This window comes from Cyanistes caeruleus, chromosome 4 (assembly GCF_971803275.1).
Source record: "Cyanistes caeruleus chromosome 4, bCyaCae1.hap1.1, whole genome shotgun sequence".
NCBI lineage: Eukaryota > Metazoa > Chordata > Aves > Passeriformes > Paridae > Cyanistes > Cyanistes caeruleus.
The window spans coordinates 18,176,552-18,292,672 of record NC_141704.1 but is presented as its reverse complement, the minus strand read 5'-3'; the positions used below and the strand labels follow the sequence as shown (position 1 = coordinate 18,292,672).

At 36.9% G+C, this 116,121-nt stretch overlaps 2 protein-coding genes and 1 long non-coding RNA gene across 17 annotated transcripts; 2 read left to right on the top strand and 1 right to left on the bottom strand.

Moving 5' to 3' along the window:
* Positions 1-5,393: 5,393 nt before the first annotated feature.
* Positions 5,394-31,981, bottom strand: ZBED4 (zinc finger BED-type containing 4). Of its 3 annotated transcripts, none has more exons than XM_086886894.1 (3): positions 31,208-31,981; positions 24,537-24,613; positions 5,394-10,688 (listed from the first exon to the last, which is right to left on the bottom strand). In XM_086886894.1, exon 3 carries the CDS (start codon positions 10,283-10,285, stop codon positions 6,767-6,769), a length of 3,519 nt encoding a protein of 1,172 aa, XP_086743020.1. In that variant the 5' UTR covers positions 10,286-10,688; positions 24,537-24,613; positions 31,208-31,981; the 3' UTR covers positions 5,394-6,766. The 3 variants fall into 3 exon arrangements, 2 of the variants coding, with proteins under 2 accessions (XP_086743020.1, XP_023774438.1); XM_023918670.2 differs by lacking the exon at positions 31,208-31,981 and adding an exon at positions 30,506-30,736; XR_015286178.1 differs by lacking the exon at positions 5,394-10,688 and adding an exon at positions 15,086-19,476 and having other exon boundaries at positions 31,208-31,404.
* Positions 13,824-21,740, top strand: LOC147653454 (uncharacterized). Its single transcript, XR_015286179.1, has 3 exons — positions 13,824-14,020; positions 20,258-20,374; positions 21,398-21,740. It is a non-coding gene; the product is annotated as an uncharacterized LOC147653454 (long non-coding RNA).
* BRD1 (bromodomain containing 1) lies at positions 31,338-97,607 on the top strand. Of its 13 annotated transcripts, none has more exons than XM_086886887.1 (15): positions 42,302-42,663; positions 43,623-43,721; positions 44,511-44,629; positions 46,753-48,133; positions 59,511-59,667; positions 65,041-65,172; positions 66,402-66,530; positions 67,439-67,751; positions 68,542-68,802; positions 71,943-72,431; positions 87,276-87,411; positions 88,565-88,692; positions 90,510-90,616; positions 92,823-92,977; positions 95,707-97,607. In XM_086886887.1, exons 4-15 carry the CDS (start codon positions 46,767-46,769, stop codon positions 95,888-95,890), a joined length of 3,558 nt encoding a protein of 1,185 aa, XP_086743013.1. In that variant the 5' UTR covers positions 42,302-42,663; positions 43,623-43,721; positions 44,511-44,629; positions 46,753-46,766; the 3' UTR covers positions 95,891-97,607. The 13 variants fall into 13 exon arrangements, with proteins under 13 accessions (XP_086743012.1, XP_086743016.1, XP_086743015.1 ...); XM_086886885.1 differs by having other exon boundaries at positions 90,507-90,616; XM_086886886.1 differs by lacking the exons at positions 42,302-42,663; positions 43,623-43,721; positions 44,511-44,629 and adding exons at positions 31,338-33,848; positions 35,889-36,052 and having other exon boundaries at positions 90,507-90,616.
* The last annotated feature ends 18,514 nt before the right edge of the window (positions 97,608-116,121 follow it).

The window sequence follows — 116,121 nt, the reverse complement described above, 5'->3', positions numbered from 1 at the left end:
TGCTTCTACCACCTACAGAGAAAAACCTAGGGCTACTGTGCTTGAAGAATAGGCATCTCAAGCTACTGTCTGAAGTAGCACTGAATATATACACAAGGCATTTGAAGAGTTTCATCTTGCTGAATCTCATACATCATAGGGTCCTTCCCCACAGATTTGTTCTGGTGTGTAGGTGCTACCTGTGGGACTTAAACCGGTGATAGTGTTCAGCTGTGGTGCTCGTGTGTGCTACTGTTCACAGCCTCATCTCCCATGGAAATAGAAGCCATCAGTTCAAACTAGCCTTTTACTCTATTTGTTTGGGGTAGAGAAAGATAAAATACATACAAGGAGACAGGAAAGAGATACTGGATTGAAGTTTTGAAGAGTGGCTGAAGTCTGTTTGGGTCCTGTTACATCTTATTCTCCGTACATAGTTATTGAAGTGCTTAGTTTGAAAATCTGCAACTTTAGTTTTGTAGCTAAAAGGGCTAGATTGTGATCCAGGCAGTGCATGGAGCACCACAGTACCTGTGGTTATATGACTTCTGTAACAGCATGTTGTCAGGGCAGGTTTAAGCTGGATATTAGGAAAAGATTCTTCACCCAAAGGGTGTTTGGGCACTTGAACAGGCTCCCCAGGGAAGTGGTCACAACACCAAGCCTGGCAGAGTTCAAGTGTTTGAACAACACTCTCAGGGAGATGGTGTAACTCTTGGAGATGTCCTGTTCAGGACCAGGATTTGAACTTTAATGATCCTTGTGTGTCCTTTCCAACTCATGTATTCCTTTCTAACTCTGATTCTATGGCTAACCATCTCAGACACAGGCCAGGAATATTATGGTGGCCCACTGAACTTGGAATAAGCAGGGCAGCTGCTGAACTGGGATGAAGATTACTGCAGTTTTCCCTAAAGGCTGCTTGAATGAAACAAGCAACCCTTGGAACAGATGCTAAAGCCATCTCTCCTTTCTCTTAAATGAATCTTCTAATCTCCAAGTCTTGTGTTGCCTTTCTTTAGCTCCACAAGAACAACAGAGCTTATTTTCTCCTTTAATATAAATTAATATTCAGCGTACTTGCATGGAAGAAAAAGGTGTGAGTTTAAGTTCCCTTAAATATAAGAAGGCATAAGGGAAGTCTCTTGCTCCTTCTACAGACTTGAAGTGGGGTATTACAAGTTCTACATTTGGGGGACATCTGAGAAAATGTCAAGTTACAGACTGAATGGGGCATGTAGGAGAACAGACTGAACACTTGGAATTTTTGAAGGGACTTAAAAATAACAAATTTCTCCTGCCTATTTAAGTTCTTAAAAGAAAAATACCTTTTGATTTGACTGATTACAATCCTACCATGAAGTTGAGCTTTTAGCAAAAGCAGAATAAGGTGAGCATACTGAATTAACTGAAGGTTGAATTAACTTGAATAAAGCAAAAGGATAATACAGGTCATCTCTAATGCTGCTATAGAGTGAAATTTATTTTAGGGTGTCTTGTTTAAACTCTCCAAGGGTCAAATGTTGTGTAGCATTATACACTGATCTTTCCAGTTTGACTTAATTTCTTGGAAGCAATGCTTGTTCCTGTAAAAAGCCCAACGGATTATTTGGACAAAAGTATGTAACCATGCCATTTCACATGGAGAAGGTGAATAATCAGTCTTATAACCTGAGATGTAGGACATTCTTGTTATTAAACTAAATAAAGTAATTGCATGAAAAAAAAGTTGTGGAACTTGCCAATAGAGGACATTTCTAGAAGATGAAAGTAAAAACTGCTTCAAAATAAAGGTAAACCGATGACTCTTCCATCAAGAACCAAAAGAACTAAAGATCAAGGAACAACTTCCAGTTCACAATGTCTCTAATACCAAGAGCTAGAAAAAAACAGACTATATTCACCTTATACCTCCCCTAAGTACTTGCTAGCGTCTTCTCTCTCAAGCTAAATTGGGGTGAGGAGATATGGAGAATGCTTTAATTGGATCTGACATAAAATACATTTATCTGCTACAACTGAAGAAAAACCAGAGCATGTCTCATGTTCTTCCCTTGAAGAACCTTGTTTGTCCATCAGAACTCAACTTCAATGCAATCTATTTGTGCAAAGTATTCTGAAATACTGAGCACACTCCTTTTTCTCGCTCCCTGGCCATTTCACATATCGCCTTGGTGAGGCAGCTTACACATTCAGAACAAGCTTAAGCTTGTGCTGCTGCTCCTGCAGTTAGTTGTTTCAGGACCATTCTTATTTTCCTGAATACTTCTAGTTCTTCCCATCATGTTAAGGAGCTTGAAAACTGATGCGAGTTCTTAGCATTGGTTTGCTGTATCAATTTTAATGCAAGAGTGTTTCCCTTGCATCTGGCAGCATTTTTTCATAACTTACACAGAAATTCCAAGAATGATAGCCTACTGTTGCTTCCCTTTACTACATGTGCTCACTCTTACATATTCCCCTTCTACCACCACCCTCAAAGAGCTTTCCTTCTTAGTATTCAGAGGCTCTTTCTTATGCAAGTGACTTCACTTTCTGCTTGCAAGAAAAGAAGCAAACTTTTCATCAGGCTGAGTTTATCACTGATGTAAGCGAGTGTTTAGCCACAGCTATCTCAGTGAGCTGGTTACATAATTAGTCTCAACTATGCCAAGACTAATGTTAAGAGGCTGTTAAACAGTGATACATGAAATGTATCACTATCTGCGTGACACCAAAGATTAAAAGGGTATTTGCAAAAATTCTTTAAGCTAAATAATAAATACCTCTACAAAGGTTTTCTTTATTTCCTATTTATATAGGTATGATTTCAAATTGTAACTGGTCCATTTTGTATGTGGCTACTTATTTTAGAGCAGCTCTTTAGATAAACATGAGTAACTCTACTTTTTGGTTGCTCATTCCAGACCTTTTGACAACCTTTATGATCTTAAGGGCAGCCAGTGTTTCCTCTGAAATTCTACATCTTACTGTCAATGGCACTCTTTCACCAATTCTGCTTTCTTTCAGCTACAGCTGCCCTTGGTTCTGTACTAAGGCTTCTTCATCTGTCAGTTTGTGCCAGGTAAAAGGTAAAAATGCTGCCTGAAATGGAGTCCACCTTGTTCTTTAGAACTGCCAGCTTAAGAAGCTGGAAGAAGGCACTGGTTCATAGAGAAAATAAAGAGTCAGGGACAGCTTAAGCAAAGATCCTGTCCTTAGAACCAAAGTTGATGCCTGAGTTGGGACATTGCTGTGGTTACTATTTCTGGCTGGCATACTCATTTTATGAAATCACTTTAGGGTCAGCTTTGCAATGATTTTCAATTTTTAATAATTCAGAAGCTATTTTTGGGGAGCAAAGGGAAGGTATGAGTATTTGTAGTAAATGCTCACTGACTAAATTCTGCAAACACGTTTCCTTCGTTTGGACTTGGTGGGCAGGAAAAGAGGCCACATACAAAAAGAGGTAAATGTGGGGGAAGCGATATCTCAGGTTTCTGAAGCATAATATGCATCTCAATAGATACTTTCCATTATATAACCTTCACAAGACCTGAGTTCTTTGAAAAGGCAGTTGCAGATCTCAGCTTCTTCCCCTTCCTACCTTTATTACTACAAACTATTTCTTGCTGCAGTGTATAGTTACACCTGCCTACTTTTAAATGATGCAGAAGCTTCAAAAATCATAAATGATTTTTATTATGACCAAGTATCATCTACACTTCACTTTCTATTCTAACACTGAAAAAGCACTGCTTACTAAATTTATTTCTGAAGTTGTTAATGTTTAAGTATCACTGTTGCAGGGTCACCATGTCACACATTAAGGAACTGTCTGCTGCCACAGTGATTGGTGCAGCAGAAACTCGGGTTGATGAGAACTCCCACTGTTTACAGATTTATTAGTCTGAGGGAAAGCACTGTAAAAATAGGGGGCATCTTACCTATTACAAATATGAGAAAGGCTGTGAAAACAGAATTTTAGCAATCACTGAGAAATTACATTAAAAATAATAAGGCAAACCCAACACAAAACACAGTCACTCAATAACTTACCTCGAGATTCAGTGAAAGTTTTCAGCCCTTTTGGAGTCATTCTTTTCTCACAGGCAGCAGTGCCTAATCTGAAGGGGATACTCCTGTAACTCTTACAAAAGGATCAAGGCTTACAACTGAAAATAGCAACTTTATGTTCTCAGTTTCCCTTATTTTTATATAAGGACTAAGTTTTTCAATTTTAAGGTCTTTTTGGCCTGCATATTATCTTTTAAAAAAATTCTAGCTTAAGCTTTTAATTAATTTAACCAAGCTGACACTGAAACAGTGTGGTCTTAAACACTGAGCCCTTCAAAAATGCAAACCAAACCAAAATGAAAAAGGGAAATCACAGTATAAATAGACTAACTTCAACTGATGAAATTTTACTTTTAAAAATAGTGACTAGTTCTTGTGTTCTCAGTAAGTTTTGACAAAAAAGCATGACTATAAAATTAATTATCTGTATGACTAAGAAGCAGATTTGGGGCTACAAAATACCATCACTACATCTTTCCACACAGAGATTTTGATAGGAGCTACAGCAAAGACTTAGAAGCCAAGATGCTTGTGTCCAGAGAACTGTGATTTTCAGGTGAGCTTGTTCACTGCCAGTATTCCTCCTCATGTGATGTGACTCCAAAATGCTCTAAGTCATATGCTGTATTTACATTCAAGCCTTGAGCGAAAATTGTATCATTTGTTTAAAAAGAAAATAGGGGTTTTTTTTTAATTTTCTCTCCTCTCCACTGGTATGGAGAGATTAAAAATTTCCTTTACAAGGGTCAAGGTTATATTCACAGTTAAAATGTAGGAGAAAAAATTGAGATAATGATTAACCAGTAACCATTTAAACATGTTTCCCAATAAGCTGCTTCAAATTCACCTACTTCCAGCTATATATAAATGAGAACAAATTGTTTTATTACTGCAGAAAAAATGTGTGGTGTTCTCATTTAACCCTAGAAGACCAAAGAGATGATGACTGTAGATAGAAGTAAACATCTTAAAATACTGCAGGGGAAAAAAGCAGTATTAATCTTTCCCAAGTACACGATGTAGTAATTTACTTAAACAGTACAGGTATAAACATAATATGATGGAATAACACTTGAAATACGTGAAACAGTAAAATGTTTAGAGAAATGACACATGGAAACCAGAGCCACTTGTGAAGTAATTCAACTAATTTTTCTGAAGTTAAAACAGCTTTTGGAAAATGAAAAGAAGCAGAATTCAGTCTCAAGTCCAAAGAACTACATGGAAAACCCATCTTTTCACATAGCTTGTTCTGTTGTATATTTATGATTACAACTGTTTGAATTAATTTTTATTCAATGGTTGTCTTAAATCCATAATAAAAAAAAAAAAAAAAAAAAGGCAGTGTTGACTACCACTGGAAAATTGCAAATAAAATGTTTAATTTCAGAAACTGAGTTCACCATTTATAAATACACTAAAACATAGTAAATGCAAAATTAGATTAGGCATAGGTAGAGTATTTTAACAAAGCTACAACTTTTCTAAAAGGTCATAGGCAAATGATGACTTGTTTCCCAAAAATGTATTCAATGAAAACTGAAATGATAAGATGAATCTTTCTAGAGTTAAACTAAGGAGAATGTTCCTTTCAAATTAAAATGCTGGCTATTTTTTCCATCTTATTTGAAGTTTTAAAGGCTCTATATCTCATTTGCCTGATGGACACCAACATTTAAGAATCAACCTTACTACATAAAGTTCTAAGCAGTGCACCATATCCATAAGGCTATTACTGAAAACCAGAAGATCAGTTATTTCTGTACTAGGAGCTTTAAAACAGGCTGTTCTACACAACTGAATTTACACAAGGAGTAAGGGCTCAATTTTTACAATAGGGACCTTATAGTTTTGATGCACTAAAGATTAGAAAAGGCTTCAGAATTACATTAGAATCTTCGTGGTAAGTTTCTTGCCCTTTTTTGTACATGGCATTAAATAACAAGCATTAATTCACAAACTTTGAGAGAACTTCCAAGACCTTTTATAAATACCCAGAATATTTCTGTAATTCACTTAAAATGTAAAACTTGAACAGGAGAACCCATAATGGGAAGTTTTACTACCGATTGCTGTATAACTGACATTCTATCTCATGTTAAATTTAAGATTTATTTTCAGATATTAAGTCAACAGTCTCCTGTAAACACGTCGTCCTCAATAACTTCTTAATCCTTTAAGTACTTTAGGGCTTGCAGTTAAAAAACACCATATGATAAAAAGACAGCTTGAACCCCATCTTTCACGTACAGCTTTCTTTTGACAACTACAAAACCTGTTTTCTTGCAATTAAAGCAATGTTCAACTAAAATACAGTACCTGGTTTATGGTTTTTACATAATAATTGAATAAAAAACTACAGAATAGAACTGTTTACATCTTTTTTTTTTTTTTTTTTTTTTCCATTCTATTAAAACAAATGACTGAGCTTTTTAAAGTTCATTTACAATTATGGATTAAAACCTACATAATTTTGTATAATTTGACGAGACAGGCTATCTCTAGTGTGAACTTTTAAAAAACATATATACAATATCTGGCCTGAAGTACTATGAATAAGGCACATGTAGACATATTGAAAGCTGAAAAAAATGAACCTAAAATTTGGAATTATAGTCACTGATTAGATGTCATACATGGCCCCTATTGGAGCAATTTAAAAATCTGAGTTATAGATAGTTAATATCCAGTGAGCAACAATAGATTTAGTCTAGCAGTTTGTTCATTAGTTTCAGTACTGGAAGTATATTAAAGGAAGATTCACTTTCAAAAAGATAAGCTTTTCAAAGTGTTCAATCATTAACCTTGACTGACTAAAGTTGTTGCTTTCATTGGATGTACTGAACAGTCTCTCTGAAGGAACAATGCTTGGTGGACAACCCAAGAACCTGACAGCTAATTTTGACAGTACTGGCCAAGATGACTTCTTAAAGTTCCAGTAAGTTAGAGGATCACAGTTATGCTCAAGCACTTCTTCCTCCAAGTAAGAAAGCACCATTTCCTCTGGTAACTTTGCTCTCTCTTTCAGGTCTTTTGTTTTCTTCATGTCACCCATGAGTGACCAAAGGTTATCTTCCCCATATGAATTTGTAGATGGTGAACCTATATCACATCCATTGGAAAGAGGTTTATCATCATCTGAGGTAGAACTCATTATTTCCAGCTCCCTGATTAAGTCTTGTTTATATTGTTCAGCCTCCTCTTCTGTAAATAATGATGTTTTATACCGGGGATCCAGAAGTGTAGCAAAAATGTACCTTGGATCATGAAGCGTGGAGGACAATCTACTCACCATAGCTTCTTTCAAAGATTTCAGCATAGTATCTATGCCCATAGTTTCCTCAAACAGCATTTCTATTTTTCTGTTAAGTATATGAATCATTGGAATCACTTGGCTTAGAGTAGACATGTGTGTACTCATCTCCCTACTTGCAGCTTCAAAAGGTTTGAGAGCATGACACACTGACTGCATGACTTCCCACTGATCACAACTTATTAGCTCCCGAAAGCTGCACTCTATTGACATTTCATCAATTGCTCTTTTCTGTTCAATAAGACGTTCAAGCATATGAAATGATGTGTTCCACTTGGATGGAACATCTTGTATTAGCTGATGCTGAGGCAACTCATACTCTTTTTGCAACTCAGCTAGCTTCTCTTTTGCTTTTGCTGAGCGATGGACACGTTCACAGATCTTTCTTGCAATACTAAGCAAATTCTGAACCATTCTCTGGCTTTTAATAGCCTCATTTACAATTACATTAACAGTGTGACTAAAACATTGTACACTTGAATGATCACCTTCATTTAAAGTTTTCTCTATACTCTGATTATCAGTAACAGTAATCCCAATCTGAAGTCCAATGGAAGTAATCCATGTTTCCCACCAGTATTCTAGCTGCTTTTGAATACTGATTCCATTGTAGTCGCAATCGATCTGTGATACGTTTAATAGTGCTGAGCAATGGTAATCCTCACACTGTGGTCGAAATGAAGACTCAAATGTTACCCAGTGAGCGGTCAGGGTTAGATATTCTCGTGTTTGGTTGCTCATCCATATTCCAGATGTAAAATGGATCACTCCACTTTCAGCTTCTTTAAGATGTGAAATAATTATTTGTTTTACATTATCATACATATCTGGAATTGCTGTCCTAGAAAAGTAAGATGGAGAAGGTAAAGAATACTGAGGTTGCAAATATTCAAGCAGCCTGTTAAAGCCAATGTTGTCTACAAAAGAATATGGCTGAAGGTCAAGTGCAATCATTTCAGCTACAAGACTTGTGATTTTTTTGGCAACTGGGTGAGAGTCACAAAACTTGTCATTGGTTTCATCAAAATTTGAAGATCCTAGTATTTCTGTGCGGAGTGGCATGTGATTATCCGTAGATGAGGATAATACTGTCTCTGGGACATCAGTTTTCAAAACATTGTTATGAAACCGCTGCAAATGTCTTAGAAGGCAACTTGTGCCTAGGTTTGTTGGCTTTTTCCCTCTACTTATTATACGTCCACAGTGCGTACATATTACTTTTGTCGAATCTGCAGAACAAATTGAAAAGTGATTCCACAGTTTTGAGGTCTTCTTACTATTAACAGGAAATATAATTTGATTATCATGTGTAACCATTGTAGGCAAGTCAGTCAACTTTGAGGATGAACATTCTGCAGAAGCCAAAGTGGCGTAAGGAGAATTTGCCAAACTCACATCAAGAAAGCTCTTTTCATTTCCAATTACATCAGGATGGCGTCTGTATAGATGTCTCATTAAGCAGCTTGTGCCCACATCTCCTTTCTTACCACGACTTATCATACAACTGCAGTATCTACATACTGCTTTTAAACTGTCTGCAGGCGACAGTGAAAAGTGGTGCCAGACTTCTGACTTAAGCCTTTTCATAATCCTTTTATTTTGCTGAAACACAGCAGTAGGTTCAAATATTAGTGGACCTAATCCCTCACACTGTTTTTCAGGAGATGAAACAAAGGAGACTTCACCTATATCATCAGAAGATGACAGCATTGAGTCTTCCACCAGAGTATCTCCAGAAGTGAGATTAGTATGGATCTCCTCAGAGATTCTGTCTGGAGAAGAAGAAACAGAAGTTGGTTCTTTTATTAGTTTTCCTGGAGAGGATGACATAGAATTCAGATCGCTATCTGACGGTAGTAAAGAAGGCAAGAGAGTAGGAGGTGTGGTGTAGAGAGGTGGTATGCTGGTACCACCCCCATTCTCTTGCAGGACAATGGAACGATGGGCTCTCCACATGTGTCTTATTAAACAACTCGTTCCTAAGTCTTTTCCATTTTTTCCTCTACTGAATTCATTCATGCAGTGGATGCAAACAGCTTTAGAATTATCTAGAGGTGACAAATAAAAGTGTTTCCAGACAGCAGATCTCCTTCTAGAACCTGATGCACTCTTTGGAATTACAACTGTTTTTTCTGCTACATTCTCAACAGTGTCATCATATTGGTTGTTAGCTTGCTGCGGAGATGAACCAACCATGACTTCTTCTTTGCTGCACTTTTCAGAAACTGAGAGATCTGATATTTCTTCAGAAGAAACAATAGAAACAGATTCCTCAATTATTCGATCTGGAGATGGTATTTTAGAAGCTATTTTCTTGACCAGTTTTATGGGAGATAACATAGAACTCAGATCTCCAACATCTGCAGACTGAGGTGGCAGCAGTAATGTAGATGAAGAAAAGGAAGATATACCTGGCATAGTTCCATTTTCTTGAATAAGTACAGTGGGATGTGCTCTTCTCACATGTCTCATTAGACAACTTGTACTCAGGTCCTTTTCATTTTTACCCCTGCTAAATTCTTTCATACAGTACATACATATTGCTTTAGTGCTGTCTCTAGGAGATATAAAAAAATGGTTCCAAGCAGGTGACTTTTTTCTGGAGCTTATGTTTCTGCTAGAAAGGAGGCTTTGTGTCACAGCTTCCATTGCTACATCATACAGCGTATTACTATACTGAGAAAAAAGAGATCCATAATCATCTTCATTTTCTGTAGACAAATATTTGCCAGGGTTGTTGGTAATGAAGTTCTTTTCTTTGTCTTCCTGTTCATCACTGCTGTCCACATGTTTGAAATCATCTTGTTCTGTCTTTATATCTGTTCTTTCTAGAGTACAGTTAATGCTGTCGTCTTCTTGCTCTACTTTCAAGTTACTGATTTTTCCCAATACAAAAGTATCATCCATTCCGGGGGAATCTGCTTTACTCGTGTCCATGGATGATAAATTCTTGCCAAGACTTCATTTATTAATAAATATAGATAATTTAAAAGATTATTTGAAATTTGATTAAAATTTTGTATCTTGTATACTAAATGTAAAACAAAATGTGTGCATGTGTTAAAATAATCTCTGGTTTATGAATTCTGTATCCACATCGTACATAAGCAAATATAATTAGTCATGAAAATGCATTTAGAAATTATGGACTTAATTAATGGAATCTCTTTTTTTTCTCAGGATCAGGACATTTCAGGTCATAGATGAATGTTCTCAAAGACATCTACTGCTAAATGCTTCATGTTGTAGATAAAATCCTAAAAAATGAATGTTCTATTTTCTTGTTGAAGAAAGCCATTCTGTTCATCTTGATTGGGCAACTGAGATTCTTTTACACCACCTACAAAAAAAAAAATAAATCAGAAGACAAAGTTGATTAACACACATTAAAGAACTACGGTAAAGGTGAAATGAAAGCAGGCACTAAGTATTCTATATGTTTTGGGTTTTTTCTCCTTTAAGATAAAAACTACTCAATGTACAATTGAAAAAAAAAAAGGAAAGAGCCCAACATTTACTCAGTACATTTACTGTGGGCAAATATGTGTCTACACATGCAGCTCTGGTTCAACTTTGACAAAAATCCAAGTCAAAGCATCACTTTTGTATTTCCATGCCCATACCTATACTTCATCCTACATTATCATACAACCACTGCATGCACACACAAATACCAAAGTATACACACACATACATATCTAAAGCCATATACTATATAGGTGTCTATACCTACCTATATATACACCTATAGTATAAAGCATATATATACTATAGTATAAAGAGTAGGTTTTTGAAGTTGCATAAAAAGTTCCATACAAAAGGGCAACAGCAGCCTCAAAAACTAGAACCAAGTTGTTGACCTGTCCCTCACAAATATGAAGAAATTGTCTGCATTTGTCAGTCACTTTTCTTTCCACTGCAATTATATTAGAATTTTAAATTTTGCCAAACCCTTTCTCATTTATTCTTCTGTGTCATTAATGCAGTTATTGATGCCTTAATTAAGATAACAAACATTTTTGGCCACATTGGTGATGCTACACTATGCATTGCAATTTTTGCAACCTATATTTTATGGAACTCTTTCTGCACAGGTGAAGACAAAATACAAATTTAAATTGATTCTTTTAGAAACTTTCCACTTTTATGTGTTACTAAAAGACAGGAAGAATTGGGGTAATTCTTGTAGTGTCCTGTGCAAGGCCAAGAGTTGGACTGATGATCCTCATGGCTCCCTTCCAAATCAGCATATTCTATGATTTCAGCAATGTTAACATTAGCCATAGCCACAAAACATATTAAGAAGGTTGTTATTCACACTGACATTTCCCACCTGTATCAAGATCAATGTCTTAATAGCTTTGTAATCTATTTTAACTAATTTTCTTCTGAGGTTTGTTTACAAGAGAAATTAGAAACACTCACTTTCTGTGTAGTTCTGATTTATGGAAAGCCTATCATCGTTACAACTTCCTTTCTTTTCCAGTGCAAGGGAAGGGGCAGGGAAAAGAAGGGACAATGATCTTACAGCAGCTATTTTAAGAAAAGGGAGGTGGAGCAGTCAGAACTTGCTAAGAGGTAGGAAGCAATACTGCTTTTCTTTCTGTGTGAGTTTTAGTATTTGTGCCTTTCTTTCTCATTCTCAGGGAAAAAAAAATAATAAATTTTCAGATACCAAAAGCTATGAAGGTTGAGCATAAAGAACAATGAAGGGAAAGACTTGATGAAAAAGAAAAAACTTAGATTTCTACAAGAAATTTATACTTCACAGGACTTTCCATTGGCTTGTGAAATCACATCTGAGAACAATTCTGGCAGCCAGACTACATGACTCAGTACTAAACTGAATGAAACAAAAATTAGTGATCACACACATACTAATGATACAGACATATATGGATCTGGGACAAGAGAAAGAGTGTAACACAGTCAACTTTTTTTAATAGCAATCAATTCAAGAGGATTTTTGTTTCATCTTTACTTTGATCTTAGCTGTGAATTTGGAGCTTGTACTGCAAACAGGAAAAGCAAGAAAATATAATAAGCTGTTGTGAATTAGGATCACAGAACAGAAAAGCTCCTAAGCAAGTGGCTTGATGCAGAGCTTACAGAACATAAATTATGCATGGAAGTACCAAGTTACAGTAAGGACATTACAGATTCCTAGCTAGATTACACAAAATAAATGTGTATATCCACTGGCATCAGATTCTGATAAAGCTTTGTGAAATTTTTTTAGCTCAAAACAGGTAATCACATCTTTATCCTGCGATTTCTTTAATTTCTCAACTATGCAAAATCAATTCTAGGCTTTAAAGAGACCCTTCAATTGCCTCTGTCCTGATAAGCAGTTACTGCTTAACACAGTGAAGCTTAAGGTAGCTGTGATGGGAAGATTTGAAAACCTGATAAATAAGACCAGTTGCAAACTTTATAACCACACTTAACTAGATTGGCATTCATTAACAACACATTGTGGTTAAGTTCCTAATCACTATCAGCCATTATCACTACATATTCAAACACTTAGGCCATAATCATCTTATCCTAAATTAGCTTTGAGTACACAATGCCAGTGAGCTGATACCATGTAGTTAAATACTGATGGCTGTGGTCCTTGACAGTCTTAGTTACTGAAGCTGAGGTGAAGAGGTGAGGGAGCTGTTTGGGCTATGAAGCAGGAACCATGGTGGTAGACTTCTTTCTTCAGTATTTCTCCTTGCTGTCACAGTGTGTTTTTAATATTCATACTCTCCTCCACCAAAAAATGTGGGAAGCAATCTCATCTGCTCCTGACCCTACTATCTTCATTTCTTTAGGACCAAAAATTGTTCTTGGTCCACCAGAAATCCTTCCTGAATATTCTGTATCCTTGATTTTTGATTGCAGTTTTTACTTCTTCAGCTGTTGATTCACATGGGTTTTGTCCTCTTTTTGTGCAATTAAACCCAGGTCTCCCTTTGTGGCTAAGTGTTAGTTTTATATTTATGTTTAGCTGTGAAAATGACTGCATGCTGTTAACAAAGTTATTCTATTAACAGTGTCTAAAAGCACTCACAGACTGTAGTCATTTACACTATTTTACTGTACTTATGACTGAGTGTAAGACAAGAAAAAGTTATTTATATCTTGTCCACTTTATGGCTGTTAGAGGTCTCTGGCTACATAGTACATATTTTTCTCAGCCTTATTGCTGCCTTCTAGAAATGAGCAGAAATAGCTGAGATTAGAGGAGACAATCACATCCTGGGAAATCCCCAAAGTTGGATGCCCCTTAGAAGATTTTGAATGTATTTTTTTTCCATTTTCTTTCAAATATCTAAGAATGATTTTTGTTGCTTTGAGGACTGGACAAATGGCAGAGCTCAGAGGGTTGCAATCAGCAGGGCAGTCTGGTTAGAGGAAACCTAACTTGAACAAACCTGAAACACAAGAGAGTCTATCTGAATACAAGGAAAAACTTTTCTTTTGACAGTGACAGAGCACTGGAAGCAGCTGCCCAGAGTGGTTGTGGACTCTCCTTTGGAGATATTCAAAACCAAAATGGACAAAGATCTTCTCCAACCTGCTCCACCTGAATCTGCTATAGCAGGGGAGTTGGACTAGTTGATCTCCAGAGGTCACTTCCAACCCCCATCATTCTGTGTTATCATGTTACATCACACTGTAAAAGTAAGTCAAGCTCCTTCCCTTCAAACAGCCTTTCATGTTCAACTGAAACTTTCTTTAGAATACATTCCCTGAAATACTCAGGGTTAGAAACATACTTATGTTTTTCATCTCCTCCTCCCATGCCGACTCTATGTAAAAGTCAATCTGTTTTAATAAGAAACCAAAAAGGATGTTTTAAAATTTTATAGTCACCTAGAACAAAGTATGAATTTGATTATGACCACGTTTACATAGCTTATTTACCCTTGAACCCAAGCTACTCAAAATTAAGGACTACTGCTAAACAAACAGGATACTCAAGAAGGAAAATGTTTTCAAAGGGATAAAAAGCTATAGGCAGTTAGCTCAAAGTGTTTTATGCTTTTGAAATCTCCACAATGAGATAGTCACCTTGCAACAAAACAATCTTCAAAGAAAATAAACAGAACTAAAGAACAACTATCTACTCAAACACACTACTCTGGACTATTACCTCCTGAACAATAGTTTGCTGTGGTAAGAAGCCAACAGAAACATTTTATAGGATTTTCCATTCAAAATGGGATTACTGAAAGCATACAGTAGTTGACAAGAAATGTGCAGAGAATGTCACTGATCTTGAGCACCACAGCAAGCTGCCATGACCAGAAGAAATCACTGCTGAAGGAAGGAGGTAAAAAGTGAAACGCTGTTGTCTCAGAATTACAGAGACATACATTAACACACAGAGAAATATGACAAGTATGCAAGAACACTGAACCATAAGCTGATTATTTTTTGTAAAGCAGAGCGTGGCCTGTAAGCTTTAAACAATTTTAGATTTTAGATTGGACAGCCAGGCAATAATCATGAACTTTATTTTATCACAGAATCTTTGTGGAAATAATGGTCCAGAAAAAGTAGTTTAAAACAAAAAAAAAAATTACATTATTATTGAAGAGCAAGCATGCAGTGTAAATACAAAGACACGCACCTGCAAAATGCAAGAACAGGTTTTTTAAGAAAGATGTGGAGAAAGTGAAAGTAAAAGCATTTATTAGTTTGAAAAAAAAATCAAAAGTACTGACAGATTTTGAGCATAAGATGTACATAAAAGTTCTTTAATAGTAATTTGCACAAATGGATGTCAATTTTATAATAATGCTAATCTTGTTTATTTTTGGAAATGTACAGACATCATTAGGAGTACCTAAGAGCAAGCAATACAAGCAATAAGAAACACATACTTTAAGAAATTATTTTCTTCAACTGCAGTGGCAAGTACTATATTAATTAAGGAATATTTGCTAAAGCAAAACAATCAAACAAAACAGAAACACAAAAAAAAAAAACCCAAAAAATCCAGAGAACAGACATCCAAAATCCTAAACAAATAAGAAGTACATATTCATATAGATTTATAGTCCAGATGAAATTTACTGCTTTTCAAAGTTACAAATCCCTTGAAGAAGGAAAACTAAGAACAGTGCATTTTTTCTATAGAAATTTCCTATGACAAAATTACAGTATTAGCTCACCTGTAAGAAACTAGAGGTTTGCATGATACTGGTCAGTCAAAATGCAGAATCAGAAATGCAAAATTGGCATGTTAGTCACACTAAAACAAGGTGGGTCCCAATCTCAAGTCTCACAGAAGCTCACAGGAATTTCCACAGATGTACTAACATGAACTAGAGGTATGCAATAGTTTAATCTTGAATAAAGTACAGAAAGTCAGGCTTAATAGAAGAAACACATCATTCTGGACTTCACAGAAGGTATGATTTCTAGAGAACTAGATGAGAAAGAGTTGACACCATTACTATTCTTAACTATTCTTTACTATTGTAAAAGTAATTACCATTACTTCTAAGTCACCTGAAAGGCAGATCTTATGAAAACCACTAACTGTCATGATTTTACAAGAGTTTTTCTCTCCAGCTTGTATAACATCCTCTCACATCCACAACCCTATATGCTCCATCTGGACACAAAGGATTAAAGAGTGGAAACAGTACCACCAATATTGAACACTGCTCCTTGTTGACATGAATAGTCTTCTGTGAGCTCCCAAGTGTGCTTGTGCTACTTGTCAGGACATGACACAGAGACCTCTGATTTGCTGAAGTATAAAGATCACTCATGTCCCTTCATGTTACTGGAAAACTCAGGGCTTGGTGTAAGCTGGGGCCTAAATCAGTCATTGCAGGCAGAGAAAAAAGGTGTAGAAAGCCAAGTATAACAGTCACCATTACACTCTGATTACACAACTCTAATTACAGATCCAGGGATTTAGCTGAAGCAGAGACTAAAAAGATAAATGTAAATATTTCCCTCTTTCTTGCCCCACAAAACATCAAATAATTTTACTGTTAACAGATGTTTTAAGCAGTAAGACCTGCTAGGGCCAAGTTACACTTTTCCGGTTTAGTAGACTCTATGTTTTCTATTTTCCTCACCACCTCCAAATTAATAACAATTCAAGAAGATAACAGCTCAGAAGTGAAAAGTTTAGTCATTTGACTATTGTTAAATGGACAGTGTTGAGTTAAAATGTAACCAACACACAGAAAACACCTAACACTGTATGAACTCCTCAAATTTAGTTTCTTACTCTTGAAAGATGTTTTTATCTGTGCAGCTGTTTTCTTCTCTTGTTGCTGTAAACATAGAAAGTCAATGGGATGCTGTTTACTAATCATTTTCAAATAGAACCTGAAACCTCAGAAAAGATTCAAAACTAAAAGCTCCAGCTTTTCAGCAGTATTTCCACCTCAAACCCTAAATCATCTGCAACAGTGTTCATGCCAGCTCCCCCTGCAAAAAATTACACTGGCTTATACTGCAATGTGTAAAAGGTTGAAAATAATTAATGACAGTGGTAAAACTGAAAAGAAACAATATGGTTTCCAAATTTGCATCATTAAAAAAAACAACTTTGGAACAAAGTGGAAATGAACATATATTTAAGTAATACTTATTTTAAAAAAGGAGAATCCAGTTCTTAATTCAGTTCTTACACTTGTACGTCCTCAATCATAAAACTTCTTTAACGAATCGTGATAATACTTTTAAAATATGATATATTACTATTATACAATACTATATATTTCCCATTAATTAAAGCATGATAGAAATAAAGATGTTCAAGTTAACACGTATATTATTTACATTGGGCTGACATTTAGTTCTGGTATCCCAGATATGTTTAGTGGTGTAGCAGGATGCTCTGCCTGGAATGGGGTAAACCAACTTGAACACTGCAAATGTACAAGTGGTAAATGAAGCAGGGCGCATCACACTGCTTTTGGTGCTGAATAATGCTGAAACCAGCCTGACTCATCAGTCCCAAAGCAAAACATCCTGCTAGCGAGATGAAGGTGTGGTAGATCTGTTCCTGGATAAACGAACAAACAAGTGATACTACTGATAACTTGTCCAAAGCTGCTGAGCTGACACAGCTGGAGACATCTAACCTGGCATCTGACCATCATCAGTCACTTTACACTATAAAAGCCCAGTCCTAAATTTTAATGCAGGGTCTTCTGACATAAGCCTTCTTGGAGTGTATGTATGGAGATTTGTCTCTTTAATGGGGAACATCCCTCAAGGTTACTCCTCTTACTCCTTGAGGCTGAGCTAAAGAGATTTGCCCAAGGTCATTGTTACGGGTGAGTAACATCAATCTACTTAATTGTTTTGCCAGCTTTCATACAACTGCTTCATAGTGCACTATATTAGAATAGTTGTTACAGTTCCGGTACTGTGTAGTAAAAAATTCTGTAAATTATTTGTATCTAATGACAATACATTGTATATATTTATATAAAAATATAGGTTTTCCATCCTTAATCCTGTAGGACAAAGTTGTATAAAGGTTCAATTACACCTCTATAATCCTTTGGACAAAAACTGCTGAAAAGTCTGGATCCAGCCACACCCAGGCTCCTCTCTGAGAAGAAGTTCAGACCCTGTGACTCAAGAGGAGGGCTTCTCTAACAAACTCTGAAGCTCCCATTCAGCCCACCGGGTTTGGTAAACAAGCTCAGTACCCAAAAGTTTCATCAGACTCAAGTGATGCAGGCTCACTGCACAATTCTTACATATTCTTATGTGTAAGAATGAAGCAGGTATCTGATACAGGGTACCGAGTCAAAGTTCAGCCTTATCTCTGAAGATATCAATCTTCATAATTTATCTGCCAATGTACTAAGCATGTATCTATTTGAAGCATCATCCTCTGCCACCTAGACTTAAGTAACATTCTTAAACACGCTAAAGCCTATAGCACAGAAATCCCCATTCCATACGGTTTTGAACAGCATTTATCTTGAAAGTAAAATAAAAATGTAAAGCTACAACAACAAAAAAATCACCCTGGTCAAAACATCACTCCCAACTTTTAGTAAAAAAACAAGGAAGCATGTTACATGTGCCACCACACATAACATTATGTATCACTGGAATTAGTAGCACTATTCACACCTGCAACCACCTGATAAGCCTTTAATTGTTGCTATTTTTCTCCTTAGTGCACTAAAAATACCAACAGATCTCAAACGGGGCTACATCCCTTCACATGTCCTTTACTAACTTCTCATTGCAGCACACTGTTATGAAGGACAAAAAAAATGCGTGTTCTACACATGCTAAGAATTTGTCCCAGCTTCTACTAAGAGAATACTCATAAAAACAGATCTATCACACTAAGTAAATCATGTCAGCATTTGTCTAGAATCCAAACTCTCAAGTGTTGAAGTGTTACTTCTCATTATCAGGCATGCAATACTTGCAGGATATGTTTCTGAGGTATTGTTCACACCTACCAAATGTCAGATCTTTCACTGGTTAAAATGCCAATGTTTTAAGCAATAGTTTCATTGAAACTTTAAGCAGGATTTTCCTAAGTCTTACACATCAGTGTTGCTACAGCAAATTATACATTTATTTTGATATTTTGATCCTTTACAATTTTTGACAAACAAGTATCATACACTAATATGATGGGGAAAATCTTAATGTTAGAAGAAGTAAGGTGGTTTTCTTAAAATTTTTTTATTATTTTTTTTATTTTTTTTACACAGCTGACGCATGTATTGTTTGGTTTAGAGCATTTTTAGAGCAGGACATCAAAGCTGCTTTTAGTATCACATGCTGTACAATTTGGGGCTGACAGGAGACAAATAAAGGTTGCAGTAACACAACACAAGGGTAAAATGGAGAAGATAAAAAGAAGAACAGAGTAGGAAAGATGCATCAGTATTATCACAGAATAGGAAAAGCACACAACCAAAACCACAGTAACAATAGGTAAATCAGAAAAGAACGAAAGGAAAAAAACTAAAATTTACTCCGTATTTCTTGAGAACAGCAGCTTGCTTTCAGAAAAGCATGAGAAAATTCAAAGCAAAGCTCCTCTGACAACTCTTCTCTCCAAGTGATCAATTCTCTGAATAGCCCATTAGACTCTTCTCTTTCTCCTCTCATGCAGCCCATAGCTGATGAAGTAAAAGGGATAGGATTAGGACAAGTGATTTTTCTACTGACTACTCTACCTTCCTAGCTTGCAACATAATGAAAACCATACAGTTTTGTGGGTTTTATTTTTGTTAAATGTCTATCTTTAAATCCAGTAAGAGTGAAACTTCAAGCACGTTAAGGATGATTTCAAACAGTAAGAAATGATACACCTGTAAAGAAGAAACCTGAATAGGCAGGATGATGAAAAACAAAAAAACATGTTTTGTGTAGTCAGTCTTCTTGGAACTCTTGCTGAAAATATCCATGTAAGTAGAAAGTGGAGAAAGTCCTCACAGAATATATTACATTAATCTGTTATAATTTTTCTGATATACAAAATGGAACTACCTCTGTTAAACTGCTAAGACTACCATGTAGTAGTATCTATTTTCCTGCTAACCAGATGAAGTCTGAAGATGTCTTTTTTAAAAACCCTTCATAGCTATCCAACCCAATTCTGTTCTCATATTGATGCCAGTTAGTTATATATCCTCGGATAGTTTCAATAGTGCTATTGAGAGATTTCCCATGGTTTATATATATAGTATGTGTAACATGACATAGTAATATGCTTCTATTAAAACATTTGTATCCTGGAATGCTTGTGAACTCGAAGGTTATGCAAAGGAAATGTAAATCATCATACCCAAGACCACAAAAACATATTTTCAAGGGTATGAACAATAGTTTAAGTACTTCATAGGGATTTTTTTTAAACCTAAGATTAATCTTCCTTTTGTCACACAACTTTATTTCAAGTGAGAAGACACCTGGTATGGAGATGAAAAATTTATTTGGAGAATCATTTGCAACTGAGAGTACCTTCTTTCTTGCTCATGTAATAAACTGAAGAAGCATGCCTGGATATTTCTTAAAGTAAGGAAAAGACCATGTCTTTATTAAATCTACTAAATAAAACAGAAAACAATATCCACAATTCTATCCAAGGTAATTAGAGTTCAGAAACACTCAGTTTCACCACTATGCCAATAAGAACAAGAAATATAACAAAAATAAAGAGGTAACTTTAAAACCAAGTTTCCATATCACATGCAGGCATAATGCACATGCCCACAATACGGGTGAACTTCTTAGGGCTCTTTCAAGCATTTTTTGTCATTCTGTATTTTCTAAGTAAATTGTACATTCATCAGTAGCATCTGACATTTTCACCTGAAATCCCACTTTAAAAAGCAATGATCACATCTCTCTCCCTCTCAAAACAAACCCTCCTAGTCATGGAACAGGGGCGAGGGAGGGAGAAATGACAATGCATCGTCTTCGTATTCACTTGTCAACGTGCCTGTTTGTAACCTCCATAACAAGAGGGATTCTCCTCTTAACCTCTTTTAGGGATATATTCTCTTTGTCTTCTTCAAGGTAAGGTGATGTGAGAATCTGAGGCACAAAGTGTGCCCTTATCTCTAATACCAAGCTCTGACACCCAAGAAAACACCATGAAAATAACTGTTAAATAGAAAAGCTAAAAGTGTGTGTAGAGAGTTTTCTTAAGTTACTGGGTGAAAAAGTTAAACTAGTTTAGAAAACAGAAGACAAGATGGAGGATTTAGAGTGTTTTCTCTTTTCCTTCTTCTTTCTTCTTCATCTTCTAGAAATTTTTAGGTAATAGTTAGTGATTGAATAGAAAATGCCTCAGTGCAACCCACAGGTGAGGGATCATTAAGTCACTAAGAAAAATAATATACCTGTCTATTATTAATTGGGTGAGAATAAGTATAAAGAGACTGCATAGTTTGGGGCCATTCTGTGCTATTCAAGCCAACTTGAGCCAAAGCTGTGGTGGATGAACTTCTGCAGAAAGGCTGGGAAAGACCTGCCAAGTCTTTTGATGATATATTAATAAACATGAGAAACAAGAAATTAATGAACCTTTTACAGTATCCTTCCTGAAACAGAACTGAGATAAAGGAAACTCCACTTTGAGGGGGTATCCCAGAGGAGCTCAGCCCTGAAGAGACTGAGATCCCACAGCAACAGGTGAGACTTTGCAAAGACTCAACTGACTCAGACAACCAAGCTGAAGGAAGCCAATACTGTTTCCACCAGCACCACACTGAGCATTCTCAGGAAGTACTTCTCTCAAAAGAAATGATTTATAGAAGAACCATCCTACTGCTGTAGACAGATCTTAATTTGACCAAATAAGGTTTTGCTCAAGGAGCAAAAAATACAAGAAATTTTAAATTAAGAATAAAGCTTTTTGTATACTTATTTTGAAAAATGCAGTTAATGAGCTTTAATTAATGTAATGCAACTCAGTTTTTAAGTAAGTTTGACATAGTACAATTACATGGATGTCCTATCCATTGCAAGATCCACAACACTATTAGTATAACAGGTGAAGAAATGGATAACCCTTTCCATTCACTTGATTCCTATTATTATTAATTATTTTAATAAACCTCATATTTTGTGAGTTATAGAAAAGGGAAATAAAAACATTTTTAAAAAAGGATGAGGAATCTTCCTGCTCTTTATGAACATCATTGTATTTCCTGTCATAAATGAATTATGGTCTCCCCACAGTTCAGTAAGCCACTGAAGACAACTCAAAATCACTAGAAAAGGAAACAAGCAGGACCTCAATTCCTCACATTTCCCAGTACCAAAGCAAGGATGCTGCTGACAGCACAATCTGCACACTGACTGTCTGAAAGCAGACCCACTCTTCCCACTGTTTCAGCAGCTATTGATGCAAGTCACAGCAAGTGACAACCTCCCATGAAATGAGTTTTAGAGTCTTGTCTTTCAGTTGTTTTTTTTCCCTGTCTGTACATATGCTCCCGTATCATGCATATCATATTTCCACCTTTAATGCAGGATAAAGAAGGGGAACCACACAGTAAAAAAACAGAAAAAAACACATGATTGCCTTGAGCTATGCCCATATTAGCACTGGGATTTGCAGTTAAATTAAGAAATGTTGTCATGAGCTAGGAGCCAGTAGTTGAGTGTGAGACAAACAGGCAGCAGTTTTCACACTGCTTTGTTCTCTCCCACCTTCTCAGGGCACTACTAGATCCCTTTAATCAGGAACTAGCTTTTCTTCAATGATCTAAACTGCACATAAGAATTATTGTATAGCATACAAACTGAAAGACTACTGGATTACAGTGGATGCTGAAGGATGTAGACCAGTAACAGTGCTGACCTACGGAAATTTAAAATTTTCACAGAAAAGGTAATATCTGGACAACAGAATCTTTGTTCTCAGGAGACTCCAGCTCTATCTAAGCATCTGTTTTTAGGGTACCCACTTTCAAGAGAATACTGCTTTAATCACAAATTAAGAAAGGATCTATCAGAACACTGAGCTTGCAGTCAACAATTATTTCATATGGGACTATAAATCAAGAAATAGTTCTTGTAGGTAACAAAGACCAGATACTCATTTTCATTGGACTGGTAATACTAAAGTGGATTATTTTCATTGAAGGCATTTAACCTTGAGAGTCACAATGGAAAGGCACTTTGAGTATTATATAGTACAGTGCTTGACATCATCTAATGAAACTGTGCAAAGCATTCAGTGACCTTGAGATGAGTATATTAGAATACAGCATTAACTACATGGAGAGTGAACTTTTGCATATTCTGGAAAAAAAAAAAAAAAAAACACCTTGTCCCTTTTGTTGTATTTATTTACAGTGGTCTAAAACTGACCTGGGAGGCTGGTACAAACAACTACTCACTCCTGCTCCTCAGCTCTCCTCTAGGTTTGGAAAGTGCTAGCAGCCAATTTTTGCTTAGACTGGTGAAGAATAACCCACAGACAGATTTAGTACGTAATGAAATCTCCTACGTCTTCTGTATTGGTCACCAAGGAGAAGTTTCCTTCAAGGAATGAATCTGAATCAAACTTGTAATTTTATCTTCTTACAGAGGCCACAGTCATACAGGGAAATGCTATGAAAGTTGGGGTTGTTCAAAGAGAAGGCTCCAGTGAGACTTTAGACTAGCCTTTCAGGAAGAGGAGCTTGTAAGAAGGATGGAGACCAACTTTTTAGTAGGGCCTGTAATGACAGGAAAAGAGGTATGGGTTTAAACAAAAAGAAGGTAGAGTTGAACTAGATATAAGGAATAGATTTTTTTCAATGAGGATGATTAAATGCTGAAACAGGTTTTCCAGAGATGCAGTAGATGCCCCAACTTTGGCAACACTCAAGGCCAGGCTGGATGGGGCTCTAACTCATGTGGCCCCTCCTCATGGCATGGGGTTTGACTTCATGGCCTTTAGAGGTGCCTTCTTCTGATTCTATGACCCCCACCAAGACTTCCTAGGTCAACATTTTCTCCATCTTACACATTCTGTCCATCTGTTGCTAACATGCACGTTAACCAATAATACAGATGGCTTAAAAATTGAAGTATTTTATTCAGGGCACAGAGCGGATGAGATAAGAAATAAATACAAAGTTCTGAAACACTATACAAGAACAACATTTATTGTTACTCCACATATAAATGCTTATCGTCATATAAACAATTTTTTCTTTACAGCATCTTACTTTGGAATCTCAGGCTTCCAAAACATCTGTATTCAAAAGCTCAAATGGAATATATAAAGTTTCAATATTTTTAGACAAAAACCCTAGAAGAAAATATTAAAACTAACTTGCTCAGTGAAGACATGAAATCTAATTAAGATGCCTGTAATTTGAGTACAGGATGAATGCAGCATCTAAGTAACCTCCACTTTCTAAACAGTATAATTCAGGGTAAGGATGCATATATGCCAGCTGATACCACAGAGTAAGGGATGCCCATAAATCATAGACCAGTTACTATTTCTGTACCACTCTAAAGATATCCAGGCTTCTAAACTTAAATTTTTAAGGCTCAGGCACTCATACAAATCTCGTGCTAAATTATTAAGCTCCATACAAGTCAGTGCCCAGGCATACAATTATTCATTACCTTTTTCTATTGTCTTCCTTTAAATTAATAAAAATAATGATACAAGACTCAAAACAAACAAGCTGCTTACTAGTTTATTGTGAAAAACAAACAAACTTACACATCTGTTCCACTGCAGGCAGGCGGCTTCATTTGAGGTTAAATAGTTGCTACTCAAAATTACTGAGATGATTGTATCTAAGGAAAAGAAGAAAGTAATTACTTTTAATATTTTTTAAACACATTAACTGTCACAGAGGCAACTCATGAGATGTTTCAAATTTCTCTTTAGGTGACAGCTCCAGGAGCTGCACTTAACACCTTTCAGCTTTTTTCAAATCTCTAGCCCTCACAATTATTAAGAAAAATCAGACATTTTCACTTCTAGAGCTCCAAAGCAAAATAAAAATAATTATAAAAACCCATCAGATGATTGCTAAAATAAAATTTAAAAGTCAAATTTTTGTATTTATTTTAGCACTGCTCCATTTTATAATGCTTATGCTGAATGAAACAGAGTCTACATTACATGCAAGATTTTATAGGAGCTTGCTGACACCTTTCCATACACTACAGGATTCACCTTGTTAAACCTTCTCTTCATAAGCTAAACATATTGCTTACACCAACTAACTTGCTTGCACCAACCACATGTATTAATCAACATGCAATGGGATAGGATCAACACAAGATTATCATTCCCCACGTATGAGAAATGAGCAATTGCAAGTGGAGCATATTAGATCACATATTTTGGCTTGGCAACTAAACAGACCAAAACAGTCTATTGCAGGACACATTTTTTGAGTTTTGCAACTTCAGTTCCAGTGATCTCATCAATATACAGAATGAGTGCCATAGTGTAGAGGTCCCAGTACACTGAAAAAACCCTAACCCAACAAACCAAGAAAACATTTTGCCACCTTATAAAATCCATAATCTGCAAGGCATTCTCTCTCATATTGCAGAGCTTATTCTTCTTAATCAGTCTGAGATGTTTAACAATATATATACACACACACACGCATATATATATATAGATATATATCTATATATATATATCTATATCTCCACACTTAGAGTTTTCTCCCTTAGGAAGATTATCTCTCAGAGAGCCGACAGTCCTGATGACTGGCTTAGTGTGCATTATGAAATGAACTATCATTTCTCTTGCTGACATTTTTTACTTAAAACCATTCCTATAGTGCCTCTTAAGCAATTCAAACACCTCCAGAGCTGTGCTGCTGGCTAATTTGACTGTTGAGATACTTTAGCTATCCCTATTACAGCAACATATAAATAATGTATGCAGAGAGGAAGGTGTCAGCCAAGGAGACACAGACCCACCAGAGGCAGGGCGCTCAGTGGAGCAGTCAGGGAACTCTCCTCAGATGTGGATTAAGCTCCTCAGGCAAAGCAGGGAAGTGAACCTGGCTCTCCCACATTCCTTCCAAGTGCCAGAGCCATCAGACTACAGGCAAAATAAAGTACAAATATGCATCTTGCGCTCCCTGATGTCTTTAGAACCCCTCAACCCTTCTATTCCCATTTTCCCCCTCTCTGATTTGTTAAAGATAACTATAGTTTCATGCCAGGCCAAACATTTTATTAAATTCAAATTAATGTTTGGGTTTTCTTGATTGTTTATTTTTGTGAGAAGAATCACAAGAAGTAATTTTAGCTGGATCTCAGATTACTTTCTTTAGAGGCAGACTGATTTTTTTGCAGGCAGATTGATTCAGAAAATAGCATACAGAATAACAGTAACAGGTAAACAGAATAATTATTAAAAAGCCACTTAACCTATCTGGGGTAAAACAGGCACAAATTCTTTGATCATTGCCACACAAAAGAAATATATTATTAAATATCTTCTCCCATATATTTTGCAAATAATTGCAAAAAAAGTATTGCTGCAATGTTCAGCTGTTAAAAATCCTGTTTTCAGCCTTGATTTTCAAGCTAATGAGTACTGTACCCCAGAACTGACTTTTATATTAATTATACAGAAAATCTGAACACTCCCTGCAAAAATTACTCTAACACATCACAGGAAAAACAACCTGTATGACATTAGTGAATGAAAACTAGAAAACACAGTGTAACAAAAAAAATAAAAAAATTCCAACAACCTTTCACACAGCTGTAATAAAAAACTAGTTCCCTTCTAAACCTTCAGAAAGGGATTGTCCTACACATCCTTAAACAACAAAGGAGTAAGGGAAAGAGGTAAGACATAGAAAGGACACAACTGCACAGTAATTGCTAAAGAGAGCATGCAGGTTGTGAGTTTACATAGAGTTTATAGTAATATAATAATATTTCTTATGTCAACATCCACTGAAAACCAGTCTTAGACTATAGAAAAGATTTATACCACATCTTTCAATATGTTGTTCAATATAAAAACAAAATTAAAAAAAACCCCCACTATTTTCCTGAATTATCACACTTGAATGAAAATAAGGACCTTAAAAATCAAGCTATTTCCCTGTTGTTGCTTGAACAGCCCATCATATTGAGCTCTATCTCATCACAAAAGAAAACCCCAAACCAAACCACAACCCCAAACCTAAACCAATACTACCATGGTTCAACTATGTACCACACTAATTTAGGACAGAAGTTCCTTCGCTTCAGCAAACAAACAAACAAAAAACATAACAAAAAAAATAAAACAAACAAACAACAAACAAAAAAACCCACAAAAAAATTATGATTACTTACTTCTTGACCTGAGAGCTTTAAATTCTAGATTTCACTTGAAAGCTACCATTAGGCCACAGAAACGACTCAATTTTTTCACTAATTGGATGAAATGAAGCCATTACATAGCTGTAAATTGACCAATACTGAGGATGCCAGTAACAAATACAAATTAAATAGCCAAAGATGTGCAGAAAACAAGGCACATCTGCCATATAAGAACTCTTTCTTTGTGAGGTCTGTTTTGAAAGCGTACACTACAACATGTAACATTCTGTGAATTTCATGAATTTTTGTTGACACTAGTAAAATAGAAAGATCATCCCTACTTCAGGAGAAAAATGTCAGTCATGATGAGTTAAAGACTCTGCTCTATATGGTGCAAAATTCCCCATTAAACTATATATAATATTCTTTTCTATATAAAACTGTATCATCCTGTTATTTGCATATAGGTGATTATTTTAACTGTTCATTACAGTGGCAACCCCGTAGCAAAACATGCTTACTTTGAAGATAAAACTTAAAAAATAAAAGCAAGCTGCAAAAAAAACAGGATTTACAAACCCCCCTGTAAATATTCTTCACTGTGAATGGCAATAAATTGCAGCAAGCTGTTGGGAAATGCAACATGCACATTCTTTAACTCAAACTTTCTCAGAGGAGAAAAAAAAAAATGCCTCAGAAGTTAATGTATTTAGGATTCTAAAAACTCAAAGAGAACAAAATCCAAGAAAAAAAGGAGAAGAAAACAGAAAACCCCAGTAGACTCAAAGGCCACTTCCTTCTGTAATACCTAGTTTTAAAAAGCATTTGATAGTACTTTAGTGGATTGACAATTTTAAATAAACATGTAAAATTCTGTTGCTCTCCTGTATTTTCCAAGGCCCTCTTATAATTCTCAGGGATATGTTAATGTTTATTGAAGAAGACCCCTCTGCACTAAGCACCTGTGACACTGGCTGTTCTGCAAACACAATTCTTGCTCTGGACATTTACTGTCTTGGTTTAAAATAAGCCATAGTAGGGGGAAGCACCAGACAGAGAGGCTGCAGCAAAGTAACAGGAAGATAGCAAATAGCAAACATTAAGCTCATCACCTGTCTAGCCTTCTGCTGTTCTATACTTTGCCTCTCACATTATCAATGAGGATGCTGTACATATCACAATTTTGCCTTATATAGATGTTATGAATGAGTGGTTTGGCTGCTTAAAGGAACACTGTCAAAGTGTTTAAAAAAAGACGGGTTTAATATGGATATGTGAAAAAGCAACTTTACAGAGTTCAGTGGCAAGATTCACTATACTACTTACTACACAGACTAAAGCATACAAAGGAAGATCAAGTAAGAAGCCATTTTTAATAATTTACACAAAAGCTGTGAATGCAAAAGAAGTAAGATTACAAAGAATATGGGTGGAAAGATAGGGGTGCAGAAGGATTTAGCAGCACTTAATACTTCAGTACTTTAACATTTACAAAGTGATTTGTTAGTTTTCACAACAATTTTAACAATGACTTAACTATGGATTCAAAGTAGTAACATTTGTATCACAACCGATTCAAATACACACAGGTAAATGATGTATACACCTTTTCTATGTGTGTAAAGGCTCCTATGAAAAATTTCCCTCAAATTCACTAAAATATGTCAAATCCCTTTGAATTTCCCAATAGGCAATGGTTGCACCTTGAGGAACATGGAGATGGGGGGTGAGGGGCTGACAGTCCTTGAGTACCACGAACTTGAGGGTTTGTGAGCTCTGGGAGGTGCTGGGACTGGCTGCTGTGGTCCAGGAGAGCTCAAACAGCCTCACTTAGGACTGCTGTTTATAGGGTCAGAAGACAATTGACTGTGGTCATCAGAAACCTTCCTTCCTGACCATAAATGAAGTCAGTAACTACTAAGCTTTTTTTCCCCAAAGTGCAGTAGGAATGGTACCGTTCCACGTGGGCTACATCCAGGTAAATGGTTTACCAAAGCTACAGGAGGTAATTGCGTATACTTTTTTTCCCCCCTTTACTACGCCAGAGCTCCCTCGCGGCCCAACTGGTACAGTCAAAGGACTGCTTCACCACTCAGCTGGTTTGCTCGAGGCTTCCCAGGAGACTCCAAGAAGGCAGAGCAGTCACAAGAATGGGGGGGTGTTATACCACAAGAAGTAAACGAGTTATTTTTATGTAAGAGTACAAATGCTTGGAAAACTTTTCTCCAAGATGCTTAGTTTAGGTACTTCATTTTACTTATTCTCAATTAATTCTTACATTTGACTGCTCTGGAGAACTCCTATGGAATAAATTCCTCAACATCTGCTGAAGCTGCAAGGTACTAGCAACATAAAGTACCAAAGCAGACACACATCCAACCGTACAAAAACTGTCAGCATCTTGCCTGTTGCTCTTATACCTAGTGGACAGCACTCAAATTTTTAAAAGTACACCAAAGAATTTATTTTGTTTTGAAAAGAATTTTTTCCTCTGCAAAACCAGCCTCCATAGTGAATAATTGCTAGAATGCCCCCGCTCAGTATTTGCACAAACACAGGCTTCCTTAGTAGCAGCACAGTATCTTGGGGATAGTTGATAAAGTCTTCCAGACTTCACTCCCCCCAAGAATGTAAGCCACGAATGTCCTCCCAAGGGTGCAGGCCTGCTCTTAAAGTGAAATACTGCATTACTGAAAATAACCTTTAGAAGTAAAGTGCTGTACTCACGCTCTTGAAAAGCAAACCAGACATATATGTATAGTAGGCCATAAAGACAAAATGTAAGGAAAGTCTGGAAAGTACATTCATATTATGGGGGCTTGAAGAGCTTTCTCTGCTTAGTATTATATGTGTAGCATGACAGCTCATGCTAAATTATTGAAGTTTTTCAAAGGAACCCCTCAGAAACAAGACAGGACTGCTTCTAACAAGCACTACAGAGAGAGGTCTCTACACTGCAAAGCCTAACTACTAAACTTAGCAATGATAAATAGAACCACCATGAATGCAAAAGAGGCTTTAATCTTTCAGTATAGTAATACATGTTTTTATACTTTCAGTAGGCTGTATATGCAGCAGACAATTTTTAAGCGCATCGGACACCCTGAGAACTCAAGTAAGCATTCTAACACAAGCACTCTTAACATCAGAAGCTACAAAAGACATTTTTAAGCAAAATTGCCATGCCCCAAGCACAAAATGAGAGCAACACTACATGAAAGCAAAATCCTGCACTTTTCCGAGGCACCATTCTTGAGCGACTCTGCCAAAGAGGGATGGCTGAACTTCACCGCAAAAAACACAGACGCGGTCTCACCCCACGGCCGAAGCCGCTGGCGGGCGCCTGCCCACCTCGTGTCCTGTTTCTCGGAGAGGGAAAACGCTTTTTATGATTACCGGGCTTTCCGGTCCCGGTATCTGACTCGGGAACTGTATCCGAGGGGGTCCCCGGCCCCAGGTTCGCACCCTGAGGAGGACGGTGGGCTCTCCACGCCTGGGCTGCCTGGGCCATCTTGGGTCGGGATGGCAGCGGCCACATGGTCACCGCTCCCTCCACGGGCCCGGCTACTGCGGCCCCACCAGGTGGGCGCGGGCGCTCAGCCCCGGCGGGTCCCGCCGGCCCGACCCGGCCCGGCCCGGCCCGCGCCGCCACAATGCCGGGGGGGGCTCGAGGCGCACCCGGCCCCGCGGCGGACACCCCTCCCCGGGCGCGGGGCGGTGGGGCCCGCCAGGCGGCCCGGGACAGCACCAAACCCTTAGGCTCCAGCAACCTCTGTTCACCGGGCCGTCCGCGCCCCCCGCGGGGCCCCGCAGACAATAGAGCCGGCACCGCCGGCCTGGTTCCCGGCTTCCTGCACTGCCCCGCCACCACACGCCCCCTCCCCGGCCTAGCGGCGCTGTCCCGCGGGCGTTCCAGGGAGGGACAAGGCGCCGCCGGGCCGGGACGCAGCTCCCCGGCCGCACAAGGCACCAAGGCCGCTGAGGCCAAACGCAAAGGTGGCGGGCACGGGGGGGGGGGGGGGGGGGACGGGACTGCGGGACCAGAGAGCTGTACCGCCCTGCCCAGTGCCCTCCCGGTGCCAGAACAGTGCTACTCACCTCCCCGGGCGGCCGCCCCGGGGGAAGCCAGAGGTCGCCACTGCCGCCGCCCGGCCGGGCCCGAAGGAGTTAAGAGGAAGGGCCGGGCGGGCCCGTCCCATTCATTACCCGGCGCTTTGTCTCCGCCGCCGCCGCGGCGCTGAGCAGCTGCCCCGGCTCGGCCGCCGCGGGCGCGGGGCGCAGGCGCGGGGGGCGGCGCCACGCACGGCGCGCGACATGTCAGCGCGCCAGGCCGCAAAATGGCGGCACCGGGCCGCGGTGTTCAGGGGCTGCGGGCTCCCTTCGCATCCGAGTCCCGGCGGCGCCCTATGCGGGTCGGGGCCCGACACCGGCCTTCTCCTCAAGGGCGCGGCCGCTGGTCGCACCCCGCTTCGTTGCTGGGGCGGCTGAGGGCGGTGCATGAGATGGTTCTGAGGGTGGCGGGCCGGGTTCGGAGCGGTTCCTGCGGTGCTTCAGGCCTGGAGGGACCTCCAGTGCCTCTGCCGCGGCCGGCCGCGCCTTCCTCGGGAGGCTGCGGGCGAGCGCCTCGCATTCCCCATGGGTCGGCCGTGGAGAGGGTTTCCTAGGCCGGCTGGAGCGGGCACGGACACGCTGTTCCGAGCGCAGCCCTCGCCCTGTCAGGAATTTAGCCTCCATTGTTCGTATCCGCAGTTAAACCCACCTTGATGGGTATGCGTGGTCTAACGCACAGCGGGTTTGGTTCTGGGCGCTGTTGTGATATAGTGAGTCTGCCTCGGGAGGGCCCTTGACGTGGCGCTCGAGTCTCCCCTGAGCAGGCATCCCAGGGGAGGATGTTCAGGGCTGAAGGGAATGCACTGCGCCGGGGAAACGGTGGCCAGCTATATGCTTAAGGTCATGTTCTGGATGAAGCTCCTCCGATTCTGGTGTTCTGTTCTAGGCCGGTGATTGTCTTCTCCAATTGAGAAACATTAGTTAAGGTTACAAATGGGCCGAGTGATCCAGACTTTTCAGGTGGGGTGAGGGTGAAGAAGGGTGGTTTGCTGTTGCGTTCTTCAGGTGTATGCCATTTCTCCGGAAAGCTGAGAGAGATATAATATGCTGTGATTGTGACATTTGTTGTCAAATTCCCAGAGGCAGTCATAGATTTCACTTTCGTTGCTTTAAGTGTTGGTAGTCATAACTCTGGTTATCTCTGGGAGTGAAAACAGGAGAAAAACCTTAGGAGTACTGTAAACAGTACTGGTTTGGAAACAATGTTAAATTTTAGATTAAGAGAGTATTCAGAGAGACAGTGCTTAAGCAAGTCCTTACTTTTTGATCTGCATTATTTTCATCACTTAATTTTCCGTTTTTTTTTATTTTCAACAGATTTTGTAAAGAGTGTTTGGGTTGGTTATAGGCAGTACGTGAAGAGATCAGTTGGTATCTTTTTGATTTGAAATAGTAGAGTTCTTCAACATTCTGTTGTTTTAGGTATATGTTTGTACTTAAGTATGCATGTGATTTTCTAAATGGATTCTGCCAGTCAACATACAGTAAATGATCTGTTGTGGTTAATACTTCCTTTGGAAATCTCATGTCAAGTTGTTGGGTTTTTTTTTTTGGTTTTTTTTTCAGTCATACACTACTCAAACTCCTGACAAAATAGTTGTTACACTGTGGGCAGACAGTCCTTTTTTCCTTATTTCTTTTTCATTTACAGTTTCTTGTTATTGGTAGAATTCCAATGTATCATTGTGTGTGTATATATATATATGCTTTTACAGACAATATTATATATATAGTACATATATTAGTTACTGTAGATGACTGAGGCCAAGCATCGGAGGCTGGAGTGATTTCAGGTGAAGTTACTTGGACTTGCTTAGTTTCCACAGTTACAAAGTGCAGTTATATGAATAGAACTGCTTAAAAAAAAAGTTTGATCTTCACTAGCTCTTCTTACTAGACACAGTAATAGAGGTGTGAGAGCTTAGGTAAGAAGTCTCAATCACCACTCTGCTGATGGGAAATTACGGAGGTGATGATATCAACAACTGTTATTATTAGTATCAAAATATGTTACCTCATTAAGCATCTTTTAGAAAACTATAAAATTTCAACAGTTGGAATGACATGGTTGTGTTTATCACAATATGGAAAGATTGAATATCAGAGTATGTGGCTTTGTTAATTGCTTTTTTTAACAAAAAGTTAAAAGTTTTCCAAGCATTTGTACTCTTACATAAAGTCTGTGACTTTAGAGAGTTCCACAATTCATAGTTGAAAATTGTACACTAACTTAATTGTAAAGATTGGAAATTAATTTTGCACTTTTGCACTCTGTGTTGCTCTTTCTGTAATCATTTCTCTGTACCTCTTATTTTTTTTCATACATTTTATTCTGAGAATTAGCTTGAGGGTTATGAAAGTTGAGATTAATGAAAGTTAATTGTTTCTCTAAATTATCTTGTAGGTGGCTTGAGAACCAATCAGTGATTCTGTATATTATCTACAGATGTGTATCACAGATTGATTGAAGTAACTGGAGTTTCTCTGCTCTTTTACAAAAATAATATTTTTGTAAATTGGGTCTTAAAAATCTGAGCAAAGCTGGATCCAGAATGTCTTCTCACAAATAACCAAGTAATGTGATGAATAAAACACGGAGGTGGTGATCTGGTGACAGTCAAAAGAAAGAGTAAGTAACTACGATTCCTAGAGAAGGCTCCAGACTGCCGGCTTGTGGTGAATGTAGCAGCACTGGTGTGGTGATTTATAATCACTGGTGTGATTTTCCATGAAGGTTGCAGTCTGAGGTGTGAAAGTCTAAGTAAGTGAAAGAACATATTAATTTAGGAAGACGGATAATTAGGAAAATCTGCAAGGCATCCTGACAGGAGGAAACCAAAACTTCTGTTACTTAACTTCAGAAGAGTAATTTTTTTCTTTGATTTTTCCTCTATTTATGCATTTATAATCTTGTTATCTGTTTCAGATATTGTGAATAAACATCTTTATTTGCATGGTTAACTGAACCTGGCATGAATTAAAACTGAGATGATATTTAAATTAATATAAAAAAGTCATTTCTCACTCCAGTCCCTGGAGCAAACTGCAAGTATCTGGCTCCCCATTATGTTTTATAGACTAGCAGAAAGCTAGGAGACTGTGCTTCCAAATAAATTTTTCAGGTTTTCTGGAAAATAGGTTTTACAAGTTTAGAGAAGAAAGAAACATCACTTAGGTGATGTAAGTAACCATCTCTCTGTCATTCTCAGTAGTGGAGTGTACCTTGAATTTGGAAGGCTTTCAGGGAGGCTATAGCAAGAGCCTAAAACCAGTTGGAAATAAAATTAGATTATTACATCCTATCCTACTGTGACAGAACTTAAAATATGCCTTAAATGAATCTATTTCAATATTATGTTATTAGCCCAACAAAGATGTTTAGTACTGCAGACAGAGTCTTGTGTTTTGTGGTCTCAGGGTTTCTCCATCACTGGACTGTTCATCTTAATCTAGTTTTATTGCTTCCTTCCTTCCATTTCTGTCTTGGTAGTAAACATAATACTGCAGTGATAAATTTCTGTCCTGTCTTTCTGCCTTTGTATACATTTGGAAACAGTAAACATTGATAATAACAGTGTAGTTAGTCATATTGATGCCAGTAGGTTGTTTAAGCAAAACTAAGTTGATACCAGTTAATATTCACTTGCAAACCTTCTCTGGTAAGATTATTTCACTCAAACCTTTGGCTTCACCTCTAGTAACTTCTGCATCACTGATGCATTTTTTGTATGAAGTCATGAAGATTAAAACTACATCAAGAGATAACAGTTCTTAAATAAAGCACAAAGCATTGCAGATTTTTGTGTGGACTGAGGTAAATGATCTCATTTCTTCCTTGTAAAGACTCCAGCCTCTTCCAGGAACCTATTTAGGCAACATCAACTTAATGATCAAAAAATTAAAATAGAGGTCAAAAGTACTAAATTTGGATGTCCAACTTAGTATCTATTTAGTTTCTAACACAGGGCTGTGATTTCTAAGAACTTGTAACATAGGAAAGTACTTTTATTTAGCATATGTACCCATTTATTTTAGTATGGACTTGGATCATCAGATCCAAGGTGTCAAGGTGGGTGCTCAGGAAATAAGGAATGGGCAGTTAGGATTCACTGTCAAAACCATGGTGCCCTTGTACATTTAGATTAATTAAATCATTTGTTACAAACACAACTGTTTCATCTCTATCATCCTCACTCTGTAGCACATCAGAGGTGTATGTCACTGATTTTTGACTTGGAGTTGAGTGTATAATAGCATGTTGTCAGGATTTACTCATACTTGCCCTTTACATGGAATAATCATGGTGCTGGCGTATGTCTTTCAGGAGTGGTCAGTTTGAAGTTCCTATTTTAGCATTTTCACTTGGCCTATGGAGATTTTGTCTACGTTGTGAAACCATCAGTATAAATCAGAACTGATTTATATATACGTGAGCTTGGAAGTTCTCTTTATAAGACAGTATCAGGCCTTGGCTGAGGCAGTAGTAAGTCTGAGACAAAGAAAGTTGTGTAGGGCTCATTACTACTTGTTAAATGGTACACACAAGTTGGGTTTCTCTGAACAGAGGAAGCTACAGGCCATGTTGGTTCCTCTCGGTGGTTCAGGCTTTTTTGTGGATGTCACGTGTTGAGTCTTCTGACTTACTTTTCACTTTATTTTTCCTTCCCAGATCTTGATGTTACCTTCGTGTAGTCCTTCCCCATATAAACAAGGAGGCAAGGTTTTAATTCTGAATGAGCCCATCTGTTTTTTGATTTCTTCTGAGACAAACGACATGGGATTCTAGCAGCCAAACTTCCTCATTGCAAACCATCTTAATCATCTGCAGACCAGGTTTGTCCTCTAGAATGAATGAGGAAGAGATAGTAAAGTAATTAAGACTGGATTTGGGTCTCATTGCTAATTGAATTTTAACTTAATTATACTAAGGCTGAAGTATTAACTCACTGTAAATATTGGAGATTGTTTCTTAGAGATACATGTTTGTGAGTGAGCTAACTAGGAAAAGAACTTCCCTCAGAGCTTATACCTCATATGATATTTGCAAGTTTTTAAACTGAGACCAGAGGAACTGAGAATAGAGAATCCACTAAGGGTTTCAATAAATAAAATGTACTTTATGTATAATTAAACTTTATGAAGGCAGTGAGCAACTTGTCTTTGTTGTGTAGAGAATTATTTCCAGTGTAGAGGAAAGGATCAGGAAGTAGGAAAGGGAGATGGTAACAATGTATTTGAATAATGTTATTTACACAGGTTATGCTATCTTAAGAAGTTATTTAATTTATCAGAAACTCAGGTACCTTCTGAAATCTGAACCTGACCAGGATAATAATCACAGATACTAAAAGAAATTGGATTTTTCAAAAATCATTGTGTATCCAATATAGGCATGAAGTACACTTTGTTTTCCCTTTGCTATGGCAGCATTTTACAAAACTGTTCAGTTCAAATAGATCCTTTTTTTTGTGTTAACTTTCTATAAATTCTGTCATATCTGCTACTGAGGTTTCTTCAATGTGTCTTGCAAAAAAAGAGGTGAAAACCCAATGTAGATTGTTTAGCCACGCTGTTTTGTAATTCCTTGCTGTGCAAGTATGATATTTTTAGAACTTTTTGCATAGCAATTACTGTTTTGTTTTTTGATTCCTACCCATTACCACTGACATTCTGTCTTTACCCATAACTTGGCTCAGTTAGTTATGCTGTGTGAATTGACAGACACTCCAATTCTAAACATATAGCTACTTTTGTAAGCTAAACTAATGATGGCTAATAACTGGGGCTGCTGAAGGGGCACTTCCAAATCCTGGGTTTACTTTACTGCTGTTCTCTTGTGCTGGTAATCATTTTCATCTTATCATGCAGGGAGGCACTCTTGGGAGCTAAACAGAAAATTGGTGACTTGTTTATGAAGGGGTTGTTCTGATGGCAGTTATTCTGTGGCAGGAATAGCATCCCACAAAGACCTTTGCAGGGGGAGTTACTATGCAGAACATAATAAAGGTGCCAAACTGTAAGCACTAGGAATTGAATACTTGATAACAAAGAGACAATGGTGGAAGAGAAGGGGAATATTATTCTCTTGATTATGGCTGTATCTACTCCTTTGGAAACAGCAATATCATTATACATAAGAGTGCCAATAACTCTGTTCCAAGGGTTTGTTCTTGATAAATTAGTCTCTGAAATAGCAGATGGTACTTTTGCTATTTGACAGACCTACAGATCAGTACATGGGCAGCTCTGTGCTTGTGCTGCAGCATGTTGTAAATTGGGTGTGTGTTTTTGTTTTGTATTATTGCAACATAGTTTAAATACGTTTTCATGTATATCCTAATCATGCAGTTTGGTTTTGCATCTTTGTAGCGTCCAGAGGAGTGAGCTCAATCCTCACCTTCTACCTTGCAGCAGTTATGAGCACATATTGTAGGGACCATCTTAAAACTGCGAAATCCTAAAGGTAGATTATGTTAAAGGATTGAAAGTAGTGGATGAGTAAAGCAGGCTTTACACCCTGTCAATTGTGTATGTCAGTGAAGAGCTTGGTTTATCTTTCAGTCAGCAAATGACAGGATGCATGTCTTCTTGCAGTAGGTGACCCCAAGCAGTAGTTCCAACAAATGTTTAAATTGAAATGGGGTAAGGACCTTTGCATAGCAGCTTTACTGCTTGAAGACTAGTCTGTCAAATGATCTTCAAGCTTATCTACAGATAACATTGCATAGGACTGCTTAGCAGATGCAGCTCACAGAGGTATTTCTTAGCAAGCACCCTGATCAAGCATGGCTTCTGGTGGAACTCTTACGATAAAAGGTGTCTAGACCCTCATCAGTACCATAAAAGGCACAGACACAGCTCCTGGTCTCTTTTTAAACTTGTTTTTTGGTGAAGACTGTTGGTTTGGATAGATATGAACTGTTCAGAAGGGTCAGACTAAAGGGTCTTACCAATTTATAAACAAAGAATCACTTTGGCAGTGAGAATGAGAAGGGTGGTACAATGCAGGAAGTAGGAGTTAGGGAGTCTGTAAGAAATAAAAAGTCCTTGATTCCATAGCAGTTGATGAACATTATGTACACCAATATAATTTCATTTTTATTTCCCCTTTTGTCATAATACAGATAAAACTGCCAGATCAGAGGAGTGAGAAGGAAAATCCAGACAATTCTTCCTAACTAGAGAACAAGGAATATATTCAGTAAACAAGTAGGAGTAAAATGGACCAACATTTCTCTTATATATTTGAAGCCAAAATTTTGATCTTCATTCTGAGATTGTCATCTAGGACTTTAGACTATATATCCCACTCAGTGTAGTATGATATACTAGTCTTTCTGACAAGGTATCAATGATAACTAGGTGATGGATCAGTGATACATGTATTTTTGTGTAAATACAAAAATTTGCAAAGGTCACCCAGAAGATAAGTTATCCTGCACCACCACCCCACAGACTGAAAATAGCTGAAATTTTGTCCACACATTGCTGTATTATGTCTATTGGTAAGGTTACAGCATCTTTTCCACAGTGAATGCTCTTCTGGCTTTTGTGAGGTTTGGCACCAGCCTTTCTTTTGTGAACTTACAAAGTCATGCCCATGAGTATTCTACCAGTGCCACATACGATGTTGATGAAGTAAGTGAGATCTGAAAGCATTCCCATATAGGATTAGGCGACCATGGTAATGTTGTATCTCATAGATGAGTGTGAAGGTGCAAATTGTATAATGGAGAAGCCAAACATGAAAACTACTGGTGATACGTTACCGTGAGGCATCATACAGAAGTATCTCATGCAAGGTTAGGCATATTTGTTGTCATGAGAAGAAGAAGACCCACACAGTCCAAAACCTTTCTCAAAACGTAGATTCTTGCAGGTGTCTTGGTTTGAAAAAACAGGTGTCTGCTAAGGAAGGCAGGAACCTCCCTTGAAATGGAAAAATTTCCCCCTCTCCCCCCTTCTGAATTAGTATAATCTTGAAATCAAGGGGGTCTCTAGCAAAGATACAAGAGTAGGAATAACAGTTCTTTACTAGTAAAATTAAGATAAAAATGTAGTAGTACAAAAAAAAAAAACCTGACAGAGTCAGAATACAACCTGACTCCCTGTTGGTAGCAGTCCGATTAAATGGTGGCTGCAGTCTTCCTGGAGTGACAGATGTGGTCCTGTTGAAGCAGGGGTCCTGTAGAAGGGTGTAGTTTTCCCCTGAAGGTCCAGTGGTGGTGTAGATGGGTCCTGTTTTCCTCTGGGAATCCAGTGCAGAAAGGCTGCCTGTGGTGTTCCAAGTCTCAGATTATATCCAGGTAGGAATGCTTGGCTTCTCCCCCTGGCTGGAGCATGTCACAGTGGGATGATGTAAATTTATCAGTCATTCACTGAGACTCAAAGGCCATTAACCGAAGATCCCCCTGGAGTTATGAGGGATGGGTCATGGAAGAGTTAAAGAACACTGCCCCACCTGGTTTTAACAGATGGTAATAGAATACATTTGGTTACATCTTGCATTGCAACCCAAGACAGCAGGTTCTAAGGAAGGTGTGGTGTCAGTCCAATTCTTTCTTGTCTCTTCACCCAGCTGTCCAGGCCAGGAGAGGAATAAAAAGTTGCATCCAAAGTAGGTCAGTACCCCTGCCAGTATTTAGTGCTACAGTAAGTCTTGAGTTGACTTTTAGAGTGTAAAACAAAGGTGATACACTTTAGAAACATAGAACTGTGTCTCATGAAGTTTGATTCTAGGAGAAAATGGAAGAGGAGTCCAAGGCAGATAAATAGTGATTGTCTTTCTTTACGTGATCTTTCTTGAAGTGATTCTATAGAGAATTTGACAGTTAGTGGAGGTGAAAGCTAGTAGGCAGAAGATCCTCCTGTGAAGTTTTTCATGCAGAGTGAGTCAACGTTGGCAACTTGGTTAGCATTTTCATGCTGCCAGGTAGGGGTCTGAGGATTCTGGAAGACTGGGACTGAAGCCCCTTGCACATGTTGAACTGGTGTGAAAAAAGGTGGTGAGGGGTCTGTTGCCATCAAACTGTGGATCAGAGGGCTTTTTATTTTTGGCTTGAAATTGAACCATGCCTCACTTGTGAGGTGGAAAAGACAAAGGTAACAGATCTTTGAGGTTACAGGGACATGTGCTGAGGACTGGTCATATGCACCAGACAATACTACATATCGTTTTGAAATACATGGGCTAATGTATTACTTAAAATGGAGAGGTTGAGCATTCTGCTCTGGTAGCCTGTCATAAGGTCAATGAGAAATTATTTTGAAGTCTGAGACTCCCAATACAGAGTTTTTTGTTGAGTGTGTCCTGATCTTTGTGTCATTGCTCTGAAATATCATATGAAGGAATGACATGAGTTCTGTGTCCTAGCCTGGATGGTCCAGAGTGAAAACTCCACATACCACCTTCTTACTGAGAATAATTGGGAGAATCTAGAAGCATGAGTTTAAATTACTGAAAAGTAGTCAAATGGTGCAAATACCAATAAGGAATACCACATTATCAAAGGGATATCCAGGGACTATGGAATGCTTTAGTCCACCTGGCAGAAAAAAGAAACTGGAAAAATGCCAGACTCGCTGTTTGTCAGACACATTAGAATGTGGACACCATCAAGGTTTCTGTGGAAAATTTGTCTCCACTTAAAACATGTTTGTACAGCTGCACAGCAGATACACGTGTGAATTATCCCTTAAAAGATAAACCAACATATTTCCATAAAATAATATTATTAGGTTTTTGATAACATTATTTCCATTCATTTTTTTACTTTGCACAGTAATGTACATGATATGGTATGATGTTCCCTCTTTAATGCCTTTCTATCACAGGTTGAATTCCAGTGCAACAACACTAACTTATATCAGCATGTTTTAAAACTTCTGAGACTGATGGCAGGATCACTAAAAAAATTTAACTGGAGTGTAGTTCCTCACAGCAAATACACAAATGACCGGATGGTCCCCATAGCTCATACTCTTATATTGGAAGTTGAAGGTACTTTGTCTGAGGCTAAGTATCTATTCCTACAGTGAGCAAACTGCACAAGTGTTATCTGCTTTAATAGGTTGTGTTTTGTTCTGAGATCAGTGCACTAAATGGTCTCTGATAAGGAAAAAAGAATTTGCAAAGTACTTTTCCTATTCTACAAGATTTCCATAGCCTAGTTGCATAAACTCTCTGGACCTTAATTAACTTTCTACAAGTAGTAACAGGTATATGTATTTCTTATTCCCTAGTCATATATTTATTGTAGGACCAAGTGGTTTTTGAGGCAAGAAAGCATCTTACTGATAGAGAAAACATAAAAATGAATTGGTAAGTTGTTTTGCAGCAATTTAGCTGAGTGGATGCTAAATACTGATGAGTAAAGAGAATCATACCTACTCTCAATCAGTTGCTTTTTATTATATGCAGGACTTGTTCTTTATGATTGGCATAGGCAAGTGTTTGTGTTAGGCTTGCCCAGCTAAACGTTTTTTAGGGATGTGGGTGCAGCTGCCTTGCAGAAATGTATTGCAGTAAAATCCTCCAGTTCTCGAATATGGCTGTAATGGCTGTCTAAAAATAATACCTAACAAAGAGTGTCCTTCGCAGGGGGAGCCAGAAATAACCTTATTTTTCTCTGTCAAAATGTGAGTCTATTATCTATTAATCTACTAGCAGCAGCTTGACCCAGAGACCACGAACGAGCTGACTTTCAAGCGTATTTTCTACGTAAGGAATCTTGAGCTTGGACTTCCCCCCGGAAGAGATAATAAATATCACTCGCTTCAACTTTTGAGCCTCGGTTTTGTAACGAGCCGCGTCCCGCCTCCGTCCGTTCCCTTGCCCCCGCGCTGGGCCGTTCGAACGTTCTACCAGGGACGCGCGGCGGGTTCGTGCTCGGGCCCGGCCGGTCCGGGCGGGAGCGCGGTGCTCGCGGGGCCGGCGCGTTCCCGCCCCGAGCGCGGCCGGTGCCGGCCCCGGGCGCGGAGAGCGGCGGCGCGCAGGCCCCGCCCCGTGGCGGCGGCAGCGCCGGGGCTGGGCGGTGCCTGGCGCCCTCACGTCCCTTCCCTCGCTCGCTCGCTCCCTCCCTCCCCGCCCGCCTCTCCTCCTCCCCCCCGTCGGCGCAGCGCTGTGGTGAAGCCGCATTGTTTGTGCCGCGGGGGGAGGGGAGCCGCTCAGCCCCGGGAGCCGAGCGCCGAGCCCGCAGCCGGACGGCGACGCGCGCCGCGCCTCACGAATGCGCCGCGCCCGGCGGCAGCAGCAGCCCCGCACCCAGCGCCGGGTGACCGTCGCGGGCAGCGCGGCCCTCGTAGCGCCCGCTCGCCCGCCCGCGGCTGCCGGACGCGGGGCCAGGCGGCAGCACCGGCGGGGCCTCCGCCATTAACCCGGCCGAGCGTCGGCCGCAGCGGCGGAGCGGGAGGTCTGTCAGCCGCTCCTCGGCGGCTCCCACAGCGTGAGTACGGCCGGGTGGGCGGCGGGGCCGGCGGGCGGGGGCTGCGGGGCCGGGAACCCGCGGGTCCCGCCGTAGCGGGACGGGAGAACGGCGTGGGGGAAAGAGCAGGGCGGACTGGGCACGGCAGCCTGCGTGGGGGGGCAGCGGCGGGCGGCGGGGAGGCGAGGCGAGCGCGGCGGTCTGGGGGAGGGAGGGAGGGCGCCGCTGGAGCTGTTTTGTCAGCCGCCATATTTGTGGGCCGAGTATTTTCGCGGCGGGGAGGGAGTGACTGTTGGGAAGGACTGGAGATGATGGGCCCGGGCAGGAACCATCCTGCCGGGGGCCGGGAGGGGGGAGCGCCGCGCCGGGCAGGAACCATCGGCGGGAGGGGAGGGAGCGCGTTGGAGGCTCCCTGGGCGTGGGCAGGAAGTGTTGGCGCGGCACCGGCGAAGGCGGGCCCGGGGGCGTGGGCAGCCGCGCGCGGGAGGCAGGATTCCGGGATGGCTGCGGATTCTGGCGTCGGCGGCCCTTTCCCTCCGGGCCGGGAGAGAGCGGCTCTGGTGGTCTCGCGTGTCTCGGCCGTGAGCCCCCGCTCTGGGCCGTGCCCCAGGGAATTGCTCCTAATGCGCGGCTGAAGCGGCGGGTGGTGTCCGCCCCGTGTGTGTGTGAGCACGGTTTGCTTACCGTCCCTCATTGTCTAGGACTGAAGAGCATTCCTGTGACTTTTTTTTTTTTAATGGTCTACATGAAACTGCCATTGAGAATGGAATTCCCTAGTCCATTGAGCAGGGGATCCAGGGACCAAAGTTCATTTGAAGAGGAGGAAGGTAACTAGGGCAGAGATTGTAATTTAAAAGTATATGGTACTGTACTTTTCGTGTTGGTCTTAGCCATCCTACACCTTGATAAATAGCTTGGTTGGGTTTTTGTTTGTTTGTTTTTGGTTTTTTTTGGCCTCATACTCTGTATTTCTGTTACAGTGAGGAAAAACGTTTGCTGGTGATTTCCTTCCCAAGTAGCTGATGCAATTCTAGGAGATGTGGATAACTTTCCTGGTTTATTTTCTTCGGTCTTTAAGGGTAGGGTAGTGCTAATAGAAGTGCATTAACATAATTTTGTGTGTAGTTAGTGCAATATCTTTGTGAGCATTGAATGGAAATTTGTCTTAGTTTACTCTTCAAATTTAGGTCTTGGTCCTCATTCCTGTCGATTTACACAATACTGGGAAGGGGAGCAGGGGGGTGGGAGGGAGAAATGCTAGCTGATAATTACCTTGGAAAAGCAAACCAGTTGTAAGTCATGAATTTGCTATGCAGAACTCTGGTGTTCATACAGAGTATTTATAGAACATTTGCAAACAGAAGAATTTTGGAGGAACAAAACACTGCTTTAGCCTCCGGGGCATTTAAGTTATTCACACTAAATTTGCATGAAATTCGTCCTGAGTACTACCAGTTTCGATTCTGTGTGCATTGCATTATATTTGTAGGCTATCCATTCTGTGTTTTGAGACTGTAGCTTCCTTCCTAAGTCAGCTGTATTTACAGTTGAGTATTACAGTACACTTAGATGTTAGCTCAGTCATTTTTTTCATCAGTCTGGTTCATACAGTTAATTTGACTTTTGCAACAGCTATCCTCAATCTTTAAGCAAAATCAAAGATCTTGTGCTTTTGAGTATTTTCTTCTTACTTTTAATGCCTGCCTGAAACCATGCTCAAGAATCTTGGGAACAGAGTGGGGTGGAGAGCTTGGAAACATTAATGTGTTCTACTGTGGTACTGGGCTAAGGTAGTGTGGACAAGTTACACGTTTTTCATTTCTGGAGGTCACCTCTCAGCTCTCCCTCTGTATTTTTTTCCAAAACAGTCTCTATCCTCAGGAGCCACAACGAACAGATACACAACCAGATAAAATGTAGGAAGGGGCATTAAAAATACCAAAACAGACTTTTTCATCTAGACAGAATTGAAAGGCAATTATATGAGGTAAACATGCTGTAAACTGTGTTTCTTGATTGACGAGTAAATTGAGTCCATTCTGATCTGTACTAAGTTGCTGTACAGTGACACATCAGTGTGTTTTAGCTGAAGAATCCATCATTACTGGTTCACAATAGCAGAAATCAAGGCCATTGTATTATCTTTCGGTCTCTGAATTGCAAAATCTATATTGAAACTGGGAACTAACTTTTAGTTTTGGTTAAATTACTGGTATATTTTTGGTTTTAGTCATTGTAACTACTTTGGCAGTATTAGTTGTTTAAACTGTTTACTGCAGTTAAGTGTGATCAAATCCTGTGTTATTTTACAGAATTTAATTATTAAATATTTCTTCCAAAGTCGTTCAAAGAGGTGGAACCTTTTATATTCTTCTGTTGTTTCTAAAGGGCAGATCAGAGATCCGTCATGATTAAATACTGACTGTTGTCTGGCTGTATGGTATAGAAACTAGTAATAAGGGTTAAGAATTAGTTGTGTAAAAGTTAGATCTATGAGAAGCATAATTCTTGCGTGAATAATAAAACTATCTTAGATTATGAAAGCAGAGTCTGTTTGTGAGAGCAGACAGAGCCTTTTGGGAACTAGTCTAGGGTTAGTTGGCTAAGTGATCTAGTCTTCATGTAAAAGGAGTTCCTTCAGTACTTGGAGGCCTTTAGAAATTGGCATCATGGATTTAAGCAAAAGGCAAGCAGCATGGAGTAGTTCGTGTAGTTCAGTGCTTGCTGTTTTCTTCCCAAAATAGATATACTGGTCTTTCACAGTAGTTGTGTTTTGATTTCTCTATTTGTCTGCTATTTTGGCAATACATGCTAACTCTAGTTGTGTTATAGTGAGCAGCCCTGACTCAGAATGCAGAGTTGAAATGGTGAGGCCCTAACAAAACTTTAGGCAGTGGTTAAAGATCAAGGGTTTTTTTTTGTAGCTGAGGTTGAATGATGCTATTTATTAATGATTTATTGGGAAGAAGGAAGGAATGGAATAGAATTTTAAACTTGACAGTGTTGGTCAGGTTTGTAATATTTTCAGCCCTTATAGAAGAAAAACCCCACCTACTGTGAAGGTGTCAAAAGGCAGGAGGATGTATGGAAGCTTTTAACTTAGAAATTTTGTGACCAAAATGTGTGCTCATCCTAGTCATGGGGCTTTGGAGTGGAGGGGAGAAAGCTATCTTTTTGTATGGTATGTGATGATTTTGTGGTAGGTTGTGAATTTAAAAATTGTTTTAAAGAGCTTGGGACTGGGTTTATAAACAGGGAGATTTTTATCTATCAGCAGATGATTTGAAAACAGGTCCTGAAGAATCTGTTGAAGGAGAAGGGTGTGTGTACATGCATACTTAAAAGAAGGGAACATGTTTTGGCCCTAAGTCAAATCTACTTTACAGGTGGAATATTTACTAGTTGCAGTTCATACTGCACCATATTGGGCACTGCGAGTTCTTGTCATGTTCTTGTCATGTTGTGAAAATAATGGGCTCACTAAGGATTGAGGAAGGTAAAAAAAGTATAGGGCTGTCAAACTGCCCACTTACCAAATGTGGAAGTGTGCTTTTTTGAGCCTTTAAATATAGCTATAGTAATTGAGTTGATAACATGAGTGTTCGAAATTGCACTGGAAAATATTCAGAGAAAACTTGTTTTTCTTTCACAATTGCATAGTTCTTTTGAAAAGAGGTCTAGAGGACATAATCTGTAGTTGCAAAAATTTTCAAACTGCAGGCACCCCTAAGGTGTTAAGAATTGTATTAAAGGTTTTCTTACAAGGTAACAAATTCATTTTTTTTATCTGTGACACTTTTGAAATGTTTTTGTTCTTATGCAGTGGTCTTTCCAACAGTGCTTCTAGAGGGTTTCTAGCAAGGATTTTGTATAACTGTGTTTACTCAGGGAAGATGTTATTTAGAAGATCTATTGATCTTTAGGTTAAACTTGTACGAAATTGAGCATTCCTATTGAGTCAGAGTGACAGACTTTAGGTTTTGTTTACTTTTAGTTAAATAGATACGTAGAGGGCTGTAAAACTGAAGGTTTTTCTCCTTACTACAGTAAAACTACTATTCTAATATGATTGATTTGAGTTCATAGAATTAACTGTTGCTCTAATTTTAGGTAAACATTACCAAATGAGGAGAAAAGGAAGATGCCATCGAGTATCGGCAGCAAGGCATTCTTCTTCCCCATGCAGTATTAAGCACTCCCCGACACGAGAAACCTTGACATATGCTCAAGCTCAAAGGATGGTTGAAATAGAAATTGAAGGTCGCCTGCATAGGATCAGTATCTTTGATCCTTTAGAAATTATATTAGAAGATGATCTTACTGCCCAGGAAATGAGTGAATGCAACAGCAATAAAGAAAATAGTGAAAGACCACCAGTTTGTCTAAGAAGCAAACGCCATAAAAATAACAAAGTGAAAAAGAAAAATGAAGCTCTCCCAAGCTCACATGGTATACCTGCTACAACAGCTCCTCTTCCAGAACCAAAAGTACGGATTGTTGAATACAGTCCCCCTTCAGCTCCTCGGAGACCTCCAGTTTATTACAAATTCATTGAGAAGTCAGCAGAAGAACTTGATAACGAAGTTGAGTATGACATGGATGAAGAAGATTATGCGTGGTTAGAATTGATAAATGATAAGCGGAAAAGTGATGGAGTGTCAGTTGTTTCACAAAATATGTTTGAATTCCTTATGGATAGGTTTGAAAAAGAGTCTTATTGTGAGAACCAAAAACAGGGTGATCATCAGTCTTTAATTGATGAAGATGCAGTGTGTTGTATATGCATGGATGGTGAATGTCAGAACAGCAATGTGATCCTGTTTTGTGATATGTGTAATTTAGCAGTACATCAGGAATGCTATGGGGTGCCATATATACCTGAGGGCCAGTGGCTCTGCAGACACTGTTTGCAGTCCCGCTCTCGGCCTGTAGACTGTGTGCTGTGCCCAAACAAGGGAGGTGCCTTTAAAAAGACAGATGATGATCGTTGGGGACATGTGGTGTGTGCTCTGTGGATTCCAGAAGTTGGATTTGCCAATACAGTTTTTATTGAGCCAATTGATGGTGTCAGGAACATTCCCCCAGCCAGATGGAAGTTAACATGCTACCTCTGTAAACAGAAAGGTGTTGGTGCCTGCATCCAGTGCCACAAAGCAAACTGCTATACTGCATTCCATGTGACGTGTGCTCAAAAGGCTGGTCTATATATGAAAATGGAACCTGTGAAAGAACTGACTGGCAGTGGAACAACGTTCTCTGTGAAAAAGACTGCCTATTGCGATGTACATACTCCACCAGGTTGCACACGGAGACCGCTAAATATTTATGGAGAAGCTGAAATCAAAAACGGTGTGTGTAGAAAGGAGGGATCAGTCAGAACTGCTAGGTCTACATCAAAAATCAGAAAAAAGACAAAAAAAGCCAAGAAAGCAGTGGTTGAACCCTGTACAGTTATGCCAACAGTATCTGCTCCTTATATCCCCCCCCAGAGGTAAGCAAACCATCAAAATGTGAGAAACCTTTATTATCTGTCTAATTCTAAACCAGTGCTTTTAGATTCTACCTTTAAGTCTTTGTATGTTTTTACATGCTTTCTTTAGAGGGCTTTTTCTGAGAATTACTGTTAATTATGCACATTGCACTTCTGTGGAATTGCATTAAAAATACAGTAACTTCCTCAGAGAAATTATTAAATGATTAAGTGATCTGTCTTGTCCTCAGAACATTTGGTTTGGGGTTTTTTTGTCAGACTAAGTTATGTTGTGTATTCACTTGTCATTCACTGTACTTCTAAGAATTAACCACTGAATTTGAAATAGTAGATGTAGTAGTTATCTTCATATTAAAGAAAAAAAGCCAAGCTCAAAGTTAACTTTATTTGTAATTTTGGATTTCTGAGCTTCTTTTTCTGATTTTAAGAGGTCCAAAATGAAAATTACAATTGTGTATGTAAATTTTGAATCTTGTTCATCTCACGTAAATTACTTGTAGTGTAAAATCTGTGTACGTTTTACAAACAACCTTCAAGGAAGTGTTTTCCTTGTGTGGCAGAATAACTTCTCCAGAGGCATTTCCAAAATTTATGTTTGTATGTTTCCAACACCAATATATGTGTTTACCTGTTGAATTAATTTAAGAGCAGTAGTTTGGAAAGTTTTTCAAACAGGCCCCAGTTCATGTGGAGGCTCATTTCCTGTACTGTGACCAGACTCTGAGTACACAGAGTGAGGACTTTTAAAATAATACATTGCCTTTTTAAGTAGCTGACTCACAAGTCTCAGGTAGTAAGCAATTAAAGCTGGTTAAATGAATCTAAATAAACACATGTTTAGAGACTACAGTTCTTCCTGTAATAACTTTTGTTAATGTAAGAAGCTACTTGCCTGACTTTGACAAACAGCCTTCAGCTTCCATACGGTGTTCACAAACACCAATCAGATTGATTGCTCTGTTCTCTAATAGGATTGGCTTGGTAAAATGGTATTTCTGTTCAATAATGCACTGCAGAGAAGCTTTAGTTGACAGTAGACAACTAATACTGCTATTCAAACAGGAACTACTGTCCATGGAAGAGGGAAGTTGGTGTAAAATAATTCGGCTTTGTCTTAATTAGGACCTAATAGTGTAGTGTGTTTTTGTTTTGCTTTTTTTAAGACAACATAAGAAAGAACATGAACTAAGAATTGAGGATTAGAAAGTATGTTCTCAGTTGTGCCTCTGGCAGCTCATTTCATTGGCAACTTTAAAAAAAAACAGGCACTGAAATGATGCTTTCATCAGATGTTTTATTTTTTAAATAGTCATTAGATGACAGGAGCAAAAATGCAGAGACATTTTCTTCTTTTTTCATGTTAATGATTAAATTTCTTTTCAAGACTGCAGAGAAATTCAGCTTTCTTCTATTTATGCTTCTCTTTATATTTCTAGAAACAAGTACAGTTCCTATACTGTATGTCCTAAGTGTAAAAAATGTGCAAGTTTAAAGGTATTTCAAAGTTGAGCTTTATTATAGATTGCTTGTCTTTGGTTGAGGGAGGCGCTTGCTTAAGTAGTCTTTGTAATGTGAACGTGTTCAGTCCTAGAAAACTGGTCCCTGAATTAAAAGTGAAACAGAAATGGGCATATTAAAAGTGATTACACTGCAGACCCAGATTTCTAGTTTTAGAACCCAAGTTGTCTAGTTTTCGTCGGCTGTTCTTCATTTTTTTTTCTGTTTAGGAAGCACTCTTGTGTTTCTGTAGGAATGAAGTACATACCTGTAAAGTATTAAAAAATTATTTGGATAATTTCACACTGGGCTTCATTTAAATTATTCTTTTTCTCTAATCTGTTTTTTAATACTCTTTTTTTCCCTTCAAGCTGAAGCATGATTTTTCAGAGGTGTTGAGGAAGAACAATTAAGCTTTTTAAGTTACTAGAGAATAAGTATATACACTCAGTGTTTAAACACTAACTAGTGCTTTTTTACCCGAATAATTTGATTTCAGTGTGTTTCCAACATCTCTGAAAATTGAGGTACACATGGAGATGCTTGGTTAGGATGGCTTTCTTAATACCTAGATTGGTCATCTCCTTAGCATATCGCTGGCTCTTTAGAATAGGTAGTTGGACGAGTGTACAAATATGAAGATCATAGTGAGGAGGAAAGTACATGCTGGATGCAGCCCCTGAATACATCTGGCGAAGCTTAAGGAGAGTCGTCTTGCAGTTTAAGTTCAGTTTAAGGAGAAGGATTTGTATCCTTTTCTGGATGGTGACAGTATATGAGCAAATGAGCATTTTAGTAACACATTTTTAATAAATTTCTTTTCCAAAATAGTTATCTTAATGTTCAGGATATTTTAAAAAAACTGAGAGTGGAAAGCATACTTCATAATTTCTGCACAACTTTTGTAGCTTATGAATTTCTGGATCAGCTTACCTTATGATCAGGTTTCTCTGCTACTGCTTTGAATGACTAGAATTTCTTACACAGATGTCATACGCTGAGCTTTTTGCTGTTAAATTATATAGGTAGTGTCCTTTCTCTAGGTCATTTGTAATTTAATTATATGACTTCTCAGACTGTGAACTACTGATTTAGGGGTGAGTTTCATCTGTGAACTACTGATTTAGGGGTGCAGATCAGAAGGTGCTAACCACTGATCCATTGCTGATAGGAAGTAAATGCTTATCTCCCATGCCTCTTTTTTTTTGTGATTTATTTTTAATGCTGGTCCTATATCTGTCCTGTTGCCTAGGTATTTCGGAAAGTCTATACCTAAGTATTTACTTCCAAAGGTGCAGTAGTTCATCGTAGAGCCTTAAGGTGGTTTCAGTTTTCAGTGCTGTCAATGCTGACTTGTAACTTGCTTAGCATTTGTAATAATGTATGGGACTACCAGGGAGCTCTTACGCATGGAGGATGTATGTCAGACCTGGCTGCAGAGATGTGTTATTTCTTTACTAGGAAATTCCATTCAATTTTTATTGAAATACAAAACTCTTGAATGTGGTTGCTTACACTGTACTGTTTGTTGTCATCAGTTTTTTTTATTTGCCCGTTTTTGGGAGGTTTGTTTGTTTTTGTTTTATTGATTGTTTAAAGGTAGAAATCAGCATCATCTAAAAGTTGTATTTCTGGGAAGTGTAGGAGCAGCTGTGCTATGTGGGGAGAAGAATGGGAAAGGACTCTAAAACTGTCCCTGTTTGGGAGGGACAGACAGTACCCGCTCCTCTTGGCAAATGGTATTCCAAAAGTATCCTCCCACTGCCACCAGCTAGTTTGGCTGGAGAAAATGGCAATTTTTTTATTGAAGTATTATTGCCACTAGGGATGTGTAATGGTTGAATTTTGCTTGGTAGAGAGATTCCCCACCCCCAACCCCCACCCCCCCCCAAAAAAAAATAAAAAAGTAGTAGAAGGGTTTTGTTCAGACTGCAGGTCCAGAATTTTCAAGTTAGGAAATCCGAACTTTTAGGGCTGGTTTGACAATCTAAATCTAGCTGCTTCTCTGTTATCTTGCATTCTCCGTGCTCAATTTCCTGTGTTTTTTGGGTTTGTTTTAATCTGCTGCTGCTGATCCTTGTACTTTGTAACTATTGCCTTATTTTGCAATCAGGATGAGTACCTGAAGCAGACGTATTACAATGTTAGCTGGGAAAATGACACACTTTCTGTTACTTTTGAGCACTTGATTCTTTAGTACAAATAGCATTGTTTTTGTGTAGTCTCTTGATCTTGTGTGTCAAAAGAGGCATTTAAAAAATGTTTGCTTGTTAGCCAGTGTCAATATTCACGCTATTTAAAAATGCTGTGAATTGTACCTATATACTTAGAGGGATATAGCATGTGATATAAAATATTTAATATGCAGTATTTTAAAAGTATACACTGAGATACACTGTAATCTGCTTTATTAAAATGCCATTCATGCAAGTACTGCTCTATTAACTGGAAGCTGACATTAAAAGTATAAATATTTGCTTTCATCTTTAAATTTCTGTTTTTGCAAACATGACATGTTTGTTATGTCTGAAATTAAGAAAACATTTGAAATGCAATACTTGTACAGAGAGCAAAGAATAAGTAAAAAAGCTCCACTTTTATTAGACATAGGAACACTGTTGTTGCATGAGGTGTGTTGCATCATTAATATTAAAAGAGAATTATAAGATTGTTATGAAAGTAGGTAAGTAGTAGTTGACAACTGAGAGCAAAAATTGCTGAGACTCTTAGAAGAACATTTTCAGCTCTTCTGATGGATCAGCATTTATGTGTCCCACATTAACTGATTTCTCTATGTTGATATTTGGTTTTGTTAGAAGTACTGTGCCTGGTAATAAGCTGGATTTCTGTTACTGTGTCTCAAGGCAGAACGTGCATTTTCTTTTGGTTTATAATTGAGCCAGTTGAGCTATCCTGAACTTTCTTACCAAGTAATTAAATGTAATCTTGTTACCTTAACACAGAAATCCTGATAGTCTCTGAAAGGCCGTATGGACCAGAAAAATAAATAATAACTAAACAGGAAGTGTTCAAATGCAGTATAAGGGGAAAGGAACATTAACAGCGTCTTTGAGACACTGTTAGTCAGCATTCACAGATAATGTTTCTTATTCATATATATGTAGCTTATTCATATATATGGAGTATGTGGATTTCTTTTGGGGATTTTTTACAACATTTTTTAGGATACTCAGGGTTTTTTTTGATATATTCAGAAAGTCTTGAATGTACGAGAAAAGAACAAGAAATTTGGCTTAAAATTCAGCATAAAAAAGCTATTGAAAAATACTGCTAGGGCCAAAATTACAAAGAACTTGGAAGCTGAATAAATTTAGACCAATGTCTGTTAGCTCCTTCTCCTTGAATATACATACATGTATGTATAATTCACAGAATCATGTGAAAATGCTTATTTTAATTCCAGGGGAGCATGATGTAGGTGTGCCTTGTGACTGTACCTAATACTTGGAGTGTAGAATCACCCAAGTGAACAGCAGAAGTCATCAACTGCTGATGTTTATTTTCTTGTCATATTGACTTTGAAACCTTTCTGTTACATGTAGAAACTACTACTGGTGTCATCCTGATCTCTTTGCTTAAATAAAAAAAGTAATTTTCCCTAAATTAAAAAAAGAGCTACTGTGGTGTTCACTAGTTTTCCCTCAGCAGTATTTAAAAAAAAAACTGAAGGTAACGTCAGAGCGTAATTTGAAGCTAGTTCATTTTGACACCGGTTGACTTATTAAATAAGGATTAATTCATGTGTTCAAAGAAGTGTAACTTACTTAGTAAATTGGAAAAGTAGGGTGGTTTTTTTTTCCTGTCTGTTTATTTTACGTGTACAAGGCCAAGACGCTTAAAACAAATTAATATGTAAGTTCCGTAAGGCATATAATTAATATTCTATGTGCTTTCTAAGGGGTTTGGTCCACAATGGTTATATATGTGATAATGCAGTTACAAAGACTAAGATTTATGTGATTTTGTTCTTCAGAACTTCTGAATTTCACCAGTTATATGAATTTCCTTTTTTTTTTTTTTTTGGCGGCAGAAGGAAGATGTTGTGATTTGTGCCATAGCAAAACATCTAAAGAATGTATTGTCTAAAGAACTGTCTCCTGGCAGGTTTTTTTATTCAATGATCAAGTTACAGAGTGCACAAAAAAAGAAGATAAATACTGAGCTTTCTTCTTACTACAGATCAAAATGTGATTTTTGATTAATACATCTGATGTGGATTTAGCCTTTTGATATTAGATTTCAACATCATGTGTGGTCATTATATTTGTATAGTAATATATTTACATATGTGGTCACTGTATATGTACAGCAATTGGCAGAAGTAATGTGTATATGATTTTTCCGAGAAGAGATTTTTCCAATTTGACAGGGTGGAGATTTTTCATTGTTTGAGGTGGGTTTGGTTTTGTTTTTTTATTTTACTCACTGTTTTGGTTTTTTTTCCTTCCATTCCAAAGTTTTGGAATGTCACAAACTCTAGTTGTTAGAGCAGGAAGGAAATAACAAAGAATTAATTGAAATAACAGTATTTTCTTACCTCTTCAGTTCACTGTTCTACTTTTCCTGTCCAAGAAAAAATTTACAAGCTGCTTGCTCAGATAGAAAAATAGGGGGTTCACGGTCATGTAAGCAAGACAAAGTGCTTTCTACATGTGCATTTAAAATCAAATACTATTTAAATACCAGTAAATGTTGAATAAAGAATAGGAACCTGGAGAGACTTTCAGGCTTGGAAGATGTATCAATAGATTAAGTATATACTGTTAGACTCTCAACCTAGGAGAGGCAAATTCAGTAGCTATACTTATAAGCATAACAGACAAAAAGGAATAAAAGCTGCAAAGTAGTTCTAATTAAGAAAGTGTGTATTTTTGCATGGGGATTCTGCACACTTAAGTTGCAGAGGTTTAAATTAAACAGTTTTCAGTCTTCCCAGGATTTGATATGTACTGTTAGGCATGTAGCTGACTTCTGTTTGTTATTAAAGGAATGTTATCCTTTTTCAAAAGGAAATAAAGACATGCAGATGGATTCTGATTTTTACATAGTTATTCATTTACCTGTGTTGTCTTTCAAGTTGGTCAGAACAGTTTGAGAGTTTTTTATTTTTAAGTCATACAGTGAGTTTTATCTTCTATTGAGGAATAGGATAACAAAGTTGTTTCTTCACTGTTTAAAGGATAGTGTATTGAAAGACAAGTTTTGCAAACACTTTGATAAGCAGCTGCTGCCAGAGGTTTTCTGTAAGAGTAGAGAGAGTTTCATCTGTCCAGGTGGGCATTATGATCTTCAAAAACTGAAGTTTCTAGATATGGAGGTAGGAAGAATAGTTGCTGAGACTCCAGAATTAATTCCAATTCCCCAAATAAATACTTCCATAGCTTTTTATCCTAGTTTTAAGCATAGTTGTCTTCCAGTGAGTGTCATGGGAATTACTGTAATAATCTGTAGGGAAGTCTTGCGTCTTTCCTGCTTCCTAGAAGTCTCAGTATATTTTGTGGAACTTTGCTGAACAAGGCTTGAAAATTTAAGTGTTCTGGAAACTCAGTTTACTTTGTTGCAACTTGTTCAATTTCTTTTGTTTAATTTTGTTCTGACAGGTTTTAAAACCTATCTCCACTCTTTGTGTGGGAAAATAAGGGTATTTTATTTGCTCTGTAAAGTGGAACATAAGTTGATTGTTAATGGATATCAGCATAGGTCAAGAGAAACTGGTATGTTAGTGGTACTGAATGAAATTTTAGAGTATAATACAATTTTCTTGTGTTACGGGTACCTTTAGTAGTGCTATGCTGGATGAAGGAAAATGCAAAATAACTGATAAAACCAGAGGCTCGGGATAAGTATGGTAATTAAAATAATAGTGTTCGTTCATGTTCAAAACTTTTTTAGCTGTAATAGATATTTGATCTTCCTTTGAGTGTCTGATTAATACAGATTTTCATACTAAGTTGTTCATGCTTGAATTACTGTAGTAATGTTGTCAAATCACATACTTGCTCAAGAAAATGTTCTCTCCAGTTTATATTTCAAAAACTTAAGAATCTTGAGGTATTTGAATACTAAAATTATACCTATGTAGTTAAAAAGCAGGTTTGTGTAGTAGTTAGGTTATGATTGATACACTGTTCCCTATAACCAGTTGCCAGAGTGTCCGCAGTGATAAGTAACTGAAAATGGGAAAAGAAGGAAGTCATGAGTCAAAGGAGGCAGCTGTGAAGTTTGCTATGGTAAATGCACGTCTTACATTGACAAAACTTATTTTATGCATTTGTCTTAAAGGTGGGGAAACTAGGACTGAGTGACACACTCAGTTCTCTGAATGCATTGACCGGTGCATTAAGTGTATCATCCTTTTCAGGGTAGATTATCCATCAGATGTCTCCATGTGAGGAGGCAATAGGTGCTGTTTCAAAGGTTCGGTTCAACAGGGATCTTTGCTTGTTTAAAGAAAAGCAGGAAATTGTATTGATATCCCTATTTGTAGTGCACCTCAGTGTTTTACAGGGCTGAGTTCTGGCTCACTCAGTTGGCTGTGGCACAGTTACAACCATTCTGAAAAATGTTTTCATCATCTATGTAGTTTTGGCAGGTAGCTCTAAAAACAAAAACAAGAATCGGTATGACTGCCAGTGCTAAAACATCAAAAGGCTGCAGTGGTCATCAACTTGAAACCTAATGCTTCTTTTATGAGACCAGTTAGATAGCAGCAGTCACTGAATATCATTGGAACACAGTCACCTTTTTAAGAATTTCAAATTCCTCTATCAATATACTTTGTTTTAAATAACTGGTAAGTTGGGGGAAAACTATGGGTTTTTCTCCCAGTAGTTGGTATGCTTGACTTGCCTGTGTAGAAATGCAAATGACTTGCTTGACTATGCTTGACTTTTATTTGTAGAAAATAATACAGAAAGCTATTTCTGTATTATTTCTGTATGTTCTTTTTTGACATGCTTATACTGGAAGAAGTTCTAGTGTGGACAGATACCTTAGCAAAAAAATGCCTTTGCTGAGGTGTTTTCTGTAGTTCTGGGAAGTGCCCTAAATTCTCTAAGCCTTGCCCCTCTGCACTGGGGATTTATCAGTGTTGTGTAGCAATTAATCCTGTCATGTCCAAGTCAGATCTTGGATGAAGTCTTTAAACAGCTCTCCCTTACCTAGACCAAATACATGCCTTTTTTCTATTCCTCAGTATTTTTTTTTTTTATTACATCTTTGTTGGATAAAAAAAGGGAAGTGGAACGTGTGGAAAATTCCTTTTTCAAAATCAGTACCCAGGCTGTACAACTTGCAGGGTTCTACAGCAACATTGTCTCATTTGCCCAAAATGGTTGTATTGCCCATCAAAATTTAAAGTACTTGGGGCTGTTAAAGTCCACCTGGAAGTATCAGACTAAGCAGAAGGGTGGTTCAAGAGCTGTGATATAGGTAGTAGGTCGTTAGTTTAACAGCAGATGTAACATCCTCCTAGCACTAAGTTCATAGCGTAGAGGCTCTGTAGATATCTGCCACATGAAGGGTTTCAGAGCTCTATTTTGACAAGTATATAGCAGCTACCCATATGTGGTGTTTAAATTAAATACTTGGTTTAATTAAGAGGGGAGGGCAGAGATGAGTAGTTTCTAACCCCTTGTTAAGTAGTCTCTGCACTCAAATTACCTTCTGTTTATTTATATTTTATATTTTGAAAGTTGGAGAGTGTCTTCTGTGAACATCTTTCTTAAGCTTCTTTTAACACTCTACTATTATAATTATATATTAATAGTATGGTTCATTATGTGAATTGGCAAATGTACTTAAAGTTGTCGTTAAAGATGTTTGCTTAGTCTTGCCACATCTGATGGGCGTGAAGCCAAGGCACCTTTCTTTGTGTTTTGATTCTCTGATCTTTCCAAATAGTTGTGTATTTGGCTATGTTTTTTTTTACTCAGTTCAGTAGGTTTTACTGTTTCCAAGAGATGTGTGAAAGCAGTTACTTGATTTTGATTGCGTTCTATAATTAATTGTAATTATGTTGTTTGAAGTTTAGTAGGGTCTCATCTGTTCTGCATTGAGTAAATCTTTGTGGAGGCTGTGTTGTCTTCCAGCAAAAGATGTACAACAGTCTGAAGTCCATCTGCAGACCTTCTAAGCTTTAAATTAAGCTAGAATTTTTCAAGAATGCCTAACTAGCTTAGTTATTAATTAAAACAACGTCATTGAGGAACCAAAGGACACAATGGCACAGTATTTTTAAAGAAAACCTGGGTTTGCTCTGCCTTTACCTGGTGATGACTGAAAACTTCAGCTACAGTTAGTAGCAATGAATAGACAATGAATATTGCTCCTTATCTTCTACACAGTCCAAAAAACCCCAGGGTTAGATAACATTTGGTGAACTCAAAGTACATTCACTTGTATGTTAGTCTGAAATATATTTTGTTTTCCTAGATATTCTTAAAAACCATTTTACCCAAAGCTTACTTCTCACTTCACATTTTCTTTAGGTGTTTTGGCTACTTAGCTTTTATCACTTGCCTGCAAAACTTTCTTCCTAATACAAAAAAGGGAAAAAGGAGAAAAATATTAGTATGTATATACAGTCATGATTAAACATTTTTGTTTAAATGTCTCATGCTACTGCTCTACTGTTCAGACACTTCTTGAGTTAATAAATGCTTGGTTTAGTATTAAATTTTGGAGGATATGTGATAAACCCTGTACTATTGAATGTAGAGTTTTGCTGTGGGTACTAGTAATATTCTGAGTGAAGATTTAATTTCTTTTTTCATTGTTATTATCCTTTCTGTAAGTGTTTTGCATCCAGCTCTCTTTGCAGCTCACCCCTGCATCCAAATGAAGGAACCATCTCTCTTGCAATACAGGGGGTTGGTGGCATGGGGTTTCTTGTGTTAATTTTACAAGGGCTGCCACCAGTTACAAATACCAGCATTATCATACAAAGAGAAAATACTTTCATTCTACAGCCATTCTTCTAACTTCTGTTTTGCTGTAATTTCAGGATACTGTAGGCACAGACAGCTCAAGATGTTTCAGATAAACTTTCTTTTTAATATGTTTTCAGAAGCCATTGTCATTTTTGAGACTTGGACATCTGTCTAATATGTCATTATTTGAAAAATAGGAATCAGTGTTGTGTGTTTGTTCATAAAGCACTTTTCTTGAGTATTTGTAAATGAGTACATGCATATTTACATTTGTTAAAAAGCAGCTCTGGGCAAAATACTGATTGGTTTTGATCTAAATATTTTGTTAACTGTTTATATCATCCTCACATCTTCTCTGTTTGATTTATTTTTATCATATATGTGGGGTAAAATAATAATTGTTTCTGTGTTTTATATTTTTTGGTTGGTTTATTTGTCAGAAATGTAGTATTAATAGAGTAATACAAGGCTTTCATTGCATGTTTTTCTGCAAAAAGTTTGAAGATGTATTGTCTGTAAAATAAACTACTTTCTGTAGATGGCAACAAATGATCTGATGATTTTCTTAGCAACTTGGAGCTTTTTATCTGATTTCATTCATGAAATCATTCTGAAATGCATGTAAAGCTTTATTCTCAGCCATGATCTGGGATTGCTCTTCCAATAGTGATACAAAAAAATGGATTCCCTTTAGCTTTATAAATTACCTTAATGTATTTGGTAGAAACTACAGTGTCAAACACTGGTTGTAATTTACCTGCTCAGAAATAATTGTACTGGAAGGGATCTTACGGAAAGTAGTAACATAGTGATTACTTCTGGTTTTATAGTATACATTCATATATATATATATATGATGTTTAACTTCCATAGATAAATGTTTTATGCTTTGCTGTGAAAAATACAATATCAGTTTTTCCATGTTTTAGATTAAATAAGATTATGAATCAGGTGGCCATTCAGCGAAAGAAGCATTTTGTTGAACGAGTGCACAGTTACTGGTTGCTTAAAAGACTGTCTAGGAATGGTGTTCCACTCTTGAGAAGGCTGCAGTCCAGTTTACAGTCACAAAGAAATACACAACAGGTATGTGGCATACTTTTTACTTACAAGAAGAAATCAGAAATTTTCTATTTTATTAAGTTAAAAATAAACTAGGAAACCTAGTGTGAAGTAAAACCTTTCTTTTACTCAGGACTGAATAAATTCTTTATGCTGTTCTGAAATGATATTACCTATATTGGCAGTTGGGAATTGTGTAATATTTTTAATAGCTGAGATACTAAAAAAAAAAAAAGTGCAGCTTTTTCTTCTGTTTTGCTTAAATGTTTCACAAAAATACTATCATCACAAATATACCATAATAATGCCATTATTCTTTGATAAGTGTTGTCATTTTTTGGAACTCATTCTTCAGTGTATTGTCAGATAAAAAATAAAAGTTATTTTATATTCATCAAGAGATGCAAAGCAGATGTCTTATTTGACACTTGAAAAAAATGTGGATTTTAACAGGGTAAAGGGTTAGGTAGCTAGTTTACAGTTTTCAGATTCAGATCTGTGTTGCCCACCTTGTTTGGTAATAGCAAAATGCAAGCTCTTCATGAAGTTCGAAGACCTGTTTCAACTTCTGGTTCTGCTTTTGACACAGTCAAGTGGGCTTATAGACAAACATAAGTTTAGTTGTACACGTCTATGAATAAGTTGCTGAAAAACATCAAAACAGCAACTCCAGGTGGTCTGTTGGTTTCAAGTTGCTGGATGGCTTCAAAATAGTTAAAACTTGTGAATTGTGTGGATCCATGTGTGAAGCATCATGATGTGGAAATTTTTACTGCATCCCAGTTACCTTTTTTAGTGGAATGGAATGTGTAGGTGGCTGTGTTCTTTCCATTCTCCTGGCATTTGGCTTCTTGTAAAATACCTTCTAAAACTTAGTAATTAATTTTTTAATAATTTACTTGTATTAAACTGATTTTTTCCCCCTCTGAAGTGGAACTGTTATTTTAGTTAGAATTGTATTTCTGTTTGCTGGTTAAGTCATTGATTGATGTAGTCATAAAAATACTGTGTTCAACACTACTTCCTAATTATTTGTTCTTTCATGTTTATATGTGTCTATTTTTTAGCTTTTCTTGCGGAAAAACTAATTAATAATTTCCAGAATAATTGAGATTGGAAAGGACCATGATAAGGGTGCAACATCTCTATATATTTAAATAATGATTATCACAATTAAACCACAATTGTAATTGGTGTTTGATTAAAATAAAATAGGCCTTTAATATGAGCATTTTAAAATTCAATTACCTGTTTACACTTTGGTACAAACAGTATTTCTTTATTTTCTTTCCTAATTTGAGAATAATTCTTAAATAACGAAATAATATATTCTAAATAAATTGAAAGCTATTTATATTGGTCTGTTAAAGAATTTGATATTTTGAAAAGTAAAATCTAGTTTCAAGGTGAGCTGAGTATTAAATGATTCTGTTGATGAAAAATGTGTAGTTAGTCCTTTGCAGTGAGTAGCAAGTGTCCTGTGTATGACATTGTCTTTTCCATAGCACCTTCAATAGCTATTTATCAAAGCAGTCATAACTTCAAGGCATTTAATGTATTTTGTTACTCCCAAGTATAAACCAATCTATAATCAAGACAATAAACAGCAGTGGCATAGCTGTTGTGATAACACCTTAAAAATTTTTTAGATAGGCATGATTATTTTGTTAATTTCAGTCCAGATGGGAAAATTTTTTTTGTTTAATGTGATGTGTCAGAATATCAAGAAACCTACACAGATTTTTCGGTTCATCAAAGAAATATAAAAAGTGATGTAATACAGATTCAGATTTTTTCTTTTTAATTGTTATATAAACAGAAAAGAAGTGTTACAATGATGAACCAAAACCCTGAAAATTATTTCAGGATGTGTGGTGAAAAGTGGTTTTGATCCCTCTCTCTGGTTTGGTTACCAGAACAACTTTGGCAAAGGGAGAGGTCTTCATGATCTAGACTTACTTCCTAATAAATGTGTTTCAGAGTTCAGTTATGGTGTGGTTATGAAGGTTCTAAAAGTTCTAAACTAGGCAAGAGGACCTTGACTGCCTCACTATTTGCAGGAGCAAGGAACTCTGTAAGAGAATGGTTTATACTCCCACTTCTCTCTCCACCTAGAAATTAAGGAAAGATACTGGAATACTCAAATAGATTTATGTTGTCAGGGTTTTAGTTTTTTCCCTGAACTTTTAAGAATGCTTGAATGAAAATAAGGCATGAAATAGAAGTGTAGAAGCTTGCTGCTGCAATAGTGATGTTAGTTTAAAGCCACCATTAGAGGAAATAAAGAAATAAATAAAGAAATAAAAGAAATAAAGAAGATGCTGATAACTTAAGGTCACACCTGCACTGAAGATATCATTACGAACATAAGTCGCAACCACTAAATACTTTTTTTTTCTGATTGGCATACAAGTCCAGCAGAGCATGCTAATAAAACTAATTGTATTGCTCAGGGTCCAGTTTCATCACTGTCATTCTGTTTTTGTTTGTGTCATATTAAGTTACAATCTCTGTAAGGAGTGAGGCTGTTCTCACACATCCACATCCAGCATAAGGAGGGGTATGGTGCTACAATGACAGTATGCCTGCTGGTATGGAAACACTGGTAGCATACTAATGGTGAGATGAGTTCTCAGTTGCTGCATGTTCTTAGTGTAGACTTAAAAATTTTTTCCTCTTCCCTTAGTATTAATAACTGTATAAGTTTTAGCTTTTCTCGGTAATGCTGTGTTCAGCAAGAGCTAAGTCCATTGGAAAATCATGGACTCACAGAATGGTTTGGTGTGGAAGGGTCCTGAAAGATCACCTAGTTCCCACCCTGCTGCTGTGGACAGGAGCAGCTTCCACTAGACTAGGTTACTGAATACCCCACCCAACCTGACCCTGAACACTGTCAGGGATGGGGCATTAACAGCTTCTCTGGGCAACCTCTTCCAGCGTCTCACCACTCTCATAGTCAAGAATTTCTTCCTAACATCTCAGTTTCCCTTCTTTCAGTTTGAACTCGTTGCACCTTGTCCTATCAGTACAGTTCCTGATGAAAAGTCCTCTCCAAACGAGAATTTCTTTCTAAGTTTTTCTTGTGTCATCAGCCAAATGAAACTTGGTGGCTTGCAGGACAGTTTTATAAAGAAAGACTGTGAAGAAAAAGAACTTTCCTACCAGAAAGTTAGTAGAAACTTTCTATGTCAAAGAATTGGAGGCTTGCTATTAATCCCCAAGAGAGTGCCATTCAGAAAGGTAGTGTATGAGTGCAGAAAAAAATAAGGCAGGCAGGGTGCTCTTGATATTTTGGGTCACATCATCAGATTGACAAGTATGTGCCTTTTATAGGGACGGAAATTGGTAAAACAACTGATTCAGATAAAAGATTTTAATTTTATTCGAGTGCAACTACACTTTGAGGTTCAGACAAGTACTTAAGTGTCTGCTTTAACATTATTTTATCTTGCTGTATTTAAGTTTCCTGACCTGCCCTAGAACTAGTACGCTTTGTTGACTTAACTTTCATTCGGCTTGGTTCCCGAGTTTCTTAAGTTACGCAGTTACATAAGGCAAAAGAGCACTCTGAATGTTAGCAAGCAAAGGGAGGACAAGCCTTCTACATCTGGCAATTTAATTTTGGTTCTGAAAAACAGTAGAACTGAAAAAAAAAAATAGTACAGCTGAGAGTTGGGTTGCATTTCCATGCATGAGTTTCATACTCAGAGATGATGGGGTTTAGGAGAGCAGCAGGTAGTGACAGTGTAGGCTTCTTATTACAGTGAGTCTCTTGAGAATTTTAAGGAATTGAAGATTATTGAAAATATTAATATTCTTTTCTGACAAAATTTACTTTCAACCATTCTGACCCCAGCAGTTAAATTACCTTGTGTCTATGTAAAGATTTAACGCGTTAAAAGAAATTAAAACTGTCAGTTGTAATAGTCACTGGGAAACGGAACTAGAGGTTTCTAGCTCCAGTTTTTAGGTAGTTTTCTTTTTGTTGGTTGTTTTTTTGTTGGTTTTTGTTTGTTTGTTGTTTTGTGTTGTTGTTTTTCTTGTTGAAAAGAGGAACAAATGGTTGTTTCTAGATTACTGTATTCTAGTGCAGAAATAGTTGAGATTTTAAGTATTTTCAACTTCAGTGAAGTCAGATTTGAATAAAACTAAGCTTTATCTTTACAAAGTATATAAATCAATAAAATATAATGCAGGTGATAGAATTATAGCATCAACAAATCTATTAGATAATCTTCCAGGTTTTGTAATTGTGTTTTTAGCGGCAACTATCTGAAGAATTGCACAAGCTTCCTTTAGAGGACCTATGGTACTTCTAAATTATTCTTCTCTTACAGAATTTATGGCTTTAGTGTAATAATTTGTAATGTTTGTTGTTCATCTGCTTAGCCATTTTCCTTTATTCCTCTGTGTTCTCTATGTGGAAGCTGATGGAGTTTGCTGTTTTTGTTTTAGCTTTTAGAACACCCTCTGAGATCACTTAAGTGTATATGGCATTGTTTTAGTTATGGACAAGCATGCAAAGTTTTGTGTATCTCTCAGAGATGCTTTTATAAAGTAGTCATTTTTCAAATGTAATAAATTTCCAAAGCAGATGTTTCTTTTGTGTACTTGGTAGTAATACCAGGAATTCAGTTTCTCAATGGCCTCATTTCTAGTGAATTACCAATACCATTTGAATCCTATGAGTCGTATTCTAGTATCCTCCCTTTTCCTTACAAAAAATAGTAAAGGCAAACAAACATTCTGGGCTTTGTGTGTACAAATCAATTTAAATACTGCAAGTGTTTAAATATTACTTACTCTGAAAAATGTGTAAATTAAATTCTTTCATCCATTTTCCAAAAGGGTGTATTGCTGCATTATTACCTGCAGTACAATTTGAAGTTACTATATTTTCTAATAAACTCTTTTCATTTCCTGTCCTCACAAGCCATAATTACTTTGTTTTGTTACAAGTGTGTCCTAGTTCTGCTGGGTGTGAGGGAGGTGGACTGTGTTGACCACATCAGTAATTTGTTTCCACCAGGCTGGAGTTTCTGAAGAAACTGGTGGTGTTCACCTAATTCAGATTTTGATGGAAAAATCCTGTATTGTGTTTTGCAGCTTGTTGTATTTCTCAGTTGCTGTTTGCTGTGTTACTTCTTCTGATGTCAATAGCCATTGCCATAGGATATAGTTTAGATCTTGTTTTCAACTAGACTCTCAAGTAACTCTGGAAGATACCCTGACCACAGGTTTTCTGTTGTTGCAGCGTGAAGCTTATGAGCAGGTGCCATAACTATAAGACAGTAGTTTCTCCTTTCATGTGCATACATTTTGTAATTGTATAGAACTATCTTATTAAAAGAGATATGCATTTTTTATTTCATGAAAACATTTTGATTGTTTTCTTAGAGGGAAGATGATGAAGAAATGCAAGCCTTAAAGGAAAAATTGAAGTACTGGCAAAGGCTGCGTCACGATCTTGAAAGAGCGCGTTTATTGATAGAACTTATACGTAAGCGTGAAAAATTAAAAAGAGAACAGGTAAATGGAGCACCTTTTAATTTGGTGAAACTTTTCTGAAGGAAAGATAATTTAAGTATTTTTACACAGTTTTTTCAGTAGGACAGCTGTACCTTAATCCTTGCATAGGGTCAAGTAGCATATATGCATGCTGTGCATTCAAACTATTTAAAATATATAAAAATTTCATAGAATCATAGACTGTCGTGGGTTGAAAGGATCATGAAGGATCATATAGTCCAACTCCTCTTCAATAAACAGGGACATCTTCAACTAGATCAGGTTAACCCGTCCAACCTAACCTTCAGTTTTTCCAGGAATAAGGCACCTACCACGTCTCTGGACAACCTGTTGTTCCAGTGCTTCATCCTCATTGTAAAAAATTCCTTCCTTATACGTAGTCTGAATCTTTTAGTTTAAAGCTGTTACCCCTTGTCCTGTCATTACAGGGCTTACTAATCAGTTTGTCTCCATCTTTCTTATAAAAGCCCTCTAAATATTGAGAAGCTGCAATAAAGTCTTTCTTGGGCCCTCTCTTCTTCAGGGTGGACAGCCCCATTTCTCTCAGCCTTTCTTCATAAGAGAGCTCCACTCTGATCATATTTGTGTGTTCTTCTGGTGTGCTTTCTGGAATTCTATGCATCATTCCTATGCATTCATGTATCACTAGCTTTACACGTGTATTATTATTTATATGCATGTATTTTACGTATGTATGTTTGCTTATACTTTATTTCATGTTTATATTATATATATGTACGCACACCTTTAATCTTCCATTAAGAATTTACTTTAGCCATAGCAAGACTGTTTAATTGCTGATAATTCTTTAAATGGCCTGAAAATTAAGCTACAGCAGAACTAAGTAGTGTCAAAAATAAAAAAAATCTGAAGGATGTTCAAGTATTTGAAGATGTTGATTCTGTTTTTTGAAATACTTTTCTTGGAATTTATGTAGAGCATTGTCTTTCCAATTACTCTTTGTTTTGGTCTTATGTAGCTTGTAAATCAGATTCTCTTTTTATACTTCAAATGTAGCAGTACAACTGAAATTTAATTTGAAACTGATATAGCTGAAAACTGATGTCAGATAAATGCCAACTGATGATACTGAAAGTAGTACTGAACTAATTTACTTAAATGTATTTATATTTTTTATCTTATCTAAATTACTATACTATTGCTGCTAAACAACTTTAATACAATATGTTAATGAAAAATGCTCAGTTGGATAACTGTTACTTCTTTAGGTCAAGATTGAGCAGGTTACCATGGAACTTCAGCTTATTCCATTCACTGTACTTCTGCGATCGGTTCTGGATCAGCTGCAGGAAAAGGATTCTGCTCGTATATTTGCTCAGCCAGTGAACCTTAAAGAGGTATGTTTGCAGCTGTGTTTCCTGATGTTTACATGTGTCTTGGTGACACTTAAGTATGAGAAACAAGTCATTACATGCAGAGTTAGCAGTGTTACCTTTTAATCTTTATTCTGATAATTAACATGAGTTATGGTTTACTGCTGTGAAGCCTTTTTATGTTTATATACCAAAATAATTTATTGGAAATACTTGTTTGGAATGTTGGGTACATACTGATACTTTTTAGTAAGTTGATTTTGGTAAAGCAAATTCTAACGTTATCAAAAATTGCAGTGCAGTTACTATGTTCTTCCTTGAAGGTGAAATAGACAGAATATGCATGGTGCATATACATATATTGCATACACGTCTTTTTATTATACATAGAATCTTTCAGGTTGAAAAAGACTGCCAAGATCTTCAAGTGCAGTATGCCTAGTAACCAGCATGCCTACAAAACCGTATCACAAAATGCCACACCCATTTCTTTTGAATACTTCCATGGGTGGCGACTGTACCACTTCCCTGGGGTGCCTGTTCAATTATTAACCACTCTTTCAGTGTAGAAATCTTTCCTAGTATCCAACCTGAACTTCCTCTGGCACAACTTGAGGCCATTTTCCCTTGTCCTGTCACTAGTTGCCTGGAAGTAGGAGTACATAAAACCACAGAATTCCCAAAAAAAAGTAATTTCAGCATCTCAGTAGAGCTCAGACTTGTTCCTGAGATGCAGAACATTGTAATATGTAAACTTTTGTTGGCATGCAGATGTTATTAATATCAAGATAGGCAATTCTGAGTTACATTTTTTATTTCTTGCATTGAGGTGTTACAAAATACGTTTTAAAAGTGGATCAGTTAGTAACTAATGTTACTTCGTCTGTAATAAAACAGTTTTACCCATTTGTGTTTTAAATATTTATTCAAAGGTTCCAGACTATTTGGATCATATTAAACATCCTATGGATTTCTCCACCATGAGAAAACGGTTAGAAGCTCAAGGCTATAAAAACCTCACTGAGTTTGAGGAAGACTTCAATCTGATCATAGATAACTGCATGAAATACAATGCAAAAGATACAATATTTTATAGAGCTGCAGTGCGGTTAAGAGATCAAGGAGGTGTAGTTCTCAGGCAAGCCAGGCGAGATGCTGAAGGGATTGGTTATAACAATGAAACTGGAATGCACTTACCAGAACGGCCTAAACTTGAGTCACCCCAACCTTTCTCTTGGGAAGATGGTAAGATGTTTTTCAATTATTTTTGAAGGTTGCATTTTTTATTGCACACAGCATGTATGTTCCATACAGATGCTTAGGATTGTTGCTGTTCAGTTTGCTAACTAGATTCCCCACCCCACATTAAAGACATTGCTTGAAAGAGTCTGATGTTTCTATTCTATTCTATGCTATTAGACATAAATGCTGTCTGATTTTCTGATTCTGATTTTGGCGGTGTCAGTCTAACAAATTATGCAGAAAAGGTTTTTAAGTTGAGTGCTTTCTTTCACATGATTGTTTATGCTTCTAAGACATGGAAAATGAATACCAGTGTTCATAAACTTAAGCACATTCCTAAATATCCTACTTAAAAAATTGAGCACGTTTGGAAAACTAGGAATTAATTTATTTTTTTTTTTGTTTTGACATACACATGAGTTTTCTAAGGTCTGGCAGTGCAGGAGAATAATTAATACATTTCTTTTGTAACCATAGTTTTGTCCTTTTCTTTAACAAGATAGAATTAATCTGTTAGAGTGGAAAGGATTAATTGTCTTCCTTCTGACCTTTTACTTCTTTGCTCTACTAAGTTTTTTTGAGCAAAATGCTAATTAAAAAAACCAGTAAATATATAGTAGGAATTATATTCAGTATTTCTGACAGTAATCTAAATAGGTTTTTGACAGTATTTTTTTTTAATTTTGGCATGTGAATTAATTTTTTTTCCTCCTGTTGGTATTATTATTATTATTTCTCAGAAATATTCTGGGAAATGCTAACACGTTTTCAATTGTACGTGTTTTGACTCCAGTGGATAGGTTACTGAATCCTGCAAACCGAGCACATATGTCCTTGGAAGAACAGCTGAGAGAGCTGCTAGAAAAACTTGATCTCACCTGTGCAATGAAATCCAGTGGGTCAAGGAGCAAAAGGGCAAAGCTGTTAAAGAAAGAAATCAGCATTATTCGCAACAAACTCAGTCAGCAACACAACCAAGCTCCTCAAATAGAATCAGGTATTGGAAGTTTTGAAGAAGAAAGTGCAGCATTAGAACAAGACGGAGAAGAAGAAGGTAAGGTTGTAAACCAGGTTTAAATGAGTACTGTTCTGAACCACTTCAGTCAGGTGCTGTGATATGAGTAATACTGTGAATTAAAGAATTTGATAAATTGTAATTAATTAAATTTAAAATACTGATTTTAATATTAAAAGAATAGTTTTAAAACATTAAAATAACTGCATAATCACAACAAATATTTTAAGAATAGAATGATCTTCTTAAAAAACTCCCTCCATTATTTTTCATGGTAGCAAGGCTTTAAAAACATGCCCAAGTCAGAAATGCCCAAGTGGAAAATATCTTTGTACTTTTGGAAATACATTTAAACATCAGAATATGTATTAGGGGTCGTGTGAGCTTAGGTCAATGGTAATGAAGACTCTGGCTGTTGTTACTGTGTTTGTAGCCTTTTTTATTCACGGCTCTAGGGAGGAGGGTGGGTAGGCTTTGGAGTTGTTTATTTGTTTATTTATTTTAAATACAGCTAACTACTGATAAGACATAAAAAATTTCATGTTGTAGAATCAAGTCACCCGTATCTGCCCAGCTCTTCCCCTTTTGCTTCTCTTCCTCCTTAAAATATTTATCTCAGAACTGTCTACTGTTGGCTAATTGCCATGGTTTCAATGTGAGCAGTGTGCTGGAAGGACTAACTTCATATTTTAATTAAATATCACATTTGCATTTTTAGCTTTTGAGTTTCTGAGGTTTTTATTGCTCATTTTTAAATGATGCAAAAAAATCTGTCACTCAAATAAGAATTCTCTTGACTTTGTTTCACGATTAGCTCTAAGAAACTAAACTTTTTCCTTAGGAGAGTTAGAGATGTGTTTAATTTTTGATTAAGTGCATTGAATAGGAGGAGGAAAGAGCTCAGGGGAAAATGGAAGCATGGTAATAAATAAAATCGTCTCTATTTTTTGTGGCTTTATGCTATCAAAATTTTTGAAAGGTGAAGTCAATAAAATGGTTGTCCTTAACTGCCATTCAAACAGCCACTTAGTGTTTAATTCCAAATATAGAATTTGCTGGAGATTTGAGCATTGGTAGAAAAAGCATACATGGGTTAACACATTATCTTGTTCTGAGGCTTTTAAGTGTTCTCAAAATGTTTAATGGTTTGTGTTTTTTAAATTTGGGTATCTTTTAATCTTCAAGTGACGATGGTATTATAGTTCTTTAGGAATGTGGGGTTTGGCACCTAATGAGTCCACAACATTTTTTTATTTATAGCTTAGCATTTTTATGTCATAGCCTTTTACCTCGGCTGTTTTTTATGAGAAAAGTAGTCCAAAGTGAGCAGTAGTGGTTTTCTTATATTTACAGTATGCTTTTTAAATAAAACATGATGAAAGGCATGATTCAGGGTTGATTGATATGGTTGTTACGGTTCTGATCTAGTGGAGAGTAATAATAATTAGTTCAAATTTCAGTTCTCAAATGGAAGGTACATAAAAGAGTAAAGAAAATAAATTGCCCAAAAAAAGATAATTAAAGTATTAAAATCCTGTGCCCGGGATCTCTACAGGAGCTGACTTTGATAGAACTGTGAATTACACCCTGCAATTCTATTTCCCGTCTTTGATTACATGAAAAATACAGTACCAGAATAACCCCATGAAATTTAGGTTTTATTTCTAAATAATTCTCAAATGGTTTTATGTTCTTAAATCTTTCTGCAAATATTTTCTTATTTATTTGTAAGAAAATCAGAATTTGCTTGTAAAGAAAGTCCCCTTGGAGATTTCAAAGTACAGGATTTTTTTAATGGCTGGTAGTTTAAATGTGCTTATCTGACTGTACGTTTCATTCTACAGTCTTCCTGAAATACTAATTACCAATTCTAATACCTGTGTGCCTTCAAATGATGTAAACACAGTTACACTGTATTTTAAAAACAGGTATTTTTAATATGAACTACCCTATTGTTTGATTAAACCTTAAGAATGAGGTAAATATTTTTCTGCACTTAAAAATCATTGATTTCCAAGTGAACATTGCTGTGCCAAAACCAAACAAAATAAACTGCAAATAGAGAACTTAAACGCTTGGGGGTTTTACACCTTTCTTCAGGTGGCATAGAAAATTTAACTAAGTCTAAATATTTTATGTGATAGCATAAATAGTACATTAGTGTTATCCAGTTACTCTAGAATAAGTATTTCCTTTCTTGTATTCTTTTGGAAGCTAGAAAGATTATAACATCATTTTGAATTGAAAGTTACGAGTTAGGACATCCTTCTGTTTGTTTTAGGGAATGTTGAAATCATAGAATGTTTATTTTCTTTCCTATTACTTGTGATGAAAAACTGAAACTACTTTTATACACTCACTGTCCTATCTCTGTTGTCTTTTCCCAGCATGTGTTTAGTAGAATTGAGTGGGACATGATCATACTAAAATAAATTAAAATGTGTGTGGGTGGAAAGAGCCTGGAGAAAAATGGTAGAAGGTGTTTCTTCTGATTTTTCATATCAAATCTGCATTATCAAGTGAGATATTTGTCAACCAGTGTCTAATCAAGCTGCAAGATTTTGGGGATGTTGGGTTTTTCTTCCCCATTTTTATTATTTTTTCTTTTTGGTAGATAAAACTGGCCAAAACTGTAAAAAGGCTTTACAAATCATGTCCGTATGTAGATTATGTAACACATTCTAGTTCATTCAAGTAGAACAGGTTACAAGTACTTTTTTTTTTTATTGGTTAGCTGATAAAATTTTTCATAGGCAGGTAAGGTGAATACTGATAAGGTGAAATAGATAAAAACATGCGTTATCAAAAATTTACTTGAATGGCAGTATAGTTGCATTTAACAGATAATCATCCACCACCCCAACTTTCTAATGAAAAAATAGATTTTGTAGTTTTTAGTTAATGAACTAACATAACTGCATGAGAAGAAAAAAGTACTTATCCAGGTAGAAATTGTTAATACCAACTGTAGACATCTTCTACCCCTGTTACATTCCCACTATAAAAGTAGGAGCTACTAACTAGGACAGATTGTTGCTAGATAAGTTTTGGTTTTAAAATGTTATGCTTTGTTTCCAGACAGCAATTTATTTGGTGGGCTGCACATTTATAGTGAGTTTTATAATAGACTTTATAACTACAGGTTTTCAAAAATCACACTCTATTTATAATTTTTTCAGGAGATAAATCTCCCCCTAAACTTGAACCATCAGATGCATTACCTCTTCCTTCAAACTTGGAGACTAATTCAGAACCACCAACCCTCAAACCAGTAGAACTCAATCCAGAGCAGAGTAAGCTTTACAAAAGAGTAAAATTTGATAATGAATTATATAGCACTTCCATTCAGAAAGAAATAAATGGACACACTCCAGAACACTTACTTGACAGTAATCTCAATGAGTCGACTGTTTCTGCTGTAGCTGAGTCATCAACTGATGTAAACAGACGTACATCCATTCTCTTCTGCAAATCGAAAAGTATAAGCCCCCAAAAGTCTGCAAAGAACACTGAAACCCAGCCAACTTCTCCACAGCTAGGGACCAAAACCTTTTTGTCTGTAGTCCTTCCAAGGTTGGAGACACTTCTGCACCCAAGGAAAAGATCAAGGAGTGCATGTGGAGATTCTGAGGTTGATGATGAGTCCCCTGTAAAGCGCTTGGATACAGGTAAATGTTTACAAAACTTGTTTGAATGGATGCATCTGGAAAGTTAACATACCTGTTAATTTTTACGTACGCGTGATTGCTAATCTTCAGATTTTAGCACATGAAACAGGTTGTCCTCACTGTTGAGTAGTTACAGTTCAAAAAATTATTACTCATTTTTTTGTTGGCCCTTGACAATTAGACTTACTGAACCAAGTTTGGGTTCTTCAGTTTCATGATGCAGTTTTTAAAATTACATGTATGGGTGTATATGAAACCTCTAGGAAAGATGAATCGGCTGCTTTTTTCAAATTCCCTGTTAAATTACACAGAAACTTGACATATGATGCCAAAACTTGAAGGCTTGTAAGCAGCAGCATAAAAAATACTTGTGCCATGTATGATTTCATTTTGCTGAGTGTTACTCCAAGTGTATTTTTATATTATATAACTGATGACTGTGTATGAGACACTTTGTATATCCATGTATTTTATGGAAGTGTTAAAATCCCAACGTATGACACTTCATGTGGTTTTTTTTCTTTAGTCTGTGCACTTTAAGTAGATTTGCAGGTAAGATTACATTCTCATTAAGACTTCTCTAAAGGATATTTTAAAGAAAATGTTATCTTGATACGTTACTGCAGAACAGTTCAAGACATTAATGATATCTTGTCTTAGCACACCATAGTTCTATTTATTTGAGAAGTTCATATAAAACATTTGGGGAAAATGAGGAAATTACTTATGGATATTTCCTTAATGTCATCCATGGCCATTGCTATGACTTTTATATTACCTTTGAAATAAATAATCTGTTTCATTGTCATGTTGGGAACCCTTATGCAGGTATCATAACAGCATGTGGGGATTTTTGTCTCTTTGAATGAAAGAGATAGGAGTTTAATTTGAACATTAGGTGTGAAGATGTTCATCAAAAGCTGGGGGACAGGGAATTTATTTGGGGGAAAAGTTTTTTGTTTGGTGGGAATTTGTTTTTTGTTTTGAATAACAGGATTTTTTGGGGTGTGGGATGTGATGCACTTTTTTTAACTGGTTGGTTGTATTTTTTTTGAATGATCAGGTGAGGACATTAATGATTCTAATGCTGGAATCATAGTATGAGGAAACATTATGTAAGATACAGTGAGGGGAGTTGTCTTTCATTTATATTTTTGGGGTTTTGTTTGGTTTGACTGTTTGGAAAGCCCCAACTTAGATTTATTTTCCTAACAGCTGGGAAAGCATGCAGATTTGATCTGGTTCTTTAGTTCTGAAGTAAGTACCAAGTGAAGGCAGTGTGATAATAGAAATGAGCTAATTTTTATTAATAATATAAAAAGCTTTGATTTCCAAATATCCTAATTTGCTAGTTTATAGTCCAGATAATTTCATTATGTACCTGTATATAGATTGCATTTTATCACACACATTGAATTCATTTTATGCTAGATCAGAACAGGAATTAGTAGTAATTTCTTGAAATTTTTATGCTAAACATTGTGAATATTTTCTTAAGGGGAAGAAAAGGTTTTTATTGTGTAAGAAAATTAACTTAATTTTTAAAAGGGAAAAAAAAGGCAGCAGCAAAACTAAAACTCACCAGATTTCTGAACACATTTAAATTCTTCCATTTTTCTTTCTCTCTGTGGAATTAGGTATATGTAGAGCAAATATGCTTTTGATTATCTTCAAAATTAACAACCAAATTACAGAAATAAAATCCAGACATTAAAAGGTTTTTCTATTGTTATTCTAAAACAAAACTATGCGGTCTCTTCCTGAAGCTAGTATAGATATGAAGAGAATTAAATTTATATTAATTTATAATAAATTTATATTAAATTATACTTAAGGGGCATTATTCATTTAGAATTAGAATTTGTACTTGTTCAAGAAGAATGACTTGAAAAGGTTTAGCCAGTTAATACTGACCTGAAAATGTTCTAGTTAGTCTTTAATAGTATTTTGTGTTTTAAGTATATGTGGTTTGTACAGATGTGGCAGTTTATTAGATCTTACTCCTTTGATTAGTTTACCTGTTTGCAACTAAACATTTTGCTTTCACATAGGAAATTTTATTCCTCATGTTATTTTCCAATTTGTATCTCCACACTAATTTAAGCAATTTGCAGTTGGCAGCTATCTTGAGCCACAGTTCAGCAAGAAACCAACACAAATGTCAGATATTTAGCAAGATTTAAAAACAGTTGAGATTTTGTATGTACGCAGCTGGTATTGATTTATGCAGATGTCTGTGTTACGATAAAAATGCATTAGGTGATGTGTACAGCAGTACATTCTTTCTGTTTCGTTATCTTTTTACAAAATTTAATCTCATGCTGTAGGATAAAAATGTTTTCATTCAGTAGAAGACAGCAGAGCTTTTCCATCCAAAGCCATCCAGTCATAGGAAAAGGCATGCAACAGGCTTCTTGTGTGCGTTGACATGAGTCAGCAGCTTTGTGGGAAATCCCTGCAGTTGAAAATTAATTATTGTTGCACAGTTTTCTTTGAATGGTGTGTATATTAACTATCCTTAATTTTACTGAATACAGAAAAAAATAATTGAAAAGAACTTCACTTAATATGCAAAGCATTGAAATTTTTAAGTGGTCGAGAGCTGCACTGTCACATATTTTTTCTTTCTTACCTATTCATAGCCAGTATGACGGTTTTTGACATTATTTAAGGATATTTCTGTCCCTTACTCTTCAGTCTCTTCAATGTTTCCCCCTTTCTTGTCACTTCTGCATTCTTACATGATGAAGTTCAAAGGAAAACTAAAGTTTATTTAAACTTTATAAATAAAACCACACCTATGTGATTGTTTCATTATTCTTACAGACTGCTTTTATTGTGCTCTCTTGACTTATATTTGGGGTTGATATTTTTCCTGTTATTTTGAAGAAAGACATATATAGGATCCACTGACACTCCTTTTTAAGTGTGGTATCTCACATGCTGTTTTCACACACAAGATTACTGAAATGCCAGTTCTTTTTCAGAAATTGATGTTGTTGAACAACATGAGTTAACCTTCAAAGAGGACTGAAAGCACTTCATTTCAGTACTCTGACCTTTCATATGTGAATCTTTAAAATATACGAAGCAGGAGTGTAATGTAATCTTAAATCTAAATTTTATAGTGCTCTACTAGGGTATTGTCGCAGCGTACACGTGTCTGAGTAGTTGCTATGTAGAAACTGACAGCTCCATAGTGGGGACATGTTTAAACATTTCCTATACATACCTGATGTACTTTGGGTTTGCTTCACATGGTATCTAGCAACAATTTCCAAAAGAAGATTGTTGGTTTACTTAGGAAATTCTGGTGACATCAGAGATTGATGTATGATTCTTGAAGGTTGAATTGAATTTAATGTCAAGTCTTAACTCTGTGACAAGTTCAATGACCTTTTTATAATACCCATTGGATACTTACCTTGCTCCTTTGTTACGAAGATGAACCCTTTTTGTCAGGGAAATATTTTCTGCAGTTTTTACATCAGAGAAAAATTAAACTGATTAATGGATAGAGGGTAGATTCTACTGACCAATAAAAATCTGCCTGTATCAATTGTGTATAGGTAAGGTATCAGATGGAACAAATTATTGTTTAAAGAAACCTTTTTTAACAATGTAAAATGCTAGATTATGAGGAGGTGAAATTTGCCTGTGTACTTGGTATTATTAGTCATCACTAAGCTTTTGTAAATTTCGGTTAATTCACAGTTACTGTTACAGTACTCTCTATTTTAATTAGAAACAAAGTATTTAAAATACACTATCCTAAAACAACCACTGTAACTTACCATAGAATCAGGATTTCAGATAGTGATTTTTATAGTACAGTATGTTGTGTTTCTATTATTTCTTGTCCAAATGCTGTAGTAGAAAATTTCAGTGAAGTATATAGTATACTTCATATTTTTGCTTCCAGCTACACAGATTTTCTCAAGGTATTGAAACATGTGTAAATAAGTACTTCGAATATGGATTGCTGAAGTAGAATATTGACACAGTAGAAAGCACAGAGTGGGGGAATTTATAATTTCTTGATACATACTTCACACACAGTTACCAGCATACTACAAAGATTCCTTATTACATCTGTTGGTGAATGTTGGACTGACTTTGTTTCTGCTCAGCTATTACAAAATGATGGCAAGTAACCTGCATATGAATTCCATTTGCATTAGATAGAATTTAATATTGTAGTGAGGACCGCTATTGCTTAATCTGATACAAGTAGATATTGTGTGTGGACTGAAGTAGAATACAGTTTATTTTTTTAATTCTTGAGTACTTAATTTCTAATGCATCTTTGCCTCTCTGGAACACAGGCCAATTTGGCTAAAAGTCAAGCTTCATATACATAGCATTCAGGTACCACTCACTAAATTGAGGAAGTGAAAGTAAAAGATACATATCTAAGAAACTTATGTCCTTGAAGTAAATAAAGAAAACTAAAATAAAGTTTTTTCCTTAGCAAAAAAAAAAAAAAAAAAAAAAACAAAAAATTGGTATAATTTCTCTTCTGGGTAGCATAGACAGGAATGATAGTACATGTGTATATAGATAGATATATAACAATCAAGTGCAACAATTTGACTAAATCTATTGATAGATCTACAGTCCTGATCTGTTGTATTTAAATGCATAGTGATTATTTCATGTGAAGTCTGATTTGAAATTTAATTACTTGAGCACTTAGTGGTGCCCATGAATTTTAGCTGCCTGACTGCAGGAGTTTGGAAACATGAAACAATTTAAGGTATATTTGCAAACAAGCAAAATATTGGAGATTGTGAAGGCCTAAAAGGAATTATTCTCTGGATTGTTAAATTTGTCAGTGTAGAGAGATAGGGATTACAGGAGTCTGACTGTTGAGTTGCCAGGATAAATTTGGTTAATTGGTTTTCTAGTAGGTTGATAGGCCGCTGGGAAATGTACAACCATTTGCTAAGAAAATAAATTCAGGAGAGAAAGTAGGAGGGGAAAAAAAAAAACAAAAAAAAAACCCCACTGCATTTCTAAATTTCTTTTTAGCCCACTCAAACTTTAGACAGTTCTGCCAGCCCGATGAAAATTTCTGTCAATTTAATTTCTTGGAAGATTTTGAGAGGTAGGGGAGGGTTTTGTAATACACATGGAATAAAATAAGTGCATAGGGCAGAAAGACAGGGTAGGAAACTACTTCATGTCAATCAACACTTGCAATGGCTTTTTAAGAAAATAAATGTTCCTTCTGGTTTTATTTCATATAAATAATTATAGTGATAACTTCCTGACTATGAAAAATCAATTTCCAGTTTCTTGATTTATATTATTAAAATAGGGGGAATTTTGAGCAACATAGTTGAGAATAGTGGGGGTTGATGAACACCTGGATAAATGGAAACTTGTTGCTTTTTTCAAGGCTTGTGAGGTGTGTGTGCATGTATATGGAACATTATACACTAGTATTCTGGAAATTTTTCATGGGTCTTAAACATGTCTATTTATTTGAAAATTATGTCTTTTGGGTTATTTTTAAGATATTAATTATTAGCACCTAATGTCCAATTGCTGTGTTTTCTATTATTATAACCAAAACTTCTGTAATAATAAATGTTTCTAGAAGCTGTTTTGGGTTTTTTTGTGGCTGTAAGAATTGTGGAGCCATTTACTTTATTCTGGTACATCTTTTTTTTTTTCCTTCTTCTTCTCTCTTTTTTTTTTTTTTTTTTTTTTTTTTAATACTTAGCTCATTTCTTGGCCCAGGTTTGGCTTTCTAAAATAATTAAATGTCATAGTCCCCTATGTGCTTCATCTGCGACATTTAAGACGCATTTAAGATTTTTTTCTGTGTGGTACAGATGGTAAACAGAACTGTGGGATTTCTTCAAAATATTTTAAAAGTTAGTGAATTTGGAGACTCACACTATATTTTTTATGAGTTAATTTTTTTAAGAAGACATTTGCCATGGTGCTGAGGCTGAGTATAGATTACCTACCTTCAAATTCGCAGGCTTAGATAGGGTGAAGTCCCCTCTTACCAGACATACAATGTATCAAAGTGAATCAAGTCAGCCGACCTGTTTGGAACATCATAGAATGCCTTGGAAGGGGCCTTTAAAGGCTGTCTAGTCCAGCCCCCACATACTCACCCACAGGTCTGATTGAAGAGGTGGACAATCCAAAAGGTTAATCCAGTGACTCCAACAGTAGTGTCAGGCACTGAACCTGGCAGGCAAAAGTACCAGTCACTTAGGGCCCATTCTGCTGTGAGTGGAGAGAGTGGGGCAGTTTACACAGTATGATTGACTGCAGATTCATGTCTCTCAGAGAAGGTTTGTGTGTGGATTTGTGGTTTGTGATGGTTTTTTTCTTCCTTTTCCTTTTTCCACTCAGTGAGAGGAGATTAGATTATTAATTTGCATGCACAGAGGAATTTCCTTCATAAAGTGCAATTATGGTAGCATGTACTTGTCCACTGTATCATACACACAGCCCAGTATTTGTGGATAGTTTTAATTTAATAGCTCTACTGTGTTTCTCATTGTAGTACCCAGATGTAATTTCTTTGGCATGCACATGCTATCCTAATAGGGTAATGTTCCCACTTTGATTTCATTTTCTCTTTTCCTTCTTTTTATTCCATTTTTTTCCTTGACTTTTTCTCTTCCCTCAAAAGTTGTAATAATGCTCAGAAATTACTTCCTAACAGCATGGCATTGGAAAAAACTGTTACAAAACCAGATGCTGAGAACTAACCTTCAGCTGATAAGCATGGCTAACTCCTGCATTCTCTAAAAAACTTCCGTGTTCAAGATAAAAGTACTTTAGGTCTGAGGGGAAAAAAGCAGCTATAGATTAATCTGATTAGACACAAAGATATGAGCATGCAAGTCAGCCTTATTTTAACTCTTTTGTTCAGCTTTGCCTAAAAATAGCAAAGCTGGGCTGTGTTTAATAACTTGATTATCTTCACTTGATGATGCTTCAGGCACTGTCAGGTTGACTTCATGAGCAATGAAACATCTCATTGGGTCTTTCTAGCTCCTATCGATGAAGACAATCTTAGAGTAGCAAGCGCTATTAATTTTTGCTGGGCTGGAACAACTTTTTAGTATGGTGTTTCAGTCTCAAAGGATTCAGGTCATGCACTCCCTCAAGGACTCTGCATGCTATCATAGAAGGAGGCTGTAAAGCATTCGATCTTTTATACTGAATCATGTGAAGTTTTAATTTCCCTGCATAAAGTACCTCTCAAGGTAAAAAAAGCCTGGAAAATTAGCACTGGGAATGCAGCTGTGTACCTTATGGAAGTAATGTAAAGATTGGCAGTTTACTCTGGTGTCCTATATGTCATCTCAGGAGTGGCAGATCTCTGCCTTGATCTCTCTCATGTAGCAGCTTGTTTCATTTTCTATCCTAGGAAGAGGAACAAACTATGAACCAGTTTTCCTAAACAGTTGTAGAAGGCAAATAAATACTAAATTATTTATTTTTAATAGAATAGGATTACTGGACCTGCTTACATAGAAGAGCTCTGGAGTTCTCTGTCCATCTGTTTCCTTTTCTTTGGATACCATACCTAAAGACTGTTGTCACAATTATGGGGAAACTCTTTATTTTCAATGAAGAATAACTGTATTGATAAAAGCTCTGTGTAAAATCCTGTAGATAGTAATTTGCAAAAGTTAGTTCAATTCAGGAACAGCTCAGTTTAGGAAATGGAACAGCCTTTCTTTGTAGATGTAGGTCCTGCTGGGCTGCTCTGAAAGACTGTTAGGCACTAGGATTTTCATGCAGTATATTGATAAATATTTATCATGCTTTTTCATTATATAAACTGTGAATTAAAATAATAATTATTGATTTAAGTCTTTAAGAAATCTCTAAAGATTTTTTCATTTATATCAGGATTTTGTAGTTGAGAAAGTAAAAATCTTCAAATGGAAAACGTTTAAAAAGATTTGTTTCTTTTGTAAGGATGGTAACTATTTGGGCATAAATCAGTAAAAAATGTTTGGAAAAAAGATTCTGATCTTAAATCCTCTTAAGTAATTTTTGCCAAGGTAATTAGAAGTAAATGGTCCTAAATATTACTGACTTTCTATGGTAATTTCTTGGATTCAGAATGACATACCATTGGTCTGTATGTGATTTAGGCATTTAAAGCTTGTATTTTGCAATCATCTGTTTTACATGTTATAAATTATATAAACCAAAGCTGATTCAGAATTCAGTTTGTAAAAGTTAGTTTTGAATTTTTCAGGTTTTGTATGTGTACTTTTTAATGGCATTTTCTACTCTACTGCTTCATCAGTTTGTACGACTGGAACAGCTGATACTTAGAAGAAGTTATAAATTTTAATATTTTATGTTTCTTCTTGTATGCTCTTTTTTCATTTCAGAATTTTCTGGAGTTTTCAAATTCCTCCACTAAGGTTGTCTCCCATTTGCATATTTTAAAATGCCTTGAACAATCATCCTACAGTACAGAGATCCTGTTGTAGTGCAGAGCAGCGTATGATCCTTACCTTATGGAAGCCGTAGCTATTAAATGCTGATTAGTTTTCCTTTCTGTTGTGTAAATCAGATTTCGCTGTTGTATCAGAGTCTCATCTGATTTGACAGAGACAGATCTTACTCTCAGAACTGTAGAAAATTAGTAGTTACAAGATGAATTCTTTGGCATTCTTTTGGAACCCATCAAACAGGTCATTCATTGAACCGCCAAACTGTATTTGTTCTGGATCACTTAAACCTTTAAAGGTTAACATTTTCTGGTTAGGATCTTGAAAGGTGCCTCTGTTTATTGTACCACATCATGGAAGCTCATGTTGAGCTATCTTTGCTGTCTTTAGCCATGACCAAGTTGTAAGCACATTTTAAAAGCTTTATTTCCAAGGGGACTCTTCACACCAGGCTTTGTAGTCTTTTCATTTCTGGCTTCCATTTTGTCTGTATGCTGAAGACTGTTTTAAGCACTAGAAGCTTTGATGTGCTCTGATATTCATCTGTGTATTCTGAAAAGAAGAATTGTGTTTAATTCTTGTACAGCACTCTAGAATTTACTGTTTGAAGTAACATTTAAAGAGTTACTCTCAAGGTCTTAGGCTCTTTTGACATAAAATCTTGGTGGATGCCTTCTTGTTTCTTCCCGTTTCCAAGGTTTGCATTTTTAAGTGTACAGTAACTTTTGGTGATTTATTATCTTCTAGTATTCCATTATCTTGTGTGTGCTTATCTGTATATATATAAATCCCCCTAAATCAGTGGCATCCCCTTTCTTACCCTTACTGGAGATATTTTTAGACACATTTCTAAACTGTATCCTTGATACATATCATGCACTTGGAGGTTGTATTCTGTGTTTTCAATGACTTTCAGTATTTTCTTTTTCAAGAAAGAGGCCTGAATCAAAATGAAACTTACTTAGATTGTCCCTTTAGAAAGCTTAGGTTTTAGTGATAGAATATATGGGACACTTGTGTCATTCTCACGGTCTCTGGACACTGCTGTAAGGATGGCTTATTTATTTGAAAGCTCTGTTTCCTTTCAGAGTGACTTAATGGCTTTTTCACTGTCTTCCAGGTTCTCATATTAACTAATATCATGCTGGGTATTTATCTCTTTGGATCCTAATTATTTTCTGTTATCCTCAACATGGAATGGAGTTCAATTAAATGATCATTTTGGAACGCAGAAAGACAATTACATTTGAAGTAATTAATTTGGATCATGTTGGAGACATCAGCCATCCTTAAAACAAAAAACAAATAGAAATGAACACTCTTGGAGGAAGTCTTTGTCATATATGAAACTATGCTCTTCATTCAATATATTGCCCCATTTCCGTAAGTTACAAAGTTGTATGTGTTGTAGTATATGTGACACAGATTGATCTCAGAGTTTTACCAGTTCCAGCATTCTTATTCCCAGAACATGTTTGGTGAGAGCAGATTAGCTAAGAATGCTACATCTCCATCCTCTTCCCTTCCCCCAAAAAAAGCAGTCTCATCATCCTTGGAGAAGTGAAACCTACCAAGAAAAAAAATGTGGGTTTTTTTTTAAATAAAATACACATTTTCCTCTACTGTATATATATTTTAATGAGGAATAACATCACTTGTTCTGGGTAAGTGCACAAGTCACTACTGAAAACAAGACTAAATAGTGTTGTAGAAGTGCTGGTGCACTGTTTGCAGTCATTTTTTGAATGCTCACAGTTCTTTTTGTGGTTGAATCTTAGCCCTTCAGTCCTAGTTTTAGGAGAGCACTTCATCTTACATTTGGATGTGCTTGGTTTTGAATCAAGCCACACATAGTACAGTTTTAATTCCTTTAGAATAATTTCGTTCAAGTCCTGCTTCTTTTTGTTTCAGCAGAACTGTAAGATGTGATTACAGTCTGAAATGTACAGTTCTGTATTCTGGGGCAGCATTTTGTACATTCATGGACATGCTGTGCTGCTCTTTGGACTATACTGAGCTTTGTTCCTCTACCATGTTTTCCTAATTTCTGCTGTCTTTTGGAAATTACCTTTTCTTGCTTCCTTTAATTTAGTATGGGCAACAAGATTCTAACTTGCTTGATGTGTAGGTAGTCAGTGAAAGTTTTAATTGCAGCTTAAGAACAAACTGGCATTGTTGAGAAAAAGTTAAAACTTTGCCTGATAAATACAGTTTTCAGTGCAGTGAGAGACCTGTGGAAAAGTATCAGGCTGATCATCTTTGCCTTACTTTTTTTCTTCTTAGTTAGCACTTCTTTTTTTTTTCAAAATGATTGTGTTATGCTATGATTGACAAGGCAGAAAATTTTCAATGTACATTGAAGTTGAGCTGAAGATTAGAAATGGCAGTAACTCTGCATTTAAGATAAGATTGATAGCAGACTTCATTGTTTGAGAATTCCCTTTTTAATTCAAAAAAGTTAAGTTCTGCTTCCTGAGAGTGGACTGCTTTTTTGAAGAAACTTAAGAACAGAGGTGAAAAGTAAAGGAAATGAACCACTAATGAAAGGCTTTTAGTTTGATCTTTAGGACTTTTGGGGGGAAGAGGAGGATTGTTATTCAGTGGCAATATGTGTAAGAAGTTACATAAAATTTCACTCCATGACTGTAGATAAAGCTCATTTGATCTAAAAAAATCATGAGCTTTTGGAAAGCTTCAAGCAGGAGGAGTTACATCTCATGGATTTTCTTTATTTGATCTTCTTAGTTATATCTACTGATTCAATAAAATGCAAGTTCCTTAGAGCAAATGGAGATCTTTAATTTCACTTACTCTAGCAGCTACAGGACATTGAGTGTTTCATGATTCATGGTAGAAAATAATGTTGTAATGATATAACAGAAACCAAATTGTGTAGTGTATTGGATCTATTTTTGCACATCAGTGCTACTACCATAAAGCACTTAGATTTTACCACTTCCTTTTTTCTGGCAAGTTACAAGGTCACTTGTGAGCTGCTTCATCTATGACTAGATACGAGAGTGATTTGTTTAAAATAAGCCTTGAGATTTTCCCTTAAAATAATGCCTATTCCTTATAACTTCTGAAACATGAACTGTGTAAACTGGAGTCTCATGGATTGTGTAAGCTCCTGTCATTTGGGGCTTGATGCTCAGGAAAATTACTTCTGCAGATAGCTTGCATGTTCTTTGTATTTTTGTACTTCCACAAGCAAGGCAGAAATATGTCTGGGAAGCTCTAAATTATTTTGCACTTTAAGATTCCTTTTTTGTTAAAAGAGTCTTGGGGTTTTTTCGCCATTTACTGTAGTTTAATTCCAGTGGACAACCAAGTACCATCTGGCCACTCTTCACTTCCCCACTCATCCCTCCCCACAGTGGGATGAGGATGAGAATCAGAAAAAGGTAAAACCTCTGGGTTGAGATAAGAACAATTTAATAATTGAAGCAAAGTAAAATACAATAGTGATAATAAAAAAAGGAATAAAATCCAAGAGAAACAAATGACACACAATGCTCTGTTGCACAGCGCACACTAACTAATGCCCAGCCCTGTCCCCCAGCCATGATCAGCCCCTCCCAGCCAACTCCCATCAGTTTATCTATGGTGTGTGGCACTCTGTGGTGTGGAATATCCATTTGACCAGTTCGGATCAGCTGTCCTGGCCATGCTCCCTCCCAGCTTCTTGCTGGGAGGCAAATACACCTGCTCACTGGCAGAGCATGAGACACTGAAAAGTACTTGACTTACTGTCAGCACTACTCATCAATGCAAACATCACTGTGTTATCAACATTATTCTTACACTAAAACAAAATATATCACTGTATCAGCTACTCAGAGCAAAATTTGCTCTATTCCAGCAGAAACTAGGACATCACTGTTAGTAACCATTCTACAGATTGATAAAACATCTTTTATGTAACCTGAAGTGAATTAAATGAGTCATTAAACTCAGAGTTTATATTTAAACTAGAATAAGGCTGGACTGCCACTTCAGAGAGCTGTCTCCATTGCTATAGTTGAATGTTTCTGTTGTATCCCTTGTTTCCTAACTTCAGCAATCACGTGGTTACTTTGTCCAGTGCATTGCTGAAAGCTGGCTCCTTAACATAACCACATATTTCCTTGTACTGACTTGTTTATGATGAGACAACACTATTGCCAGGGACTGAGAGTGCCGAAATATACATTTGGTGACAGCACAGTCATAAACTGATTGAAATAATAAAAATATGAAGCCCTTTTGTCCTGGATGTGCGTGTACATACAAAACCAATGTATGCAGAAATAAGCATCCAAGTCACATTTGGCTTATATATGGTTAAATGTTTTTCACATGTTCTTATAATACAGGTACTTCTTTTTACACTTTCACAGTCCATTGGGAACCTGAACTGTGCCCTTGTTCTAGCAGCAATCATTACTTGATCTGTCTTCCTGTTTAAAATTCAGTCTATGGTCTGACTTGTTTTTGCTGATAGCTGCTTCACATTAGCTAGATGCCTGAGTGATAACTTGAGTCATGTGTCTCCAGCTTGTGGCAGGATGAAAACAAAACAGTTTATATCCCTCACTGAAAAGATAAGTCTGACAGGATATTGAAGAGTAAAAAACCATTTTTTTGCAGACGTAAGAGATGTCCTTTGCAGAATGTTTTTTTAGCTTTTCATTTCAAATGCCATGCAAAATGTATTGTGATAACTTAAATTCCCCTATACACTTTTTCATAAAGCATACTCTGTTTCAGCACAGTCTTAGACCCAATTCCTCCTTAATCTGCAGATATTTTTATCAACTCGCTGAGAGTGAGAACAAGATCAATAAATAGCACTGATTAATAGTTGTGTGCTTGACACTCAGGACAGTGCTACCTTTATCATTTTTCTGCTATGGGAAATCAAAGGCAAATATAGAAGTTACAAAACAAGCACTCTTGAATGAATATTTACAATGTAAACTAAATGACAATGAAAGAGAATGCTTATATGTAAATAATCCAGAACCTTGAACAAATATGCTCCTTTTTCTCTTAAAAATCTAAAATTGTGTTAATAATCCAAATGAAAGGTCTCCTGGGGTGGAGGGGAAAACCCCATAAGTCACTGTATGGAAATGCTTGAAAAATTACTGGATTGTACAAAGTAACTTGCTAAGCTCAAGTTCCTTAGTTATCAGCCTCCTTTGCAGAGGGCTTTGTAACAAACAGACTGGAAGAATTAGTAAAGGGAGTTCTGCCACAATTGTTTTATAGTACAAAGCTCTGGAGGTGAATGTGAAGTTACATCACCTTGTTTGACTGTGTCTGAATGTACAATGATCCTGATAACCTTCAAGCCTTTGGTAGTGGTAAGGATGGCTGGGATGGGTGGCTCTTTCTTCTGTTGCAAGCATCATGCTCAGAATTGAATTTCTTTTAAAATTTTGTAGGCTGCAGTTTGCAGTAGCTGACTGCAGGCTGGTACCATTTGCCTTTTTTTAGTGAGTGCATTTCTGATTGTATTCTAGAGTCTCTGTTGGATTCTTTCCTTGTTAGTCCTAATGTCCACACCTCCACACAAACTCCCACACATCCTGGAAAGTGTTCAGCATGCTATCTTAGAACTTTTCATTTGCCTCTTTAATCAAGTATAGAAATGGCTTAATAAGGACTAAACTGTTTGTATAGCAAACCCAGAGCAAGATTGGCAACAGCCCATCAAATAAGTAGATTGTGATATAAAAGCCTTTTTAATGTTTTCATTACAATTATGGAATTATAATATAATATCCTTCAATGTATATAAACATGTCTTATGGGAAAGCTAATTAAAAACAGTACCATGTGTATTGTTGATTATTGGGGACAGAAAACAGTCATCATTGTGTCAGTCAGCCTGAATTTACTAAAATGGAAATACTACCAGGAAGAATTAGATAGTGTCATGAATAAACCCATACCAGTTTTTACTTAGAGTGTTTGAAAAGATTTTAATGATTACAGCATTGCATTCAAATAAGCCTTTTGTTGACTTGGTAATTGCTTGATTTGTAACATTTTATTTTTAGGAGGCTTTTTTCTACTTAGCTTTTGCAGAGTGATTGTTTTAATAGTTGGAAACATTACTGCAAAGACTGATTTGGTAGTCCATTTAGTATTTCCCATATTGCACTCTCTGCTTGCTTTTTTTTTTTTTGTACCTTACCTGAAGCTCTATCCTGTCTTTAAAATCTGGACAACAGGAACTTTGTATTTATGATACTTCCTTGAAATTACATATTTTGTTAATATTTGTGATCCTTTTCATCACACCCGAAGGACAAAACAATAATGATATATTGTGTGAATACAGAAAGTTGTTAATGAAAATGGTGTGGTTTCCAGTTTGACGCAGTTTATTTCCTGTATTATTCTGCAGGTCTGTCAAATGGTTTTGGAGATGAAAGTAAAGAGAGAGCATTAGATGATACTCCAGGAAGAAAAGTTGAACCTCGTCGCCGCTGTGCATCAGAATCTAGTATTTCATCTAGTAACAGTCTCTTGTGTAACTCAAGGTAAAGCTGTAAATACAAAATACAGATTTGAGACTGGATAAATCCGTTTTCTGTAGTGCTTGTGACCCGTGTTGGAGGATTGCATAAATTCTGGAAAAAAGAGCGTGTTTCAATTTTCTCAGTTCTGTCAGATCTGAGATACTTTTCAGGATTGCTGGGATTCATCTGTTGAATTCAGGTTATTGCATATCCAGGCAGTTACATTTTTAAACTGACTGTGCTTCTCTTGCTCTGTAAAGATACAGATATGTTTTTGCATATAGTATCTTGGCTTCCTATCCTACCTTCCTAATCCAGAACACTAAAAATGTGTTCATTTTTCTGAGGGCAAGAGAGAAGCAACTTACAAAGCAGAGTCTTGTACACAGAAAAGGTAGTTTGACAGCTTTGGAACTGTAGGTTGCTGGGAAGGTACTACAGTGATGATAGGAACTCTGTACCAGTCTTGGCTTCCTCTCCATAGAGTCTATTGTTAAAGACAGGACTGTCACAACAGACACTTCTGCCACCACTGATGTCTCCATCACCAATGGTGCATTTTCTGAGAGAACACTAATCTCTGGGTGAAAGGTAGCTGTCTCCAGTCCTGGGCTATAAGGATGGGACATACAGGAGAGTATAGGGTAAATCTGTTACACAGAAAAAGAGGACAGTATTCATGTGTTCAGGTTAAGCGCATGGTTAACGCAGTCATGTCAAACAGGCTTCCATAAACAAAGAGAATTTAATATGGCATCTATTCTAAATGTGATATTCTAGATCAAATTGTCAGTAAAATTGTTAAGATTCTATTTTCAGATTTCTTGAAGAAAACTCAAGTGTGCAGAGAACAATTTTCCCATTTTGAGTAGAGACATTTCACAATGGAAAGACTGGAATTTGTAGTGAGAAATTAGAGAATAGTTGTGTTTTCTATGTAGTAGAACTGTTTGGGCAGTGGAACTGTCTTTGCTGATAACCGCACAATTCTGTGTATGAAAATAATCGGGGCTTTGGCTTTCATGTTGTTTGCATTTGTTACTCAAAATATTTTTAGAGCTTGCTCCACTGATTTTACTCTTTACTAATGAAATTTAAATTCCTGTTCAAAATGTTGATTTATAGTGAACAATGTTAATTATCAAGTAATGTTTTAATATTAATACTTTTGTAGTTTCAGTCTACCGAAGTGTGGTAAAGGTAAACCTGCCCTGATACGGAGACACACACTGGAAGATCGAAGTGAACTGATATCATGCATTGAAAATGGAAACTATGCCAAAGCAGCAAGAATTGCAGCTGGTAACTATAAATAATTGAATTCTTAGTAGTACTGTATAATTCTGTTAATTTATTTGCCAGATTCTAACATGCTTATTTTTACTGCTTAAATACATTAAGTCTTCTGAGAGTGTTGTTGATATCCTTCTAGAAACTACTGAGTTCTGCTTTTGACTCTCTAAAAACGTCTAAAAGAATAGTATCTGACAAGTAGTATACTGACAAATAGTATTTTGATTAATTTTCTCTCCTTGCTTGAGGAAATAAAGAGTAGATGACATTTTCTTTTACAGATCTTGTAAAACAAAATTAGTAATCATGTGCTAGGTTAGTAACCCCTTACTACCATGTGGAATAAATTCTGACTAGGAAGAATTATAAGACTCTTACTTGAATATACACCTGAGAAGTCTTTGAGTCTGGCTGCATGCATCTATCAGCTTGTGTATGATTTCCTATTCATCATTAAAATACCATTTTCTTTGTAGCTCTTTCTTGTTAGCTGTCCTGAAGAAGAGGACTTGTACTGTTTTTATGTACGAGATGTAGTTCTACATACATATTTTTTTTAAGCAGTCTGTAAATGAAGGACGAATTAATTGAAACCCTCATGGCTCTTTCTAACTGACATGCTAGAAATTTACAAACTGTTATTAACAGAGCAGAGGAATAGAACTTACTGTGCAGAATGATTGAACTAATTTTTTGTTATGTGATCAAAACAATACTTTCCTCTTGCTATTTTTACTTATAAATGGTCTTAAATCACCTTTTTTCCCTAGTATGTTTTTGTAATGTTGAGATAGAACATGTATCTGCATGCCACCTTTCATTATAAATAAGCAATGCTCATTTGAAATGCACTTTCTCTCAGGAGTAAGTATTGCCTGACTGCTGAAAATGCAGCTGCAGCCCCTGAACTATATCTTGGTACCAGGCTTCCCCATACAAGAGGTGCTGCCTGACCTTTACAGCATATGAACTTGGATAACTTTTCCCCCGTTGATCACCACCCCAAGTTCTTCTTTAGGGTGTAACTCACTGCCTTCAGTCTCTGGACTACTGTATCTAAGGGATCAGTTGTGGTTTTGGTTGACTGAAAGGCTTAAGCTCGTCTCAGGCTTCAGTCCATCGCTGAGGAGTGGAGAAGATAATTGAGCATTCTGGTAGAAGTGCACAGTAACATAAACTCAGTTGTTAATTACCCTGCTTTTTGAGAAGAAATAAAACACTAGTGCTGCTGCCTGGAAACCTGTTGATGTTTTTGAACTTGACCGCCGGAAAGGGCAGGGCAGAGAAACCAAGAAAACTTGTTAAAAATAAATAGAAATCAAAATGCAGGTTAGAATTTAGGCATAAGAATAAAAAGGTGTACCAGAGAAGTATTGTTAAATTACCAGGTGCTAATCTCAGTGTGAGTATCTAGGTATCCAACACTTGGAAATATGTACATTAACTTGCATCTTGAAAAACATCACCTCTGTGACAGGATTGTCATTGCAGTTGTAAAAGAAACTGTTATTTGAAGTACCATAATTTTATGTTTTCTTTGGAGCTTTTTGAAAGTGAAAGAATTATTGGAATTTGGCATACACTTCCTAAGAACTTAGATGTTTTAAGATCCACTATTTCTAGAAGCATCTAAACCCTTATTCTTTATCTGTAGGCTTGGAATAAAGTAGTAATATCATGTCAAGAGCTCTTATGAATACTACCTTGTTTTTATTGGTATTTGCATTCTAAGGATCATGAGCTATTGATAGGAAACCAAGAAATGCAGATTTGTCTGAGGTTTCATTCTGGAACATTTTAATTTTGTATTTCTTTGTTCTCAGAAGTTGGGCATAGCAGTATGTGGATTTCAACTGATGCTGCAACATCTGTTCTTGAGCCTCTAAAAGTAGTATGGGCCAAATGCAGTGGATATCCCTCTTACCCAGCTCTGGTAAGTGCCCAGATTCCCAGAAGTACTACAGTAGTGACTGTTTCTGGTCTAAAAACACCATGCGCAAACTTAAGGTAATTGGTAAATTCCCATTCAGGTTGAATAAAAGTTGGCTTATTCTGCCCTCTTTACCATGCACTGAGTTTGTAATGTTATTGCAGTGTCATATTTTAAATCAGTAACTTCTGCTACACTGCCTGCCCTTTGAGATGTGCAGTACTCCTGTGTCACGGTTTAACCCAGACAGCAGCTGAACCCCCTGCAGCCACTCGCCTGCTCCCCGTGGGCGGGAGGAGAGTTGAAAGAGTCACAGTGAGAAAATTTGTGGTTGAGATAATGACAATAGGGAAATAATAATGAAAGCAAAAGCTGTGCACACAAGCAAAGCAGATTCATTCACCACTTTCCATTGGCAGCAGGTGTTCAGTCATCCCCAGGAACACAGGGCTTCATCACATTTGGCTTGGGAAGACAAATACCATCACACTGGCCATCCCTACCTTCCTCCTTCGCCCAGCTCTATATACTGAGCATGATGCCATATGGGATGGAATATCCCTAAGGTCAGTTGGAATCGGCTGACATGGCCATGTCCCCTCCCAACTCCTTGTGCACCCCCAGCCTCCTCATTGGTGGGGCAGTGTGAGAAGGGAAAAAGGCCTTGACTATGTATAAGCATTGCTCAGCATTAACAAAAGCATCTTGATATTGTCAATGCCATTTTCAGCTCAAATCCAAAACATAGCCCCATAGTACCTACTGCAAAGAAATTGTCTCTGTCCCCGCTAAAAACAGCATACTTGTCTCAGTAGTCTTCATTTCTACATTATTTATTATTTCTGTTGCAAAATGAGTATAAAAATACTCTTGATTCTGTAATGCATTAAAGAAACAAAAAACTCAGTGGCTGGAATAAACTGCAGCCAATTGTGAGTGATATACTGGAAGCTTAAAGCTGTTGTTAATACAAGAGATATATATATATATATATATATGTGTGTGTGTGTGTAAATAAAGGAGAAACAGACACAGTTCTACTTACATCAAAGGTTGAAGAGAAAATATTGACCAAGTGTTTGGCTTTAGTCCTTTGGGGTTTATATGAACTGTTCATACAATGGCTTGATTTATGTATGAGTCTGGAGAGTCATGACTTGATATGTGTGTGCTAAGGACAATATGAAATGTAATCATACAGAGTCAGGTTAAAACCTCTGGAGGTACATTATAGGACTCAAATACATTTGGGTCAGATGCTGAAAATTTGATGATTTGATGATTGTCTCTTGAAAGGTGTTAGCGCTAGATTTAAACTGATGAAGAAGACCAAATGGTTCCTTTTCTGCTGCCTTCTTTATGTCAGCATTGGTGTTTCTGAGAGTGCGACAAGTTGAGGAGTTAAACCTCTGTCAAGAGAAGAAAATTCTTCTGATTTCTGCAAGCTCCCCACAGTATTAGCATTCTATTCATTTATTTCCCGAAGTCAGTTACTGTGGATTAAGATTGGTGCCAGTGTGGATGGTGGAAAAACAACAGGAGTTTGTAGAGTAGGAGATGGGTGGAACAGGCATGGATTAAAAACCTTTCTTTGGGTAGAAGCTAAGCTCTTCATAATGCTGTGAGCTGCCTGCAAAGGAGTTTTTCCATCAGAATGGTTAGTTTAATGTTAGTAGCATATTCCCTCTCTCCCTCAAGTTTTGTTTAGAAAGACTGTGACTGTAACTGCATGTTTTGCTGAATCATTACATTTGATATGCAAGATATTTGAAAGTTACACCTTTTTTTTTGCTTTTGTTTATAAATTTTTGCTCCAGAGTTTGGATATGGAGCATGTGTTTTACAGAAATACTTACAGCTTAACATGGGTTGGTTCTTTCAGGTATATGAATTTCAAACACCAAAATTTGAGCTTTTAGAAATCCTGGTTTGACTTTTTCACTCTAAAACCTGCTTGTCAGTCTCAAGGTTGTACTAAGTGGAATTAAAATAGGACTTTAAGAAGAACTGATGCTGGCAAAAAATGCCACTAGGTCTCCTCTGTGCCTATTCAGCTTATGTCAGAAAGTTGTGTGTAACACAAAGTCAGTTTATATCCAGTAGCTGTTTAGTTCATTATTTATTTTGTGTTAGCTTACTTTGTAATACCGCCTTAAAATGAGTTACACAATTTTAAATATGAGGAACTATCCTTTCTTCTCTCTTACAGATTATTGACCCTAAGATGCCTCGTGTTGCTGGCCATCACAATGGTGTTACTATACCAGTGCCACCTCTGGATGTACTGAAAATTGGAGAACAAATGCAGACCAAATCAGATGAGAAACTATTCTTAGTACTATTTTTTGACAATAAAAGAAGTTGGTATGTTATTGAAATGTATTGTTTGATGCAGTGACTTAAAATTTTAAGACCCAGTACCTTTGATCTAGAAGAAAATTGGAACATTTTTTTTCCATGGATATAATTCCTATGGAAGTATAAACTGTAAGATTAAAATTTCGTATTTGAGTCTATATTTGGACTAAGATATATATCATCACTGAAAGATACCTTTTTATTGTCAGTTTGGAAAAAAATAGTATAAGTTATTAGTCTTCTTTATTTACTAGCTGCTTTCATTTATTGACCTGATGAAATTGCTTCATTGTTTCATAGGTTTTTTAAAGTTATAGTCTAACATTTGTCTCTATCATTCTTCATCATTGCTTTCTGAATTACAACACTTCTTCTCCCAGTCTGCTCAAGTGCGTTTTCTTTGTATTTTTAACCTCTGTTTAGTTAATCCTTTATTAATACTTTCATTTGAAGTTCTTAGCCTTTTCTAATTTTTTTTTTTCGTTAAACCTTCCCTGTTTCTGGTTATTTTGGCATCAGCAGTATGCTCTGTAGAGCCTGAAGGGGAATAATTCACATAACAAAACATTTTCTTTCCCTCCCCCATGGCCTTCAGTTTTAGGGCTGATGGGGATTTTTTGGGGACATAGGGGGAGACACACTAGATATTTTGGTGTTCTTTTGGTTGTTAGGGTTGCTTTTGTTTCTGGTTTTGTTTTCTGGGGTTTTGCTAGGCATAGAAGCTTCTCATCTACCTTTCAGCAAATTATTATTTCTTTCCTGTGTTCTCTGTAGACACTTTCCTTGTTTCCATACAGGTCAAGCTAACTGTAAATATGTCCATGTCTCATTTTTCTCTTGAATTTGCTTACTTTTTATCAGTTTCCTCTTCAGGTGATTATATGTGGCGTCTAGTGATGCTGCCATTCTCTTGACTCCTTCTATGCCAGTACGCTATCATTAAATAAATTCCCGCCCAAAATTTATAACTGATGTTTGCTCTTCTGCCCCTTAGATTTTTTTGCATAATTTCTGTGTTTTTCAGTTATTTTCTTACTTCATTGGTACTTCTTCATAATTATCTTTCTTTCAGTTGCTCAGGATGCCATAAGCTCTTGCATTCTTCTGCCTTTGTTTGCAGAGAACATCTGCATTTAAACATACTCAGCATTCTGTTTCTCATTTTTTTCTCTTACTGGTGTCACCAGTGTAATGCATGTTTTTCCTGGTCACTTCCTTAATAATTGCTCTGATTGCTTCTTGATCTGGGGAGTCCTCTGCAGTATAAACTTTCCTGATTAGTCTCTATATGCAGGTAGTCCTAAATAACGTAAATATTGTGCAAAGTTGTCTCTGATGGGTACTCTGCACAGATAGACAGGAAAAGACTCAATACTTCTTCCAGCCCCTTTACTCCCCTCCACCCTGACCCCACCAACTTGTTTTGGTAATGATTCTTTTATTGTTATTATTTTGACACTTATAATTCTATCTCTGTTGTGTCTCTTTTAGTCTGGAAACCCCTGTTAGTGATTTTCATTCATCTGCAGGGTGTGTGTCACCTTCAGTCTGTGATACCAGTGTCTATCCCCTGTGGATTTTCGTATTTGTTTCTTCTTCGTCTCCCTGCTTATATCTGGAGGACGTGCAAAGCTTTCTTTTAAAAATACCTTCTTAAAACTTCCTTTGATCTGTATTAAAACTGATAATGGTTAGACTGCTGCTTTTCATGCTGTTTTCATACTGTGTCCTTGTATTGACTCTTCACATTTTATTTCAGTGTGTGCTCAATACAATAAGACTCTAGTTTAGAGTCCTTTAAAAGAATGAAAATATTTCAATAGCCAAATTTACTTATTTAAAAGAATTTTTTTTCAGATTTGACTTTCTGATTTCCTGTTGGTTTGGCTTTAAATGGTCTCCCAAACTAATGTTTTTAAACAAAAGGAGGGCATCTGCCTTCTGAAGGATTGAGATTGCAGACTACAGTAACATATCTTAAAGATATTCATTAATTTACCTAATTTTTGTATTCCTTAATGTCTGTATCTTCAGAAAACAGGATTACAATTAACATTTATGAAAATTATATAAATTTAATTTATACTTTAAAACGTTCTAAATATTTATTTTTTAACTAGAAGAATGGGATGTGGAGCTTTTTCCATTATCACTCCTCCATGCCTAGAATTTGAAGATATTTATGGAGCTTAAAACAGAAAAGGACCCTGAGCACGGAGCTAGTGGGATTTCATTCTGCAGGGTAAAAACATGCTAAGGCAAAACTTCCTTGCCAGTTTAGCTTTCCCCATAAAGAATAAATTGAGGTGCCTGAAATGTAAGGCAAAAATCCATCATCTGAAAACTCCTTGTAGTAATGGTAGGGAAAGAATGAAGAGAAACAATACTGTGTCAGGTGAATCTTGAGCCCATGTCCATTGTTAGTTGCTGCTGTCTATTCTTCAGCTGCATCAGTATTTTAGGCTAATTTTTTTCTGTTGATATTTAATCACTAAGTATATATCATTGAATTGGAATGTATTCTGTTTTATGAAAGAGCTTTTTTTAATAGTTCATGTTCTTTAAATATGTAAGGCAAGTGAGCACTATCTTAAAAGGTGTTTTATTGTTTTGCTTAAGATGGTAAAGCTGATCTGTGATATGAGAAACGTGGCATAGCAGCCCTGACATTTCTGGACAGACTTCTTGACTTTATTCTATATTTAATGAATTTATTTTTTGCCCTTTTCTTACAGGCAGTGGCTTCCAAAATCCAAAATGGTTCCCCTTGGGATAGATGAGACCATAGACAAGTTAAAAATGATGGAAGGACGTAACTCAAGCATACGAAAAGCAGTAAGAATTGCTTTTGATCGTGCTATGAATCACCTGAGCCGAGTCCATGGAGAACCAGTCAGTGACTTCAGTGATATTGACTAACAGAGATTCTCTAGCAAGGCATTGAAAATACCACAGAGACTTGAACTCTACTAATGAGCCTCTTTGTCTAAAAGAATGTATTAAAGATACAACCCCTTAATTGTTGATTCAGTGGCTGAGTTCTGCAAACTTGAAATAGTTGAGCAATTCTTCTAAATCACCATTGCCATATTGATTAATTATTTTATTGTGTTGTAGATTGGAGGATTTTCCACTAAACCTGTTAAAATGTCTTGTTCATAGTGTTCATAATTGTACATAAATGTATATTCAACACTTAACTTATTCTGATTTTAGAAGTAGCTCCTTAATTCCTTTTATAATTTTGCTAGGGAGGGAATTGGTTTTTGTTTTTTCCATGCTTTTTATTTTTTTTTCCTTCTTTCTGAGGTTAAGTTACCTAAGCACCATCTTCCAGCTTAAGGTGTTTAGTGGATCTTAAAGCCTAATATCAAAATGGCATCAAATAGATGTTTGCCTAAATCATATACACAGTATGGTGCTGCTTGTATCATTTCTTCCTTGGTCTGTAGCTTCTGAAAAAGACTTCTGAATGTTCGTGTAAATTGTTGCTCTTTGCACAAAGTACCACATATTTAAGATTGATGTAAATTTACAATTACAAATATGTATTTTAAGAAAGGAAGTTGCATTATTTTGGAGGGTACTTTGTGAGAAAGACATCAATAAAAAATATACTATGTACATCACTTGCAAATCACCAAAAACACTCCATTGTTGCTCAAAATGACTTAAGGTTGTTATTGTTTTAAACAAACCTGGCTTAAAGCCTGCAAGCACATTATTTCTTTCAAAACCATATCCCATTTATCTCCTATTGGTTTAATTTTGTTGATATGTGTGCCTCCCTGTGTTTTATTTATTGTAGAAAATGTATTAATTTGCTTTATAATGAAAAATAAAATTGACAAATATATTGATATGCATTTTTATACAGGCACATGAGAAGACAACTTGCTTTGGGAGAAAAATGTATTGGAAATTGTATAAAATAACTCGATGGTTTGTGTGTAATTTGGTTTTTTGGTAACTTGTAATCTTTCGTTTCCAATGAGGGGATTTATGTAACTTTTAATTTAGAACACTTTGGTAGCAATAGAAACTTTGGATACATTTTTGTATGGTACATGTGATGTATATAGAATTAGTACTTTATTTTTATTTTTAAGAAGTAAAGCATTATGTTTGGGCAGGGGGAAGAAGGAGGGTGGGTTTCCAGAACTGCATTTTTATATTAAAAAGAAAAAAAATAAAGTCAAGATATTGATTGTTGTAGCTACTTTATTCCTACCTTCACTGAGATACTGAATTTGTAACAATGAAAATGGCAAGGTATGTTTGCAATGTGATTTATAATGGCTCCATTATTTATAAATGCACTGTGTTTGAACTCTTTTGCAGTGATATCGTAAATACTGTACCAAGTTATATAATATGAAACACCAAATAATGCATATGAATGCACGAAGTATTTATGCCCAGCTTTTTTATAAAGGATTAGCAAATACAGCAAAACCAATACTTTTTAAATCTTTTTTTTAAAACTTCATTGAATAGCATACTTCATTGTTAAACCTGCTTGAATCTTTATTTTAAAGGGACAATTACTTTTTAAATAGTTTTTAATGTTTTTATTCTCTATTGTTTGTAATACCCCCGTAGAAGCTTGAAATAAAATTTCTTTCTCAACTGTAAATTTTGTCCTGAATTTAGCCCCTGAGATTTTGCTGCAGTGCCCATTTTCTTACCCTGTGACTGAGCTGTTCCAGAGGCACTGGGCCAAGAAGCTGAATGTTCTCCTGTGGCACCCAGCATTGTCCTTACTGAGTGAGCCCTTTGCATAGGAGGTATTTCAGTTAGCTGAGACCAGTGGCCTGTGATAGACCCTGGTAATTAGGGATGAGCTGGATAAATTTCACAAATGATCAAGCAAATGGTTTTCTCAGACTTGACAGCAGATACAGCTTTAGGGAGAACAGTGATGGCAAGTACCCTGGAAGGACCATCACTGAGTTATGCTGCTGTGATGGCCACAACAGCCACATCAGTTAGAAAAATTAAAATCTGGTTGTTTGCATTAAATACAATACAATGATTTCAAGGATCTGCTGTATAATCATGCTCTTCTTTAAAGGGAATGGAGCCTAATTTGGGCAGTGTTGGAACAGTAGAACCACTTGTCATCATTAGGACTCTGTTAAAGGTGTTAAAAAAATACGCTGGATCAGATTTTATTTCTGGCTGGTTCCACAAAATGTACTCAGATTTTGAATGTGTAAAACTAGATAATGATTCTCATTTTGGTGCACAGAGAAATGGCTTTTTTCTGTCTTGGATCTTGGAAAACTGAAATGCAGTTACAACAAAAGTTGGAAGATGACAGTACTTGTATGATCAGAATGTTGATACCTGTGAAACACAAAGTGTCAGTAAAAAAAAAAAGCGCACAGTTGCAAAATGATTCGTCAGAATGCTCCCTACATTCTCAGTTGCTTCACACACTAGCAATATAGTGGGGGGGAAAGAGCTCATCTTTTATATGAAAAAAAAATAAAAAAATAATTTTGGAGCATTTTTTTAAAAATCACATCTTCTGGGAAAGCTCTAGTTTGAATTTTGCTCAAACTTCCAAGTCTTATGATTTTTCCTTTCAGAGATAGTTTCTTCAGTTCTTGAAGAAGGAAAATGTCCTGCCTTCATCTTTGAGGCACTCAGGAGAATTATCAGCTGGAAAACTTTACTGATTTAAAGAAGCCTGGTCAGTATCCTGACACAGCACACCACATCTTCTGATGGAACTGGCATGAAAGGCTCGTTTATTTTTGTTCTGCATATGCAGTGGAAACTCTGAAGAAGAAATCCCAGGAATTCTTCCCAGATCCCGTGAGGGGAGTTTGCAGCAGTGTCAGTTGCTGTTCCCATACTCTCTTGTGGTCAAGTCTGGTATTGTCCAGTGCCTCTTGAGATTGGGTCAAAATTTAAAATAATTTCTCAGACTTGGCAATCTTTGGTGTGACTGGGTGTTTTGAATGGATTTAATACCTACTTAGCAAAGGAAGTCTGAGCTCCAAAGCTGCTTTATTTCCAAATTCTGGGGCCTAGCCAGATACAGTGGTCAGATGAGTGCGTGCATACTGGAGTGTTTTAGACCAGGTTCCTCTACAATGGTAATAGCAACAAAATAAAGTGGAAATTAGTATTCTAGTGGAGAGAAAAACTGGAACATCACATTCTGGCTTGCCAGCTTTTTGGGGAGTGTTACAGTTGTAATACAGGGTGTAAGTTTGCACGTTCACTTCTCAGTTCTGGTGTGATCATTTCCTGTTAATATAAGCATGAGACCTACATCATCAGTTAAAACGAAATATGAAACTGTCTTTTCTTGTATCAAAATATGAGCAATTGTGTTGTGATTTTCTGTCTTTTTCACTAGAGGGAGCAATGCACACAGACCATCAGCATCCACAAAATAAGTATTCAGTTTTTCATTTTCAAAATGCTGCTATTAAACTTACTGATTGTGAACAGTCTTTTTTGCTTCTAGTATTTCTAGTCCATCAGAAGTAGCTTTCTCCATTTTTGCTACAAGTGGGCCGATTTGGAAATGCTTAATTTTAACTAGAACTACTACAAAGGACAAATTGCTCTGGATTCTCTGGCTCTCATGTCTAATTGCAAGTGACAGATGAGTAACTTCTTACACTTTTATTTAATTGTTGATTTTCTTTCCACAGTTGTATTATGTAGTGTTAGAAAATGACTCAGAGGTGGTTGCTGCTGGTAGCACAGTGCAAGTCAAACACATCAATTAAGAGAAATACTCAAGTTTGAAGGTGAAGGTTCCAGATGAGACAGTTGTTCTGTCCTGCAGCCTGGCAAGGGGAGGTTGTCTTGAGGATGTGTGCAAAGGAATCAAATAAATTCATCTCAGTCTTCTGATCATATGGGTAAAGATTGTTGTCTATGTGAGAAAAAACTTTTCTATCCTAGTATATGTGTAATAAAAAACATGGAAGTGAAATGTAAATGGAGGAGACATTTACTGTCCACATCCAGCTTAGTATCCTTTTTGAATTCTAGGGAGATGTAACTGTAGTCTCTGTTCAGCTTCCCTGGAAAGAGTCCCAAGTAGGTTTAGCCTAAGAAGATGGGTTAGGAATGAATGCTCACACATCTTCCTCTCCTATGGTCAGTTACTGTGTCCTTCACTCCTCCACACCTGGCTCTGTTGAGGAGATGGTTACTGTCCACATCCAGCTCTATGAGAATAGGAATTTTCACATCCTTTTTTAAAAAAAAAACCACCCAAAAATACAGAAAAATCTTATGTAAATCCATGGAAAGTACAAGGAGGACAAAAGAGAATCTACACCTGTCATTTTAATGGGAAAGCAGTTGTTAATAGACAGTCCAAAGATGATAAAGGATTGGAGTTGTTTTGATTGATTTTGTGGGCTTTTTTGGTCACTGTTTTTGTGATTGTGACAGTTCATTTTTTCAGTCTCCTAGTCCTTGTTAAAAAAACATGGATACTACCCTCCTTTTGTAATTTTGCTTTAGGGCCATGGAAATTTGATGCTCATGCTCAAGTAGATGGAGAGCCACAGGAACATGAGTAATTTTTGTTAATAATCAATAGGGAACTACTGAAAACATCAGCAATTTTTTGCCATGAAACTTGCAGGATTTTGGGACTTTGAAGATTGTCTAATTTTTAAGCGTGCAGAGTTCACAAACGTATTGTAACACTGTAAATTACTTTAGTTGTAAGAAAAGCAATCATGTCTTCTTTTCTGAAGAGATATTTTAAAAATAATTTACAGTTAAGGTGTGCATAAAGTGTTCCTGCTTAAGGTTTTCTGTTTAGCACTTCTATATAGCACTTTCTGTTTAGCACTTACTCTATAATGAAAATTTTATAAGGAAATCATTTGATAAGGAAAATAAGATAATAAAATGATCTTAATTAAAAATAACCATAAAACTTAATGTAATAGCTATTATATAGATATTATATTTAAAATATTAATATTAAAATAATGAAGATAATATCATTTTATGCTGTAGAACAAAGGATCCACTTTATTTTCAAGGTTTTCAAATAATTCTGATTTTTAATGCTGTTTTAATAAAAGTCTGTTGTTCCTCAGCTGTCTCTTTCACTGAGGATGACTGACAGCAAACCAGTACTTGTCAGGAAGCACAAAACAGAAAACACGATGTCACACAGACGAGAGCAGACGTTTGGACAATCCCCACCAGGTGCTCAGTGTGTCAGTGCTTCCCTTCCATGAATCACACAGTGCAGGAACTCCTGGGCAAAGCAAGCAAACAAACTTCCTGCATGGATTTCACACATGCCCATTGAAGCAGTGGGGTAGGGACTTCTGGGCATTAAAAACAAAACAAAAAAACTTAATAATTTTGTGATAGGAACTGTGCAATAGCAGGTCATTGTTCTTGATGGCCCAGAAGGTCTCTTTAATGTTGTGTCATTAATTCTTATTTGTTAAGCTGCCTCATGACAGACAAATAAAATTTTTTACCTAATTTTCTTAGGTCTAATTTTACTATGAATTATTTTCCTTTCTCTCCCCCTAATTCACCTGTTAAAATAAAATCAGAGTAAGTAATCAGAATTAATGGTTCGCAGGATGAGAGAAGCAAATATGCTGTGGTTTTTTGCTCTCCTTTTCATTTACTTACTCTCACATTCTGTTTATTATTCACTTCATGATGTTTTGCATTGTGTTGGTGTTTATACACGTCATATCATTAAGCAATATAAAAGTTCTAGTTTATATAAAGATGATACTTTGTGTAAATAAAATATGTCATCCAATATTGTATTTTTTTTCTGTTTTTCAGAAGACCTTCTGGAATGGAGTGAAAAATACTTCTCATCAAAATAAAGAGTAAGAGAGAATTGTTGGCAGTTAGGAGAAGTTACTGAATTGATTTATCAGAGACTATGCCTGTCAGCCAGAAAATACAAGGAAAAGGTAAAGTAAACTGAAGAGGTAAAGTACTGATGACAGTAAAATAGTTTTTATTTTAAAAGCCCTGATTCCTAGGCAAGGAAAAAGAAGACTGCATAGAAAATGAGAGCAGGATTAGGAAACGAGAGCAGGATTTTCAGTTTAGAGTTAGAATAAAAAAAAATAAGGTCAAAGACAGTAACAGCAGCAGATAGTCACATGACACCTTCTCCAGAGCCTTCCATGCCAGAGACTGTTCATGCTGCTTATTACTGCAATTGTTCAAAGTGTCTGTCAAGTCTCCCATGCTTCATATAAGCTATTTGCATAAAAATAAACCATTAGCATTTTAACACCTCAGCAATAAAAAGTTTTAGTTTTGAAAACCTTGGTATTATTTTATATTTAACATTCTGTAGTTTCATTAATCTTGGTTAGTGTGACACTGTCTTATGTGTCCAGGGTTGCTAGAGTTGACAGTGATGTATGCAGTCAGGTTAGGTGTAGCTAATGAACTACACAAGTCTGTTTTATTACCTGTCTCTCTAAAAATTACTTTTAGGGACAGCCTGAAGTTCGTATTAGCTTTTGTATTCAAAAGTCTCTTTAATGTCAGCTATATGTGCACAATTACCAGTTAAAGAACAAACAGCCTTGAAAGTGAAAACACAGTTGCAAAGCTGAAGCTGAGCCTGTATAGCTGTTACATTTTCAGCAAGAGAGCACAGGAAACCTTTGCAGTAGATATTGGTCCTCTCAAGCACACATAATCAAATTACCACTTTCTTTTCTGATATTTTTGGGATCCGCTATAAAAGAAAACCACAGGCTGTTTGGCTATAAGTTTAGACAACCTCTTACTGATTAATTTGATTACAAACAAGAGGGAAAACAGTTCCAGAGCAAAACAAAGGAATACATGGCTGAGTGCTGCTGCTGCTGTCGTTAAATTAGTTCTGATAAAGCTCCTGTTGGTGGAAATTGAGTGAATTGTCCAATAACAGTAGAAATTCAGATTGTCCAGGGCCACAGAGAAAGCCTGGGACAGAGCTAGGAATCAAACTGAATACATTTATGCCTCAATGACAAAATTATGTCTTCTTTTTTAATCAGTTGGTAGATTTGGAATTTAATCACTGGCTCGGCTGCTCAGTGAATTTTGTTAGAAAAGGAGTGTGTGGAGCTGACCCCAGCTAGCAGCAAAGCACCCCCAGAGCTACTCCATCATTCCCTGTGGGATGCAGGAGTGCAGAGGAAGAGCAAATGCAAGAAAACTTGTTGGTCAAGGTTAAACAGTTCAACAAGTGAGCATGGAATATGCCTTTGTTCAGGTTGACAGTTGTGGCTGCATTTCCTCCCAGTCTCCTTTCCCCTCCCAGCAGAGACACAGAGTAAAAACCAGAAGGATTTGGTGCTGTACAAACACTGCTCAGCAGTAGCCAAAACACTTGTATGTGATCAACACAGCTCAGTTACAAACCCAGAACATGGCACAGTATCAGCTGCTGTGACATTCCAGCCAGACCCAGTCTTAAACAAAAGTTTAAGGGTTTTTTTGGTTTGGTTTTTTTTTTTCAGTTTGCTTTCATTTGGCATCAGCATCAATGGTCTTATTATAGTAAATTTTATATTTTTATTTTAAGGCAGAAATACTTTAATCTCTTGTTAGAATAGTCAATAGTGCTGTAGACAGAGCAGTCCTATGGGATATGGGAGACTCAGACAGATTCCCATTTCATCCTGTGGACACTGAACTTGAGCTGCTGTTACCCTGACCAGCCTTCTATTCTGTAAATAGGAAGTCTTCTATAAAAAGCCTTGTTGAAATGAATATGCTTCAATGAAAATCAAAATTCTTATAACAACCAGCTTAATAATTATATCAAAAAGTTTTGCTTCGGTACATTTATTTATCTTGGTCTCTGATCAACCCATAAATTTTTATTATACCTAGTTTCTACTCCTGTGCTGCAGATGTCAAAAACAATATAAAACTTTGTCTTATAAAACAGATACTAATTATTTTAATCCATTTACTGCTACTTGACTGTTGTTATCAGTTGTTCCCCATATCCAGTCTGACTGGTATGACATGACAGTATTGAAATAAATAGAAGTTCTAGTGTGCATCCTGGGAATGCATTTGGGGACTACGAAAGCAAATAGTGTGTTTAGTTAAAGAGTTTAAATTCATCTTTAATTTGTTTAAAGTTACAGGGTTTTACCAGTCTCTGCTCCATTTAGAAACTCCATTTGTATTTCTTTATGTGCTGATAAAAATATGAAGGTTTTAACATTTTATTTAAGTTAATTTCATACTGCTAGATCTCTCGGCAAAAAAGATGACAGGTTGTTGAGTATTATTCCCTAAATACATGTTAAAGTAGTAAAAAGAGAAAAGAAGTTCCTTACTTTGGAAAAGTGGAGGCACCAAAGTTTTAATCAAATGATAGCACAAAATTAGCACAGTGGTCTTTGAGGGATCTGAGAACATTTTGATAGATGAGCTGCTCATTTAGTACAAATATACTACAAAGAGTAGGATAACTATGTTAAGCATAATTTTTCTTGTGAAAAACTTTCCTTATTAAGACCAGCTGATTGTGAAAACACAGTGAAATGATAAACCGTGTTTATGTATTTCACAAACATAATTCATTTTCACTAAGTGAGTACAATCTTAGTTAAATAGTTTTCCCTCAAAAGCAAAATATAAATACCTTAATGGGCTGACTTAATGGGCAAACTTAAGGCTTGGGCTAAAATTCATGTATCATCAATGAAAAAATTATAGCCATGGGCCAAAACTTTTGCAACAAAAAATCTAAACCTGACTCTCTTACTCAGTTAAGGTTGTTTGTTTGCTTGTTTGCTAGTTTGTGTTTGTTGCTCCACCTCTCTCTGCTCATCCCTTATAATTTCTAATAATCTTTCCCTAGGGTAGAATTGTAAAAGTAACTGTCTGGAGACAGAGATGAAGAGGACATGGCCCTGCCTTCCATTTTCCCTATCGTGCTTCATCTTTCAGATTTCTTAGGGGCCCGTTTTCCACAGTCATGGTCAGGTTTCCCTTTAGCTCATTTTCTTTCTTCTCCTCTGCTGTGAGAGGGGAAAGGAAATTGTTAACTCTGAAGGAGGTGAACAAACAGAGCACATCTTCAGCAGGGGGCTTTTACCATTTCACAGTGTGCGCTTAAGAGGGTGCACAAGACCCAGTTTTTCTGGATCCTGCTCTGTGTGCCCAAACAGGCCTGCTGAAGCAGGCAGGCTGAATTTGAATTTATAACTGCATGACAATATGTATCCAATATGAAATTTTAAATTGGCTGCTTGGTTGGATTTATTTATTACCTATTTTAAAACAATACATATTACAGACAAATACAAGTCTGCAGAGGTTCTGATTTCCAGACAATATTCTGCAACTAGCAGTTGAAACAGAAGAAATATTCACAAATAATATACAGTGTAATATAATATAAATAATATAAAAAATAAACCAGTTTATTCTTCAGTAAATATGCCTGCATTCTGCAGAGTAGAACTGACTCATGTCCAATTTGTTTTGGTAAACTAATGCTTTTTAGGTAAAACCCTCTTTTTGTATTATGGAATACTTGCATAAAAATATTATAATATATAAAATCAGTCCTTTCACTCAATTTATTACTATTTGCCATGGTTTGATTCATGCAGTCCACAAATGAGACAGAGTTTGCAGAGTCCTTCAACTGTAACTGAAGTCACAGAGTTGACTTACTGCTAGTGGTGTCTCCAGGATAGACATTAGCAGTATCAGTAGGCCTTTGGCAGACAAAGATTATAATGTTCTAAGACTAAATTATGAAAGTCAACTATTTGGAAGGTCATGGGAATCTCTAGGGTGGGACATAATTGAATCATGACTTGTTCCCAGAGGAAGAGTTGCTGGCAAAGTTATCTAGGGCATTAAACTTTAAACAGCTTTTCAGTTTTAAAAAGTTTGTTTTATCAAAAAAGATCACTTGCTGAATCCCATGCTTGCATGAAATAGAGGAATTTTGACACTGGCTTTGAGAATTAATGTTCTGGGGCCCATTTAATCCATTGTATTGGATTGGAGTAGCAAGGTCTTTGTAGCAGAGGTATCTCCATGAGAAGCTTCCAGAAGGTTCCCCCATGTGTAATGAAGCCAATGCCCTCTGGCTCCAAGTCAGATCTGGTGATGGCCAAGGCTGAGCCCACCAGTGATGGTGGTGGTGGTGCCTCTGGGATAACAGATTTAAGAAGAGGGGAGGAAAAGCTGCTGTACAACAGCTGAAAGAAGTGTGGAATGTGTGAAAGAGCCCTGCAGCACTAAAGCAGTTGGAGGAGGTGCTCCAGGCAATGGAGCTGGAATTCCTTCCCCTGGAGCCTGGGATGCCTGTGGTGAGGCAGCTGTGCCCCTGCAGCCCATGGAGTCCGTGGGGATGCAGAGATCCACCTGCAGCCCCTGGAGGAGACTGAGGGAGGGTGGATACTCGGAAGAGGCTGTGATCCTGTGGGAAGCCCACACTGGAGCAGGCTCCTGGCAGTTCCCATGGGCTCACAGGGAGAGGAGCCCAGGCTGGAGCAGGTTTGGCAGCAGGACTTGTGACCCCATGGGGGATCTGTGCTGGAGCAGTGCAGGGAGATCTGTCTCCCAGTGGTGGGACCCCACGCTGGAGCACGGGAAGTGTGTGAGGAGTTCCCTCTCTGAGGAGGGACTGACATGGACAATGTGTGATGAACCGACATGATAGCCCCCATTCCCCATCCCCTGTGCTGCTGGTGGGGAGGAGGCAGAGAAATAGGGAGCAAAACTGAGCCTGGGAAGAAGGGAAGGTTGGGAAGGTGTTTTAAGATTTTATTTCTTCTGATCCTACTTGGATTAAATTGACAATAAATTAAACTAATTTCCCCAAGCTGAGTCTGTTTTGCCTGTGATCTTCTGATCAAACAGATGAGTGATCTCTCTTTATAACTGCTGAGTGATATCTCCCTGTCTTTATCTCAACCCAGGAGGCTTTTTTACATTTTCTCTCCCCTGCTCAGATTTGAAGGGGTGTAAAAGAGTGGCTTGGGTGCCCAGTCAGATCAGGCCCCCACACTGATTAAGGAAGCAACTCTCATGGTCCTGAGATGCAGGATGGATCTGTGAGATAAACACAGTGCCCTGCTTGAGATTGCCAAGGAATCTGAACACAGCCATGCAAATAGTTCCACTGCTACCCTCCTGTCTACAGTGCAAGCAGATACTCATGGTTTTGTTTTCTGGTGGAGCTGCTCAGCTCTGGCAAATATCAAACTGTTTGCACAAAGACTCACTCTGTAGGCCGGGGAACAAACGAGATATAAAATGTCTGGATTCATTTCTTTATAAATATTTAATTGCTTATTTAAAGTGGAATAACTTTAGCAGTGGTAAAGACCTTTCTCATCACAGGCAAAATAATTAACTATGAGGATTTAAGCTTATCTCTGTGACTTTGCTTTGGAACAAGAAAATTGTGCTGACCCAAACAAATCCTTGTAGTCACCTGGCAAAGGCTGTTCATTTCTCTTTCAGTCCATATTTTATGCAATATATTATGTACTGGGGGGCTTAAAGCATGAGAATGGACAGGTCTCCTGCAGAATTGCTGAGGCTTTCCAGAGTGAAGGGCACCTCAGCTAAGCAATAACTCTATAGATTTTAAGAACTTTTGGTGAAAAACTCGGGTTTAAATCAGACATACAATATAGATATTTTCATTGTTTTCAATTCTCTTACAGAGTCTTGAAGTAAATAACTAAAAGGCATTGAATTTGTATTTGAATTTTTCAAACTATTTGAATAGTCTTCTGAAACAAATAAACTTACTTATTTGAAAAATTTTGTTTTCCTAACTGTAATTTCCTTGCAACAGAAGTCCTACCCAGGTATTCACTGAATGAGCAAATGAGCATAAAAGTCTGCCCATGGAAGGATAATAATAGAGTCTAATGCTTTAAGCTGCTACACTTTAAATGTAGAGCTGAAATGTAGAATTAACATAATTTGGGAATGTCATTTGGTGACCTCTTTATTTATGTTTTCCAATTTTTTTTTTGTTTAGGCCATTTGCAGGGTGCTATTTTTTCCCCCTGTCCACAACCCAAACAGCCAAAACTAACTTCTTACTGTTCCTGATTCTGAGGGCTGCTGTTTCTGTGTGCTAATTCATCACTAACTGTCCAGTATATCAAAATGCATTTGCTAGTTTCTTCTAGAATTTATGGAGAATATTGACTGACTTTCCATTAAATCAGTATTTACTGGACTGATGAGCTGTAGATCCATCTCTCTGGAGTATGTGTGACCAACACAGCACAATTTGGAGGGATCTGATGCACAAGCAGATTATTTCAGGGTAGTTGCTCTTCCACTGCTAATGAAGACTTTAAAGTGACAACAGATCTCAAAGGCTGAGTGGTGACTGTTTCATCCATTTCAAAATAGTACAGCTTTGCTTTCATATTTAAATAGTCGGTTGGAATCACAAGGCTACAGCACTGGGTAGAGTAAAAAGGATTCCCTCTTCAAAGGGAACAAAACCAGCATAGTTTCAGGTATCTTGAGAGTATATGCCAAATAAATCTACATATATAATTTTTTTGCAATTATTTGCAGCTCTGTTGTTGAGTCTGAAGAAAAGACTTAAAAAGTTCACTGAGGTCTAGAAATAAGCAACAGTACCTAATAATTACTGAAAACGTTGTTCTGATGAGTGCTACCTGTATAATTCAGTTTCTACATGTCTGTCTACATGTATAGGTAAACCCATATGATGTAAATGGGTTCACACAGGGACTTTTCATTCACTCTGAGTGCTCTTTATGGTGCACAGACATCTGAAGTGGATCAAAGCTAACAAATGGTTCAGATAATCTCTAGTCATGTCCCAAGACCCTTAAAGAGGCCGAAGCACTGCTTCTGTTCCCCATCCTCCTCGTGTATTGACATCAAAAGTGTTATTGTAAGACCTGGTATTGTAAGACATAAACCTATAGAGAAAAGCCAGAGAGGAATAATTTAGTTGTTTTAAGCTCTATTACCAGTTTTTCATACACCTGACAATTATTGCAGCTTCTTCACACTCTCTGTCTGGGTGATGGCCACGTCCTTCTCTTGCAGTGTGATAACACAAATCTGACTGCAGGGTTCAGGCTTATACAAATGGGGTTTGTGGAAAAAGAGACTATGTATGTTAAGCATGTACATTTTTAATAACAACGGGGTGAGAAAGGTCCAAAGATCATTTTCTCCTCACAAGGTTACTCTTCTAGTCACTTCTTTCCCACCCCTTTCTTGTTCTTAATTCTCCTGACAGAAGCAACAGGCAAAAACAAAGCAGTATCAGCCCTGCTGTATTTATTCCTTGGGAGGTTTCATGCAGTGTGAAGCTGTTTCTGTGCTCAGACAGCAGGAAAGATTTCATTTTCAGCAGAAAGAGGAGTATCTGATTGTCCAGCCTTCTGGTGGTAGTTAATTCTGTGAAGCCAAAAGTGAGCCCGCAACATATGAAAAGTAGATTAAGGAAAAAAAAAAGAACTTTTTTTCTGCAACAACTTTAGTGTAGGAGAAGAAAAAACAGGCTTCAATTGCTGCCAAGATGTTTTAGATTTGACATTAGGATAAAAGCTACTGATACTTTCACAGCTCAGGTTTAGATGGTTGACATATTTTGTGGAATTCTTAAAATTTTCTATCTGAGCAGAGTAATTAATTAAACTATTTTAGGGCACTGGGTTGTTTTTTTTCCCCCCTGTTTTTGTGTAATAATATTTCAGTCCTCTTTTTCTGCAAATGTCATTGTGGTTAAAACTTGTACACTTGATGTGAACCATTTTTACTTTTCTCCTCTTGCAGGCAGTCAAAAATAAAGATAGACCATTTCAAAAGTAAAATGTTTCTAAGTGGGAAACCACAAAGGCACACATTAAAAAAGGACTAAGGATTTTAAATTTTTCAAATAAAAAGATGAACTGTTTTACAAGACGTAATTACCATCAATACTTCAGTAATCAGTGACAAGTGACACAGATTGTTCTTTTTGCTCAGGTTTTTGTTTGTGTTAAATAAAGGAAAACATCAAAAGTAAATGACTCCATGGAAACTGCACTTACTCATACTCAAAGCATTTCACATGATCTATTAAACACAAATATGTTTTAATTTGAACACTATTTTTATGTTACTGGTGCTATCCATATTTATAACATTTAAACAAGTCTCATCACATTTCTTAATATTTTAATTGTAAAATACTTAATGGTACTGACATTCAAAATAACATTATCAGCATTAGAATTAATACTGAAATTAATAGAGTAGTGGAAACTCTAAGAACATCTTTCTACTTACAATGACATTGTGTAACACTTTATTAAAATTTTAATAGGAAATTATTTCATTATTATGGGCTTGCTATCAGCTCATAAATGTACCCTGAACAGGGAAGCTGTGTGTGGTTGAAACATAAATCTTTTACCTTAGCTTGACACTGTAATTCTTAAAATGTCTGATACAAAAATGTGCCTGTGAACATTTTGGAGGATTACAGAAAGGAGAGCCAAAATGTCCTATAAATCTAGTTTAGCTGTCACCAAAACCTTATCAAACCTCTTTCTTCATAGAAAGTTTCTTACATCTTAACATCTGTATCTTAAACCCAGGAGATTCCTCTGTTTTTCACCAGAAATTAACAGAATATAGTAATTTGTGGGTTTTTTCCTATGTCAGTCTTGATTTAACTTCACATCCAAATCCCATTTTAATCCTTCCAATGAACATGCCCTTTTTAACTGCACCCAACTTTTACCCAGAGAACATTCCAGCTATGATTTGAATAAAAACTCAAGAATATTGACAACTTTGAAGAGAATCATGTGTTTTCCCCCATGAAGGCCTACTCTTTATGCTGCAGATACTCTCTTTGATGGGTGATGCCACAGGGACAGTTTTGTTTTAACGTAACATATTGCCTGTTAAAATAAATCTAAATGAACACAGAGGTCACACTGAGCTGGTCCCAAATGTCCCTATAGACATATGTACAGACAGGTGGTTAATGTAGCCTCCTGTCCAAAACCAGATCTGGAGGGATTTCTCCTTATTCCTGACAGATGGTCAGCTCTTCTCAGAGAACCTGAATATGTTCATTTAAAATATTTATGTGATTCTAAGAACTGGAACTAAGGGTTCTTCAGATGCAGAACCACGATGCACCTTTCAAAAACAGTTACTTAGGACTTTGAAATTAATTTCGTTTTCATGAGAAAACAACTACAAAATACTGAGGACAAAACATTAGTTATTTAGGGATAAAACAGCAGAGATTGACTATATTGCATTATGCTCTATTTCTTTTTTGTTTCTTTTAAGACACCTGGGGTACTGGGACACATTTGCTGTTCTTTAAAGTCACTGCTGTTTGAGAACAGCATATGATTTGGATATCTGTCCATCCTGAACAGAATGCAGAGGACACCTCTCTTGTGCAGCAGCACTGACCTGGGGACAGGGAAGGAATCCCTCCGTGTCCCCCGAGTTTCTCTGGCAGCAGCGTACCGGTCTTGCTGTAAGCACACAGTGCTGTGCCCTGCAGCCTTTCACGGTCACTGCAGCAGCTTCTCATCCTTCACCTGCTCCCTTCATCAGGAACAGGCTCTGTGGGAGCTGCCCAAGGCTGCCTGTGCTGGTCAGTTCTGTGGGATGCAGCTGATGTCATTGCTATGACAGGAAACATTTGCCTTAGTGTTCTGGTCAAGTTGCTTGTATCATCAACCCCAAAATGACCATGGAAAATAACATCCACAGCTTCAACTTTGTTTCTCTGTGAACTGCAAAGCAACTCAGAGGAGCCCAGAATATAGTTGCACAGAATAACCCAACAAAAGAGTCATAAAAATGTCTGTAAAAAGTATGAAGTATATGTGTAGAGATGGAGTATTAATATCTTTTCATCGTTGGGTTACAGATAATTCCCATAATGTGACAGACCTGTGGATGATAATGGCAAGGCTCATGCTGTGGCACTGCTTAAAATTATTACTGTAATTCCACCAAGATTATCTGCTTGCACAGGTAAAGAGAGTAGGTACAAAAATGTCTAGGCTTAATGTTCAGAGTTACTAAAAATGTGTTCTTTCACAGGCAAGAGTGGATAATCTGAGCCTTTGAGTCTTAAGTCCTGTATTCTTCTATAGAAATATCTTTCAAAGCCTATTCTAAACCCACTAAAACTTAAAGCTGGTTTGCAAAGAAATTTTGCTCTGACAGCTTCTGCACAATGAAGGTTTAGTGTCCTTACAACAGAGGCTCTGTTAAAGTGAGTGAAGAAGAACAAGTTTGTCTTTAAAAAATAGATAAACATATTTCTAGGAAACAGCTGTGGTATTTTTTAATCAATGGAGGTTTTAAAGTGAATTTCAGTACATAGCTGCAGCAAACATATGGACCAGAAGATGATTAATATATATACACAGAAACCCCCAAGAAATCCCTATTGTTTTGATAGGTGAAAATGACTCCCAGTAAGAACCAGACTCTATTCTGTGCTAAAATAATAACAAAAAAAAATTTGCATTAATAAAGTGTTCTAGCTGTAGTCAGTCTGGAGAAGTTTAGCCCTTGCTTGAAAGGTGCTGTTGGTGACCTAAATAAAAGTCTAAAACATTTCTAATGATGATTGATGTTTCCCAAAGGAGTAAACCCCACATAACGTGTTTTTTAGTAATAGTTTAAACTTTTGACATTTTCAGATTACTGCTCAAATGTGCAAAGAGTGATTCTGCCCTCCTATTCCTATTAATTTCACTGAGGAATTATTAGCTGTGGTCCACAGCAGGATTCCTTACATATTTCTCTTTGCAGCACCAGGCAAAAGTGGGATTTTCATTAAGTGTGGAATTTTCTGTGTCCCTGTGTCTCTCTGGGCGGTAACAGTAAGTGCAAGGTAAAAGCAGCTTACCTCAGGAGCTCATTGGTTTTGTTCCTTTATGTCCTTTTCAGTGGAAATACTTGTCTCTATGCCATTAGTATTGCATCAGATAGCTCTTTGAAAATATACCCACTTAATGTTCCATGTTGAAAGAAACATTGGGATACAACAGCAATTAGAACTGGAGGAGACTTAATGATTATGTCTTTAGTGTCAGAAGACACTTCCAGAATTTTGGATTTAGTCAGCTGATATATACAGGGATGCTAAGAGTACATGGCCTCTTTAGATACCCATATTAAGTTGTTCTCCAGAGGTACAATTTATTTTCCTTTTTATGATGTTTGAAGTCACATCTGATGTTTTCTTCAAAACTGTGATTTAACAGAAAGGTGATAATGTAAACATGTCAAAATACATCACATGAGGATATGCATATTTGTTATTGTTGTGACACAACATCTGCTCCTACTTGTGTGCTTTGTATGAGCATTTTATAATAATGGAAAGTTGCAAAATTTGAAGAAAAGATTAAGCAATAAAATGTACAAAGCTTACTGCAACAACACACACCAAGAAGAGATGGATTTTTTAATTTGTTCTTATCTCTGCTTATGTCAATCTCTTCTGTGCTTACAGACTTAATAACAGCAGAATGGAGTCTGTGACCATCATTCTGCTGAGGTGTGAGCTTGTTAACATGGGAGTGCAACTTTCTTCAGCCAAATCCACACCTTAGTGCCTGGTGGAAGGGATCCAGCCTGTTTGCTTGCCTTTCTTGTTTTAAAGGACTGAAAAATTCCCCCACACTTTGCTCTAGAGTGTGCCATGTGTGCTGTTTTACAGACAGGAGCTTTTCAGACGTGCGCTGATGTCCACTGAGGCATTATGTTGTATGTTCTCAAATGCAATAATCTTTTGTACATGGCCCATTCAAGATATTCATGATTCTTTCTCAAAAGTGGAACAACACTTCTCTTCACTTAATTTAGACAGGAAGAATTTTAAAGCTTTTTAAAATAAGGTCTGAATAATTTCAACTGAGAAAGTCAAAATAAATGTTCACTGTTAAAATTCATCTGATTAGTATGGACACAAATGGTTGAATATATTTGCATTTTTTCAACTTCTGTGATAGAAGATGTGTGTGTTTACTTGAATCTCCTCTGTGTATTACTACACCAAATAAAGAGCAAAGTAAATAGAGCTGAGACAAAGTTAACTGAGAATGAGTGATCATTATATAAGATATTATGGAAAATTGCCCTAGAAATCTCTTACAGTTAACTGGCTGATATTATATATTTAATGTACAGTTTAAAGTGACTGCAATACAGTATAAAATATTAAAAGAAAGCTTCCATTATGAAAATGATGCTGTAAATGAAATGCAAATCAGGCTGATAGTAATTGATTGTTACTGGATCACTACTATGTGATTAGATTTCAAACTTGTCATTGTTTATTAATTGTAACATTGAAATAAAAATAAAAATATTTAAAGAAAAGTAGTATATCTTCAGTAATGTCCCAGTTTGACACCCTCTATATCATGTAGCCCTAATATATCATTACTATTGACCAAGGATCTCTTTCAACAGAGGCTCAGTGGCTTCTCAAACGAATGTGACATTTTGAGGTCTCATCATAAGCTACGTATTAACAGTAAAATGAAGGAGCCACACATTCTGCAGGGTCTTGGAAAACATAAAACAATGCTCTTAGCTTTTATCTTTGGATGAAATAATCTCCTTGGCAGCAGATGACAGAGCAGGGAGCGGGGCTCAGCATTCCCCATAATAAACCTGCATTCTCCAGATGTGCCATGTTGTAGGAATGTCTGAGTGCCTGAGAGTTTCAAGCCCAGAAATCCAAGTCCAGCAGGGCAGTGTGCTCACAAAACAGGCAGTTTCCAAAGTATGACAATGATAAACCTCAGTAAATCAAACACACATAAAAGCATCATATATGTTTATTGGATATATGCTCTCTGGTCCAGATAATTATGCTTAAAATCTTTCCTTATCACACACATCTTTCCTTGAGAACGGATTGTTTTTGTGGTTGGGGTTTTTCTAATCATCATTCTAAAATATATTTAATTAGGATGAAGATATGTTAAAATATTTTAGATGTGAATATTGAGTAAATAAAATAATTTATGCCCACTAGCCTTTTTAAAGGAATCAGTTACCTTTGTAACTTGATAGGTGAGCAGTTTTCCTGTGTTAAAGCTGCTTTTCCAGCTAAAGTCTTTTGGAAGAGAGTATTACTTTACCAAGTCACCTTCTAAAGGGCTTAATTAATTTTTTATGTCTAAATTTATAAGCCATTAATCTTAGTCTTAGAATAGAATATTATGGGCTAGAAGAGACCACTAAAGGTCATTTAGTCCAAATCTCCTTCAATGCTCAGAGACATCTTCACCTAGATCACGTTGCTCAAAGCTCCATCTAATGTTGATGGTGAATGTTTCCAAGGATGGGTTATCTACGATCTCTCTGAGCAACTTGTTCCATTGTTCCTCCATCCACATTGTAAAAAATTTGTTCCCTATAGCTTGTCTAAATCTAGCCTCTTTTAATTTGAAACACTATTCCCTGTTCTGTCACAATAAGCCCTAATAAAATGTTTCTCCCCATCTTTTTCATAGGCCCCCTTTAGGTAGTGGAGGGCTGCAATGAGGTCTTCAGGCTGAACAACCCCAATTCTTTCAGCCATTCTTCAGAGCAGAGGTGCTCCAGGCCTCTGACCATCTCTGTGGCTCTCTGGACTCGCTCCAAAGGGTCCATGTCCTTTCTGTGCTGGGGACCCCAGAACTGGACTCTGTATTCCAAGTGGAGTCTCAGCTGTGTGGAGGGGCAGAGTCCTGCCCCTCGCCCTGCTGCCCCCGCTGCTTTGGGTGCAGCCCAGGACAGAGCTGCCTTTCTGTGCTGCAAGTGAACACTGCTGGGTCGTGTCTGGCCTCTCATCCACCTCTCCCCACAAGTCCTTCTCAGCAGGGCTGTTCTCAGTGCCTTCATCCCCCAGCCCATATACACTGATATTTCTTGCACATAAAACTGTTCTCTGTAATTGTAACGTGTTGATGCTGTAAAATATTTATTATCTGATACTATTAATTTTTTGTAAACTGAAATTTCTGTGATTGTTTCAGGAGAGCTGAACATCCTTAATTTGATCTTAGAGATTCATTGAAAAGTAATCACTTTTTTCCTTTTAGAGTGCAATAAATTTTTCAGTGTTGATCATAGGACAGCAAATCTGGATT

Coding starts and splice junctions, on each gene's coding strand:
- ZBED4 (XM_086886894.1), bottom strand. CDS start 10,285: ATGGACACGAGTAAAGCAGATTCCCCCGGAATGGATGATACTTTTGTA.
- BRD1 (XM_086886883.1), top strand. CDS start 43,379: ATGGTCTACATGAAACTGCCATTGAGAATGGAATTCCCTAGTCCATTG. Junction 68,803..71,942: donor ACAAGACGGAGAAGAAGAAG/GTAAGGTTGTAA, acceptor TAATTTTTTCAG/GAGATAAATCTCCCCCTAAA. Junction 88,693..90,506: donor AGCAGCAAGAATTGCAGCTG/GTAACTATAAAT, acceptor CTTTGTTCTCAG/AAGTTGGGCATAGCAGTATG.